Source organism: Triturus cristatus, chromosome 8 (assembly GCF_964204655.1).
Source record: "Triturus cristatus chromosome 8, aTriCri1.1, whole genome shotgun sequence".
Lineage (NCBI taxonomy): Eukaryota > Metazoa > Chordata > Amphibia > Caudata > Salamandridae > Triturus > Triturus cristatus.
Genome location: NC_140591.1, coordinates 438,939,540 through 439,083,718, shown reverse-complemented (window position 1 = coordinate 439,083,718; position 144,179 = coordinate 438,939,540).

Sequence of the window (144,179 nt, the reverse complement as noted above, 5' to 3'; positions counted from 1 at the left end):
TTGAACTAACTCCAGCCATCCATACCCTTGGACCTGAGTCTGGTACAGGACACACATGGATCACAATGTATCATTCAATGCAGACATGGAGCACAATACTCACCTGTGATGACCTCAAGCTGCTGAGGGGGGGCTTGCAATACTGTGCGGACAGACCTATTTGGAAGAGTATCATTAAGGCGTAGAGGCCATGCCTCATTTGGAGGTTCCTGGGGAGGGAGTCCCAGGTATGTTTTCCCAGGTGGGAGAACTATGTCCTGCATGCTGGAGTACGGTGGATGTGAAGAATGGTGGCCAGGGCAAGGTTGGATGCATGGAGATGGCACAACGGGGTCTCGGATGACAGTGGTACAAGGTTGGTTTTGGTTTTGGGTCGGGGTTGTGGCCTGCCTCCTGAGTGTGGGTGGGGAGTCTGAAGGTCATCCTGCAGCACATAATGATCCATTGCAGCTATCTCTGCTGGACGGTGATGTGGCTGGGGTGCCGGATGTTGAAGCAGAGGTGTGCAGATGCACCCTGGATGTGTACTCGTTTTCAGGGAGTGTGGATGTACTATCTCCGTAGAGGGCAGGGGAGTATTTGACACGGATGTTGTCGTAGACCTGGGGGATGGTCTGTCTTTCCTTGGAGTGGATCAATCTGTGGATCATGTGCATAATGCAGATGGTGTTGTAGCCTGAGGTACAGATGCTGGTGATTACCATGGCAAATGTGAGCGAGCAATACATGATGCACACCATCTTGTGTGCGTGCCCACTGGGTGCCTGTGCAGGGCTCTTGCGGGTGGGACACAAACAGTTGACCCAGCTGCAAGGGGACAATCTGCAGATGATTACCTCAGTCCTGTACAAGTCCAGCCTCAGGTGGCTGATGTTCAGCCATCCATCAATGGATCTCATGCATTCTTGATTATTTGAACTGGCAATGTCGGCGTCTTTGGTGAGGGTGAGGAGTACGTGGCTTTCAATGACATACGAGCTGATGATGAGGTGCTGTGCGCATGTGATGGTGGTGAGGGGGTTCCTGGACACATTGTAGATTGACACGCTGAGAGATGATACCTGTGCCATGTGCCAGATGACGACACCATACTACATGCAGAAGCCTTGAGTCCCTCGCACATGGCCTTGCTGGGGTACAGAGCCGGTGGGGAGTAGGAGGGACATGACCTGGTTGGTGTAACAGGGCCTGGAAGGCGTGGCAGCGCTGTGTAGGCAGTCGGAGTTGCACACTCATCATGCAAAGGTGTTGTGTGTGCGCTTAGTGTATGCCTGAGACCAGACAGTAGATATGCGGATGGACATTGCATGGAGGGTGGCTGCAACATCAGACTGTAGTGTGATGTGGGTCATGCAAGGACATGAGGGTCGTGCAATGTGCACGTTGCATGTGCAGACGGTCCAGCCTTTGGCACCGCGTGACCACAACAGTGGCACAGACAAGCTGATGCCAGCCAAATGAATGGGTGGAGGGAGGAAGGGAGTAGCATCTTTGAGGCGTGTGTGTTGCCACATCCGGAAACTCTGTGTGCCCTTGCTGCAGGGGCTGCAGCAGCAGGCGGTATGTCCTGGAAAATATGCCAAAAGTTGCACACAAAGACAAGGATATCAGAAAGGCCAACTGCAACAGGTGTATGTAAAGGAAGGAGTGTCCAGTTTTCAATGGCACACCCAGAGACAAAGGATGCACAATCACCAAAGATGACTGACACCGGATCATGAAACTGAAGGCCGAGCTGCGCACAGGAAACACACCCTCAGCAGGTGTTGAGGGCCCGTTGTGGGGACCAACATGGCCAAATACATACACAACCATGAACTTCATGCACAATAGAGATTAAAATCCATGAAGGACACCATACATGTTGCTCATCTACACATAGACTCATATGCACAATCTTTGACAACTATGCCAGAGATGCCGCATGCACAGTGGCAAGAGACCTGCACTGACAGAGATGAGGCACCTTGGAGGCTGAGGAACACCTTTATTACTCAGGCCAACAGTAAGGGAAATGCATCAATATGAACAGACTCACAGGTCAATTGGCTGAACATGTGGGACCTACACTGGACACCTCATTCACACCACAGATGCTGTAAATCCATTGAACTGGCACACAAGTGAAGGGGGTGAGCCAAACAACCCCTGCTGCACACAGAGAGGCTGCAATTCCCCATTGAGCCTCTTATGGGGATGTCCCACAGTATGTCCACCCGTAGCCTCCCGTATGTTTCAGAGGGAAGTTTCACACACATTGATGCCTTCCTCACAATCCACAATCCCATTACAGATGACTGCCACGTAGGGTGACTATCAAGTCATGGGAGTCATGCTACATGTCAGGTGCCCCATGGTGAGTCGACATGTATACATAGTAACAAAACATGCACAGGAGCAGTGCCCACACATTCCAAACAACTACCACACCCAAAATGCCTTGTTGCAATCCTACCCAAAAGAGAATGTTCACCATGTCCGTGCATGTAACGCTGATTCAGCACACGTTGCAATTGTCATGAGGAATAGCAGGAGCCCAACGATGCCACAAGCAGACAGCATGCGCAAATACCTGGGGTTGACAGACACACAAGAAGTCACTGAAAAGATACTCAACCGCATGCATGGTCATTGACTCTACAGGAATAAGGTTGTCACCATGCTAGTTTTAAATTTACTGTCTCATCCACAATGTGTGGAATGACATCATCACTCGAGTGCCACATCAGAACACACCTCTAAGTAACTTAGCATACAGTCAGCTGGACACACACATCGCAACATATGCCACACAAGGCTCAAAGCGTGCACACTCAGACCCAGGGACTCACCATTATGAGAAGAAATTGCGTATGAGCTGACTCCGGATGTCCTCCTCCTCATCCTCCTCCTCACTTGCCTCGTGACCAAGCCCTTCAGCCTCCACGGGTGGATGTTCCTGCTCATCCGGATCCAGGATGAGTGGCACAGCTTTCTCCATTGCCATGTTGTGCAGCATGCAGCACACAATGAAGATTTTGCAGACCTTGACCGGTGCATATGGGAGGGATCCGCCTGTCTTATGAAGGCACCGGAATCGGCTCTTCAGGAGGCCAAACGTCCTCTCAATCACTCGCCTGGTCTGCCCATGGGTGTTGTTGTAACGGTGATTTGCAGCTGTTCTGGGGTTGCGGAGAGGCGTCATCAACCATGGCATGTTGGGATAGCCAGAGTCCCCTACATGGAAACATCATGTACAAGTGGGTCAGGAGATGCTGTAAGATACAAAGATACCGCTAAATACAGGACAAACAGAGTATACCCACCACAAGACATGCTTGTTAGTTGTGGAGCCGCTGCATCATTTCTGGCACCCTGCTACGCCTCATGATGTAGGCATCGTGTGCTGACCCTGGAAAACGTGCACAGACATGGGAAATCAGCATGTTAGCAAGACACACCACAAGGGCATTAATGGAGTGATAATGTTTTCGGTTTCGGTAGGCTACCTCCAGTGCCTGTGGTGGCACCAAAGCCACATGTGTCCCATCAATGGACCCAATTACATGGGGCATCCCTCCCAGGGCATAGAACTCACCCTTGACACCCGTCAACTGCGCAGGAGTCGGAAAATGGATGAATTCATCCAGGTGCTCCAACATGGCTTCTAAAACATCACGCAGGACACGGCTGAACATGGTCTGGGACATGCCACCCACATCAGCTATGGTGAATTGAAAAGTACAGGTGGAAAAAAATGTAGGGCTGTCATCACCTTCATCTTGGGGGTCAGTGCCGTAGGAGAACTGTGTCGCGGTTGGAGGTGTGGTGCCAGCCTGTTTGTCAGGTCCTCAATCAACTGTTGGGTGGATCTGTAACGGCGTATGCAGTCACGTTCCCTCATGGCACCCAAGTCTGGCATTGGTCGGTGGAGAGGCGGTGCCTTGCTGAAATTTGGAAGGAATAACGAAGAGTGAGTGTTAGACCCGGCCTCGTAGCATGGCTCTTCCTGTCCTCGCACTACCTAACCTGGTACCTGGGACCCCAAGCACACGGCCCAGCCGATCCTTCCCACCAGAACACACACACGCGACCCGGGCATCCCCGTCCATGGCCTCTCTTCTTTCGGCCACCCCGGGCACGCGTGCCCACTTCATGCACCAAGATGGCCGCCCGGCCCCAGCACAACCCGGGCCTAGAGGCGCCACTCCGGCTGGAGGACATCACGCTTCCAGGGGATGAGAGAGGGAGGAGCAGTTTCTATCGCACCTCTGAACTCCCCTGGGACGATGGGTTTTGATCGGCCCTCCGGCCTCCCTGAGGGCTGGCTCCACGCCTGCTGGGTGTCTGGGACTCCTCCCGACCCGGCCCTGAAAGGATCAAAAGACAATGGCAGGAAACCTCGACAAGCGACCCCCAGGTGACAAGACCCCTGCCTGCACAGACTCCGGACATCAAAGAGGGGTCGACCTATAACAAGGGGTGCTCTGGAACTGTCCGGCAGATTCGCCTTGGAACATCTGAGCCCTGCTGAGTGACTCGCGGCTCCCTGAAGATCGTAAGACCTCCGAACTTGTGCTTGAGCCCTGCTGAGTGACTCGCGGCTCCCTGAAGATCGTAAGACCTCCGAACTTGTGCCTGAGCCTGCTGAGTGACTCGCGGCTCCCTGAAGATCGTAAGACCTCCGAACTTGTGCTTGAGCCCTGCTGAGTGACTCGCGGCTCCCTGAATATCGTAAGACCTCCGAACTTGTGCTTGAGCCTGCTGAGTGACTCGCGGCTCCCCCAGACTCTCTTTGGTCCCGCCGGACCCCCGGACGACAAGCGTATCCCCCAGCTCGAGGATTGTGAGCTGTGCGCCGGGTACGCTCCTGCATTTGATCCATATCCCCCCAAAGACTGTCCCGCTACCTCCTACCCCCGCCAAGACTCTGTGAGCCCACGTTCTGCTTGTAAATATCTGCCTTGCTGATCATAAAGATCCTACCACTTCGATTTGATAAAGCTTGAATCCTAAGAACCCTCGGTGTGGTGTCTCTTTGTCGTGTGGTGCCGAGTGTACGATCCTAGATACGAGATTCCTCCCCTGCGGAGTCTCCCGCCAGTGCCCGGCTACGATACTTTGAGGGTGGGTCTCAGGACAGTCAGGGCCCCCTCCGGGCCCCTCTGAGGTCGCCTTCTAACATTGGTGGCAGCGGTGGGATTCGGGCCCATAACCTAGAGATCGTACCGTGAACGACGGACGCACTACCGACAAAAATGGCAGAAGGAAGCGCCATGAGCCCCGCAGAAACCAACACCAACAGGGTGTTCCAGGTGGAACAACTAGAAGAATACACGCACAAAGAACTGAAGCAATTCTGCAAAGAACTTAAAATCGCTACCACCGGTCTCAACACCAAAGAAGATTTGCAGAAAGCACTGAAAGCTTGGGTGGATGCCGGGGCCTCCCGCCCCGAAGGCATGGGGGAGTGACACGACGAAGCAGAACCCCCCCAAGGCGAAAGCAGCAGCAATCAGGTGCGAGGCTTCGTGCCAGACGGGGGCCTTTCCCCGGAAGAACTCGCACACAGAGAGAGAAGTCGCAATCACGAACTCGAGTTAGCCAAACTCAAAATCGAAGGCGAATTGAAATTAGCGGAAAAAAAGCTAGCAGTAGAACAAATGCGCGTACAAGGCGAATTGGAAGAGAAGAAGCTCCAACGGGAGCACGAAGGTTGAAGCTCCAACTAGAGCACGAACGCAGCTTGAAGGAGATCGAGCTCAAAGCCAGAAACGAGGAAGGGAGGCCCCCGGGGAACCGAGAGGCGGCCTCCCCGGCGAAACAGAAGGTCCACATCCCCAAGGACGTGGTCAAAGAATATTATAAAAATGATGACATTCAACAATGGTTCAGGGCCTACGAGGTCGCCATGACCTCTCATCGGGTCCCGCAGAAGGACTGGGGGGCAGGGCTGTGGGGACGGTTTCTGAGCGAAGGAAGGGACACCCTGCTCGACCTACCCCTCTCCCTGCAGACCTCCTACAGCCACATGAAAGAGGCTCTCCTCACCAGGTACGGCCTCACCCCAGAGATGTACCGTCAGCGATTCCGGGACTGCAGGAAGATCCCGGGCACCACCTGGGTGGAGTATGTAAACTTTTTCAGTCGGGCCTTCGATGTGTGGATCAAGGGCAGCAAGGTCACCACCCTCGAGGAACTCACCGACCTCATGTTGTGGGAACACCTGGCTGCAAACTGCTTTGTGGAACTACGCCAGCATCTGCTCGACAGCAAACTCACCGATCCCCGGAAGCTGGCTGTGGAAGCAGACCGCTGGACCAACACCCGGGTCCCCCGGAGCATTGTAGGGGAATACCCCCGAGCCAGTCATGGACCACCCCGCCAGAGAGGGGGAGGGAACCAGGGAGGGCAGAGAGAGTCCCAGTCGAGTCCCCCGAAGACCCAACCTCCACCTTTCCCGGCGCCCCCCCCACCAGTCTCCGGACCCCCCGGGAGACGGGGGCACCGGGTAACCATCACTTGTTTCCGTTGTCAGAGGCCCGGGCACTACGCCAATGACCCGGAGTGCCCCATGGCCCCCCAGGTCCCCCCTGCTGCAAACCCTGCTAGGCAGATAGCCAACGTAGCCCTGGGGGAGGAGGTTGAGGACACCGGGGAGTGGGAACCCGCAGCTATGGCCCTAGTATCCCTGGGAGATAGAGAGATGGTCCCTGGTAGCCTCCTGCCCTCCAACACGAAGAAGTACGGGCAGCTCGTCAAGATCAATGGCCACCAAATAGAAGCCCTGCGAGACACCGGGGCCAGCATCACCGGTGTCCTCAGGCACTTAGTCCCCGAGGAGCAGATCCTACCCAACGTCTTTTGCCCCGTAATTTCCGCAGATAATAGAGAGAGTATGTGTCAGGTAGCCCTGGTGCCGTTTGAGTGGGGAGGGGTGGTAGGTAAACTGAGGGTTGCCGTAAGAACCTCCCAGCCGGTCGACTGCCTCTTAGGGAACGACCTGGAGGGTTCTCCCTGGAAGTACGTCGAGCGCAAGGCCCACCTAGGAATGATGGGACTCCCCGAGTGGGTGTGCGCCACCACCCGATCTATGTCCGCCCTACTCACCCCCCTGGGGGAAGTCGAGGACACCCCGACCGAGGGAGTCAGAGCAGTCCCCGCCGAGGGTCCTCCCGTCCCCCCATCGGGAGGGTCAGTCGCCAGCGACGAACCCTCACCGTCCGACACCACCCCGGTCCCCGAGTTAGGCGATCTGGCCGAATTGGCCCCGTGGCGCCACGAGGGCGGGCCCACCCGGGAGGAGTTCTGCCGGGAGCAAGCCACCTGTCCTTCCCTGGTCGGACTGCGGCACCAGGCCAAGGGCCAAGCCGCAGGCGACCAAACCGGAACGCACCGAGTTTATTGGGAGAATAATCTCTGGTACAGTGAGCAGAAGTCGGTGGAGCTAGGATCCGGCCGGGTGCTGGTGGTACCCCTACGCTTCCGAGACTTCCTCCTGGGCTTGGCCCACGACGTCCCCCTCGCCGGCCACCTGGGTCAAGACAAAACCTACAGCCGTCTCGTGACTCACTTTTACTGGCCTAGGATGAAAGCAGCTGTAGAAGCCCACTGCAAGTCCTGTCCCACGTGCCAGGCTAGTGGGAAGAGTGGGGGGAAGCGCAAGGCTCCCCTCCAACCCTTCCCGGTCGTCAGTACCCCATTCGAACGAGTCGGGATCGACATCGTGGGGCCCCTGGATCCCCCCACCTCCCAAGGTCACCGTTTCATCCTGGTCCTAGTGGATCACGCCACCCGATACCCTGAGGCGATCCCCCTATGCACCGTCACAGCTCCCGTGGTGGGCCAAGCCCTGATGGGGATCTTTTCCCGGGTGGGTTTCCCCCGCGAGGTCGTGAGCGATCGCGGCACTAATTTTATCTCAAAATACATGACGTCCCTGTGGCAACAATGTGGAGTGTCCTATAAGTTCACCACCCCGTACCATCCCCAAGGGAACGGCCTAGTAGAAAGGTTTAACCGGACTCTGAAAGGGATGATCAACGGCCTAGAAGAACCCCTCCGGCGTAATTGGGACGTCCTGCTCCCCTGCCTCCTGTTCGCTTACCGGGAAGTCCCACAGAAGTCCTTGGGGTTCAGCCCGTTTGAATTACTATATGGACACCCCGTCCGAGGTCCCCTCAGCTTGGTTAAGGAAGGGTGGGAGGCAGCACCCCAGACCACCCCACGAGATGTGTTCCAATACGTTCTGGCCCTCCGGAACCAGACCAGGAAGTTCCGAGAGCTGGCCGAGGCCAACCTGGAGGCAAGCCAAGAAGAGATGAAGCGCTGGTACGACCAGAATGCCACTCTGGTCGAGTTCCAGCCGGGCCAGCAGGTATGGGTCATGGCCCCCGTGAAGCCTGGCGCCCTCCAGGACAAGTGGACCGGGCCCTTCAAAGTGATTGAGCGGAAGAGTCCAGTCACGTACTTGGTGGACGTCCAGTCGCCCCGGGATCCCCTGCGGGTCCTACACGTGAACCGCCTCAAGCCTCACTTCGTGCGGACAGAACTGAGCCTCCTGCTGGCCACCGATGACGGGGCCGAAGATGAGTCCGATCCCCTCCCGGACCTCCTGTGTGTCAAGGAGAAGGATGGCTCCGTGGAAGGAGTGAACCTCTCCCCATCCCTCACTGACCAGCAACAAGCGGACTGTCGCCAGCTCCTAGGACAATTCTCCGACCTCTTCTCCCTGATCCCCCGAGTCACCGACTGGTGTGTCCATGACGTGGACACCGGGGACAGCCCGCCAGTAAGACACCGAGCCTACCGAGTCCCTGACCGGGTCCGGTCCTGCATTCAAGCTGAAGTCTCGAAGATGTTGACCCTGGGGGTGATCGAGCCATCCGATAGTCCCTGGGCCAGCCCCGTGGTCCTAGTTCCGAAGGCAGCGGCCCCCGGTGTCGCCCCCGAGCTCCGATTCTGCGTGGACTACCGGGGGCTCAATGACGTCACCCGGGCCGATGCCCACCCCATTCCCCGAGCCGACGAGCTCATTGACCGACTCGGGGCGGCCCGGTTCCTCAGCACATTCGACCTCACCTGCGGATACTGGCAGATTGCGCTCACAGAGGAAGCCAAGGAGCGGTCCGCCTTCTCCACCCCAGATGGGCACTATCGCTTCCGCGTAATGCCCTTCGGAATGAAAAATGCCCCGGCCACCTTCCAGCGACTGGTGAATAGGGTCCTGGCCGGGATGGAACAGTTCAGTGCGGCCTATCTAGACGACATCGCCATTTTCAGTTCCGGATGGAGTGAGCACCTCCAGCACCTCCGGAGAGTGCTAACCGCCCTGCGCCAGGCAGGCCTCACAGTAAAAGCCAGCAAGTGCCAGATTGGGCAAGGATCAGTAGTCTACCTGGGGCACCAGGTCGGGAGCGGTCAGGTCGCCCCTCTACAGCCGAAGATCGACGCCATCCTAGCCTGGGAACCACCCACCACCCAAACGGAGGTCCGAGCCTTCCTGGGCCTCACTGGCTACTACCGAAGATTCATCCGGGGGTATGGCAGCCTGGTTGGCCCCCTCACCGAACTCACATCCAAAAAACAGCCCAAGAGGGTGCAGTGGACGACTGCCTGCCAGGAAGCGTTCGATGCCCTAAAGAAGGCCATGTGCACGGCCCCCGTCCTCCAGGCTCCCGACTACTCCAAGGAGTTTGTAGTCCAGACCGATGCCTCCGAGCATGGCATTGGAGCCGTCCTATCCCAGGTGAATGACCAAGGCCTAGACCAGCCCATCGCCTTCCTCAGCCGGCGGCTGTTGCCCAGAGAACAGAGGTGGAGCACTATTGAGCGCGAAGCATTTGCCGTAGTCTGGGCCCTCAAGAAGCTGCGCCCTTACCTGTTTGGCACCCATTTCAAAGTCCAAACCGACCATCGGCCCTTGCGATGGCTCATGCAGATGCGAGGAGAAAACCCCAAGCTACTGCGGTGGTCAATCTCCCTCCAGGGTATGGATTTCACCGTAGAACATCGCCCTGGTACGGACCACGCCAACGCTGACGGCCTCTCCCGGTTCTTCCGCCTCAGCGAAGAGAACCCCCCAAGATGATGGGCAGTTCTCTCCGGCTTTCAGCTGGGGGGGACGCGTGTTAGACCCGGCCTCGTAGCATGGCTCTTCCTGTCCTCGCACTACCTAACCTGGTACCTGGGACCCCAAGCACACGGCCCAGCCGATCCTTCCCACCAGAACACACACACGCGACCCGGGCATCCCCGTCCATGGCCTCTCTCCTTTCGGCCACCCCGGGCACGCGTGCCCACTTCATGCACCAAGATGGCCGCCCGGCCCCAGCACAACCCGGGCCTAGAGGCGCCACTCCGGCTGCAGGACATCACGCTTCCAGGGGATGAGAGAGGGAGGAGCAGTTTCTATCGCACCTCTGAACTCCCCTGGGACGATGGGTTTCGATCGGCCCTCCGGCCTCCCTGAGGGCTGGCTCCACGCCTGCTGGGTGTCTGGGACTCCTCCCGACCCGGCCCTGAAAGGATCAAAAGACAATGGCAGGAAACCTCGACAAGCGACCCCCAGGTGACAAGACCCCTGCCTGCACAGACTCCGCACATCAAAGAGGGGTCGACCTATAACAAGGGGTGCTCTGGAACTGTCCGGCAGATTCGCCTTGGAACATCTGAGCCCTGCTGAGTGACTCGCGGCTCCCTGAAGATCGTAAGACCTCCGAACTTGTGCTTGAGCCCTGCTGAGTGACTCGCGGCTCCCTGAAGATCGTAAGACCTCCGAACTTGTGCTTGAGCCCTGCTGAGTGACTCGCGGCTCCCTGAAGATCGTAAGACCTCCGAACTTGTGCCTGAGCCTGCTGAGTGACTCGCGGCTCCCTGAAGATCGTAAGACCTCCGAACTTGTGCTTGAGCCCTGCTGAGTGACTCGCGGCTCCCTGAATATCGTAAGACCTCCGAACTTGTGCTTGAGCCTGCTGAGTGACTCGCGGCTCCCCCAGACTCTCTTTGGTCCCGCCGGACCCCCGGACAACAAGCGTATCCCCCAGCTCGAGGATTGTGAGCTGTGCGCCGGGTACGCTCCTGCATTTGATCCATATCCCCCCAAAGACTGTCCCGCTACCTCCTACCCCCGCCAAGACTCTGTGAGCTCACGTTCTGCTTGTAAATATCTGCCTTGCTGATCATAAAGATCCTACCACTTCGATTTGATAAAGCTTGAATCCTAAGAACCCTCGGTGTGGTGTCTCTTTGTCGTGTGGTGCCGAGTGTACGATCCTAGATACGAGATTCCTCCCCTGCGGAGTCTCCCGCCAGTGCCCGGCTACGATACTTTGAGGGTGGGTCTCAGGACAGTCAGGGCCCCCTCCGGGCCCCTCTGAGGTCACTTTCTAACAGTGAGTATATCACAACACCAATGTCAATAAACTGAGCACATGTTCAACTGCTAATACACATCTGCGAAATACAGAGTCTGGTCTGTGCAATACATCCAGGACACGTATGCCAGCCAGATGAGACTCCTACGAAGAGCCAGCTACAACCGTTGATTGTCAATTTATATATTACATGCCCTGAAACAAGCTGTGGGCCAGTGTAAGTGAACAGCCAGAGACATCACAGGAGTGGCATACATCCACATATCTGCATTTGAAGGATGTCATCTCATACAGACAGCTGGCGGCAAGCTAGACGCACAGGGCACATGTCATTAAAAATTAGCAGCTCACACACATCGCGATGAAGGGGTACACGTGAAATAAGAAAACACAGACATGGAGACAACGCAGATATGTCCTCGTGTCAAAAGAACATGTTCGAAGCATCCAGACACACGTAACGTGTGAATCCACATGTGGCATGTTGTGCGGATATATGTGTGCCATGGCCATCTACGCACAGACACATGTTGGATGCAGCAACAGCAGATGCAGTTGACGGAACACCAACAGCAAGCTCATGGGAACACATGACACACACGACATAGTCACATTGGGCCACGCTGGTAGTGAGATGTCAGGTGTCAGTGTCCCTGTCCCTGGCATCAGGGGACAGTTGCGGGTGTTGGTGACTGTGCCATACAGGTGATGCAGTGCTTGACACGTTTGTACTACATGCACACATGTGCAAAATGTGAAGGGGAAGTGTGCCACATAGTGCCCCATCACACATGCCATCTGTCCAGCGGTCATCACACATCTATTGTGCAAAAACATGAGGAGAAAAGTGCCATATCACTGCCTGACACACATAGGCCCTGCACAAGAAGGACTGCACTGACAATGACTTGATGTTCAGCCTTGTGCGAGTGTGAGACCTCCATTCCTGTCCTGTGCACCTCCTATCACCAGTGGAAGATGTGAAATGCACCGTACACACGCTCTGAGGGCATGTGTACGGTACGTATCACTATATTGGTGTTAGCGTAGGAGTACGCGTGTGTGTAAGGACCGTACACACGTACGTGTACGACCAGTGTGTACACGGACGTGTACTACGGTAGTACACGTCCATGTACACACTGGTCGTACACGTCCGTGTACACACTGGTCGTACACGTACGTGTACACACTGGTCGTACACGTCCGTGTACACACTGGTCGTACACGTACGTGTACGACCAGTGTGTACATGGACGTGTATTACCGTAGTACTCGTACATGTACACACTGGTTTTACACGTACGTGTATGACCAGTGTGTACACGTACGTGTACGACCAGTGTGTACACGGACATGTACTACGGTAGTACACGTCCATGTACACACCGATTGTACACGTACGTGTACGACCAGTGTGTACACGGACGTGTACGACCAGTGTGTACACGCACATGTATGACCATTGTGTACACGGACGTGTACTATGGTCGTACACGTACGTGTACGACCAGTGTGTACACGGACGTGTACGACCAGTGTGTACACGGATGTGTACGAACAGTGTGTACACGGACGTGTACGACCAGTGTGTACACGGATGTGTACTACCGTAGTACACGTCCGTGTACACACTGGTCGTACATGTACGTGTACACACTGGTCATACATGGACGTGTACGACCAGTGTGTACACGGACGTGTACTACCGTATTACATGTACGTGTACACACTGGTCGTACACGTACGTGTACGACCAGTGTGTACATGTACGACCAGTGTGTACACGGACGTGTCAAACGCACTGTGCAACTGGTGCCATAGGGGTACATGTCAAACGCACCGTACCTGTGTGTGGATTGTCAAATTACATAGGGGACACATGAGGGACAAGTATAATGGCCTAAATGCATGCTGGTTGTCATGGAGACCGAGTTTCCAGTTCAAATTTTTTCATCAGGTGGCCAGCAAAAGTCGGTTGGAGACAATATACAATGTTGCTAAGTGGTTGTTGACTTGACATGATGCTCAAATTTTGAACCATGCAAAGGCACTCACTGGTGTATGTTTAAAGGGATTGGAGGAAACGTAGGATGCTAATGAGTCTGACCAATCACTCTGTACTCCTGTAAATGAAACAGCCCAGCAAGGCAGATATAAGGCAGCCAGAACCCATGAGAGGGCACTTGCCTGCACAACATGTCATTAGACACCACTGCTGCTGTCATTGCTTCCTCTGTCACCATGTCCAGGTCTGTGGAGAGGGCCCAGCCATTCACCCAGGAGGAGAATGAGGTGTTGCTGGACGTCATCCTCCCACAGTACCCCAGCCTGTATGGGAGACCAGGGGAGAAGGTGAGTGCTGACTCCACTAGCTTTTACTGTGCCCCTTTTTTGTGACTGTCACTTCTGGCATTGTGTCCAGGTGTGACAGACATGCAATGTTGTTTAGAGTGGGTCCCAGGGGGGGGGGGAATGCCTTATGTCTCCCATGCAGAGCATGATGTAGTTCATGTCTGCACTCCTCACTTGCATTGTGCTTACTGTGACAATCACTGCATGGTGCATGACACATTCAGCCTGGCTAATCCTCTTGGGCATTTTAGTTCTATAGTCCTGATGTGATTCTGTGGTCCCCCCGGTGTGACAGGTGACTGTACCCACAGATGTGTGTGAGTTGAGTGTAGCTGTGGTGAGAGTGTCCAAATGATGTGTACGCCCCCTGGACATTGATGTGTGTGAATGTTCCCTGTCATGTGGGTGAGTGTCTATGTGGAGTGTTGCACCACAGCTGCATGGAGGAGGCATATGCTCTACCCATCTGATGTGAGAAGGAAGCCGTGCTGTGTGTCTGATGTGCTGAGCTAGACCCACACCTGTAACACCCCCCAGTCAAGTGGCACATGTGCAGAATGAGGTTTGTATCCGCTGTTGCCAATGGCAGGTGATTGATCTGTGCCTGTGTGTGTCTGTCTACTCTGCTGAGGTTGCGTCAGTGGCCTGGGGCATGTGACTGCTTTGAGGTGCTGTCCATCATCCTTGTGTTGCTTGTGATGCACAGTGTGAGCCATGATCAGTGAGTGTGTCGCCACCTCTGTACTCTCAATGCCATGTAGTGCATTTGAGCTTCCCCAGAGGCTAATGTCCCTATGACAAAGGTGCTATTAGTTGGCTGCATACTATGCCCTGTTCAAAAAAGCAAAGATGTTCAAATGTGTGTCTCTGTGACATGGAGCAGGTGTAGTGATGTTGTCTCACTTTGTCATCCTCACAGGTAACCGCCTACGAGAAGGGGAGAATTTGGAAGCGGGCCGTCAGGGCCGTGATGTCGGTGGAGGGTCGGTGTCGGCGCCTATCCCAAGTGAGGAAACGCTGGCAGGACATCCGGTGCTGGACCAGGAGGATCGCCCGGGTCCTGCTGGGGGACTCACCTCCACGCCCCCACGGCGGGCGTCGACGACTGACCCACCAAATGAAGCGTGTCCTGGCGGTGGTCTTCCCTGACACGGGTAGGCGGTTACAGGAGAGACAGCAGCAAAGAGGGGGTAGGTACATGTGTATTTGTTGTGTGTCACCAGCTTTTGGAAGTGCTTAGTCGCCTGGATACACTGCCAGGGTTTATATGTGCAGTGCATATCCTGTTCCCCCAAGTCAACCGGTGCTGTTCTTCCTCCCTTACCCTCCTTGACATGTGATCCCTGGTCTGTGTGTAATCACTCTTGCACATGGTCATCTAGGCTGCCAGTTAATCCAAGTGCACAATGCTTGCAGCATCATGTGTGGGGGTGGTCTGTGACATGTGTTGGTACCTTGCCTGTGCCCTGTCCTGTTCAGTCATTTGGGGGTCCATAATTGTTGGCACTGATGCTGAGTCTCAACATAGGAGTGTGAGGCTTAAAATGAACAGACTTGCAGCATGCATGACCGATGTTGTGGCCTCAGACATGATGTGCATGAGTGGGAGATATGCATAGTGCCGGGACGGTTGCTCCTGTTGCAGTCAGATCATTCCAGGACCATGGAGCAGTGTGCCCACTACAGTCCCCTGAGACACCTTTTCCTAGGAATCATGTGTGTCATCCAACACTGTGGACATTCTCTGTGTGTTCAGCATAGGTTGGCCTCTGTGGCATTGTTCCCTGGCCTCATTTGTATTTATGTAAAGTGTGCTACATGTGTCCACTGTACAGGGTGACCCCATTTGGCTTGTGCATACTCACACTGGCCAGTGCCTGTGTGTCTATGTACAACTATCTGATGATGGTGGTTTGTCACTAATATGTGTGGTCAGCCTCACGAGGTGATGTTGAGTACATTTAGGAGTTCTTGATGCACATTTTAGTAAACCCAGATTAAGAGGTGTAAGTACTTGCTCTGTCTCAATCACATTGTCTCAGGTAGGGGGGGTTTGTGCGGGCAAGGCCTACATGTTCAAACCTTATGTCTCCTTGCCAGGTCTGACCTGTGTGTGATAATTGTCTGGACAGACACTCAACATGCAGTGACCCAGTCATGTTGTGCAGGGTTTAATGATTGTGCTTTGCAGCATGTGTTAAAAGTTAAAAGACAGGGTTCCTGCTCATCCATTTTTGGCAACGGTGTGTGGTCCAGATGCTACGTAGTTTGGTCTGTGTGTGCTGACATCTGTGTGGACAATCTTGGTTCCCATGAGGGTGTCTCCTCAGTGCAGGTGCTCCTTGTTCCGACACAATTGCAGGGTGTTGGACCCGGCCTCGTAGAATGGCCCTCCGTGCCCCCGCACCACCGAAACCTGGTACCTACAGCCCAAGCCCCCGGCCCGGCCGAACCTCCCCACCAGGACACACGCACCGACCCGGACATCTCCGTCCCTGGCCTCTCCCCTTTCGGCCACCCCGGGCCCGCGTGCCCACTTCATGCACCAAGATGGCCGCCCGGCCCCAGCGCGACCCAGGCATAGAGGCGCCACTCCGGCTGGAGGACATCACGCTTCCAGGGGATGAGAGAGGGAGGAGCAGTTTCTATCGCACCTCTGAACCCCCCCGGGACGATGGGTTTCGATCGGCCCTCCGGCCTCCCTGAGGGCTGGCTCCACGCCTGCTGGGTGTCTGGGACTCCTCCCGACCCGGCCCTGAAAGGATCAAAAGACTATAGCAGGAAATCCCGACAAGCGACCCCCAGGTGACAAGACCCCTGCCTGCACAGACTCCGGACATCAAAGAGGGGTCGAACTATAACAAGGGGTGCTCTGGGGCTGTCCGGCAGATTCGACGCTGGAACAACGAGAGCTTGCTGACGTGGTCGCGGCTCCTGGAACTGGAACTCACCTGAGCCCTGCTGAGTGACTCGCGGCTCCCTGAAGATCGTAAAGACCTCCGAACTTGTACCTGAGCCCCGCTGAGTGACTCGCGGCTCCCTGAAGATCGTAAGACCTCCGAACTTGTACCTGAGCCCCGCTGAGTGACTCGCGGCTCCCTGAAGATCGTAAGACCTCCGAACTTGTACTTGAGCCCGTGCTCACCTTGTACATATTTGCAGTGATACCTGTTTGATAAAGCTTGTTCTGAGAATATCCAGTGTGGTCCCTCTGTGTCGTGTGGTGCCAGAAGTACGATCCTAGTTGCGAGAGTCCTCCCCCTGGGGAATCTCCCGCCAGTGCCCGGCTACGATACTTTGAGGGTGGGTCTCAGGGTAGTCAGGACCCCCTTTCCGGGCTCCTCTGAGGTCGCCGTCTAACATTGGTGGCAAGCGACGGGATTCGGGCCCATCACCTAGAGATCGTACAGTAAACGACGGACGCACGACCAACAAAGATGGCAGAAGGAAGCGCCACGAGCTCCGCAGAAACCAACGCCAACAGAGTGTTCCAGGTGGAGCATCTGGAAGAATACACACACAAAGAGCTAAAACAATTTTGCAAAGAACTTAAAATCGCTACCACTGGCCTCAACACTAAAGAAGACTTGCAGAAAGCACTGAAAACTTGGGTGGAGACCGGGGCCTCCCGCCCGGAAGGCACGGGGGAGCGCCCCAACGAAGCCGAACCCCCCCAAAATGAAAACAGTAGCAATCATGTGCGAGGCATCGTACCAGACGGGGGCCTATCCCCGGAAGAGCTCGCGGACAGAGAGAGAAGCCGCAGTCATGAACTCGAGTTAGCCAAACTCAAAATCGAGGGCGAATTGAAGTTAGCGGAGAAGAAACTAGCAGTAGAGCAAATGCGTGTACAAGGCGAACTGGAAGAAAAGAAGCTCCAACGGGAGCACGAAGGACGAAAGCTCCAACTGGAGCACGAACGGAGCTTAAAGGAACTCGAGCTCAAGGCCCGAAATGAGGACGGGAGACCCTCGGGGAACCGAGAGACGGCCCCCCCAGCGGAACAGAAGGTCCACATCCCCAAGGATGTGGTCAAAGAATATTATAAAAACGATGACATTCAGCAATGGTTTCGGGCCTACGAGGTCGCCATGACCTCCCATCGGATTCCACAGAAGGACTGGGGGGCGGGGTTGTGGGGACGGTTTCTGAGCGAAGGAAGGGACACCCTGCTCGACCTACCCCTCTCCCTGCAGACCTCCTACAGCCACATGAAAGAGGCTCTCCTCACAAGATACGGCCTCACCCCAGAAATGTACCGCCAACGGTTCCGGGACTGCAGGAAGATCCCGGGCACCACCTGGGTGGAGTATGTAAACTTTTTTAGTCGGGCCTTCGATGGGTGGGTCAAGGGCAGCAACGTCACCACCCTTGCCGAACTCACTGACCTCATGTTATGGGAACATCTGGCTGCGAACTGCTTCGTAGAGCTACGTTGTAGGAAATGGGACCCCCGGCCGGCCAGGGCTTGCGCCACAGCCAGTCAGAGACCACCACTCCTATGAAAGGTCGACCCCTGCTCGCCCTCTAGGCAACGCGGCGCGGGCAGCCAGGCCTATCTCGGAGGACGTGTGAAGCATTTGCGCACGCACCCACCAACAACAACCTCCCGGGCCTCCCACAAAGGAACTCCACACCAAGTATATATATATGAAAAATAGATTCTGTATTAAGCAGGACACATAGGAACACACATCGTACAAGGTGCCAGGGGCACGGGTAGGGGCTTCGGGGAAGAAGGTACAGCACAGGGCCAAGGGACCACGGCCAGGAATCACATAGGGGACATCTGGTACTCAAGGGGGGAAAATAGGACAAGGTACACAACAACAGGAGCACCCGTAGAGGTGCAACACAGAATACGTGTAGGGATCACATTAGACCTGGTCCATGGCAATCCACAGGCCCGCGGGCCTTTCTGGGGCAAGGTGCCCAAGTGTCTCGATGTTCATGGCAGGGAGCCCGGGGCAAAGCTAAACGTAGCAGTGGCCCACTAAGTGCTGGGCCACTGAGGGACCCCGTGGGAGCCTTACCGGCCCTGGGGAAAAGGGTGCCAACGGGTGGGGCCACTCGCGCTCTGGGGGGCAATGATACGGTGGAGCCTCTTGGGCTCTGGGGGCAATGCCACAGGTGGAGCCTCGCAGGGCTCAGACCATTGGGGGGGCACGCGGAGTCCCTCTCGGGGGACTGGGCTTCGTGGGAGGCCTCCTGGGCCTCGGGCACAACCGGAGATTCACTCGAGGGGGGGCGGACACCGACAACGTGTCCCGACGCCCCTCCTCCCTGGGGCTCGCAGCAGCACTCACCGGTTTTGGTGCGCCGGTCTCCTTCGCTGCGCCAGCCTTCCCCTTGTGCTCCGGGGCTCTCTCTCTCTCGGGAGCCCCGGGGAAGGTCAGCAGCTTCACGGGGGTATCGCAGGGGCGCGGAGTGAGCTCCCGCCGCTCCTGCTACGACGTTTTCCTTCGGCCGGCCTCTCCTCCTTCTCCCGGGCCGGCAGCCAATCACGGCGCGGCCTGGGGGATGACGCCAGTGGGGAATCCCGGGCCGGCAGCCAATACCAGCGCGGCCCGGGGATGACGTCACTAGGGTCCCGGGCGGCGGCGGTGAACTCGGGGAGAAATCGACGAGGAGTGGGCTCCCTCGTAAGGCACACGGGCAGAGAATAAAGCGAGGTAGGCACTCGCTGGGGGTATCGAACACTGGGAGCACGGGGTAGACGCCGGGTGGGCACCGGCTCGTTGAATGTAGCGCTACCAGCGCTGGTGCAGGAGTGAAGGACCCCAAAGCGGCAGGGGCAGGGAGCAGCGCTTCCAGGCGCTGGGCAGAAGGGACAGCGCTCCCCCAGCGCTAGATGCCGGCTACCAAAGTCCGTCGGTAGTCCAGGACCTCAGGGGGGCCCAACAGCGCCAAAGGGGGGAAGGGGCCATCCTTAGTCCAGGAGTAGGGCAGGGCCCAGGGAGGCACGCCACCCCTGAGCCCCAGCAGCAGCAGCTCCGGGTAGATTCAAGTTGGAGAACAAGAACAAGTCCAGGGTGTCCCAGCACCCTTTTCATACACACATTCTTGGTCTGAAGGGGCAGGCAGGGGGAGAACCAGCTGGAACTGGTTATGGGGGATTCTTTACACTGGCCAGGCTAGGAACATCAGCCGCACCCCAGGGGGTGGAGCCAGCAGTGTCTGGGGAAAACCCAGCCTCATTCATGACACTCAAACCAGACGGTCAATCCACAAGCAGACCCAGGCTCACTCCTCCCCTCACATCAGTATGCTAAACACTCCATTCACCACCGGGCAGACCCTCCCAGATCCTGGGAGCCAGGCTCACCAGCCAGCCCCGGCCAATCATACGCCAGGCACATATTCCACAAATATGCCAACTTCCAAAAGAGGGACTTCTGCACTAGACACACTCATACCTCATATACCGTTGCGCAGCATTCAACCTCCCGAGTTCATCCATACCAGACTTGACCCTGCACACCCTACGCACCGGGAACTACTGAGGACTCATCCAGTCCCCATGTATTCCTATGGAAGGGGAGGTCGCTCTCTCCTCACGCTCACTCAGAGGGGGAATCACCATCCCCAGGTTACATATAGCATAAAAACTTCAGGGGCGGACCTGCCAGAGGGGCCAGGTCCAACATACGTCAACATCTGCTGGATAGCAAGCTCACAGATCCCCGGAAGCTGGCCGTGGAGGCCGACCGCTGGACCAACACCCGGGTCTCCCGGGGCATGGTAGGAGAGTACCCCCGAACCAGTCAGGGACCACCCCGCCAGAGAGGGGGAGGGAACCAGGGAGGGCCGAGGGAGTCCCAGCCTAGCCCCCCGAAGACACCACCTCCACCTTTCCCGGCGCCCCCCCCACCAGTAACAGGGCCCCCTGGGAGACGGGGACACCGGGTGACCGTCACATGTTTCCGCTGCCAGAAACCCGGGCACTACGCCAATGACCCAGAGTGCCCCATGGCCACCCAAGTCACCCCTGCGAGACAGATAGCCAACGTAGCCCTAGGGGAGGAGGTGGAGGAAGCCGGGGAGTGGGAACCAGCCGCGATGGCCCTAGTATCCCTGGGAGATAGGGAAATGATCCCTGGTAGCCTCCTACCGTCCAACACACAGAAATATGGGCAGCTCGTCAAGATCAATGGCCACCAGGTAGAGGCCCTGCGGGACACCGGGGCCAGTATCACCGGTGTCCTCAGGCACCTAGTTCCCGAGGAGCAGATCCTCCCCAATGTCTTTTGCCCCGTAATATCTGCAGACAATAGGGAAAGTATGTGTCAGGTGGCCCTGGTGCCATTTGAGTGGGGAGGGGTGATAGGCAAACTCAAGGTGGCCGTAAGAACCTCCCAGCCGGTCGACTGCCTCTTAGGGAACGACCTGGAGAGTTCTCCCTGGAAACACGTAGAGCGCAAGGCCCACCTAGGAATGATGGGACTCCCCGAGTGGGTGTGTGCCACCACCCGATCTATGACAGCCCGACTCACTCCCCGGAGAGAAATCGAGAGCACCCCGGTCAAAGTAGCCAGCACCGTCCCCGCCGAGGGTCCTCCCGTTCCCCCATCGGAAGGGTCCGTCGCCAGCGACGAACCCGCACCATCCGACCCCGCCCCGGTCCCCGAGTTGGGGGATCTACCCGAGTTGGCCCATTGGCGCCACGAGGGCGGGCCCACCCGAGAAGAATTTTGCCGGGAGCAAGCCACCTGTCCTTCCCTGGTCGGGCTGCGGCGCCAGGCCGAGGGCCAAGCCGCAGGTGACCAGACCGGAACGCACCGAATCTATTGGGAGAATAACGTCCTGTATAGTGAGCAGAAATCAGTGGAGCTGGGATCCGGACGGGTACTGGTGGTACCTCTCCGCTTCCGGGATTTCCTCCTGGGCTTAGCCCACGATGTCCCCCTCGCCGGTCACCTGGGTCAGGACAAGATCTACAGCCGTCTCGTGACCCATTTTTATTGGCCTAAGATGAAAGCAGCGGTAGAGGCCCACTGCAAGTCCTGCCCCACGTGCCAAGCCAGTGGGAAGAGTGGGGGGAAGCGCAAGGCTCCCCTCCAACCCTTCCCGGTCGTCAGTACCCCCTTCGAACGAGTCGGGATCGACATCGTGGGGCCACTGGACCCCCCCACCTCCCAAGGTCACCGTTTCATCTTGGTCCTAGTGGACCACGCCACCCGCTACCCAGAGGCTATTCCCCTACGCACCATTACGGCCCCTGTGGTGGGCCGGGCCCTGATGGGGATCTTCTCCAGGGTGGGTTTCCCCCGCGAGGTCGTGAGCGATCGCGGCACTAATTTTATATCCAGGTATATGACATCCCTGTGGCAACAATGTGGGGTGTCCTATAAGTTCACCACCCCGTACCATCCCCAAGGGAACGGCCTAGTAGAGAGGTTTAATAGGACTTTGAAAGGGATGATCGCTGGCCTAGAAGAGCCCCTCCGGCGTAAGTGGGACGTCCTGCTCCCCTGCCTCTTGTTCGCTTACCGGGTGGTCCCCCAGAAGTCCTTAGGGTTCAGCCCGTTTGAATTACTCTATGGGCACCCCGTCCGAGGTCCCCTCAGTTTAGTTAAGGAAGGGTGGGAGGCAGCACCCCAGACCACCCCCCGAGATGTGTTCCAATATGTCCTGGCCCTCCGGAACCAGACCAGGAGGTTCCGAGAACTGGCCGAGGCCAACCTGGAGGCGAGCCAAGAAGAAATGAAGCGCTGGTACGACCAGAATGCTACTCTGGTCGAGTTCCAGCCGGGCCAGCAGGTGTGGGTCATGGCCCCAGTGAAGCCTGGCGCTCTCCAGGACCGATGGACTGGGCCCTACAAAGTGGTCGAGAAGAAGAGCCAAGTCACCTACTTGGTGGACGTCCAGTCGCCTCGGGATCCCCTCCGGGTCCTGCACGTGAACCGCCTCAAGCCTCACTTCCAGCGGACAGAACTGAGCCTCCTGCTGGCCACCGATGACGGGGCCGAAGATGAGTCGGATCCCCTCCCGGACCTCCTGTGTATCAAGGAGCAGGATGGCTCCGTGGAAGGAGTGAACCTCTCCCCAGCCCTCACTGCCCAGCAACAAGCGGACTGCCGCCAGCTCCTAAGACAATTTTCTGACCTCTTCTCCCTGACCCCCCGGGTCACCAACTGGTGTGTTCATGATGTGGACACCGGGGACAGCCCGCCGGTGAGACACCGAGCCTACCGGGTTCCTGACCGGGTCCGGTCCTGCATTCAAGCGGAAGTCTCGAAGATGTTGACCCTGGGGGTGATCGAGCCCTCTGACAGTCCCTGGGCCAGCTCCGTGGTCCTGGTCCCGAAGGCAGCGGCCCCCGGTGTCGCCCCCGAGCTCCGATTCTGCGTGGACTACCGGGGGCTCATTGACGTTACCCGAGCCGATGCCCACCCCATTCCACGGGCCGACGAACTCATTGACCGACTAGGGGCAGCCCGGTTCCTCAGCACATTCGACCTCACCTGCGGATACTGGCAGATTGCGCTCACCGAAGGGGCCAAAGAGCGGTCCGCTTTCTCCACCCCCGATGGGCACTACCGCTTCCGCGTAATGCCCTTCGGGATGAAAAATGCCCCGGCCACTTTCCAGCGACTGGTGAATAGAGTCCTGGCCGGGCTAGAACAGTTCAGCGCGGCATACCTGGACGACATCGCTGTCTTCAGTTCAGAGTGGAGTGAGCACCTCCGGCACCTCCGAAGGGTGCTAATCGCCCTGCGCCAGGCAGGCCTCACAGTAAAAGCCAGCAAGTGCCAGATCGGGCAAGGATCCGTGTTCTACTTGGGGCACCAGGTCGGGAGTGGCCAGGTCGCCCCGCTACAGCCAAAGATCGACGCCATCCTGGCCTGGGAACCACCCATCACCCAGACGGAGGTCCGAGCCTTTCTGGGACTCACGGGCTACTACCGAAGATTCATTCGGGGGTATGGCAGCCTTGTCGGCCCTCTCACAGAACTCACGTCTTAAAACCAGCCAAAGAAAGTGCAGTGGACAGCTGCCTGCCAGGAAGCTTTCGATGCCCTAAAAAGGGCCATGTGTACTGCCCCCGTCCTCCAGGCTCCCGACTACGCCAAGGAGTTCATAGTCCAAACCGATGCCTCCGAGCATGGCATTGGGGCCGTCCTGTCCCAAGTAAATGACCAAGGCCTAGACCAGCCCGTCGCCTTCCTCAGTCGGCGGCTGTTGCCCCGAGAACAAAGATGGAGCACCATAGAGCGCGAAGCCTTTGCCGTGGTCTGGGCACTCAAAAAGCTACGACCCTACCTGTTTGGCACCCATTTCAGAGTCCAAACTGACCATCGGCCCTTACGTTGGCTCATGCAGATGCGAGGAGAAAACCCCAAGCTACTGCGGTGGTCAATCTCCCTCCAGGGGATGGACTTCACCGTGGAACACCGCCCTGGTACGGACCACGCCAATGCTGACGGCCTCTCCCGGTTCTTCCGCCTCAGCGAAGAGAACCCCCCAAGCTGATGGGCAGTTCTCTCCGGCTTTCAGCTGGGGGGACGCGTGTTGGACCCGGCCTCGTAGAATGGCCCTCCGTGCCCCCGCACCACCGAAACCTGGTACCTACAGCCCAAGCCCCCGGCCCGGCCGAACCTCCCCACCAGGACACACGCACCGACCCGGACATCTCCGTCCCTGGCCTCTCCCCTTTCGGCCACCCCGGGCCCGCGTGCCCACTTCATGCACCAAGATGGCCGCCCGGCCCCAGCGCGACCCAGGCATAGAGGCGCCACTCCGGCTGGAGGACATCACGCTTCCAGGGGATGAGAGAGGGAGGAGCAGTTTCTATCGCACCTCTGAACCCCCCGGGACGATGGGTTTCGATCGGCCCTCCGGCCTCCCTGAGGGCTGGCTCCACGCCTGCTGGGTGTCTGGGACTCCTCCCGACCCGGCCCTGAAAGGATCAAAAGACTATAGCAGGAAATCCCGACAAGCGACCCCCAGGTGACAAGACCCCTGCCTGCACAGACTCCGGACATCAAAGAGGGGTCGAACTATAACAAGGGGTACTCTGGGGCTGTCCGGCAGATTCGACGCTGGAACAACGAGAGCTTGCTGACGTGGTCGCGGCTCCTGGAACTGGAACTCACCTGAGCCCTGCTGAGTGACTCGCGGCTCCCTGAAGATCGTAAGACCTCCGAACTTGTACCTGAGCCCTGCTGAGTGACTCGCGGCTCCCTGAAGATCGTAAAGACCTCCGAACTTGTACCTGAGCCCCGCTGAGTGACTCGCGGCTCCCTGAAGATCGTAAGACCTCCGAACTTGTACCTGAGCCCCGCTGAGTGACTCGCGGCTCCCTGAAGATCGTAAGACCTCCGAACTTGTACTTGAGCCCGTGCTCACCTTGTACATATTTGCAGTGATACCTGTTTGATAAAGCTTGTTCTGAGAATATCCAGTGTGGTCCCTCTGTGTCGTGTGGTGCCAGAAGTACGATCCTAGTTGCGAGAGTCCTCCCCCTGGGGAATCTCCCGCCAGTGCCCGGCTACGATACTTTGAGGGTGGGTCTCAGGGTAGTCAGGACCCCCTTTCCGGGCTCCTCTGAGGTCGCCGTCTAACACAGGGCCATTAGCTAATGCATTGTCCTGTGTTTGGACATGTGTGCCACTCCAAATGACAGGTAGTGGGTCAGATGTGTTGCCAAATGTGTCATGATGTTACAGATGGCCATGTGACAGGTGGCATGATTCAAGTTGTTAGTCAAGCAGTCTTGGACGTTTGCATTCACTACACTTGTCAACATGTCTCAATAGTTGATATGCATGACTTTGATGCTTTGTGGTGAATGACAATAATGTGCCTGCATGACAGATGTCTCCAAAGGAAGTGCACAAGACACCACCTTTACACTTTTCTTGGACACGCTGGCACATTAAAAATGAAGGCACAGTTTTGAAAAATATTTGTTTACAGATTATACATATACATGTTCCCACTGTGTGGTTGCATTTGGGTAAGTCCTTGGTTGTTGATGATACCAACTTACGAGTGTCAAGTCATCCAGACCACCATGGTGCCATGTATATGTACTTACTGATCCCCCATTTCTTCTTTACTGTGGCTTATTTGATTTGGGCTGCCAGCTCATACAATGACTGTGTAAATGTAGTTTTCTGTGCACCTCCTTGTGTGACTTCTGTTATACAGGCACATGTGTGTTCTGATCAAAAAGTGGCACATTCACACATTCCAAACACGTTGATTGTGTAAAGTGTTGTGATTCCCAAGGGTTCACAATGTATTTATTTTGGCTTTCCTAATTACTCACAGGTCTCTGAGTGTGGGGACACCTTCAGCATTGGCGTCAGTTATTTGCCCTAGGGTGCACCAATACTGTTTCTTTCACAGTGAACAAGAGGTGGCATGCCTTCATAGTCTGGCTGTGCTCAACAATTCCCAGACACCATATCCTCTGTCTAATTGGATATCGAGTTATTAGCTGTTGTGTCTGAATTTTCATTGTTTCCGAGGGGCATGATGGGTCAACCAACTGGGGAGTGCAGGGCTGACATATGTGCGGAGTATTGTAGATGTTACTCATGATGCTTTTCATGATATGCACTGTCACCTATTTTGTTTGGACTCATGTGTCATATGTATACAGGTGTCTGATTATTTCCTGTCTCTTCACCTTGCCCACAGCATCGTCGGGGGACACCGAGGGAGACACCTGCACGGACGTGGAGGAGGGATCCAGCACCGGTGCCACCAGTGCTGGCGAGTCTGGCGCAGCAAGTGGCACGGAGGGCGAGGGGAGTCAGGCGGAGGACCTGTCTAGTACCAACACCAACTATGACGCTGACGGGTCCGAGGCTGAACTCCCAGAGGGGGCGGAGGCTACTCCAACAGTTGGCAGCAGCACTACATCTATCACCACCCCCTCCATTCCCATCACCGCCCTCCCAGTTGCTCCAGTCCCTTCTGTCTGTGTAGGGCAACAACATGTCTCCTTCGTGCCAGACACCTCACCCCCTACCCCTGTCTCCCCTGCTGCCCTCACTGCCGAGTCTGTGGACATTCAGCGGCAGTTGCAGATTGGCCAGACATCGCTGCTGAGTGTCCTCCATGGCCACACCAGACTGCTGACACAGATGGTGTCGTACATGGAGGGCATGTCATCAGCGATGTCTGACCAACGAATGTTGCTGAGGTCCATGGACTCGTCACTGACAGCAGCAGTGAGTCTCCTGCAGCGCTTCGTCCCCCCCCTACCCCTGCACCATCCACACTTCCCACTCCCATGCCTGTCCCAAGCACACCCAGACGTTCCCAGGCACGCACCCCACCAGACACAGGCAGCACACCAACACGGACCGGCAAGCGCACACCTCCTGTCACGCACACTCAGGGGGAAGAAGGCACACCCACTGGGTCTGGGGCACACAGGCAGACACGCAGCCACAGTTGGAGTCCGCATTCCTCACTCCCCAGTCCCTCCGATGTCACTCCCCTCGGCTCCCCTGCCCCACAATCTGAGAAGGACACCTACTTGGCTGTGCTGGGCCTCAGCCCCACTGGTTCACCAGCCCGCAAACGGGCAAGGCACTCCACGGGTAGGGGAGTTGAACCACCCCCTGTCCACCACCTCCCCCAGTAGCGCTGCAACCCATCCCTCCGACCCCCCCCTCCATGGGGCCTGTGGTGGCTTCGGGTGCAGGGGAGACGCTGGCTGAGCTTGCGAACGTGTGCAGCGCCCTGCTAACCACCACCTTTGGCGCTGCCCCACCCCCTGTGGTGGAGTCGTCCGTCCCTGCACCCACAGCACCTACCCTTCCCCCTCCTGTCCCTGCGGTGCCTGGTCCTTCCCCACATGATGCCCCCCCCAGTGGATGAACATGAAGTGTCAAATGTGTAGGCAAGCTAGGGGAGACGCGTGGCCATGTGTCCCCCCCCCCCCCCCAGGAGTTCGCATCTGGACTGGCCTATGGCCTTTGTAAATAGTGTTCTTTTATACGTTTTAATTTAATGCTGATTAAAGCATTTTGTTTTTCCTTTGCACACTATTGCTTTTCTGGTATTGATTTTGGTGCTGATGCTCCCTGAGTTGGGGTGGTGATAATGTGTTAGGTGTCTGGGAAATGTTGTAGTGTGCTGCTCATGGGGTGGACCCTGGTATCTGCGTGCCATCACAAGGTCTCTGCAAATAATCTTTGGTCATGTATGCTCTTTGTGTTTGGAGACATCGTCCCAAGGAGTGTTCCTTCCTCTGTGGCACCTGACATCTTCCCTGGGAGTTGCACAATTGTTGTGCTGACCTGTGTCTACATTTCCTTGGTGGGTGACGGATCCCTTCATCTATGGCCATGCCTGCTGAGCAATGTCTCCGCCTGCGTCGTCTGTGCCATCCTTGGTAGTCACTGTACTTGTGTATAGAGTATGTTGCCATGCTTTCATGTAGAAATGGTCCCTTTTACGCACTATGCATGTGTGTACTCCCAGCCTAGCACACATATGTTACTTGTTCTGCAGGGGATTTGGGCATCTGACTCACAATTGTGGGCATTGTATCTGTGGGAACTCCACCCTATTCCTTCCATGGGAGACAACAACTTGGTGGCTGTCCCAGCACCTGTACATTCCTATCAGTCCTGGAATGTGCGTGACAGTGTGTGTTCCCTTTGGCTCTCTTAGTTTAGTAGGCTTTAACATGACTATACAGTCTTGTGGCATGATCTCAGTATGTGTATTGTGCTGCATCCGCCAGGGGTGGGTATGCATGTGTCATTTGTCATCACACACACATGTGGTGTGTCATGCAGTGGGGGAAGGACATCCATCCTCATGGGAGTGGGACACTGCCGTCAGTGATGTGTTGTTATGGCACTCTCAACATAGTCGCACATTGTGGATGCGTTCATACACCCATGGAGTTGTGGTCATCTGAGGATGATGTACACACCCCCATGTCTCTGTCCACAGCTGGGAGGGATATGCACCCACCCCTCACATATCTCTGTCCACTCCTGGGAGTGATATGGACCCACCCCTTATATGTCTGGGCACTGCTGGGAGTGATAGGCACCCACCCCTCACATATCTCTGTCCGCTGCTGGGAGTGATATGCACCCACCCCTCATATGTCTGGGCACTGCTGGGAGTGATAGGCACCCACCCCTCATATGTCTGGGCACTGCTGGGAGTGATAGGCGCCCACCCCTCATATGTCTCTGTCCACTGCAGGTATTCCTCTGCACCCACCCCCATGTCTCTGTCCAATGCTGGGAGTGATAGGCACCCACCCCTCATATATCGGGGCACTGCTGGGAGTGATAGGCACCCACCCCTCATATGTCTGTCCACTGGTGGTAGTGAAATGCACCCACCCCTCAAATGTCTGTCCACTGCTGGGAGTGATATGCACCCACCCCTCATATGTCTGGGCACTGCTGGGAGTGATAGGCACCCACCCCTCATATGTCTGGGCGCTGCTGGGAGTGATAGGCACCCACCCCTCATATGTCTGGGCACTGCTGGGACTGATAGGCTCCCACCCCTCACATATCTCTGTCCACTGCTGGGAGTGATATGCACCCACCCCTCATATGTCTGGGCGCTGCTGGGAGTGATAGGCACCCACCCTTCATATGTCTGGGCACTGCTAGGAGTGATATGCACCCACCCCTCATATGTCTGGGCACTGCTGGGAGTGATAGGCACCCACCCCTCACATATCTCTTTCCACTGCTGGGAGTGATATGCACCCACCCCTCATATGTCTCTGTCCACTGCAGGTATTCCTCTGCACCCCCCCCCCATGTCTCTGTCCACTGTTGGGAGTGATAGGCACCCACCCCTCATATGTCTGGGCACTGCTGGGAGTGATAGGCACCCACCCCTCATATGTCTGGGCACTGCTAGGAGTGATAGGCACCCACCCCTCATATGTCTGGGCACTGCTGGGAGTAATATGCACCCACCTCTCATATGTCTGGCCACTGCTGGGAATGATATGCACCCGCCCCTCATATGTCTCTGTCCACTGCAGGTATTCCTCTGCACCCACCCCCATGTCTCTGTCCACTGCTGGGAGTGATAGGCACCCACCCCTCATCTGTCTGGGCACTGCTGGGAGTGATAGGCACCCACCCCTCATATGTCTGTCCACTGGTGGTAGTGATATGCACCCACCCCTCAAATGTCTGTCCACTGCTGGGAGTGATATGCACCCACCCCTCATATGTCTGGGCACTGCTGGGAGTGATAGGCACCCACCCCTCATATGTCTGGGCACTGCTAGGAGTGATAGGCACCCACCCCTCATATGTCTGGGCACTGCTGGTAGTAATATGCACCCACCTCTCATATGTCTGGCCAGTGCTGGGAGTGATATGCACCCACCCCTCATATGTCTCTGTCCACTGCAGGTATTCCTCTGCACCCACCCCCATGTCTCTGTCCACTGCTGGGAGTGATAGGCACCCACCCCTCATATGTCTGGGCACTGCTGGGAGTGATATGCACCCACCCCTCATATGTCTGTCCACTGGTGGTAGTGATATGCACCCACCCCTCAAATGTCTGTCCACTGCTGGGAGTGATATGCACCCACCCCTCATATGTCTGGGCACTGCTGGGAGTGATAGGCACCCACCCCTCATATGTCTGGGCGCTGCTGGGAGTGATAGGCACCCACCCCTCATATGTCTGGGCACTGCTGGGACTGATAGGCTCCCACCCCTCACATATCTCTGTCCACTGCTGGGAGTGATATGCACCCACCCCTCATATGTCTGGGCGCTGCTGGGAGTGATAGGCACCCACCCCTCATATGTCTGGGCACTGCTAGGAGTGATATGCACCCACCCCTCATATGTCTGGGCACTGCTGGGAGTGATAGGCACCCACCCCTCACATATCTCTTTCCACTGCTGGGAGTGATATGCACCCACCCCTCATATGTCTCTGTCCACTGCAGGTATTCCTCTGCACCCACCCCCCATGTCTCTGTCCACTGTTGGGAGTGATAGGCACCCACCCCTCATATGTCTGGGCACTGCTGGGAGTGATAGGCACCCACCCCTCATATGTCTGGGCACTGCTAGGAGTGATAGGCACCCACCCCTCATATGTCTGGGCACTGCTGGGAGTAATATGCACCCACCTCTCATATGTCTGGCCACTGCTGGGAGTGATATGCACCCGCCCCTCATATGTCTCTGTCCACTGCAGGTATTCCTCTGCACCCACCCCCATGTCTCTGTCCACTGCTGGGAGTGATAGGCACCCACCCCTCATATGTCTGGGCACTGCTGGGAGTGATAGGCACCCACCCCTCATATGTCTGGGCGCTGCTGGGAGTGAAAGGCACCCACCCCTCATATGTCTGGGCACTGCTGGGAGTGATATGCACCCACCCCTCATATGTCTGGGCACTGCTGGGAGTGATAGGCACCCACCCCTCACATATCTCTGTCCACTGCTGGGAGTGATATGCACCCACCCTTCATGTCTGGGCACTGCTGGGAGTGATAGGCACCCACCCCTCATATGTCTGGGCACTGCTGGGAGTGATAGGCACCCACCCCTCACATATCTCTGTCCACTGCTGGGAGTGATATGCACCCACCCCTCATATGTCTGGGCACTGCTGGGAGTGATAGGCACCCACCCCTCATCTGTCTGGGCACTGCTGGGAGTGATATGCACCCACCCCTCATATGTCTGTCCACTGCTGGGAGTGATATGCACCCACCCCTCATATGTCTGGGAACTGCTGGGAGTGATAGGCACCCACCCCTCATATGTCGGGGCGCTGCTGGGAGTGATAGGCACCCACCCCTCATATGTCTGGGCACTGCTGGGAGTGATATGCACCCACCCCTCATATGTCTGGGCACTGCTGGGAGTGGTATGCACCCACCCCTCATATGTCTCTGTCCACTGCAGGTATTCCTCTGCACCCATCCCCATGTCTCTGTCCACAGCTGGAAGTGATATGCACCCACCCCTCATATGTCTGGGCACAGCTGGGAGTGATAGGCACCCACCCCTCATATGTCTGGGCGCTGCTGGGAGTGATAGGCACCCACCCCTCATATGTCTGGGCACTGCTGGGAGTGATAGGCACCCACCCCTCATATGTCTGGGCACTGCTGGGAGTGATATGCACCCACCCCTCATATGTCTGTCCACTGCTGGGAGTGATATGCACCCACCCCTCATATGTCTGTCCACTGCTGGGAGTGATATGCACCCACCCCTCATATGTCTGGGCACTGCTGGGAGTGATAGTCACCCACCCCTCATATGTCTGGGCGTTGCTGGGAGTGATAGGCACCCAGCCCTCACATATCTCTGTCCACTGCTGGGAGTGATATGCACCCACCCCTCATATGTCTCTGTCCACTGCAGGTATTCCTCTGCACCCACCCCCATGTCTCTGTCCACTGCTGGGAGTGATAGGCACCCACCACTCATATGTTTGGGCACTGCTCGGAGTGATAGGCACCCACCCCTCATATGTCTGGGCACTGCTGGGAGTGATATGCACGCACCTCTCATATGTCTGGGCACTGCTGGGAGTGATATGCACCCACCTCTCATATGTCTGGGCACTGCTGGGAGTGATAGGCACCCACCCCTCGTATGTCTGGGCACTGCTGGGAGTGATAGGCACCCACCCCTCATATGTCTGGGCACTGCTGGGAGTGATAGGCACCCATCCCTCATATGCCTGGGCACTGCTGGGAGTGATAGGCACCCACCCCTCATATGTCTGGGCGCTGGTGAGAGTGATAGGCACCCACCCCTCATATGTCTGGGCACTGCTGGGAGTGATATGCACCCACTCCTCATATGTCTGGGCACTGCTGGGAGTGATAGGCATCCACCCCTCACATATCTCTGTCCACTGCTGGGAGTGATATGCACCCACCCCTCATATGTCTGGGCACTGCTGGGAGTGATAGGCACCCGCCCCTCATATGTCTGGGCACTTCTGGGAGTGATAGGCACCCACCCCTCACATATCTCTGTCCACTGCTGGGAGTGATATGCACCCACCCCTCATATGTCTGGGCACTGCTGAGAGTGATAGGCACCCACCCCTCATATGTCTGGGCACTGCTGGGAGTGATATGCACCCACCCCTCATATGTCTGTCCACTGCTGGGAGTTATATGCACCCACCCCTCATATGTCTGTCCACTGCTGGGAGTGATATGCACCCACCCCTCATATGTCTGGGCACTGCTGGGAGTGATAGTCACCCACCCCTCATATGTCTGGGCACTGCTGGGAGTGATAGGCACCCACCCCTCACATATCTCTGTCCACTGCTGGGAGTGATATGCACCCACCCCTCATATGTCTCTGTCCACTGCAGGTATTCCTCTGCACCCACCCCCATGTCTCTGTCCACTGCTGGTAGTGATAGGCACCCACCCCCCATATGTCTGGGCACTGCTAGGAGTGATAGGCACCCACCCCTCATATGTCTGGGCATTGCTAGGAGTGATATGCACCCACCTCTCATATGTCTGGGCACTGCTGGGAGTGATATGCACCCACCTCTCATATGTCTGGGCACTGCTGGGAGTGATAGGCACCCACCCCTCATATGTCTGGGCACTGCTGGGAGTGATAGGCACCCACCCCTCATATGCCTGGGCACTGCTGGGAGTGATAGGCACCCACCCCTCATATGTCTGGGCGCTGCTGGGAGTGATAGGCACCCACCCCTCATATGTCTGGGCACTGCTGGGAGTGATATGCACCCACCCCTCATATGTCTGTGCACTGCTGGGAGTGATAGGCACCCACCCCTCACATATCTCTGTCCACTGCTGGGAGTGATATGCACCCACCCCTCATATGTCTGGGCACTGCTGGGAGTGATAGGCACCCACCCCTCATATGTCTGGGCACTGCTGGGAGTGATAGGCACCCACCCCTCACATATCTCTGTCCACTGCTGGGAGTGATATGCACCCACCCCTCATATGTCTGGGCACTGCTGGGAGTGATAGGCACCCACCCCTCATATGTCTGGGCACTGCTGGGAGTGATATGCACCCACCCCTCATATGTCTGGGCACTGCTGGGACTGATGTGCACCCACCCCTCATATGTCTCTGTCCACTGCAGGTATTCCTCTGCACCCATCCCCATGTCTCTGTCCACTGCTGGGAGTGATAGGCACGCACCCCTCATATGTCTGGGCACAGCAGGGAGTGATAGGCACCCACCCCTCATATGTCTGGGCGCTGCTGGGAGTGATAGGCACCCACCCCTCATATGTCTGGGCACTGCTGGGAGTGATAGGCACCCACCCCTCACATATCTCTGTCCACTGCTGGGAGTGATATGCACCCACCCCTCATATGTCTGGGCACTGCTGGGAGTGATAGGCACCCACCCCTCATATGTCTGGGCACTGCTGGGAGTGATATGCACCCACCTCTCATATGTCTGTCCACTGCTGGGAGTGATATGCACCCACCCCTCATATGTCTGTCCATTGCTGGGAGTGATATGCACCCACCCCCAATATGTCTGGGCACTGCTGAGAGTGATAGGCACCCACCCCTCACATATCTCTGTCCACTGCTGGGAGTGATATGCACCCACCCCTCATATGTCTCTGTCCACTGCAGGTATTCCTCTGCACCCACCCCCATGTCTCTGTCCACTGCTGTGAGTGATAGGCACCCACCCCTCATATGTCTAGGCACTGCTGGGAGTGATAGGCACCCACCCCTCATATGTCTGGGCACTGCTGGGAGTGATATGCACCCACCTCTCATATGTCTGGGCACTGCTGGGAGTGATATGCACCCACCTCTCATATGTCTGGGCACTGCTGGGAGTGATAGGCACCCACCCCTCATATGTCTGGGCGCTGCTGGGAGTGATAGGCACCCACCCCTCATATGCCTGGGCACTGCTGGGAGTGATAGGCACCCACCCCTCATATGTCTGGGCGCTGCTGGGAGTGATAGGCACCCACCCCTCATATGTCTGGGCACTTCTGGGAGTGATATGCACCCACCCCTCATATGTCTGGGCACTGCTGGGAGTGATAGGCACCCACCCCTCACATATCTCTGTCCACTGCTGGGAGTGATATGCACCCACCCCTCATATGTCTGGGCACTGCTGGGAGTGATAGGCACCCACCCCTCATATGTCTGGGCACTGTTGGGAGTGATAGGCACCCACCCCTCACATATCTCTGTCCACTGCTGGGAGTGATATGCACCCGCCCCTCATAGGTCTGGGCACTGCTGGGAGTGATAGGCACCCACCCCTCATATGTCTGTCCACTGCTGGGAGTGATATGCTCCCACCCCTCATATGTCTGGGCACTGCTGGGAGTGATAGGCACCCACCCCTCATATGTCTCTGTCCACTGCAGGTATTCCTCTGCACCCACCCCCATGTCTCTGTCCACTGATGTGAATCCTAGGCAGACACCCACCAATCCGCCTGCACCCTTGGTGCAGTACACTGCTCTCCTGGGCATACACACCCCCCAATATACTGGTTAGAGGCTGCACCAGGCCCTATGACAACATTTGTGGCGTGTGTACGCCTTGTATCACTGATGTCCTGGTGCCCATGGGGTACGCGTGATGCGGTCCATACCCACGCTCTGAGAGCGTGTGTACGGTCCATACCCCTACATCACCACAACTATGGTGGTACGGGCCGTACGCACGCTCTGAGGGCGTGTGTACAGCCTGTACCACTATTGTTGCGGTGACGTAGGGGTACGGTCCTTACCCACGCTCTGAGAGCGTGTTTACGGTCCGTACCCCTACATCACCACAACTATGGTGGTAAGGCCCGTACCCACGCTCAATTCATATTAATTAACAAACAATTAATAATGAATTACAGATACATTACGTCCCACGATTAACACTATAAAATCTAAATTAAATACATAAAAAATAGTCATTAATTTATTATAATTAAATTACTTCCCACCCTAATCCCATATAAACCCACAACCCGCTATGAAACAAAAAAAATCCAAAATGTTATAAAAATAAAATGTATAACTACTAAAAATTTAACACATATATATTAAAAAACATAAACAATATTTATACAAAAAAACATACATCACATACATTTAAAATATAAACTAAAATCCATAACACTAAGGTGCCGATTCCGATCCGTTAAAAATAATTTGCGTACGACCCGTATCCATATTTTTTTACGTACGAGTCGTAGAAGCACCGTACAAACGGCCAAGTACGATTCGTCCATGAAAAATAACTACGAATAGCGTCGGGAAAAGTCTACGAGAGTGCGTCGGAAAGTGTTCACGTCCGAATATCGTCGGGAAAGTGTACGAGAGTGAACCGGACATTTTTACGTGCAAATCGGAAAACCCAAGTCCGAGCGCGCCAGTACGATCCCGACCGTCCGTCCGAATACACAATCGCACGTAAAAAGGCCCGTACGGAGCCGACGCAGGAGCACACATGTACACGGGTAAACTCATGCCCGTGTACGAGCCGTACAGCCCCCCCACCCCCAAATATGTCAGCACCGTACACCACCCTGTCCGCACTGTACCCCAGCCCCGCAACTGTACGTGCCGTACCCCCCATGTATGCGCCGTACCACCCCATGTACGCGCCTTACCCCCCCTGTCCGCACTGTACCCCAGCCCCGCACCTGTACGCGCCGTACCCCCCCATGTACGCGCCGTACCCCCCTGTGGGCGCATAACCCCGTAACTCCTCATGTACGCGCCGTACCTCAGGGCCGCACGTGTACGCACCGTACCCCCACCGCATGTACGCGCCTTACCACCCCATGTACGTGCCGTACCTCCGCATGTACGTGCCGTACCCCAGGGCCGCACGTGTACGCACCGTACCCCCACCGCATGTACGCGCTTTACCCCCCCATGTACGTGCCGTACCTCCGCATGTACGCGCCGTACCCCAGGGCCGCACGTGTACGCACCGAACCCCCACCGCATGTACGCGCCGCACTCCAACACCGTACCCCAGCACCCTCACCCAGCATCGCGTATGTACGGATCGTACCTACACGAAAATGACTCTTACAGAACCAGAACACTGTAAAACAGCACAAGGAGGGTCAATTCGACTCGCACAACACCACAAAACACGTGTACATGACAAAATACATCTCAATGACTGACCTGGCACATCCAAACAGGCAAACAGATTCCTCAAATCACAACCACCACTCATAACACACCCACCAAAATTCAAACACAGCCACACCCAAAAATGGACCAATATAAAGGGCCCACACACACAACCCATGAGCCTTTGCAACAGACCCACTGCTGCCAGACCCCACTGAGAAACAACTCCACATAGAAACTACTCCACATCACTCATACCTCCACTACACCTTCACTCACACACCTTCACACAACCTCCTCCACAAACATCCCCCTCTTCACATTCACACACACACCGTCACATTCACACTCACACACCCACAACCATCCACACCCACACCCACACCCACACCCCACACCATGCCCACAGACAAGAATCCAAAGTTCACAACGGCGGAGCTGGACCTCCTTGTCAACGAAGTCATCAGAGTCGAGCATTGGTCAGACAGACCAGCATAGCTCAAAAATCTGCCATGTGGCAGAGGATTGTCGACAAGGTGAATGCTGTTGCACCCATCCGAAGGACCAGGCATGAATGCCAAGCCAGGTGGTACGATCTGTGCAGGACGGTCAAGAGGAAAATGAATGAATATGCCCAGACTAACATCACTGGAAGTGGGCCGCCCCGCAGACCCGTACACTACCATCCCTGGGAGGAGAAGGTGATGGCCCTGCTACCACCGGTGGGAGTACACAGAGTCGAAGGAGTCGCAGAGCCTGGTGAGTACACAAACAACTTACTTAACATGGGGGCAATGGGGTCAACACCACATATACACCAAATGCACACAACTGCCCCCAAGCACTCACCGCAAACAACCACACTAAAAAACCACGCTCATGCCACTAACGTCACCATGCCCCCTTCACAAATCAAGGCAAGGCCATGTCCAAGCCTACAACAACCACAAACACAAGACTGGATGTCCGGGAGGCTGGGAGGGTGGGCCCCACACAACACATTGTGAAAATGAGACACAGACACCAATGCCCTCAGCCCATATGGCATAGGTACATAATCATGCACAATGCACAGGGACTGGCAAAGTACTGACAAGGTAGATGACACTTGGCCCTGCTGTATGCAGCACAATGCCCTCCTGGGACCACTGTACACTCAAACACCAACTCCACAAGCACAGGTATCTAGCACAGGAACTCACACTCACTGTCATGCCAGCATGCACCATGAGGGGACAGACACATCACCTGGGAGACCCAATGAAAACTCACACTACACACAACAGCAGGCCCGGTAACAATCCCCCCCCCAACACAAGCACACACCCGGGGCAGGCAACCGATTTACACACTCCCACAATGGACATGTGACACAACAAGACCGATCCAGAGCCAAATAAGCATCAGAGCAAACAGTCTACAGGTCAAACACTCAGGAGAACATCCCAATCTGTCCCCCGCAACATACCCATCCCCATGTGGACATTGAGAGGAATGCTAGGCACATTCAACTAACTGGAGGAAATGTGTCAACTTGAATATGTATGAAACATAGATGTCGCATGAAACACCATTAACATTGTCTCTCTCTCACACACAGGGCAACGTCGTCGATCTCCCCCCAACACTGGAGGGGAAGAATCACAGTCCCAGGCACCACGTGAAGACGATCCCACCAGCAGCGACGACTCTGACCACTCCGTGGATGACCCCGACCAACCTGGACCCTCTGGTGCCCAAGCCCCTGCAGCACCTGCGTCAGGTACATCTGTGCCAACCCCCACCCCCATTCCTGCCACATCCCAGGACACACCCAGGAGACCTGCTCACACTGAACAACAGAGCCAGTCTGACCAGGAGGGACAAGGTTCTCCGGGCACCCAGGAGGAGGCAGGCAACCCTGCAAATGCCATCCCTCAGGGGTCCCGCAGACCCGATGTGCCCACAAGGGCAGGCCAGGCTCAAGTGGGCAGGGGTGGTGGGAGTGGAGGCAGGCGGAGGCGCGAACCTGACCAGCCAGCTCAGGACCCCGGTATGTCACACATACGCAACATCCTGGACTCATACCGGCGTGACACCAGAGGCATCAACCAGGTCGTGTCAAGACTCTCCGAGATGCAGGGGACCCTCGATGACATTAAGAACCTGAATGTCGAGCATCATGCCAGTCATCAACAACACCAAGGACGGATGGAGGCAAGACTGGCTGAGCTCCTAGCGGTGCACAGGGACGTGAGCCAATCACTCCGTCAGATCGCCCAAAGCCTGGCAAACCCTCCCTGTGCCACCAGGCGTAGACCAGCACCAGACACAGGGAGGGAGGAGGAGGAGGATTCATCTGACGGAGCGTCCCCAGCATCGTCAAAGCCTGCATCTTAGGGTCCCCGGAGGAAGGTGGGTCGTCCACGGAAAAAACCGTGAGAGTCAGCGGACCATCCCCATCTCCCAGGTCACCTGGCCTGGCACCTGGCCCTCTGGCGCAACAGCAACACCTCATCTAATGACATTCTATGCCACATGGACTTGCTGGTCACAGTCTGACCAATGATGACCAACACTGTGGTCTGGACTCTGATGACTTCCAGTGCCAAGGATACCATCGCCCCCGGTGAACTTTGGATTCTATTCCCACGGTACAGCACCCAATTGCATCTACCAAACCACTTACCCCACCGTAAATAAATATTTCACTTTGGACATGAGACGTTCCTGTCATTTTGCATCATTCAACAACATATGTGTCTGGAAATGTCAAACTATGGCTGAGTGTTGAACCTACTCCAGCCATCCATACCCTGCGATCAGAGTCTGGTACAGGACACACATGGGTCACAAGGTATCATTCAATGTAGGCATGGAGCACAACACTCACTTGTGATGGCCTCTGGCTGCTGAGGGGGGGCTGGCTAAACTGTGCGGAGAGACCTATTTGGGAGATCATCATCAAGGCGTAGAGGTCATGGCTCATGTGGAGGTTCCTGGGGAGGGAGTCCCAGGTATGTGTGGCCAGGTGGGAGAACAATGTCCTGTATGCTGGAGTACGGTGGATGTGAAGAACGGTGGCCAGGGAAAGGTTGGATGCACGGAGATGGCCCAAGGGGATCTAGGATGACAGACGTACAAGGTTGGTTGGGGTTGGGGTTGTGGACTGCCTCCTGAGTGTGGGTGGGGAGTGTGGAGGTCACCCTGCAGCAGACAGTGATCCATTGCAGTTATCCATGGTGGACGGTGAGGTGGCTGGGGCGCAGGGGGTTGAATTTGAGGTGTGCAGATGCCCCCTGGAAGTGGACCAGTTTCCTGTGAGTTTGGATGTACTTGCTCCGTAGAGGGCAGGGCAGTGTTTGACACGGATGTTGTCATGGACCTGGGGGATGGTCTGTCTTTTGTTGGAGTGGATCTATCTGTGGATCATGTGCATAATGCAGAGGGCGTTGCAGCATGAGGTACAGATGCTGTGGACTAGCATGGCATATGTGAGCGAGCCAAACATGATGCACACCATCTTGTGTGTGTGGTACTGGGTGTTTGTGCGGGGCTCTAGCGGGTGGGACACAGGCACTTGACCCAGCTGGAAGGGGACAATCCTCAGATGTTCACCTCAGTCCTGTACAAGTCCTGCCTCAGGTGGCTTGTGTGCAGCCATTCATCAATAGATCTCATGCATACTTGAATGATGGAAATGCCAATGTCTGTGTCTTTGTTGAGGGTGAGGAGCACCTGGCTGTCAATGGCATACGAGCTGATGATGAGGTGCTGTGCGCATGTGATGGTGGAGAGGGGGGTCCTGGACACTCTGTAGATTGACATGCTGAGAGATGATACCTGTGCCATGTCCCAGACGATGACACCATACTACATGCTGAAGCCTTGAGTCCCACTCCCATGCCCTTGCTGGGCTACAGAGCCAGTGGGGAGTATTAGGGACGTGACCTGGTTGGTGTGACAGAGCCTGGAAGGCGGGGCAGCGCAGTGTAGGTAGTTGGAGTTGCACACTCAGCATGCAAAGGTATCGTGTGTGTGCCCAGGGTATGTCTGACAGCAGGCATTAGATGTGCGGATGGACATAGCTCGGAGTGTGGCTGATACATCAGACTGTAGTGTGATGTGGGTAATTCAAGGACAGGATGGTGGTGCAATGTTCACCTTGCATGTGCTGATGGTCCAGCCTTTGGCACCACGTGGCGGCAACAGTGGCATAGACAAGCTGAGGACAGCAAAATGAATGGGTGGAGGGAGGAAGTGAGGAGCATCCTGGAGGCGTGTGTGTTGCCAAATCTGGATACTCTGTTGGCCCTTGCTGCAGGGGCCGCAGCAGCAGGTGGCATCTCCTTGCAAAATGACAGAATTTGCACACATAGACTAGGATGTCAGAAGGAGAACTGCAACAGGCGCGTGGGTAAAGTAAGGAGTGTCCAGTGTCACATGGCACACCCAGAGACAATGCATGCACAATCACCAAAGAAGCATGACACCGGATCAGGAAACTGAAGGCCGACCTGCGCACAGGAGACACACCCTCAGCAGCTGTTGGTGGCCCATTGTGCGGACCAACATGCCAAAAACAGATACACGACCATGTACTTCATGCCCAATAGGGAGCCTAACCCATGAGCAACTGCATGCATGTTGCTAAACTACACATGGACTCCTATGCATAATCTTCAACAACTATGCCAGATATGCCGCATGCAAAGTGGCAAGAGACCTGCATTGACAGAGATGAGGCACCTTGGAGTGTGACGAACACCTTTATTACTCAGCCGCACACTAAGGGAAATGCATCAATTGGAACAGACTCACAGGTCATTTGGCTGACCATGTGTGACCTACACTGGACACCCCCTTCAACACACAGATGTGTAAATCCTACTGAGCTGGCACACAAGTGAAGGGGTTGAGCCTAACACCCCTTGCTGCACACGGAGAGTCTACAATTCCCCATTGAGCCTCATATGGGGATGTCCCACACTATGTCCACCATTAGCATCCCGTATGTTCCTTGGAGCCGTTATACACACATTGATGCCTTCATCAGAATCCGCACACCATTACAGATGACTGTCAGGAAGGGTGACCATCAATTCATGGGAGCCATGCAACACGTCCTGTGGCCCATGGTGAGTCGACATGTATGCATGGTAACACAACATGCACAGGAGCAGTCCCCACATATCACAAACACGTACCACCCACAAAATGCCTTGCTGCACTCCTTACCCTAAATGACTTTTCACCATGTCTGTTCATGTAACTCTGATCCAGCACACGTTGCAATACTCATGAGGAATAGCAGGAGGGCAATGATGACATGAGCATACGACAGCCGCAAGAACCTGGGGAGGACAGACACACAACTATTCAGCGAAGAGCTAGTAATCCGCAGACATGTACATGTACTCTACAGGAATGATGTTGTCACCATGCCCTTAACAAATTTAGTGTCCCAGCTAATATGTGTGGAATGACATCATCACTTGAATGACACATCAGAACACACCTCCAAGTCACTTAGCACACAGTCAGCTCAACACACACATTGCAACACATGCCACACAAGGCTCAAAGCGTGCACACTCAGACACAGGGACTCACCATCATAGAAGAAGTTGCGGATAAGCTGACTCCGGATGTCCTCATCTTCATCCTCATCCTCACTTGCCCCGTGCCCGAGCCCTTCATCCTCCACGGGTGGATGATCCTGCTCATCCGGATCAAGGATGAGTGGCACAGCCTTCTCCACTGCCATGTTGTGCAGCATGCAGCACACAATGAAGATTTTGCAGACCTTCACCGGGGCATATGGGAGTTCGCCGCCGGTCTTGTGGAGGCACCAGAATCTGCTCCTCAGGAGTCCAAACGTCCTCTCAATCACGCGCCTCGTCTGCCCATGGGTGTTGTTGTACCGGTGTTCTGCGGCTGTTCTGGGGTTGCGGAGAGGCGTCATCAGCCATGGCATGTTGGGATAGCCAGAGTCCCCTACATCATGTGAAGAAGTGGGTCAGGAGATGCCGTAAGATACAAAGATAGCGCTGAACACAGGACTAACAGAGTATACCCACCAACAAGACATGCTCGTTCCGCGTGCAGCTGCAGCATCATTTCTGGCACCCTGCTACACCTCATGATGTATGCATCATGTGCGGACTCTGGAAAACGTGCACAGACATGGGAAATCAGCATGTTAGCAAGACACACCACAAGGGCATTAATGGAGTGGTAATGTTTACGGTTACGGAAGGCTACCTCCTGTGCCTGTGGTGGTACCAAAGCCACATGTGTCCCATCAATGGCCCCAATTACATGAGGCATCCCTCCCAGGGCATAGAACTCACCCTTGACACCTGTCAACTGCTCACGAGTGGGAAAATGGATGAATTCATCCAGGTGCAACAACATGGCTTCTATAACATCATGCAGGACACGGCTGAACATAGTCTGGGACATGCCACCGACATCAGCTATGGTCAATTGAAACGTGCCGGTGGCAAAAAAATGTAGGGCTGCCATCACCTTCACCTTGGGGGTCAGAGCTGTAGGATACCTGTGTTGTGGTTGGAGGTGTGGTGCAAGCCGGCGGGTCAAGTCCTCTATCAACTCTTGCGAGAAGCGGTATCTGCGTATGCAGTCATGTTCACGCATGGCATCCAGGTCTGGCATTCGTCTGGGGAGAGGCGGTGCCCTGCAGAGATTTGGAAGGAATAACGAAGAGTGAGTACATTACCACACCAATGTCACTGAGGTGAGCACATGTTCAACAGCTAATACACATCTGCTTAATACAGAGTCTGTGCTGTGCAATACATCCAGGACACGTGGGCCAGCCAGGTGATACTCCTACGAAGAGCCAGCCACAATAGTTCCATGGCAATGTTGACGTGACATGCCATGAAATAGCTGTTGGCCAGTGTAAGTGACAAGCCAGACACATTACATGAGTGACAGACATCCACATATCAGCATTAGAAGGATGTCATCTCATACAGACAGCTGGCGGGAGTCTAGACACACAGGTCACATGTTATCTGGAAATGGACAGATGACACACATTTCCATTAAGGGGTCCATGTCAAAAACTGATGTCACAGACATTGAGACAACGCAGATATTGCCTCATGTCAGGAAGTCATCTTCGAACCATCATGACACATGTAACGTGTGAGTCCACATGTGGCATGGTGTGCGTATATATGTGTCATGCACAAATGCACACATACACATGTTGGATGCTGCAACAGCAGATGGAGTTGACGGAACACCAACGGAAAGCTCATGGGAACACATGACACACACATGACATAGTCACATCGTGGCACACTGGGAGTCACATGTGAGGTATAATTATCCGTGTACCTGCCATCAGGGGACAGTTGCGGGTGTTGCTGACTGTGCCATACCAGTGATGCAGTGCTTGACACGTGTGTCGCACATGCACACATGTGCAATGTGTGAAGGGGAAGTGTGCCACGTAGTGCCCCATCACACATGACATGTGTAAACAGCTCATCACACATCTATTGTGCCACAACATGAGGAGACATGTGCCACATCACTGACTGACACACCTAGGCCCTGCACATGAAGGACTGCACTGACAATGACTTGATGTACAGCCTTGTGCGAGTCTGCACCTCCATTCCTTTCGTGTGCGCCTCCTATCACCAGTGTAAGCAGTGAAACGCAGTACACACGCTCTGAGGGCATGTGTAGGGCCCGTACTCACGCGTGTATGGGCCGTACACACGTGAGTACGTGCCTATCACTATCGTTGGGGGTACCGTAGGGCCTAGTGATAGGCATGTACTTACGCGTGTACGGCCCGTACATGCGTGAGTACGTGCCTATCACTATCGTTGGGGGTACCGTAGGGCCTAGTGATACGGCACGTACTCACGCGTGTATGGCCCGTACACGTGTGAGTACGTGCCTATCACTATTGTTGGGGGTACCGTAGGGCCTAGTGATTCGGCACGTACTCACGCGTGTACGACCCGTACACGCGTGAGTATGTGCCTATCACTATCGTTGGGGGTACCGTAGGGCCTAGTGATAGGCACGTACTCATGCGTGTACGGCCCGTACACCCGTGAGTACGTGCCTATCACTATCGTTGGGGGTACCGTAGGGCCTAGTGATAGTCACGTACTCACGCGTGTACGGCCCGTACATGCGTGAGTACGTGCCTATCACTATCGTTGGGGGTACTGTAGGGCCTAGTGATAGTCACGTACTCATGCGTGTACGGCCCTTATACGCGTGAGTACGTGCCTATCACTATCGTTGGGGGTACCGTAGGGCCTAGTGATACAGCACGTACTCACGCGTGTACAGCCCGTACACTCGTGAGTACGTGCCTATCACTATCGTTGGGGGTACCGTAGGGCCTAGTGATACGGCATGTACTCACGCATGTACGGCCCGTACACCCGTGAGTACGTGCCTATCACTATCGTTGGGGGTACCGTAGGGCCTAGTGATAGGCACGTACTCACGCGTGTACGGCCCGTACACCCGTGAGTACATGCCTATCACTATCGTTGGGGGTACCGTAGGGCCTAGTGATAGGCATGTACTCACACGTGTACGGGCCGTACACGTGTGAGTACGTGCCTATCACTATCGTTGGGGGTACCGTAGGGCCTAGTGATAGGCACGTACTCACGCGTGTACGGCCCGTACACCCGTGAGTACGTGCCTATCACTATCGTTGGGGGCCTAGTGATAGGCACGTACTCACGCGTGTACGGCCCGTACACACGTGAGTACGTGCCTATCACTATCGTTGGGGGTACCGTAGGGCCTAGTGATACAGGCCGTACACGCGTGAGTACGGCCCGTATCACTGTAAGTGATGGTGCCCTAGGGGTAAGTGTGAAAAGCGCCGTACATGTGTGGGGATTTAAGAATTACAATGGGGACACATGAGGGACAAGTATTAGGGCCTAAATGCATGCTGGATGTCATGAATACCGAGTTTCAAGTTCAAAATTTTACACCATGTGATCTGGAAAAATCAGTTGGCCACATTTAACATTGTTGCAAAGTGGTTGTTGACTTGACATGATGCTGCAAAATCCTAAACTTACTACCATTTTGGTATTCACAGAAGGCACTTACTCATTTCGGTATTCACAGAAGTTAGGAGTCCTAACTTTAGGACTCCTAAATGCCTTCTGTGAATACCGAAAGTCTTAAAATTAGGATTTTTCTCAGTTTAGTAGTAGTATAGTTAGGACTCCTAACTTTAGGACTCCTAAATGCCTTCTGTGAATACCGAAAGTCTTAAAATTAGGATTTTTCTCAATTTAGTAGTCCTAAAAATCCTAATTTTAAGACTTTCGGTATTCACAGAAGGCATTTAGGAGTCCTAAAGTTAGGAGTCCTAACTATACTACTACTAAACTGAGAAAAATCCTAATTTTAAGGCTTTCGGTATTCACAGAAGGCATTTAGGAGTCCTAAAGTTAGGAGTCCTAAACTTAGGACTACTAAATTGAGAAAAATCCTAATTTTAAGACTTTCGGTATTCACAGAAGGCATTTAGGAGTCCTGAAGTTAGGAGTCCTAACTATACTACTACTAAACTGAGAAAAATCCTAATTTTAAGACTTTCGGTATTCACAGAAGGCATTTAGGAGTCCTAAAGTTAGGACTCCTAACTTCTGTGAATACCGAAATGAGTAAGTGCCTTCTGTGAATACCAAAATGAGTAAGTGCCTTCTGTGAATACCAAAATGGTAGTAAGTTTAGGATTTTGTCTTAAGTTAGTTCTGTGAATCGGGCCCGCAATGTTGGGTGGAGTGGGTCCCGGGGGGGGGGGATGGCTTATGTCTCTCATGCAGGGCTTGATGTAGTTCATGTGTGCACTCCTCACTTGCATTGTGCTTACTGTGACATTCACTGCATAGTGCATGGCACATTCCGCCAGTCAAATCCTCTTGGGCATTCTTGTTCTACAGTCCTGCGGTGATTCAGTGGTCACCCCGGTGTGACAGGTGACTGCACCCACAGATGTGTGTGAGAGTTGAGTGGAGCTGTGGTGAGAGTGGTGAGAGTGTCCAAATGATGTGTACGCCCCCTGGACATTGATGTGTGTGAATGTTTCTTGTCATGTGGATGAGTGTCTATGTGGAGTGTTGCACCACAGCTGCATGGAGGAGGCAACTGCTCAATCAATCTGATGTGTGAAGTAAGCCGTGCTGTGTGTCTGACTTGCTGAGCTAGCCCCACACCTGTGACCCCCCCTGGCAAGTGGCACATGTGCAGAGTGAGGTTTGCATCCGCTGTTGCCAATGGCAGGTGATTGATGTGTGCCTGTTTGTGTCTGTGTACTCTGCTGAGGTTTCGTCAGTGGCCTGGCACATGTGACTGCTTTGCGTTGCTGTCCATCAGCCTTGTGTTGCTTGGGATGCACAGTGTGTGCCATGATCAGGGATTGGTTCGCACCCCTCATGCCACCTGTGTACCTACTATGCCATGTAGTGCATTGCTGCGTCCCCAGTGGAAAAAGTCCCTATGACTAAGGTGCTATTACTTGCCAGCATACTATGCCCTGTTCTACAAATCTAAGATGTTCAACTGTGTGTCTCTGTGACATGGTGCAGGTGTAGTGATGTTGTCTCACTTTGTCATCCACACAGGTATCCCCCTACCACAAGGGGAAGATCTGGAAGGACGCCGTCAAGGCCGTGCAATCGGAGGAGGGTCGCAGTCGGCGCATGCCACAAGTGAGGAAAAGATGGCAGGACATCCGGTGCTGGACCCGGAGGCTCCTCGCAAGCATGGCGGGTGCCGGCGCCTGACCCACCAGATGCAGCGTGTCCTGGCGGTGGTCTTCCCTGACCTGGATAGGCGGATACAGGAGTTACAGCAGCAGGAAGGGGGTAGGTACATGTGTGTTTGTTGTGTGTCGCCAGCTTTTGTTGCTGCTCAGTCGCCTGGAGACACTGCCAGGGTATATATGTGCAGTGCATATCCTGTTCCCCCACAGTCAACCTGTGCTGTTCTTCCTCCCTTCCCCTTCTTGACATGTGTTACCTGGTCTGTGTGTGATTAATATTGCACATGGTCATCTAGGCTGCCAGTTTATCAAGGTGCACACTGCTTTCAGCATCATGTGTGGGGGTGGTCTGCCTGTGCCCTGTCCTGTACAGTCATTAGGGGGTGCATATTTGTTGCCACTGATGCTGAGTCCCAACATAGGAGTGTGAGGTTTCAAATGAACAGACTTACTGCATGCATTACCAATGTTGTGGCCTCAGACATGATGTGCATGAGTGGGATATATGCATAGTGCCGGGACGGTTGCTCCTGTAACAGTCAGCTCATTCCAGGTCCATGGAGCAGTGTGCACACTACAGTCCCCTGTCACAGCCTGCCCTCCTACTCATGTGTGTCATCCAACACTGTGCACATTCACTGTGGGTTCATAATGGCTCTGCCTCTGTGGCATTGTTCCCTGGCCTAGGTAGTAGTTTTCACATGTGTGATACATTTGTCCACTGGACAGGGATACAGCAGTTTGCTTGTGCATACTCACACTGGGCAGTGCCTGTGTGGCTATTCACAACAATCTGTTGATGTTTGTGACCAATGTGTTTTGCCAGCCCTACAAGGTGATGTCGTGTTAATGAAGCTAGTTTTCAAGCACAGTTATTGTAACCCTGAATAAGAGCTCTCACTTCTTGATTGGTATCAGTCACATTGACTCAGGTATGGGTGGATGTGCGTGGGAGGGGCGTACATGTTCAACCCTGATGTTTCATTGCCAGTTCTGACTTGTGTGTGATGATTCGCAGTACAGAAAGTCATCGTGCAGTGCCCCCGTGATGTTGGCCAGTGCTTGCTGTTGGTGCTTCATTGCCTGTGTCAGTTCTTGGCAATCATGTATCCTGCTTAGACATTTTTGGCACCTGTGTGTGGTTCAGATGCTACCCTGGGTGCGACAATACTGTTTGTTTCCCAGTGAACAAGAGGTGGCATGCCTTCATAGTCTTGCTGTGCTCAACTGATCCCAGACACTAGCTTCTCATGATCTTGTGATATCAAGTTGTTTGCTGTTGTGTCCTATTTTAATTGTTTGCAAGTGGCATGGTTCGTCAACCAACTGGGGGGTGCAGAGCTTACATATGTGGGGAGTATCCTAGATGTTACTCCTGATGCCGTTCCTGATATGCACTGTTGCCTATTTTGTTTGGACTCATTTGTCAGATGTATACAGGTGACTGATTTTTTCCTGTCTCTTCACCTTGCCCACAGCATCATCGGAGGACACCGAGGGAGACACCGGCACGGACGTGGAGGAGGGATCGAGCAGTGGTGCCACCACTGCTGTGGAGTCGGTGGAATCTAGTGTTACGGAGGGCGAGGGGAGTGAGGCGGAGGACCTGCCCAGTACCAACACAGACTACGAGGCAGACGGGTCCGAGGCTGAGCTCCCAGAGGGGGCGGAGACTGATCCCAGAGCTGAAAGCAGCAGTACATCTCTCGCCGCCCCCTCCAATCCCATCACCGCCCTCCCACTTGCTCGGGTCCCTTCTGTCCGTGCTAGGCCACACCGTGTCTCCTTCGTGCCAGGCACCGCACCCCCTGCCCCTGTCCCCCCTGCTGCCCTCACTGCCGAGTCTGTGGACCTTCAGCGGCAGTTGCAAGTTGGGCAGACATTGATCCTGACTGTCCTCCATGGCCACACCAGACTGCTGACCCAGATGGTGTCGTACATGGAGGGCTTGTCACCAGCGATGTCTGACCAACGGATGTTGCTGAGGTCCCTGGACTCGTCACTGACGGCAGTAGCGAGTCACCTGCAGTGCTGCCTCTCCCCCCCCTACCCCTGGCCCATCCACAAGTCCAACACCCATGCCTGTCCCAAGCACACCCAGACATCCACACACACGCACCCCACCAGACACAAACAGCACACCACCACGTAAGGGCAAGCGCACACCTTCTGACACGCACACTCAGGAGGTAGCAGGCACACCCACTGGGTCTGGGGCACACAGGCAGGCACGCAGCCACAGTCCTCATCCACATGACTCACTCCCCAGTCCCTCCGATGTCACTCCCCTTGGCTCCCCTGCCCCAGATTTGGAGAAGGAGGCCTACTTTGCTGGGCTGGGCGTCAGCCCCACTAGTTCACCTGGCCGGAAACGGTCAAGGCACTCCACGGGTAGGGGAGTTAAGTCCCCAGCCCGTCCACCACCTCCCCCAGTAGCGCTGCAACCCATCCCTCCGACCCCCCCCTCCTTGGGGCCTGTTGTTTCTCCAGGTTCAGGGAAGACGCTTGAAGAACTGGCAGAAGTGTGCAGCGCCGGGCTCACCTCCACCTTTAGCGCTGCCCCACCCCCTGTGGTGGAGTCGTCCGTCCCTGCACCCACCACACCTACCCTTCCCCCTCCTGTCCCTGCGGTGCCTGGTCCTTCCCCACATGATGCCCCCCCCCCCGTCGACGAAACACTCTTGTGATGTGCAGGCAAGCTAGGGGAGACGCATGGCCATGTGTCCCCCCCAAGGACTGCTGATATGGACTGGCCATTGGCCTTTGTGAATAGTCTTGTTTACACATTATTATTTTCATGCTGAATAAAGCATTTTATTTTTCTTTGGAAAAGTCTTGCATTTCAGGTATTGATGTTGATGCTGATGGTACAGGAGTTGGGGTTGTGGGCATGTGTTATGTTTCAGGGAAATGTTGTGGTCTGCTGCTCATGGGGTGGATCCTGGTATCTGCGTGCCATCACGCGATCTCTGCAAAGATTCTTTGTCGTGTATGCTCTTTGTGTTTGGAGACATTGTCCCAAGGGGTGTTCCTTCCTCTGTGGCACCTGACATCTCCCCTGTAGAGAGTAGCACAATTGTTGTGTTGCTCTGTGTCTACATGTCCTTTGTTGGTGATGGATCCCTTCAACTCTGGGCATGCCTGCTCAGCAATGTGTCCGGCTGCATCGTCTGTGCCATCCTTGGTACTCACTGTACTTGTGTATAGAGTATTTTGCCATGCCTTCATGGATAAATGGTCCCTTTTCCGCACAATGCATGTGTGTAATCCCAGCCTAGTACACATATGGTACTTGTTCTGCTGGGTATTTGAACACCTGACTCACAATTGTGGGCATTGTATCTGTGGGAACTCCACACTATTCCTTCCATGACAGACAACATCTTGGTGGCTAGACCAGCACCTGAACATTCCTATCAGTCCTAGGATGTGCGTGCGGTGTTTTTTACGACTAGTACGGGAATGGTATTTCTGTGCGAATCGTACTTGCGAGTTTGTAAGCTGTTTTTCCCGGGTACGAGTCGGACGGAAAAAACGCTCCGTACGACCATTCGTACCCGGGTTTTACCGGATCGGAATCGACACCTAATTAGAAAATTGATATTTTAAACAGCTATATTTTTGTAAACAATATTAATGACTTCTATATTTTTGAAAACAATATTTCTTACCTTAAACTCGACATTCTTGACCACGATATTCTTGCTGTTGATTATTTCTGAATCACGATATTTCCAAATCGATATTTGTGTAAGTCGATATTTCTAACTCGATATTCTGTCTCAACACCTTGAGGGAGGGTGTAGAATAGGTGTTTAGGGGAGTGGAATGGGAAACAAAACCAGAGGTGCCGGATAAGAGGGTAAAGGGAGGAGGCAGAGTTGTCGAAGGTGGGAGATAAGCAGGAGCGACTCTGGGATGAGGGTTAAGGGCATCCAGGCAAGAAAGACTCATGCACAGCGGCTAGGGAACCATCAGGTGTGTTTGGGCAGCCAGTGGGAGGTGGATCTCTTGCTTATTGCTGGTGGGAGAAGCTCTGGTAGATCTTCTCTCTCTGGTGGAGATTCCTTTTTGGGGGGTTTCCTCCTTGCTAGGAAAGTTAGCAGTAAAAACAGGTTTTTATATTTTGCTATGCAGGTGTAAGGTTTTTTCCACCTGCAATACAGCAAATTGGTGGATTGTCCCCAAAAAATGTGCCAGACCTCCTTTTTGCAAACCTAAGTGGATTCTCCTCAAGGCACCACTATGCAAAGCCATTTAGGCAAAACTGAAAATTAAGTCCATCTTCTTTGTGAAGCATCGAACAAAGATGCACAATTCAATAGCCCTCGCCTCTAATGGCCAATTCCTAGATTCCAAAGCCATGCGAAACCTTACATTTCACAATCTAATTATTTGCATTCCTTGGGCTGTGATAATTCCAATCTTCCACAGTGTGAAAAACACTTAGGGGGATATTCACAAGGAGCTATCGCCGAGTTAACGGCACTTTATCGCAGCCAAAGTTGCGATAAATTGATCGCCCCATTCACAAGCTGGTGTTAACAGCCCACAGCACCAGTTTACCTGCGATAGCAGCCGCAAAAAACATCGCCATAGAAGTCCCCCGCAACTATCGCTAATGAGATGCAGAGTAGGCGTTCCCGTGCCCAAAGCCACGACAACACCACTCCACAACATTCACAAAGACCAGTCAGAACCACAATAAGAACATGAAACAGGCAATAAGGCGCGTTAGCAGCAGGAAAATAACATCTGCTCAGACCTGGTGCTATGTCGGACCACAGCCTGGACCACAAAAGGGAGACCAGCCCAGAGCCACGCCTGAAGAACAACAGATGCACCCGGGCAACTGAACATGCAGTCCGGAGAGCCAAAAGGGAAACAACACCCGCCGCAACCACCCCAAGGACCCCCCCTCCCCCCGACCAAAGACATGCCACATCAGCTACACCCAATCACGTACAAAATTATCCGTATGATGTCACAGAATCACAACTGGTGACATGCATGTGTCATCACAAAAATGAGCATCACACATTAATTTCCGAAGCAACAAATCAATGTTGGACCTGGCCCATCTGGCAGGTCCGCCCCTGAAGTTTTTATGCTATATGTAACCTGGGGATGGTGATTCCCCCTCTGAGTGAGTGTGAGGAGAGAGCGACCTCCCCTTCCATAGGAATACATGGGGAATGGATGAGTCCTCAGTAGTTCCCGGTGCGTAGGGTGTGCAGGGTCAAGTCTGGTATGGATGAACTCGGGAGGTTGAATGCTGCGCAACGGTATATGAGGTATGAGTGTGTCTAGTGCAGAAGTCCCTCTTTTGGAAGTTGGCATATTTGTGGAATATGTGCCTGGCGTATGATTGGCCGGGGCTGGCTGGTGAGCCTGGCTCCCAGGATCTGGGAGGGTCTGCCCGGTGGTGAATGGAGTGTTTAGCATACTGATGTGAGGGGAGGAGTGAGCCTGGGTCTGCTTGTGGATTGACCGTCTGGTTTGAGTGTCATGAATGAGGCTGGGTTTTCCCCAGACACTGCTGGCTCCACCCCCTGGGGTGCGGCTGATGTTCCTAGCCTGGCCAGTGTAAAGAATCCCCCATAACCAGTTCCAGCTGGTTCTCCCCCTGCCTGCCCCTTCAGACCAAGAATGTGTGTATAAAAAGGGTGCTGGGACACCCTGGACTTGTTCTTGTTCTCCAACTTGAATCTACCCGGAGCTGCTGCTGCTGGGGCTCAGGGGTGGCGTGCCTCCCTGGGCCCTGCCCTACTCCTGGACTAAGGATGGCCCCTTCCCCTCTTTGGCGCTGTTGGGCCCCCCTGAGGTCCTGGACTACCGACGGACTTTGGTAGCCTGCATCTAGCGCTGGGGGAGCGCTGTCCCTTCTGCCCAGCGCCTGGAAGCGCTGCTCCCTGCCCCTGCCGCTTTGGGGTCCTTCACTCCTGCACCAGCGCTGGTAGCGCTACATTCAACGAGCCGGTGCCCACCCGGCGTCTACCCCGTGCTCCCAGTGTTCGATACCCCCAGCGAGTGCCTACCTCGCTTTATTCCCTGCCCGTGTGCCTTACGAGGGAGCCCACTCCTCGTCGATTTCTCCCCGAGTTCACCGCCGCCGCCCGGGACCCTAGTGACGTCATCCCCGGGCCGCGCTGGTATTGGCTGCCGGCCCGGGATTCCCCACTGGCGTCATCCCCCAGGCCGCGCCGTGATTGGCTGCCGGCCCGGGAGAAGGAGGAGAGGCCGGCCGAAGGAAAACGACGTAGCAGGAGCGGCGGGAGCTCACTCCGCGCCCCTGCGATACCCCCGTGAAGCTGCTGACCTTCCCCGGGGCTCCCGAGAGAGAGAGAGCCCCGGAGCACAAGGAGAAGGCTGGCGCAGCGAAGGAGACCGGCGCACCAAAACCGGTGAGTGCTGCTGCGAGCCCCAGGGAGGAGGGGCGTCGGGACACGTTGTCGGTGTCCGCCCCCCCTCGAGTGAATCTCCGGTTGTGCCCGAGGCCCAGGAGGCCTCCCACAAAGCCCAGTCCCCCGAGAGGGACTCCGCGTGCCCCCCCAATGGTCTGAGCCCTGCGAGGCTCCACCTGTGGCATTGCCCCCAGAGCCCAAGAGGCTCCACCGTATCATTGCCCCCAGAGCCCGAGTGGCTCCACCCGTTGGCACCCTTTTCCCCAGGGCCGGTAAGGCTCCCACAGGGTCCCTCAGTGGCCCAGCACTTAGTGGGCCACTGCTACGTTTAGCTTTGCCCCGGGCTCCCTGCCATGAACATCGAGACACTTGGGCACCTTGCCCCAGAAAGGCCCGCTGGCCTGTGGATTGCCATGGACCAGGTCTAATGTGATCCCTACACGTATTCTGTGTTGCACCTCTACGGGTGCTCCTGTTGTTGTGTACCTTGTCCTATTTCCCCCCCCCCTGAATACCAGATGTCCCCTGTGCGATTCCTGGCCGTGGTCCCTTGGCCCTGTGCTGTACCTCCTTCCCCGAAGCCCCTACCCGTGCCCCTGGCACCTTGTACGATGTGTGTTCCTATGTGTCCTGCTTAATACAGAATCTATTTTTCATATATATACTTGGTGTGGAGTTCCTTTGTGGGAGGCCCGGGAGGTTGTTGTTGGTGGGTGCGTGCGCAAATGCTTCACATGTCCTCCGAGATAGGCCTGGCTGCCCGCGCCGCGTTACCTAGAGGGCGCGCAGGGGTCGACCTTTCATAGGAGTGGTGGTCTCTGACTGGCTGTGGCGCAAGCCCTGGCCGGCCGGGGGTCCCATTTCCTACACTGGTGGCAGCGGTGGGATCCGGACTTGTGTTTGCGCAGTACCCCAACGATAACTGGCCTCCCTGCAAAACTCTGTATTGTACATGGTCGCAAAGAAAGGAGATTATTGTTTTAAGAGGTTACGTAAATGTCCGCTCTGTGAAAGATGTGTTCGAGTCAGGTGTCCCCCCCGTACCCCGCTGAATATGGTTTAGGCGTCAGGTGTCGCCCTGGCTGAATTGACGTTACCCCGCTGAATGTGTTGGAGGCATCATGTGTTCCGTGCACCGCTGAATGTGTCTGATGCGTCAGGTGTCCTTCCTTACCCCGCTGAATGTGTTGGAGGCATCATGTGTTCCGTGCACCGCTGAATGTGTCTGATGCGTCAGGTGTCCCCCCCGTACCCCGCTGAATATGGTTTAGGCGTCAGGTGTCGCCCTGGCTGAATTTACGTTACCGCGCTGAATGTGTTGGAGGCATCATGTGTTCCGTGCACCGCTGAATGTGTCTGATGCGTCAGGGTCCTTCCTTACCCCGCTGAATGTGTTGGAGGCATCATGTGTTCCGTGCACCCCTGAATGTGTCTGATGCGTCAGGTGTCCCCCCCGTACCCCGCTGAATATGGTTTAGGCGTCAGGTGTCGCCCTGGCTGAATTTACGTTAAGTTGTATCCTGGACAAGGAAGACCTGCTGGCTCGGCCGCGGCTTGCCTTGGGGAGAGCTGAACCTTGAGACCTGCTGGCGCTGCCGCGGCTCGTTTTGTGAAAGTTATGGTAGTTGTATCCCGGACAAGGAAGACCTGCTGGCTCGGCCGCGGCTTGCCTTGGGGAGAGCTGAACCTTGAGACCGGCTAGTGCTGCCGCGGCTCGTTTTATTGAATTTATGTTAAGTTGTATCCTGGACAAGGAAGACCGCTGGTGCTGCCGCGGCTTGCCTTGGGGAGAGCTGAACGCTTAGTTCCCAGGTGGAAGACCAGTGGAGGGAGGAAGTTCCAAAACTGATAGGAAGGTGTGTTCTGAGGGTGTTCCTCCTGGGAGGACGCGGAACCTCAGAAGTAGAGGTAGGGTGGGGCATTCTTGCCCGTGACCTCTGGCAAGCCTGAGGGTGCGGACCCTAGGTGGAAGGAACAGTGGTAGGCGTGGCTACCCTGAGAAAGGGAGTGGAGAAGGGCTATTGTGGGCCCGGGGTTACCACCCCCCACTCCGGATTAGCAGGGACCAGTGGTATCTGGGGAGCCCAGGGCCTGGTCCTAGTCACAGACAACTAAGGCGTACCAGTAGGGTAGCCTGGTTGGGCCTATGTCTATTGTTTTTCATTTTTTTCACATTTTTAGCCTGTGTGTGTCTATCGGTCCAGGTAGGCGTTGAACTGGAGGGTGGCTCGGTAGCGCGGGCCACGTCCATGTTCTATCGCCCTGCAAGCAGGGAAGTCCTTCACGGTAGTGATTGGTCTACCCTGCCTTTGGGCTGGGAGGGGCGTGTGTTGGACCTGGCCCATCTGGCAGGTCCGCCCCTGAAGTTTTTATGCTATATATAACCTGGGGATGGTGATTCCCCCTCTGAGTGAGTGTGAGGAGAGAGCGACCTCCCCTTCCATAGGAATACATGGGGAATGGATGAGTCCTCAGTAGTTCCCGGTGCGTAGGGTGTGCAGGGTCAAGTCTGGTATGGATGAACTCGGGAGGTTGAATGCTGCGCAACGGTATATGAGGTATGAGTGTGTCTAGTGCAGAAGTCCCTCTTTTGGAAGTTGGCATATTTGTGGAATATGTGCCTGGCGTATGATTGGCCGGGGCTGGCTGGTGAGCCTGGCTCCCAGGATCTGGGAGGGTCTGCCCGGTGGTGAATGGAGTGTTTAGCATACTGATGTGAGGGGAGGAGTGAGCCTGGGTCTGCTTGTGGATTGACCGTCTGGTTTGAGTGTCATGAATGAGGCTGGGTTTTCCCCAGACACTGCTGGCTCCACCCCCTGGGGTGCGGCTGATGTTCCTAGCCTGGCCAGTGTAAAGAATCCCCCATAACCAGTTCCAGCTGGTTCTCCCCCTACCTGCCCCTTCAGACCAAGAATGTGTGTATAAAAAGGGTGCTGGGACACCCTGGACTTGTTCTTGTTCTCCAACTTGAATCTACCCGGAGCTGCTGCTGCTGGGGCTCAGGGGTGGCGTGCCTCCCTGGGCCCTGCCCTACTCCTGGACTAAGGATGGCCCCTTCCCCTCTTTGGCGCTGTTGGGCCCCCCTGAGGTCCTGGACTACCGACGGACTTTGGTAGCCTGCATCTAGCGCTGGGGGAGCGCTGTCCCTTCTGCCCAGCGCCTGGAAGCGCTGCTCCCTGCCCCTGCCGCTTTGGGGTCCTTCACTCCTGCACCAGCGCTGGTAGCGCTACATTCAACGAGCCGGTGCCCACCCGGCGTCTACCCCGTGCTCCCAGTGTTCGATACCCCCAGCGAGTGCCTACCTCGCTTTATTCCCTGCCCGTGTGCCTTACGAGGGAGCCCACTCCTCGTCGATTTCTCCCCGAGTTCACCGCCGCCGCCCGGGACCCTAGTGACGTCATCCCCGGGCCGCGCTGGTATTGGCTGCCGGCCCGGGATTCCCCACTGGCGTCATCCCCCAGGCCGCGCCGTGATTGGCTGCCGGCCCGGGAGAAGGAGGAGAGGCCGGCCGAAGGAAAACGACGTAGCAGGAGCGGCGGGAGCTCACTCCGCGCCCCTGCGATACCCCCGTGAAGCTGCTGACCTTCCCCGGGGCTCCCGAGAGAGAGAGAGCCCCGGAGCACAAGGAGAAGGCTGGCGCAGCGAAGGAGACCGGCGCACCAAAACCGGTGAGTGCTGCTGCGAGCCCCAGGGAGGAGGGGCGTCGGGACACGTTGTCGGTGTCCGCCCCCCCTCGAGTGAATCTCCGGTTGTGCCCGAGGCCCAGGAGGCCTCCCACGAAGCCCAGTCCCCCGAGAGGGACTCCGCGTGCCCCCCCAATGGTCTGAGCCCTGCGAGGCTCCACCTGTGGCATTGCCCCCAGAGCCCAAGAGGCTCCACCGTATCATTGCCCCCAGAGCCCGAGTGGCTCCACCCGTTGGCACCCTTTTCCCCAGGGCCGGTAAGGCTCCCACAGGGTCCCTCAGTGGCCCAGCACTTAGTGGGCCACTGCTACGTTTAGCTTTGCCCCGGGCTCCCTGCCATGAACATCGAGACACTTGGGCACCTTGCCCCAGAAAGGCCCGCTGGCCTGTGGATTGCCATGGACCAGGTCTAATGTGATCCCTACACGTATTCTGTGTTGCACCTCTACGGGTGCTCCTGTTGTTGTGTACTGTGGAAATGTGGATTTTCCTGATCAGTTATGTCCCCTATCTTGGACCCCAACGGTTGTATATGCATGTTACAAGTACATGTATGTTCCCTCCAGTTCCAGTTTCTAAGACGCAAACATATGTGTGTCTACCGTCAACATGTTCTCTGTCAGATCCGCCATCAATGGGCTGGATATTCGATTCCTAAGTATGAAAGGCCACCGACTTTACATGGCTAAGTTACTCCATTTTTACAGTTCAGGCGAGTAGGCCCGATTCTGTCCTCAAAGCCTTTCCCTGCTCTCTGTCTCTGACAGCTTCAGCTTGAGCTCGCATCTGTATCCATGAACTTTGTCCTACTCCCTGTGCAGCTAACGGTGCCTGCCTCGGCCAGTTTTCGCCTGTCTGCCAAGAAGTTGTATTTCACCTTCGAATTATCTATTTTGCTCTTCAGCCGATGCATTCCTGTCCAGTGATTTAGGTAAACATTTCCTTTAGCTCACAAGCAAAGGACTCAGCCTTTCCGTCCTCCTGCAAGTGATTCATAGCCCTGTTGCCATGGAAAGTTTTCTGCCCCTCGCATCTCATATAGACACTTAGACGCTTGTACACGCACACAGTCAGTATAGAATAGATTCTGTCCGAGAGTCTCTTCCTTGTGGATAACATAGTTCTTTAAACATAGGATGTTAGATATGATTTGGGATTAGGATGACTTGACCCCAGACTTCTCGTCTCCACATGTAGAGCTAAATGTCAAGTCCCCTTCACCCCCTAGTTACACGTCAATTACACGTCATGCTGCCGCGCGCGCATCTATGCCAAGTATTATCTTATAGATCCACCTATGTCTGATAATTCTAACCAATCATGTTTCTTTTATTCCTTATTACGCCTAGTTTCGATTATGTCACTGCTACGTCATTTTTCTTATCAAATGTTACGCCTTCTACATTCGTTTCATTGTAATGTACTTATTATAAAAATACATGTCTGTTAATAAATTATTGTACTTCACTTCCTGAACCTTCGTGGTGACGGAACCTGAGGGCCGCGACTCGAGTCGGCCATTTTGAATGGAATAAAGCCCATTAGACAACCTCTTATACCACGGATTCTGCCTCTTGTTATTTTGAGCTATTTACTTTAATTTAAGATTCCGCATGAAATTCAGTCAGGTAATATTTATTTTATTTACCACATAATGGCGCCCGAACAGGGACACTTTCTCATCTCACGCGCCGGCGGTGCGTTGCAGGCCCGGTCTCCTGCCACAGCTGGACGGACCATAAACGCGTACCAGCAGGATTTCCTGTAAGCTCCCTCCGGTCAAGCGGGGGCGACTGAGGCTGCGATCAACCCAGACGAGGCGGTGAGAAGTGCGAAGTATCCCGACCAGAGCCTAGCTGAGAGAGCAAGATCCGAGGTATACAGAGGCCCACCAGGTTTTCCGAAATTCCGACGTCCAGAGGGTCCGATGTCCGCAGTTATCGAGTCCTATCCATTCTCTGAGGCCTTCCGTTTCAAGGAGCTACTCGGTGAGTACCATCGCCGGGGAGGCGTGTTGACGCGCACATAGGTTGTGCCGGTCAAGACGGATTTGGGTACACAAATCCGGTCTGCACTGTTTAGCAGTGTATATGTACTGTTTAGCAGTATATCAAGTATTCCGAAGTATTCAGTTATTGTCAAGAATTCAGCGTGGTGATTAGTTAGGCAGACTGTCATCATTGTCGACCATTATTAAATGTTTAATGTTTAATGTTTAAGTATTCAGAAAATGTCTTGCATATTGTGGTATGAATGACTGTTCATTGTTCACTGTTCATTATTGTGTTTCTCGTATTAAGTAAGTTCAAGAGTAAGTATCAGATCAGTTGTTAATATGCCGCTCTTCTCGAAGTTAAGACAGATTACTACCAGAAAAGGGGTGCTTGAAGAAGCAGTTCCTATTCCTCCTAGAGACACTCCAGGACATTTCATGTACCATAAACATGGCTTAGATGCCATATTGTTTCTTGATCTATGGGTAGATTATACCAAAGGATTACCGGAAAGTCAAAGGTGGCCCATAGCGGGAACCTGGGATGCAGAGTGCATCATGAAAGTGGAGGAAGAGTTATGGAAAAGAAAGGTCAGACAGTCACAGAAAGACGCTGTCGAGTTATGGCGTAAAGAATCTCACAGACGAACAGAAAAAGCACGTAGACAAGAAGAGAGGAGTAAAGAAAGTTCAAATAAAGTTCAAGAAAATCTATTAATTGAGGAAGGTATCCGAGTGAAATCAGAACAAGTAAATAGACAAAGAAATGCTCTTATGAATGGTATGTATCCCCTTCTAGCCGAAGGACTACCTAAGGCTGTTACGGAGGTGCCAAAAGACTTGCCACCCCCGTTATTTCCAATTAAGGTACATCCAAAGGGGCATCCCAGAACCGCAGAAGATGTTTTCCTTTCCTCATATCTAGACGATGCAGCCCCCGAGTATGCTAACGCCACACCACATAGACCGTCTGGCGGAGGGGTTCAACGTCAGGATCAGGTATCTGTCCCCGTGCAACAGCAAGTCCCGATACAAGCATCGGCAAGCACATCTGTTTCCGCATCTGTTTCCGCAGTCGACTCTACAGGGGTATCGACACCCATAGTTGCTGTATCACGTTCGACGAACCCTTTCACACCCGACGCCCCAGATGGGGCCACGGGAGGTGCTAGCAGTATTTTTACACCACCTAGAATAAATAAACTTGTTTTTCAAGAGTCAGCGCATTCACGTACACCTAAGTTCGTAAATGAACGTACGCTTAAGGAACTTCTTGTAAATTGTAGATATGACCCGGTGGTTGGTAAAGAGGACGAAATGGTCCTGGCATCATTACGTATCAGACGAGCCGCAGAGTATTTAGCAAGGTTACCAGGGATGGCTACGCATCTAGATAACATATATCATTTTGTTCAAACAGGACGAGATCCAGGATGTATTAACAGAGCTATGGAATTCCAGAAAGTAGAGATACAAGGGGAACTGTTACGTTTCCTCATAAACTGTGTGATCAGAAATCAAGATCGTCCGGGGGTAGACCGGAATGCAATGCTTATTCTTACAAGATGGAGTCAGAATATATCAGAAGGGAGACACGATAAGCAAAATTGTATAATAGCCATGTGCCGAAAAATACGTAAAGAAATAGAGCGTATTCATGAAGAGAGATTGGGAACAGACGAGTTTGAGCAAGATGAAGTGTCCGAATCAGGGGACTCTGCAAGACAGTCAGAGACCATAGCCTATGTAGGCAGAGGAAGATCTTGTGAAAATACTAGATGTTTTACTGATCCAATACATTCTGTATGTCCAAATAATAGCAGAACGTATCCAACGCCTGTAATAAATCTGAAGTCTCCTGAACATTCGTTTCAAGCCGCAGATAAAATACTACGAGAACGAAGAGGTTACCACCTCCTCGATTCCATGGATGAGCAAGAATTAGCCAGATCAGCCGTTCATTGGATTGTTAGTCCTGAAAAATACGGTGATGAGACCGTAGCACACACGTTTCTCAACCTCAGTACAGATGAACAACGTTTAGCTGGAATCTATATGATTCAGCAACTCCTCATATTATATAAGAGCCAACATGCTGATCCTGGTCCTTTACCTGATATATTAACGGAACTACTCACGAACAGATGGAGAGGTTCTAGTAACAAGCTAATTAAAGAGATATTAGTGTCACGTAAACAGTATGTCCTTTTTGTAAGTCCGGATTCTCTCTCCCTGCCCCCCAGAGAAAGAACGCCGTACTACATGGATAGACAAAATCCTCTACGAGAAGTGCATCCAATAAAAGGCGAAGATAATGAGTTTCACCGTGTATTTGTTTACACACCCATATCAAAAATGGAATTATTAGAAATGAAGAAAGTAGTACCTAGTCATGACAAAGACCCAGCGGGTTTCCACCGAGAAATTAAAGACATGTTACTGATGGGAGAGTACACCTTTCCTGATATTATGACGATTTTAAAAGTGCTTTTGCCTGCTGGCATATATGAAAAACTGAAAGAAAAAGAGTGGGAAGTGGGAGACCAAAAGATAGACTGGACAGCATTAGCAGAGGAAGAAAGGGGCCGAGCCGCAGGTTCAGGGCTCGGGGATAAAGTTAAACTATTACCAGGTTTACTAGTACAGGTACTGCCACGTTTATTAACTACAAAAAAGGAGGATTGGGGTGCAATCACAGCCTGTAAACAAAAGCAAGATGAAGACACAAGTGATTATTATGCACGATTTGAAAAATGTTTTGGTATAAATAGTGGTATAAAAGCAAGTAGTGACTCATATCCACATTTGTTTGTGACAAAATTGGTAGAAAATGCACTGCCTCCAGTGAAGAATAGAATATTGAAATTCGAGAGTACCTGGCAAAGTAACACTCCGTCGCAAATGCTACAAATGTTACAGTATCATCACAATAGAATTAGGGATGAACAAGAACACGAGCATAAACGCATGAAGGATACAAAAATGAAAATGCTAGTTTCTCAGACAGTACCAGCAGATGGTCACAAAAAGGGTGTGACACATTCTGGTGATTCTGCAGTTCCTGTAAAAGGAACCTGCAATTACTGTAAACAACTAGGCCATTATGTACATGATTGTCAAGTCCTGAAACGAAATATAGCTACAGGCATTACAAAGGAGAGACCACGATTAGTTAGACAAGATCAGAATGAACAAGGAGCTATGCAGCATGGACAGTCCGTGCCAGTTCAGCAACAGTCTATGCCAGCCTCACAGCAACCCATACAGTTTGTGCCAGCTGCACCACCGTTGCCTGCTACTGCCACACAAACCACAACACAACAAATGTATCAGACTGCACAGTATGAATACCCTGAGTATCAGCGTTACACATGAACCAGCCTAGAGAGGGAAGTTGACTTACCGCTTATCGAGATTCCGGTAGATCAAGAAGGACCTTATGTACATAGTGAATTATTAGGTCAAGATAGAAAATTCTTACTCGATACAGGGGCAAGTCGAACAACCATAAAACGTAGTGAAGTTCCAGGGGCACCCCTCTCAGGCTCTCAAAATGTTTCCCTTGGTTTTTCAGGAAAACCTATTGTTAATGAAGTATCACAGCCTCTACCACTTACGATAGGACCTTTGACACGAACTACAGATTTATTGCTTACTAAATCATGCCCAGAAAATTTGTTAGGAATTAAAACTCTGAAAGCACTAGGAGCCATAATATGTTGTTCTCCGGAAGGAGTAAGGTTGTTTTTGCGTGATTTTAAAGGTCACTATGTGTCTAGAGACATGGATCCCCGACTACAGATTTTACCAGTGCATCTATGGGCACAAGGCCCTACTGATGTTGGCTGCATGAACATTACACCCTATCGAGTTACATTGAAAGCAGGAGTGGTACTACCACGAATGCGACAATACAAGTTACCGCATGATGCTGTAGTGGCTTTGTTGAAAATCATTGATGAGCTAATTGCCCAGGGAGTAGTTGTAGAAACAGACTCCAATGTATGTAATTCACCGATAATTCCGATTCTTAAACGAACTGATCCTACTGCTCCCCCAGTGTACCGATTGGTTATTGATTTGCGTGAACTAAACAAGTGTATTGTACCACAATTCCCTGTGGTCCCTGATATATCATCATTGTTGACAGCAATTGATTCCGAAGCAACATTCTTTACTGTAATTGATCTCAAGAATGCTTTTTTCAGCGTCCCAATAGATCCGGAAAGCCAATACTTGTTCGGATTCAGTTTAAATGGGCGCAGCTTTAAATTCTCACGCGCTCCCCAAGGATTTACAGAAAGCCCCAGCATCTACAGCCAAGCACTGAAACGAGAACTTGACAGTATACACATGCCAGTCAATACTGCACTGCTTCAATATGTCGATGATCTGCTGATCACCGCGAGAAGCGAGCCAGAATGTGAAAAAGCTTCTCTGACAGTTTTACATTTCCTAGCCGACAAGGGGCACAAGGTGTCCCCTTCTAAGCTGCAATTCTGTGTTCAGCGAGTTATTTATCTTGGTCACTCGCTGTCCAAGGAGGGAAGGCAGCTTACACCAGATCGCATCCAGTTAATTGCAAACATGCCAATACCGCAGACGCAAAAGGAAGTGCGGGCTTTTATAGGCCTCACTTCATACTGTAGACAGTGGATTCCCCAATATGCATTTCTAGCGAAGCCACTCATTCAGTTAACCACACAGGAGGCAGCCACATCGACTGTTCTCCCTTGGACTCAGGAACATACACAAGCTTTTGAAAGCTTAAAGAAAGCTCTATGTCAAGCACCTGTTTTAGCAACACCATGTTATAGCAAACCTTTTACACTCTTTGTTACAGAACGCGAAGGTACTGCCTTGTCAGTACTCACTCAGGATCAAGCAGGATCACGCAAGCCATGTGCTTATTTTTCCAGTACATTAGATCCCGTAGCTCAGGCTTTGCCTGCATGCCTGAAATCAGTGGCAGCGACAGCTTTAGCAATCAGACAAAGCGATGCCATAGTATTAGGAAACCCATTGACAGTACAAGTACCACATGCAGTAGAGGTTCTTGTGAACCGAACGCAAACACAACACTTGACCATAGCAAGACTTACCGGTTACGAACTGACATTGTTTCAGCCACACATAGAAATCAGACGTTGTAATACACTGAATCCTGCTACACTCTTACCAGTAATTGGAACCGACCCACTAGCTCATGATTGTGTTGAAATCATTGAAATAAAGACGAAACCTAGACAAGACTTGACAGACGTTCCATTGTTAGATCCAGACCTGACGTTGTATGTAGACGGATCATGCATGAGAACAAGTAAAGGAGATTTAGTGGCCGCGTATGCAGTCACAACAGACACTGAAGTTATTGAGACAAATTGTATAGATACTTTGTCAGCCCAAGCAGCAGAACTTATTGCTCTAACACAAGCCTGTATTCAAGCCACAAATAAGAAAGTTAATGTATACACTGACTCACGTTATGCATTCGGAGTTGTACACGACTTCGGCGTGCTGTGGCGAGAGAGAGGTTATTTAACGTCCCATGGTGCCCACATTCAGCACGGACCCCTCATTCATGCTTTGTTAGACGCGATTCATTTACCGACTGCAATATCGATTATGAAATGCAAAGCACACACGAAGGTTACTGATACCATTTCTCAAGGCAATGATTTAGCTGACAGAACAGCTAAACAGACTGCTCAGACTCGTACATCCGACATGACAAAGCCAATAGTTCAGACACCAACACAGTGTATGGCAATTAAGGATCCCACACTTGACGTAATTGACATACAGACACATGCCACAGCAGAAGAAATAAAGAAGTGGACTGAACTAGGAGGGATCCAGACAGATCAAGGATGGATGACGAAAGAGAAATCCGTGTGGTTTCTCCCTGATTCCATGGTTCAAGTCATTATAGCTACAGTTCACAGTCCAGCACATTTAGGAGAGAAGGCTATGCTAGACAGCATTCAGCACATTTGGTTCAACAAACATTTACGAGCAGCAGCTAAACAAAAAGTTCGTACCTGTATGATATGTTGTCAGTTTAATCCAGGAAAGGGTGTTCCCGTAGAGCAGGGTGGATTTCAGCCTCCTGACCATCCTTTTGAAGTCCTCCAGATGGATTATATTCAGATGGAACGTTGTCGAGGATTCAAATATGTCCTCGTAGTTGTTTGCGCTCTCTCCCGTTGGACAGAGGCGTATCCCGTATCAGATTACACTGCCTCGACTACTGCCAAGCAGCTAGTTCGAGAATTCTTCCCACGGTACGGTTTACCACGTGTTGTATATTCAGATAACGGTCAGCCTTTCTCATCCGAATTAATGAAACATGTCTCACTCCTGTTGGGATATCAGTGGAAATTCCACTGTGTCCGACACCCCGAAGCAGCAGGTCTCGTAGAAAGACATAACCAGACACTGAAAATCAGACTGTCCAAAATATGTAGAGAGAAAGGTGTCGACTGGATAGTAGCATTACCAGTTGCACTCTTTTACATGAGAATGGTAGCACACTCTAGAACAGGGCTATCCCCGTATGAGGTGATCTTTGGTAGACCGCCGAATATGTGGGGGACGCCTATACCACGTAAAATAACTGATGTTGACTGTAATATGCTGACAGATTACCTGGCTTCCTTGATGTCTGCACTACAATCTTCTCGTTCACAGGTAGCTGCAGCCTTTCCCGACAACACTGAGGCGAAACCCCATGACGTGGTCCCCGGAGACTTTGTCCTGGTTCGGAATTTTGATAGGAAAAGCCAATTGGATCCTAGGTGGAAGTTGCCTAAGCAGGTCCTGCTGACGACCAGAACAGCTGTGAAGATCGAAGGACGGAAAGGATGGGTGCATTCCACCCATATAAAAAAATTTCATGGACTACCTTCAGATATAGACACTGTGCCCTGCACTCCCTCACAGACTGATTCAAAACTTCCTTTTGTTGAACTGAATGACTCTCAGTGCTATAAACAGAAACTCAGGTCCAGATCTAAACTGTCGGACGATTTGATTGTTTAAGTCCTCTCCAAGGTGAAGCGGTTGAATCTGTCCCGACATGTATCCCTTAGGTCTGAATCATGTAGAGTCCAGAATCATAATGAAACGACATGCTTATTGTAAATTACTGCGTAACCACTGTATTGTGACTTTATTAATTTTGTTTTCCTTGAGTTTTTTAATAGTTATTGCAAGTATATTGTTGCATATGTATTATCCTGTTTCTAAACGTGTTTTCAATATAACTGATGAACATTCTTTTAGTGACCTACCGCCACATGAATTATCTTATAGACTTGCGCTGCGCAATAACACATTCATTAGTATGTTACATCATTCCCATCAGACTAGTAATGCGACCAATTGTTGGGTGTGTGGCCGACTCCCTCCCTATCAGAATAACAAAGGAGTTCTGCCTTTCTTTCCACATCCGTTCACACACAATGGCTCCTGTGGAGCATGGTTTAGTTTATTAAATTCCATAGACCCAGACACAGCAGTTTATCAACAACATTGGATATGGGGAAATCTGAATCTAGTTTTATTCAAAGTCTGTCACCCTAATAAGGAGGGTCACCTCAGTAGAACAGGAACTGATCTAGAAAATGAAGTGTATAAATTAGGTAATTTTACACCTAATCTTATGATTTTGAATGTCAAATCCGAAGTTGAACTAATTTTGCCCACTATGTCAGTATTTCCAGTTAAGGGTGAATTATGTGTGAGAAAAGTTGGTTCCATACATATGGGCCATAGCCAATGCGTTACTACAGTAGAATATAGTGATCAAGGCAAATCTTCATTTAGAGCTTCTCGCCATTCCTACTTCATATGTGGTCAGACGGCATATATGCGTCTGCCTCTAGATTGGGATGGTACCTGTTATATAGCATTCCTTCTGCCACCTGTTTTCCTAGCTCCCCCTGATTATTATCGAAATGTTCATTCAGTACACAATAGAGAGCGAAGAGATCTCCCAGTTGTCGATTATACTGAGACAGCATGGGACAAGTATGTAGATTTCAATAAAGGTATCTTTCCCTATATAGGTACAATATCAAATAGTAAGCTGATACGCAGACTCACCAAGACTCTTGAAGCTGTAGTAAACGAGACTATAGCCGCCCTAGGCAATCTGACAGAGGAACAATCAGTGATGAGAATTGTTGTTCTCCAGAATCGTCTTGTCCTTGACGTCATCCTGGCCGATAGGGGCGGAGCTTGTAGGGTCATCGGATCCAGCTGCTGTATATTCATACCAGAAAATTCGCCATCTGTATATAAAGCTATAACACGCCTTCATAAGATTGTAAGCCAGATACACGAGAATCCAGGCACTTGGACGTGGTCCGGGTGGTTTTGGAGTGTGATATCAGCCTGGGGATGGAGAGTTCTATCCTTCCTAGGTATTGGCCTTCTTATGCTCTTCAGTTGTTGTCTATGCCTGCAATGTGGACCAGCGATTTGTGGTCTGTGTGCCACATCGTGTATTCCACATCAAGGTTTTGGCTCAAGATCCCGGAAGAAGAAAGAAGAAGAAATGATGCTCCATGAGCAAATCAATGGAATGATGAAGATTGATGTCTCGTGAAGGGCAAGAAGGGGACAAGGAGGGAATGTGGAAATGTGGATTTTCCTGATCAGTTATGTCCCCTATCTTGGACCCCAACGGTTGTATATGCATGTTACAAGTACATGTATGTTCCCTCCAGTTCCAGTTTCTAAGACGCAAACATATGTGTGTCTACCGTCAACATGTTCTCTGTCAGATCCGCCATCAATGGGCTGGATATTCGATTCCTAAGTATGAAAGGCCACCGACTTTACATGGCTAAGTTACTCCATTTTTACAGTTCAGGCGAGTAGGCCCGATTCTGTCCTCAAAGCCTTTCCCTGCTCTCTGTCTCTGACAGCTTCAGCTTGAGCTCGCATCTGTATCCATGAACTTTGTCCTACTCCCTGTGCAGCTAACGGTGCCTGCCTCGGCCAGTTTTCGCCTGTCTGCCAAGAAGTTGTATTTCACCTTCGAATTATCTATTTTGCTCTTCAGCCGATGCATTCCTGTCCAGTGATTTAGGTAAACATTTCCTTTAGCTCACAAGCAAAGGACTCAGCCTTTCCGTCCTCCTGCAAGTGATTCATAGCCCTGTTGCCATGGAAAGTTTTCTGCCCCTCGCATCTCATATAGACACTTAGACGCTTGTACACGCACACAGTCAGTATAGAATAGATTCTGTCCGAGAGTCTCTTCCTTGTGGATAACATAGTTCTTTAAACATAGGATGTTAGATATGATTTGGGATTAGGATGACTTGACCCCAGACTTCTCGTCTCCACATGTAGAGCTAAATGTCAAGTCCCCTTCACCCCCTAGTTACACGTCAATTACACGTCATGCTGCCGCGCGCGCATCTATGCCAAGTATTATCTTATAGATCCACCTATGTCTGATAATTCTAACCAATCATGTTTCTTTTATTCCTTATTACGCCTAGTTTCGATTATGTCACTGCTACGTCATTTTTCTTATCAAATGTTACGCCTTCTACATTCGTTTCATTGTAATGTACTTATTATAAAAATACATGTCTGTTAATAAATTATTGTACTTCACTTCCTGAACCTTCGTGGTGACGGAACCTGAGGGCCGCGACTCGAGTCGGCCATTTTGAATGGAATAAAGCCCATTAGACAACCTCTTATACCACGGATTCTGCCTCTTGTTATTTTGAGCTATTTACTTTAATTTAAGATTCCGCATGAAATTCAGTCAGGTAATATTTATTTTATTTACCACAGTACCTTGTCCTATTTCCCCCCCCCTGAATACCAGATGTCCCCTGTGCGATTCCTGGTCGTGGTCCCTTGGCCCTGTGCTGTACCTCCTTCCCCGAAGCCCCTACCCGTGCCCCTGGCACCTTGTACGATGTGTGTTCCTATGTGTCCTGCTTAATACAGAATCTATTTTTCATATATATACTTGGTGTGGAGTTCCTTTGTGGGAGGCCCGGGAGGTTGTTGTTGGTGGGTGCGTGCGCAAATGCTTCACATGTCCTCCGAGATAGGCCTGGCTGCCCGCGCCGCGTTACCTAGAGGGCGCGCAGGGGTCGACCTTTCATAGGAGTGGTGGTCTCTGACTGGCTGTGGCGCAAGCCCTGGCCGGCCGGGGGTCCCATTTCCTACAATCAAACTTTATTAAAATGAACACTGAAATGAAAGGAAGACACATTGCGGCTCCCCTCGGGCCAATACGTAGGTCACAACCTTCAAGACAAAAATCATGATGAGAAGGTGTATCCTGCGCACATCAAAGGACAGAGAGAGCGCGAAGGGGAGAGAGAGGGAGAGAGCGAGAGAGAGAGAGAGAGAAGGAGAAGAGAGGGGGAGAGAGAGAGAAGAAGAGAGGGGAAGAGAGAGAGAGAAGAAGAGAGGGGGATAGAGAGAGAGAAGAAGAGAGGGGAAGAGAGAGAGAGAGAAGAAGAGAGGGGAAGAGAGAGCGAGAGAAGAAGAGAGGGGGAGAGAGAGAGAGAGAGAGAAGAAGAAGAGAGGAGGAGAGAGAGAGAGAGCCGCCCCTGCGCACCCAGGCCACACTGCTCACCTTCTGCCACAGGTGTGTCTCCGACCACTTGCCGGCGTGTAGTGCAGACCATTAGGTCACACATCTGAGACGGACCCGTCAACTGAAACAGAGTCCAGATACATGTTTGGCACAGTACACACAATTGCACAAGACAACATTGCCTGCTCGCCCATGCACACCCAAACAGAGGCATCCCAGCCCCTCCCGCTGCCCATCGGAGCATGCCCGCCCATTAACGCAGAGGCCGCACTGCTCACCTTCCGCCATCGGAGTGCAGACAGGAGGTCACACCACGTGCCGCTGCAAGCCACAAGCCCGGGGCCCGCAGACATGGCATACTCCACACCATGCCGCCCTGCTCCGCAGGCCATTGGTTCTCACGTTTGGTGCTGGGTCTTGATTACTCCATGGCAGAGGACATACCAGTGCACCCGGCCTCATTGCAGGCTGCACACCCGCTCAGCCCAATAGGTGCCACCAACTCTGTGATCCCGGAAGCGACGCCACGTGGCGGTAGGCCCGTGCTGTCCGCTTTCTCTGGCCTACACTGCGGTCCAGCAGGGCACACAAAACCTGAGCTGTCTGGACCGCCGGGACGGGTCATCATCGCAAGCTGCACACCCGCTCAGCAGCTCAAGGTGCCCCTAACTCAGTGCACCCAGTCAGCGCCACGTGGTGGCAGGCCCGTGATGGCCGCTAGGTCTCGGGTGCCACTAACCCTGTGCAACCCCAGTCAGCGCCACATGGTGGCAGGACCGTGACGGCAGCAAGGCCTCGGTGCCACTAACCCTGTGCGCAACAACTCATGGGCCCTTTATGATTGAGAACCGTGGAGCGTCTGTCATCCAGTCACCATGGCCTGTGACGCCTGTGCCAGATGGGTGTTGTGTGCGTGCAAACCGGCCCTCAGAGAGTGGCTGTGACATGCTGACAACTAGACCAGTGACCTGCACACCACCAGCGAGTACGCCTGCAATGGGTAGCAATGAGGGCCCCCCCTCGGAGCCTAAGAGGAGTGGTCTGGCCTGCCATACACCGGCCAGCGCAGAGCTTGCAACAATGACTTGTGGGATCTGGGAGTGGTTCAGTCCATGTCCAGACATGGAAGTGACAGATGCGTGTGTCCCTGTTGTAGTGTTCACAGGATCCGGTACACAATATGCAATGTAGCACCCTCTGACTGGCATCATTGATGCAAGAGACATCACTGTTCCTACATTCACCCACACATTCATACATGGATGATGAACGACATAACACAGCAGTGCGTCACTGGATGTTTATTGCACATCTAGTGCAGTTCTGCAGCTGGAGCGGTACAGGGCAATGCCGAGCACACTACACAATATGGGCCCGTGGAGGGCCAGCCAAAGTCCATCCAGGGATGACAAGTATTGCGGAATAGGTAGAGTCCAGTCCGCAATATGGTAGCCATGTTATTGGTCATCAATCAGGATATGGCAGTCCATGTCGCTGTCCAAGGTGAGTGCATCGGAGTGTATCAGGGGTCAGTGGAAGGTCATGGGGCCATGTGCGGCACCAAGCAGTAACAGGCCAGGTGGCGGAAATTAAAGCTAGTGCCTCCTGATCACAAACCCATCCACGTCCTCGTCCCCGGATGTGTGCTCTGCACCACCTGTGGGTGTTGCAGTACCGGCTGGGGCAGTGTGTGCCACTGACACATCAGGGGTCGGAGGAGGGTTGTCGGCCCCACTATGTGGCAGTGACACATCAGGTGCCGGAGTGGATACACCTGCCGCACTGTGGGGCACTGACACACCAGGGGGCGGAGATGTGGATGGTGTGGGGTCTGCAGCATTCATCAGCGCCACGCCTTGTCGCAGCAATGCTATGATGATGGTCTGCAGGGCATGGTAGATCCCAGCTACATTCCGCTGATGGCTACCATTCTTTCCGCCTCCATACGCACCATGTCCTCCATAAGCCTCCGCATGTGTGCCAGCTCACGGCTGCTATCGCTGGAGCCCCTCTGAGCGGACAGGTGTTCTTCTCTCCGCATCAGGACACCACAGCGATGTCAGTAAGGGCTTGTTGGAGGCCATGGAGCAGGTCTAGACACCCATGGATGGCGTCCAGTTTGGTAGTCATGAGGTCGAACCCCACTCGTACCTGCTCAGCCGTCTCCCTCTGGGCCTCCAGCACACGGCGTTGGAAGGCTATGTGTTGTTCCTGGGGGTCTTGGGAGACTGGCTGGGCTGTGGGTGCCTCCTGCTGGGTGGCTTGGGTGGTGGGTGGGTTCTCCTCGATGCAGCTGGTCAGCCCTGATCCTGGAGGTGAGTCGCGGATTATGTCAATGATGTCTAGGAGGGCTTGGGTGTCGATGCTGGGGTTGTCCTCCTCGTCATCAGTGAAGAGTGGCTGGGACTGCTCTGCAGGGGGTGTTGATGCTGGTCCTGCAATGTGAAGGGGAGATGGTGTTTTGCAATGTGTCCACATGTATGTAGCCGCATGGTACATGTTGACATTCAGACAGCATGGCATTGTACATTGTGACAGTCTATAAATCTGGGCAATGACCCAGAGTCATTGAGGGTGTACACTGTGCTCTGCTTGATTGTGCATGTGTGCCATCGTGGCCATCTCCATCTGTCCCCCCAGTACCTGTTGGTCACTCACCCTGTTGCGGTTGTGTTGTGTCCTGTCGAGCAGTGTCCTGTATCCCCGACTCTGGCCACAGTATTCACACTGATGACTGTCGACACCAGCTCCTCCATGTCATCCAGCTCGAGCTGTGGCGCTGGGCCCCTACCTCCAGTCTGCATTGCTGCCTTCTGGTTGGCTGCGAGTTTCTCCTTGGTCTTCCGCTTGATGTCATCCATTGTCCTCTTGTGCTCTCAGACGGCATTCACCTTGTCCACGATGTCCTGACATATTCCAGGTTTGGTGCCCAATGACACGGAGGTGACGAACAGTTGTTGATGGTGTTCCATCACCTCCGTGACTATGATCCTGTTCGCCTGCGGACTGAACTTCGTCTTCCTCTTCTTCTTGTCCTTGCCCTTCACTGTCCCTGATGTCCCGTGCTGGTCGTCTGGGGTGCTTGTGGGATTGCGCTCGTCCTCTGCGCCTGCTCCGGCTGCCTTCATTGTGCTTGGGTGTTGGTCAGTTTGTGTTTGGGTGTTTTTTGATTCTTCATCCCAGTGATCTGGTGCTACATAGTCTTCTCTCGCATAAGGGTGCATTTTTTCTAACGAGAACCGTTTCAGATCTTTACTCAGTTTCTGGATTTTGAGTGATGTAATCTTTGGTCCCATACATTTCTCGATTAATCTCATCCAATCTCTTCTTATACACTGAAATTTGGACTGTCGTCTTAGGTTTGGCTTCACTAACTTGTATCTTAATAGTCAAAGCCTCCACTAATATTGTGGCTGTTTTTATAATCAGCACAAGATAGTCCCTGGTGCATTTCCATGAGATTGAGGACCAATCTTTGCGAAAGGCGACATCTTTAAGAAAAATGCGGGGGGCATTCTGAACCCACAGGCCTTTGGGGGCAGCATTGGCACGTAGATATTCTTTCATTATAATGCCATGGATGGCAGTTCTTACTTGTTCTTTCTTGGTTTCTGTTAATTCATCCCACTCATTAGTTTGTGTTAATGTCTGTGCTAGGTCCTTATCTTGCAATAATGATGATTTTGCCAGAATGGCATTTACTTCCTCCTCTTTATAGTTCAGGCCCAGGTGCTCTGCCATTTCTTCTTGAACCTACTATGGTCGTTCCTTCTCCTTTGGACCAATTGAAATCGGTTGAGAATACACCACCACTTGTGGTTGATCATGAACAGTGATGTAGCCGATTGTCGGTAATCACTGTGAGTTAGATTCCCACAGCTGCGCGCTGCTTCAATATGTGGTGATCAAGGGGGGAGGGAATAAGAAGCTGTGATCCATTTGGCTTCCAATGGTTAGTTCAAAAAAATCAAGGGGGGAATGGATCTCTTGTCCTGTGAAATCAGAGATTAAAAGAGGGCGTGAGTGTGCTCAAGTGCAGTGAAATTAAAATGAGCTTAAATAAGTTACCGCTTTATTAGGAGCCACAGCGAGCACCTAAACACACTTGGTCCTGATGAAAGCCTCAAGAAGATATGAGAAGGCTGAAACATGCTGACCTACGACCTATTAGTGCGGTAGACTACTAACTGGGTCTACACATGCACCACTTTTTATGTTTTAATTTCTCACATCACCGTCTTTCTGAATAAAGTTCTATGTCACCCGGTGATGTAGGGAATTTTAATTTCACTGCACTTGAGCACACTCACGCCCTCTTTTAATCTCTGGACACTACTGGCAAATCAGTTGGTCTACCTCCAGGTGGAGGACAGCATATATACTATCTAAAAACCCTATGATGATGCTGTAACGGTACACCAAGGTGGAGAATCAAGATATACCGCCAGTTGCCTGTGTACGTTTGTGAGGGTTTTTATGTGGTTCCAATACTACCAAGACCCTGATTTCACAGGACAAGTGATCCATTCCCCCCTTGATTTTCTGAACTAACCATTGGAAGCCGAATCTATCACAGCTTCTTATTCCCTCCCCCCTTGATTACCACTTACTCTAAACTTGACCACTTGTTTTCACAATACCTCAACCTAACCCACTGCATCTGGCCGTATATAGCCATAAGTTAGCTCACAAATTCAGGACTCCCCAATATTCAGTCACCATTCTAACTCCGACTTTGTTTATTGCGTAATAGGAGCTAGGGGCCATATGTATCAAGCTGTTTTGCAATTGCAAACACTGCGAATAGCAAAAAAACAGTGTTTGCGATCGCAAAACAGAGTGTTCCTACGTATGAAAGGGACCCGCCGTGCAAAATCGTTATTCACAAATTTTGCGGTTAGCAATTTTGCGAGTCACAGAATCTGCTAAAATAATTGTGAATTAGCTATCTGCGACACGTTATTTGCGATAATCGCTAACAACCTGATCGCAAATAGCGAAATCGAAAAGAGATGTATGTAAAAATCGCAAATTGCGATTATGCGAATTACGCAAATTAGCACATCGCACTTACCACCAACTCTGAGCAGGTGGTAACCAGGTGCGATACCAAAGGGGATGATGGACGGAGCGTTTGAGCAAATCAAACACTCACCCCAGTCAATTGATCTGGGTTTAATCCATCATCATTCTTTAGCTCACTCCACCACCCCAGTTCAGACATGGCCATATGCAAATCAGTCTGACCCTGTGCCTCATGGAACAGTCCAGCCCGAAATGCCCAGCCATGTCTTCCCTGGACCGGAAACAAGCATCCTGGGACCAGTTTTGGGTTCATAACCCTCATCAGCCAGGCTATCTTGAATCCAGTGGCAAAGTGAGCAAGGGACCCACGTCTGGGCATACCCTGCCACCTTAGGGCGAACAAAGCGATACCAAAGAGGATGATGGGTGGAGCGTTTGAGCAAATCAAACACTCACCCCCAGTCAACTGATCTGGGTTTAATCCATCATCATTCTTTAGCTCACTCCACCACCCCAGTTCAGACATGGCCATATGCAAATCAGTCTGACCCTGTGCCTCATGGGAACAGTCCCGCCCGAACTGCCAAGCCATGTCCTCCCTGGACTGGAAACAAGCATCCTGTGGCCGGTTTCTGGTTCATAACCCTCATCAGCCAGGCTATCTTGAATTCAGTGGCAAAGTGAGCAAGGGACCCACGTCTGGGCATACCCTGCCAACTTAGGGCGAACAAAGCGATACCAAAGGGGATGATGGACGGAGCGTTTGAGCAAATCAAACACTCACCCCCAGTCAACTGATCTGGGTTTAATCCATCATCATTCTTTAGCTCACTCCACCCCCCCAGTTCAGACATGGCCAGGTGCAACCTACTTAAACAGGACCACAATGCTACAGGGGGTTTCACAATGGCTGCGCTGTATGTGATAGCCAGGAGGCTGCTAAATTAGAGCTGCTGCACAGAGAAGGAGATGTCAGGAAACGATCTTCAGAGCGTGCATCAGCCTATTCCAGCAGACCGAAGAGGAGATCCATGTGAAGTATAGGCTGGATGCAGCCAGCCTCATGGACTTAATAGAGGGGCTCAAACCCATACTAGAACACCCCACACGCGGGGCACTCACCATTCCCACCCATGTACAGGTCCTGTGCTCACTGCACTTACTGCCATCAGGGAGTTTTCAAGGGGTGATAGCTGCAGCAGGTGGGGTCTCCCTTAGTAGCCTGTCTCAATACTTTAACGCTTTCCTGGATGCAATGGTACAGAGGCTGCATCACCACATCCAATTCCCCAGCACACAACAGGCACCAGATCAGACTAAGCAGGATTTCTACCAGAGAGCCCAATTCCCCCACATAATTGGCTGCATAGATGGGACCCATGTCTCACTCTCACCCCCATCACAGAATGAGTATGTATTTAGGAACCGCAAGTCCTATAATTCCTTGAACATACAGATAGTGTGCAATGCCAAACATGTAATCACTGATATTGTTGCAAAATACCCGGGCAGCACACACGACTCATTCATGTTTCGCCACAGTGGAATATACCGATGACTTGCAGATGACGAGTTTGGTGAGGCCTACCTAATAGGTAAATGCATGGCTTTCAGTCACACAATCAGTAAAGGTCTGAAGTAGTAGGACAGTGTTTAACCTAATTCTTGTCACCCTGCAGGTGACAGTGCGTATGCTGTACAGGACTTCATCCTGACTCCGTATCTGAATCCAGCTACTGCTGGAGAGTGGAGGTATAACAGCGCTCACAGAGCCACACGCTGTGCCATTGAGAGAACATTCGGAATCCTGAGGAGCCATTTCCTCTGCCTACGTAAGAGTGGAGGAGCGCTACTGTACAGCCCGAGACGTGCTGTAAAATCGTGGCCAGTGCCATGATGCAAAACAACGCCACCAAGAAAGGCACCCCAGTGGAGTTCACAGATTCCAAGTCATCAGATGAGGAGGGCCCAGCTCCACGGTGCAGACCAGCAGGTGTTGTCAGGGCGGCTGCCGGGCGGCAGTGATGAGATAAGATCCCACAGAACTATTTCTAGGTGAGTAATGATGACACAATGCTACAGATTGGTGCACAACTGTGTTTTTTATTTCTTTGGGTGCAAGAACATATCTGTCACACAGCCTGACGTACACCTAATGTGTGTCACAATTACTTGCACATGTTAGACCCACTGTGCAAGGATGTCGCACAAACATAAGTCAACATGCAATGTGTTGCCTCACTCATTGCCATGTTCCACTGATGCCACTTCATCTCCTGCAGGCACGGCCTGTTGCCCCTCGCTCAGTCTGCTCACTGCTCTCCCTTGAGTCATCAGGTGTTCTCCCCTGCCGCACACTCCGCCATTCGTTCTGGGGAATTGGTGGAGTGATGCTGCTCCTGCTTTACTGATACTCACTCTCCCATGAGCTCAGGGGTCCTGTGCCACATGTGGCAGCTGCCCCCAGCTGGTCCACGGCATGCGTAACCTGCACCAGGCCCTTTGCCACATCATTGCAGCAGTGAGCCATTTCCATCTGCATGCTTACACAGCGATGTGACAGCTGGGACGTGGCAGTACACAGGCGGTTGACAGCCTTGCTTTACATGTCCAGCCGGCTGTGGAGACGTTGTCTTTCCCTGCACCTGGCTGCCCGGTCTCTCCTCATCTCAGCACACAGTCCTTGTAGTGCATCTGTCATGTCCCTGAACCCATCCCTCATCTCGCTCATGTTATGGTTGTGTGAGGCAAACTTACGCTTTATTGACCGCAATGCTTTTGCTTGCAGGAGCTGGACTTTCACCATGGTGCCTTCAAGCCCGCCAAACACGTTGTTTTCATCTACGGCAGCAGCGCTGGTGGACGGCCGTGCCCTGCGTCTGAACCCACATCCTTCACCATGGTGGTCAGGGGACTGTGATCTGTGCTGTACTGCACGCTGGCCCTGGACTGGCGGGGCTTCTCCACTTGTGTCCTGTGGTCCTGCCTCCAGCAGTGTGAGTGGTGGCACTATGAGGCGCTGTCTCCGTGTCACCGGGATTGTCAGTGTGTTTTCCTCCTGCTCCTCTTGCCCTGCCTGCTCCTCATTGTTGGCTGGCTCCTCACCTCCTGCACTGTCTTCCTGTGTTTCAGGTGGTGCTGTGAATGTAAATGCACACATTAATTTGGTGTCCTGCCTCGCAGTGGTCACGCAATACAGTTTTTGGAATTTGAGTTACATGAGTACTATCTGTCTGCTTTTTGCCTTTCCTGATTTACTCATCATGATTCTACCTTGCTGTGTCTCACTGCTTCACTGTTTGGGACATGTGACCACATCTCACATATTGCATTGCTGGGTGTGCTTGTTAACATGTACTAGAGTTGCATTTCTGTTTAGTTTGTGGTAAATATTTCATTACCGGTACTATTTTTTATGCGGTAAAGTCTAGGAAGAATAACTCAGTAAATATAAGAGGCAGAATCCGTGGTATTAGAGGTTTAAAAAGGCTTTATTCCTATACAAAGGAATGTAATTCGAATTACAGGCTTCTATTCCATCACCACGAAAGTTCAGGAAGGAAGGGCATACATTATTGACAGATAATCAGTTTTATAGGAAAATGCATTACAGTGAAACAGATGCAAGAGGCGTAACAGCTGATAAGAGAGATAAAATATGCATACGTAACCAAAAAGGCGTAAACATGGGTGTAACTAAAATACGTCATTAAACATGATGTCACAAAATGGGTGGATCCATAAGAGAATCCTGCAATGTCAGCAGAAATATTTGGCAGAGATGCGTGCGCAGCCGCATGACGTGTGATTGACGTGCAACTAGAGGGTGAAGGGGACTTGACATTTAGCTCTACATGTGGAGACAGAAGTCTGAGGGTCATGTCAACCTAATCCCAAATCATATCTAATATCCTATGTTTAAAGAACTGTGTTATCCAAAAGGAAAGGTTTCTAGAGTAGAATCTATTCTATACTGACTGTTAGTGCGTGTACAAGCGTCTAAGTGTCTACATGAGATGCGAGGGGATAGGAATCTTCCATGGTAACGGGGCTATGAATTACTTGCACGAGGACAGTGAGGCCTGGCCTCTTTGCACGGTAGCTGGAGGAATGTTTACCTAAACTGCTAGACAGGAATGCATCGGATGAGGAGCGAAGCAGATAATCTTGAAGGTGAAATACAGTTTTTGGCAGGCAACTGGCTGGATCAGGCACCGTTAGCCGCGCAGGGAGTAGGACAAAGTTCATGGATACAGATGCAGGCTCAGACTGGAGCTTTCAGAGGCAGAAGGCAGGAAAAGGCTTGATGACAGAATTCAGGGCCTACTCGCCTGAATCTGTAAAATGTGGAAAGTGAACCACATAAAGTCGGTGGCCTTTCATACTTAGGAATGGAATATCTGACCCATTCATGGCGGATCTGAAAGAGGACATGTTGATGGTGGACGCACATGTATTTGCGTCTTCAAAACTGGAACTGGAGGGAACATACATGTACTTATAGCATGCACATGGAGCCGTTGGGGTCTACGATAGGGGACATAACTGATCACAAAATTCATATTTCCTCATTCCCTCCTTGTCCCCTACGGACCCTCAGGAGATATCGATCTTCATCAATCCATCGATCTGTTCATATAGCATCATTTGTTCTTCTTTCTTCTTCCGGGATTTTGAATGAAAACTTGGAGGTGGAATACACGATGTGGCACACAGGCCACAAATCGCTGGCCCACATTGTAGACATAAGCAGCAACTGAATAGTATGAGAAAGCCAATACCTAGGAAGGATAGGATTCTCCATCCCCAGGCTGACAACACGCCCCAGAACCAACCGGACCAAGTCCAGGTGCCTGGACTCTGGTGTATCTGGCTTATAATCTTATGAAGGCGGGTTATGGCTTTATATACTGACGGCGAATTTTCTGGTATGAAAATGCAGCAACTTGATCCGATGACCCTACAAGCTCCGCCCCTATCGGCCAGGATGACGTCAAGGACAAGACGATTTTGAAGCACAACAATCCGCATGGCAGACTGCTCTTCTGTTAAATTGCCTAAGGCGGAAATAGTCTCGTTCACTACTGCTTCAAGGGTTCTGGTTAATCTACGTATCAGCTTACTATTAGTGACTGTACCTATATAGGGAAAGAACCCTTTATTGAAATCTGTGTATTTTTCCCATGCTGTTTCAGTGTAATCGACAATTGGGAGATCTCTCTGTTGTCTATTGTGTACTAAATGGGTATTTCTGTGATAATCAGGAGGAGCTAGGAAAACAGGTGGCAGAAGGAATGCTATGTAACAGGTACCATCCCAATCTAAAGGTAGACATATATATGCGGTCTGACCACATATGAAGTAGGAATGATGGGAAGCTCTAAATGTAGACTTGCCTTGATCACTGAATTTTATTACAGTGGTGCATTTACTATGGCCCATATGTATGGAACCATTCTTTTGTACACATAATTCCCCTTTTACTGGGAATACTGACATGGCGGGCAAGATTGGTGTAGCTTCAGATTCAACGTTCAGGATCATGAGGTTAAGTGTAAAATTACCTAATCCATATACTTAATTTTCTAGATCAGTTCCTGTTCTTTTGGGAAGTCCCTCCTTGTTAGGGTAGCAGACTTTAAGCAAAACTAGGTTCAGGTTTCCCCACACCCAGTTGTCTTGGTAAACTGCGGAATTTGAATCTAGGGAATTAATCAAACTAAACCATGCTCCACAGGAGCCATTGTGTGTGAACGGATATGGAAAGAGGGGCAAAACTCCCTTATAGTTTTGATAGGGAGGGAGTCGGCCACATATCCAACAATTGGTAGCATTGCTGGTCTGATGGGAATGATGTAACATACTAATGAATGTGTTGTTGCGCAGCGCAAATCTATAGGACAACTCATGCGGAGGTAATTCGCTAAAAGAATGTTCTGCAGTTACATTGTAAGCACGCTTAAGAATAGGATAATACATATGCAATAGTATGCTGAAAACGATGATCAGAAGACTTAGAAAAAACAAAATTAATAGTGTTACTGTGCAGTGACTACGAAGTGATTTACAATACGCATGCTTTTTAAGCTGTGTCTGTTGATTTCTTTCTCTATTCCGGTCTAGAGGATACATGTCAGAAACAAATTCAACCGATTCACCTTGGAGAGGACTTAAACAATCAAATTGTCTGACTTGCTAGACCTCAATTTTAGTTTGTAAAGTTCTGGTTTTAACAGCTCAACCATGGGGAGCTTTGAGTCTGTCTGTGAGGGAATACAAGGTTGAGTATTCACACTGGATGGTAGTCCATAAAATTTCTTGATATGACTCGAGTGCAACCACCCTTTGCGACCCTCAATCTTCACGGCTGTCCTTGTAGTGAGTAGAACCAACTTAGGCGACTTCCACCTAGGCTCCAGTTGGGTCTTCCGGTCGAAATTCCTGACCAAAACCAGGTCACCAGGAACCACGTCATGGGGCTTCACCTCAGTATTATCGAGAAAAGCTGCGGTTACCTGTGAACGACAAGATTGTAGTGCAGACATCAAGGAAGCCAGGTAATCTGTCAGCATATTACAGTCAACATCAGTGATTTTGCGAGGTATAGGCGTCCCCCACATATTTGGTGGTCTACCGAAGATCACCTCATACGGGGATAGCCCTGTTCGAGAATGTGCTACCATTCTCATGTAAAAGAGCGCAACTGGTAAGGCTACTATCCAATCGACACCTTTTTCTCTACATATTTTGGACAATCTAATTTTCAGAGTTTGATTATGACGTTCCACGAGACCTGCTGCCTCGGGATGTCGGACACAGTGGAATTTCCATTGGTAGCCTAACAAAAGGGAAACGTGTTTCATTAGTTCGGATGAGAACGGCTGGCCGTTATCTGAGTAGACAACACGTGGTAAACCGTACCGTGGGAAACATTCTCGAACTAACTGTTTGGCAGTAGTCGGGGCGGTGTAATCTGAAACCGGGTAGGCTTCTGTCCAACGGGAAAGAGCACAGACAACTACGAGAACATATTTGAATCCTCGACATCGTTCCATCTGGATATAATCCATCTGGAGGACTTCAAAAGCATGATCGGGAGGTTGAAATCCACCCTGCTCTACGGGGATGCTTTTACCTGGATTAAACTGACAACATATCATACAGGTACGAACTTTTTGTTTAGCTGCTGCTCGCAAGTGTTTGTTGAACCAAATGTGTTGAATGCTGTCTAGCATAGCTTTCTCTCCTAGGTGCGCTGGACTATGTATTGTATTAATGATGACTTGAACCATGGAGTCGGGAAGAAACCATATAGATTTTTCCTTCGTCATCCATCCTTGATCCGTTTGGATCCCTCCTAATTCAGCCCATTTCTTTATTTCTTCTGGTGTAGCATGTGTCTGTATGTCAATTACATCAAGGGCGGGATCCTTAACTGTCATGCAATGTGTTGGTGTCGGAACTATTGTCTTTGTCATGTCAGTTATGTGAGTCTGATTCTGAGCAGTCTGTTTAGCTGTTCTGTCAGCTAGGTCATTACCCTGAGAAATGATATCGGTAACTTTTGTGTGGGCTTTGCATTTCATAATCGATATTGCAGTAGGTAGATGAATCGCGTCTAATAGGGCTTGAATGAGGGGTCCGTGTTGGATGTGGGCACCGTGAGAAGTTAAATAACCTCTCTCTCGCCATAGTACGCCGAAGTCATGGACGACTCCGAATGCATAACGTGAATCTGTGTATATGTTGACTTTCTTATTCTTGGCTTGAATACAGGCTTGTGTCAGAGCGATGAGCTCTGCTGCTTGAGCTGACAAAATGTTAATACAGTTTGTTTCAATGACTTCAGTGTCTGTTGTGACTGCGTAAGCGGCCACTAACTCTCCTGTACTTGTTCTCATACATGACCCATCTACATACAATGTCAAGTCTGGATCTGATAAAGGGATATCTGTCAAGTCTTGTCTGGGTTTCGTCGTGATAGTAATGACTTCGACACAATCATGTGCCAATGGATCTGTTCCGCCCACTGGTAACAGTGTGGCAGGGTTTAACGTATTACAACGTCTGATTTCTATATGTGGCTGAAACAATGTCAGTTCGTAACCAGTGAGTCTCGCTATAGTCAAGTGTTGTGTTTGTGTGCGGTTCAAGAGAACCTCTACTGCGTGTGGTACTTGTACTGTCAATTGATGTCCTAACACTATGGCATCGCTTTGTCTGATAGCTAAAGCTGTTGCTGCCACCGATTTCAGGCACGCAGGAAGAGCCTGAGCTACTGGATCTAATGTACTAGAGAAATAAGCACATGGTTTGTGTGATCCTGCTTGTTCCTGAGTGAGTACTGACAAGGCAGTACCTTCGCGTTCTGTAACAAAGAGTGTAAACCGTTTACTGTAACATGGTGTTGCTAAAACAGGTGCTTGGCATAAAGCTTTCTTTAAGCTTTCAAAGGCGTGTGTATGTTCTTGAGTCCAGGGGAGGACAGTCGATGTGGCTGCCTCCTGTGTTGTTAACTGGATGAGTGGTTTTACTAGAAATGCATATTGAGGGATCCACTGCCTACAGTATGAAGTGAGGCCTATAAAAGCCCGTACCTCTTTTTGTGTCTTGGGTGGTGGCATGTTAGCGATTAACTGGATACGGTCGGGTGTAAGCTGCCTTCCCTCCTTGGACAGCGAGTGCCCAAGGTAAACAACTCGCTGGACACAGAATTGCAGCTTAGAAGGGGACACCTTGTGCCCCTTGGCGGCCAGAAATTTTAAAACCGTCAGTGACGCTGTTTCACATTCAGGTTCGCTTCGGGCGGTGATCAGCAGATCATCGACATATTGAAGCAAGGCAGTGTTAACTGGCATGTGGATACTGTCAAGTTCTCGTTTCAGTGCTTGGCTATAGATGCTAGGGCTTTCTGTAAATCCTTGAGGTGCGCGTGTGAATTTAAAGCTTCGTCCATTTAAACTGAATCCGAACAGATATTGACTTTCCGGATCTATTGGGACGCTAAAGAAAGCATTCTTGAGATCAATTACAGTGAAGAACGTTGCTTCTGAATCAATAGCTGTTAGTAATGACGAGATATCTGGGACCACAGGGTATTGTGGTACAATACATTTATTTAATTCGCGCAGGTCAATAACTAATCGATATACTGGTGGTGCTTTTGGATCCGTTCTTTTAAGAATCGGAATTATCGGGGAATTACACACATTGGAGTCAGTTTCGACAACCACTCCTTGTACAATGAGTTCGTCAACGATTTGCAGCAAAGCCACAACAGCATCGGGTGGTAACTTGTATTGTCGCATTCGTGGTAGTATTACTCCTGTTTTTAATGTGACACGATATGGTGTAATATTCATGCAACCAACATCAGTGGGGCCTTGTGCCCATAAATGTGTAGGTAAATTCTGCAGTCGGTGATCCATGTCTCTGGACACGTAGTGACCTTTGAAGTCACGTAGAAATAGTCGTACTCCTTCCGGAGAACAACATATTATGGCTCCTAGAGCTTTCAATGTTTTTATACCTAACAAGTTTTCTGGACATGATTTAGTAAGCAATAAATCTGTAGTACGTGTCAATGGACCAATCGTAAGTGGAAGAGGTTGTGTTACGTCATTAACCCCTTCCATGCTCATGACGGAACGGTTCCGTCATGAGCCACGGTTGAGCTGTGCTCATGACGGAACCGTTCCGTCATGAGCCCGCCCGCGCTCGAACCCTTCAGCACCGCGGCGGAATTCGCCCAGCGCTGAAGGGGTTAATTATGGGTTTTCCTGAGAATCCAAGGGAAATATTCTGTGAGCCTGAGAGGGGTGCCCCTGGAACTTCACTGCGTCTTATAGTTGTTCTGCTTGCCCCTGTATCAAGTAAAAACTTTCTGTCTTCCCCTAATAGTTCACTATGTACATAAGGTCCCTCTTGATCTACAGGAACCTCAATAAGGGGTAAGCCAACTTCCCTCTCTAGGCTATTTCATGTGTATCGCTGATAATCGGGATAATCTGCTTGTGCATACTGATACATTTGTTGTGTGGTTGCTTGTGTTGCAGCAATAGGCTGCGCTTGTGGTGGTGCTACGGTCTGTTGTGGAGCTCCTTGTTGCGGAGCTAACCTAGGTTGTGTATGCTGAGGGATTGGTTGTTGATTCTGATCCTGTCTAGGTGGATGTGGTCTCTCCTGGGTTCTACCTGTAGCAATATTATGTTTCAGGACTGGACAATCGTGTATATAATGACCTGGTTGTTTACAATAGTTGCATGTCCCTTTCGTAGGACCTGCGGGATCACCCTTTTGATGACCATTAGCTGGGACTGACTGAGCAACAAGCATTTTCATTTTTGTATCTTTCATACGTCTTTGTTCGTGTTCTTGTTCTTCTTTAATTCTATTGTGGTGATATTGTAACATCTGTAACATCTGTGATGGGGTATTACCTTGCCAGGTACTTTCGAATTTCAATACTCTATTCTTGACTTGCAGCAGGGAATTTTCAACTAATTTTGTCACAAACAGATGTGGATATGACTCACTACTGGCTTTTATGCCACTATTTATACCAAAACATTTTTCAAATCGGGAATAGAAATCACTAGTGTCTTCATCTGGTTTTTGTTTACAGGCTGAGATTGCACCCCAGTCTTCCTTTTTCGTAGTTAATAAACGTGGCAGTACCTGCACTAGTAGTCCTGCTAGTGCTGTAGTCTTTTCCCCAAGTCCTGCTCCTGCAGCTCGGGCCCTTTCTTCATTTTCTAATGCTGTCCAATCTATCTTTTGGTCTCCCACCTCCCATTCCTTTTCTTTAAGTTTCTCATAAACACCAGCTGGTAATAGGATTTTTAATATTTTCATAATGTCGGGGTAGGTATACTCTCCCATGAGTAACATGTCCTTTATTTCACGGTGGAAACCTGCTGGATCCTTGTCATGGCTGGGTACTACTTTCTTCATTTCTAATAATTCCAGTTTAGTTATAGGCGTGTACACAAACACGCGTGTAAAGTTATTACCGTCACCTCTGATTGGGTGCACTTCGCGTAACGGGTTCTGTCTATCTATGTGATACATTTTTCTTCCTATGATGGGAACTGGAACGTGTTCTGGGCATACGAAAGTTAAATATTGGTTTCGGAATTCTAGAATCTCTTTAATCAAATCAATACCTGACCCTCTCCATATATTGGTGAGTAGTTCTGTCAATATGTCAGGTAAGGGTCCTGGATCGGAGTGTTGGCTTTTATATAATATAAGGAGGTGTTGAATCATGTATATACTAGCTAAACGCTGTTCGTATGGGTCAAGATTCAGAAACGTGTGTGTAAGTACATCATCATTATAGTCGCTGGGACTGTCAGCCCATTGTACTGCTGACCTAGCTAATTCTTGTTCGTCCATGGAATCGAGCATATGGTACCCCCTTCGATCTCGGAGTAATTTATCAACGGCTTGGAATAGGTGTTCAGGGGATTTTGTATTTAACATAGGATTTGGAAAATGCCTATTATATTCTGGACGTATTGGACGTATCTGATCATTAAAGCCTCTAGTATTATTATGGGGTCTTCCTCTACCTACATAAGCTATTGTTTCTAATTGTTCTGATTCTTGCTCCTCCTCCTCTTCTGATTCTACTCTGTCTATTTCTCGTCTTTCTTTATGTATACGTTCTACTTCCTTGCGGATTTTTCGACACATGGCGATTATACACGCCTGTCTATCATGTTTCTCTTCTGATATGTTCTGACCCCATTTGACAAGTTTTTGCATGGTATCGTGATATGCCCCGGGCCTGTCTTGATTCCTAATTACACAATTTATGAAAAAACGTAGTAGTTGTCTTTGTACATCCACTTTCTGGTATTCCATAGCTTCGTTAATACTTTCTGGACCTCGTCCTGTTTGGACAAAGCGATATATATTGTCTAGGTGTTCAACCATTCCTGGTATCGTCATTAAATATAATGTAGCTCGTCGTATACGTAGTGATGATATGAGCAATTTGTCCTGTCTACCTGGCACTGGATCGTATCTACAATCCACAAGCTGTTCTTTAAACATGTCGGATGTCGCTAATAGGGGTGTACGTTGGAGTGCTAAATCTCTAAGGGTTTGTTTATTTCTCGGCGGGGTGGCAAACATGTCTGTCGTACCTCCTGTAGCACCATCTGAGGCGCTAGGCACGAAAGGATTCGTTGGACGTAGGATAGAGATTGTGGATGTGGGAAAGACTGTAGAAACGGACGGACCTGTGGGAACTTGTGTAGGAGTTTGTAGTTGCGGGGATACAGACGGATGCTCTTGGTGTTGAACACCATCGGCAAGCGGTGTGGGTGGCATAGCATTAGCATACTCGGGGCTACGTCATCTAAATAGGAGGAAAGGAAAACGTCCTTTGCTGTTTTGGGATGTGCTTTTATCGGGAGCAATGGAGGAGTTAAGTCTTTTGGTATTTCCGGGATAGCCTTAGGTAACCCTTCGGCCAGAAGAGGATACATACCATTCATAAGAGTGTTTCTTTGTCTATCTATTTGTTCTGAGTTTACTCGGGTACCTTCCTCAAGTAATAGATTTTCTCGGGTTTTATTTGAATTCTCTCTACCTTTCTCTTCCTGTCTGAGCGCTTTTTCTGTACGTCTATATGATTCTTTACGCCATAATTCAATGGCATCTTTCTGTGACTGTCTGGCTTTCTTTTTCCATAATTCTTCTTCTACTCTCATGATGCAATCTGCATCCCAGGTCCCCGCTGCGGGCCATCTCTGACTTTCTGGTAATTCTTTGGTGTAGTCCACCCATAAATCAAGAAATAATACGGCATCTAGGCCATGCTTATGATACATAAAGTATCCTGGAGTGTCCCTAGGTGGAATGGGAACAGCTTCTTCGAGTACCCCTTTTCTGGTTTTGATCTGTCTTAGTTTCGAAAAGAGCGGCATTTTTAGATCTTATTATTAGAACACACTTAATACAGTAAACACAATAATGAACAGTCATTCACACCACAATGTATAGAACGTATTAAAACATTTAACATTTAACAGTTTTTAACGAACAATGATAACTAATAGAAAACTAGTTACTGACATAATACTGACACTAGGTAATACTTATTTATATGCAAGACATACTAGATATACTGCTAAACAGTACAGATACACTGCTGAAACAGTGCAGACCGGATTTGTGTACCCAAACCCGTCTTGACCGGCACAACCTAATGTGCACGTTAAATGCCTCCCCGGTAATGGTACTCACCGGGTAGCTCGGAACGGAAGGCCTCGGAACGGAACTGAAACTGGACCGGACTGGACTCGACTCGACTGGACTCGGAACTTCGGAACCTGGTGGGCCTCTGTATACCTCGGATCTTGCTCTCTCAGCTAGGCTCTGGTCGGGATACTTCGCACTTCTCACCGCCTCGTCTGGGTGTTGATCGCAGCCTCAGTCACCCCCGCTTGGCCGGAGGGAGATACAGGAAATCCTGCAGGTACGCGTTTTTGTCCGTTCAGCTGTGGCAGGAGACCGGGCCTGCAACGCACCTCCGGCGCGTGAGATGAGAAAGTGTCCCTATTCGGGCGCCAATTTATGTGGTAAATATTTCATTACCGGTACTATTTTTTATGCGGTAAAGTCTAGGAAGAATAACTCAGTAAATATAAGAGGCAGAATCCGTGGTATTAGAGGTTTAAAAAGGCTTTATTCCTATACAAAGGAATGTAATTCGAATTACAGGCTTCTATTCCATCACCACGAAAGTTCAGGAAGGAAGGGCATACATTATTGACAGATAATCAGTTTTATAGGAAAATGCATTACAGTGAAACAGATGCAAGAGGCGTAACAGCTGATAAGAGAGATAAAATATGCATACGTAACCAAAAAGGCGTAAACATGGGTGTAACTAAAATACGTCATTAAACATGATGTCACAAAATGGGTGGATCCATAAGAGAATCCTGCAATGTCAGCAGAAATATTTGGCAGAGATGCGTGCGCAGCCGCATGACGTGTGATTGACGTGCAACTAGAGGGTGAAGGGGACTTGACATTTAGCTCTACATGTGGAGACAGAAGTCTGGGGGTCATGTCAACCTAATCCCAAATCATATCTAATATCCTATGTTTAAAGAACTGTGTTATCCAAAAGGAAAGGTTTCTAGAGTAGAATCTATTCTATACTGACTGTTAGTGCGTGTACAAGCGTCTAAGTGTCTACATGAGATGCGAGGGGATAGGAATCTTCCATGGTAACGGGGCTATGAATTACTTGCACGAGGACAGTGAGGCCTGGCCTCTTTGCACGGTAGCTGGAGGAATGTTTACCTAAACTGCTAGACAGGAATGCATCGGATGAGGAGCGAAGCAGATAATCTTGAAGGTGAAATACAGTTTTTGGCAGGCAACTGGCTGGATCAGGCACCGTTAGCCGCGCAGGGAGTAGGACAAAGTTCATGAGGACAAAGTTCATGGATACAGATGCAGGCTCAGACTGGAGCTTTCAGAGGCAGAAGGCAGGAAAAGGCTTGATGACAGAATTCAGGGCCTACTCGCCTGAATCTGTAAAATGTGGAAAGTGAACCACATAAAGTCGGTGGCCTTTCATACTTAGGAATGGAATATCTGACCCATTCATGGCGGATCTGAAAGAGGACATGTTGATGGTGGACGCACATGTATTTGCGTCTTCAAAACTGGAACTGGAGGGAACATACATGTACTTATAGCATGCACATGGAGCCGTTGGGGTCTACGATAGGGGACATAACTGATCACAAAATTCATATTTCCTCAAGTTTCTGGGGGTTTCCTGAGTGTGTGTGGGGATAGTGCTGTATCAGGGGAGTAATGGCATGCATCTTACCTTGTTTGGTGTTTGGAGCTGTCCAGGTCAGCCATGCCACTGACACTCTATAGCTGAAGGGTTGCTTCCACCAACTCCTCCAGGGGCGTGGACTCTGTTACAGTGGATGTTCCCCCAGCAGTCTTCTTCGCCTCTGCTAACCTTGTTGCCACCTTTTCCTTCGATCTGAGGCGCATGTCATACCACCTCTTGCGCAGGTTCTCCACAGTGCGGTGGGTCACGCCAATGGCATTCACCTTCTCCTGGATGTCCTGCCATATTTTCCTTTTACGTGCCTCTGGCACACGTAGGGATTTCTTCCCAAAGAGAAGCTCATGGCTGACTAACATTTCCTCAATGAGCACCTCTTGCTCCCTCTCACTAAACTTCTGCTTTCTTTTTCGTCCAGACTCCTTCTCTTTCTCCTGGGGATCCATTTCTCCTTCTCTGACTAGCAGTGCACAGTTCTTTCACTCTCCTCCCAGCTTTTCAATCAGCTTCTGGCAATCAGGTGCAGCATGGGCAGTCACACTTCCTGGTTGTAATGTCATCAAGCTGCGCCTGAATTGGGGATTCTCAAATTTGCGAATTCGCAATTAAGGAATCGCAAAATGGGTGTTTGCATTTCGATTTAGCGATTTTTGCGATTCGCAAAAATGTTACGATTTTTTTATATACATTGGGTTTTGCGATTCTCAAATTGCGATTCGCGAAAATTAGCATTTTGAGATTCGCAAAAAAACATTTTGATACATATGGCCCCTGATCTTCTCACCAATACCCCTTTCTCAGTGTAAAAGAGTTGTGTTGTTGTAATATAAGGGTCTGAAGAGAACTGCTTGAATTCGGATGGAAAATAGACCTATGATCCTAAGCAACACTCTTTAGGAGAACGTATTTTCTCTCTTCTTATCTATCTCAGTTTTCAGCTGGAAGTGAAGCTGTGATGCCTTCATGACTTACAAAAATCTCAAAAAACACTTTATTGATTTCAGGATAATTGTTATTTGCTGGTGGTGAAACCCAGCCTTTGCAAGATACCACTGTTCCCTAAATGATTTAATATGTTTTCAAGATCTTAAGAGATGATTAATAATCATCAAAATCATCTAGGGCCTTATTTAGTTATAGGCGGACAACCCGTGGGTCCACCATGGGGATGGAGTGAAAGAATCTGTCTCTATGGTGGAGAGGTAGCCCACTTAATTTATAAATGACCACCAAGCAGGCGGTCATTTATAAATAGGGCTCCCGGTTTTATGGTATTTTTTTTTTTTTTATATTTCCGTCTGTATTTATCCATATTTACTTTCTGTCAATGTCATCTGTATTTATCCATATTTATTGTGGGTTTTGTGAAAAAAATAAAGCTGAAATTGGCAGCATTTAAGTAACCAATAAATATGCAGTCATGCTTGAATGCCTGCCAGGTTTTAGTGATATGCACACCCGTAGAAGAGAATTCAATGCACCTATATGAAAATATGCACATTTCGGTATCAGCCTTGTGCATATCTACTGCTGTTTAAGCCTCTTTACTAAAATGTCATTCTTTTTTAATCCCCTTACCTCTCAATCCACAGTTATTGGCCTGGCAGTCAGGGAAAAGTGTATTTAGAATCACTCAAAAAGCACCCAATTTCCGTTTTTATCCACATTTAAAAAAAAAAACAGACAAGAAAAAAATGGCTTTCTGTCTGTATTTATCTGTAAAAATCAGTAAAAACGGAAAACAGGGAGCATTATTTATAAAGGCATTGGCAGGAATAGCCGTCATGGCGGTTCCTGTCAATGCAATTTACTGTTTGCTGCAGGGTTGCATCTGAAGGACACAGGCCTGCAGCGAACAGTATTCCAGAAACTGGATTTTGTTTTTTTTAAAGAAAAAAAGTGACGCTCACTTCACTATAGGAGGCTTTTACCATGGTGGGGGGGACATTTGAATGGTTTGAGTGTTCCTTACCACCATGTTTTACCTGACGGTAGGGAACAGTAAATAAATACAACAAGTCCACCCATCTAAATTGGGTAGGTGGACATGTAGCCATTTCTCCGACGGCACTTATTCCCCAGGGCCATCGGAGAAGTTTGACCACAGTGGAGACTGAGTAGTCTCTGCCGTGGCCAAACTTGAGGTACGCCCTCAATTACATTTGGTGGGTGGACCACTATATTGGTGGTGAAGGAACCCCGTCGCCAATGCGAAGGAGTATCCTCTCTGCCAATACATATATCAGGCCCCTAGATAATAATCATATGTAAGATAAAGGGAAACCACCAGCCTTCATGCTTTCTAATTCACCTACCCTCTTGGGCGTAGGTATATAACCACGTTTTGTCTGCCCAAACAAATTCAGGTGACTCCACTATAAAGGATGAGTCAGAATATAAAAATAGGCATCTTTTAAATTTTGCCTCTCCATCCAAACAAAAGGGAAACCAGCATGTTTCCCAAATAATGGGGTTCTTTCATTTAGAAGTGCTCAGACTCCACTTGTTGAATGATCACAGATTTAATACTGTCCTCAAATGTGTCTTTTTGCGTCAAAAAGAAGTTACTACTTATAGTCTAAGGCAAAATAAACAAATTCTCCTCCAGTATGCCACATTTTAGCAAAGGTTCTGGAATAACATCATACACTAAATTGACCTTTTCTTCAGATGTCATCGTATCATAAGAATGTCCCTTTTGAACTGAAGATTAATAAAACTTTTAAATATTACAATGGAAATGTCTCAAGAATTTGGTGAAGGGTAGTTTTTTATCCTTCTACTGGTGCACACAGGAAATAGGAGTTTATGAAGGGATCACCTAAATGTTGTTTGATTGACACCTTTTCTTTTATGCTAGTTTTTTCTTTTCAAATTCTCCAACGGCAAAGAAAAACTGTTTTTATCGGACACTGCTAAATGGTCTTTCGATTGTTGTGTGAGCTTGGCGATTTCCACAGTCAAAACACTGACTTCTCCTTTTAGCCCTTCCAAAATGTATGGCCCTAAAGATCATATACATGAAGCTTTGAGTGCTTTCCAAATAGGCGAATATACTGGTACATGTAAGAATAGATTCTGTCTCCAAAACATACTCCATTTGCCTCTGAACAAAGGGGCATATTTACGAAGAAGTGGCGAAGTGCTGCGTTAGCCTTTTTAGCTTAACTCAGCGCTCCGCCACTTCAGAAACGCAGGACTGCACCATCTTTACAACAATATGGTGCAGCCCTGCGTTTCCCCCAGCGCTCGCGCTAAAATTAGCAGCCTAGGGCCACCGCAGGCACCCTAGTGCAAGGATGTCGGTGTTGAGGGGAAGATTGTTTATGTGCAGGAAGGTCTCCCTTCTTGCACATAAACAATCTTTAATTGGTGTTTTGTAACTTTTATGTTTTCTGCTTAATGCAGCACACATAGAAGTTGCAAAACGTCATTTTTTAAAATTGTTTATGTGCAGGAAGGAACACCTTCCTGTACATAAACAATCAATGGCCTTTTGATGTTTCTATGTGTAGAAACAGCAAACGAGGAGAAATAAAGCATTTCTCCTAGTTTTGTCTGTTTAAAACCAGGTTTTCCCTGGTCTTAATTTTGGCGCTGTCTCCTATTTATGCCACCTTTGTAAATAGGGGGCACCATCAAAATCAATGGCTGTTGCGGTGGAACACCCACCGCAACACCCATAGCCCGCCCCTTTCACGCTAAGTACAGTGTGAAAGGGTGCCTTATTTACAAGGCAGCGTTAAGCCACGTTAAGTGGCTTAACGCTGACTTGTAAATAAGGCAAAGCCCCTATCGCCACCACAGCATCATTTTTTGTATCGTTGTGGTGGCGATAGGGGCTTGTAAATATACACCAAGGTTTCTTAGTGGCTTAGCTTGACAAATAGACGTTTATCTAAAAAAAGGACACTTTTCCTTCACAATGCAGTGTTCCTCTGAGAATGTTGAAGGAATGTTTGCCCCCAAAATGTTAATAAACATATTTTATATTTTTCTGTTTTTTCACAAGAGCCCCAGTTCCAAGTACCTTCACTGAGGACTTGCTAAACCTGTGGATGTCTTCTTAATTATTAATTACTTTACTCAAATGTTGACGTATCTACCACAATAATCCATTTATACGTTTATTCATGTCAAACTGATACAGTACTGATTGATACAGTACTGATGCAATACGTTAATTATATATCTAATCTCATGTTTATTTTGTATCAGGTTCCAGTTTTCTACTTTCCATGTATTGCAAACATAAACGAGTATAATAAATGCTACCTATTTTCATGTCAAATTTTGTAAACTCATCAACAAATGGTTTATTACTACTGGTTACACATTCGACATTATTTACACATAGTCAATAATGTATTTGATTTTTGTTCCTGTGCCAGTAAATCCAGAAGTAAGGACCTTCCACGGTAAAAAAACATAGACTGCATAGTATACCACTACAGCAGACTTGAAAATAGTGATTAGAAAGTAAAATATATTGATGCAGCATCAACGTTGTGAAGACAGTTATGTACCAGGATTCAGCTAACACAAAGGACACCTGGGTGTTAGAGGTGCTGGAACCTGGGTCTAAGGAGGCTAAGTAGAGAACACTAGACTGCTAACTATTAGTGACTCAAGTTCTCTTACTTCTTGGGCTGGGTCATTTCAGAGGTGTAGCCCCTATTTAGACCCCATAGGAACTTGGGGCCGTATTAATATGCTGGTCGGACGCGCGTCTGACCGACATCGCTTTGGAATGGAAAATGCACGGCTAGTAGTCGGTGGTTCTATCTGCCAAATTAGGATGCAACTGCCCATGAGGCGGTTGGAAACATAAACTTTTCCATTGCGTGTTGTGTTGCGGCTTGAAAAGGGCCGCAGCACAAGCTGCATTGGAAAAATTGATGTTTTCAGACATCCATGCTCCGTGTCCCAGGCACCACGTGGTTCCTGGCACATTAGCTATGGATGTTTGGGGGAGCTCTCATGCTAGTTAGCAGCATGAAAGCAGCCAGGATTGGTTAGGGGAGTTGGTTGGGGCCCTGGACATCATGACAGAAGAAAATGACTGGAGCAAGAAGGATGCAGCAAGCACGGTAGGTAATGTCTTATTTGGTTTATTTTAAAAATGTATTTAGTTTATGTACCCACCCACCCACAACCTGCATAATTGCCAGCTGCCACTAGGCCATTTACTTCTGATTTCCCCGGGACCGACTTACTGTGAGTTCCAAGCAACTGTGGCAAGGAAACCTTCAACTCTTGATTCTCTGTGATAGCATGGGTCAAGCAGTCCAAGGCTTCTTAGGGAGGAGGTTGGTGTAGGGTGAACACAGGCTCAGAACTTAAAATACTTCAAGCAAACCTCAATAAATCTGTCCAGTCAAATACTTTCTTTTATATAAAAGACTGTATTTATAAACAAACACAAAGTATATTAGGGCACACCACAAATAATGCACAGTCTTCCCCGGACCAGCTTCTCAAGTCCCACTTCCCCGTCTAAGGTCGTTGTTATTCCCCATTTTAGTCGAGTGACATCCAAGCTAGGCCCTGCTAGTGAGTTCAAGTCTTAGAGGATCCACAATGACTTTGTGAATGTCAAAGTGTCCCTATGCCATAAAGAGTAAGTCAAAAGTTCCTCCGAGGCACGGTGGTCCTGTATTCAGTGATTGGGCAGCGTGTCTGAGCTCACGTCTGTAGGCCAGTGACCAGCTGGAATCTGTATCCTGCAGTTGGAGAGTCTGGCTTCCACAGAACTCCTCCAGTCACACAGTAAGGCTTCCTGAATCCAGTGGCAGGTCTTGAGTGCTCCTGGAAGTCAGGTAGTTGTTCTTCTACAGACCATGGTCTTTTTCAGGGCTGCACTCTGTCCCAGGGTGATGGCCCTTTCACTTCACCTTGGACCCCCTCCTCTCCTGGTGCGCTAGGGGTAGAGAACATCTGCACATTGGGCAACAGCTCCTTCAGGTTACATCACTAAACAGAGCGATGGCTCTCCTCTCTTCACAGAGATGCACCAGTCCAATGGCTCTCAAACTTCACCAGGCATACGGGGGTCATGACCACAACCAAAAAGATGACGACAATGCTCGGGTCATGGTACTGCTGCACAAGAAGACAAAACTTCTCTGGGAAAAAAAACACACACACAAAAAGAGATTAAGCTGGGTCCTGAATTCTTTGCATAAAATCTGGATATGGAGTCCCCTTCATATTGGTAGATGCTCTTGTCTAAGCCTATTTTCAATTTCCTATTTTAATGTTAGTGGATATGACATGCAGCATGCCCATCACATTATCTCTGACACACAGTTCCAGAGAACATGACAGTGAGAAAATAGGGTTCTGTTGCGGTCCACCCCTTTTTTGCCTAACTTTTGATGCAACTTTGACTGAGGTGTACTAGGATCCTGCTGTCCATGTTCCCAGTACCAGAGTCCCTTCGCTTAAACTTTTTCACAATTGGTCCTTACAGCCCTCTGTAAGTCCCTAGTACATGGTAGCTGGGTACCTAGGGCATTGAGACTGAAGAGGGTCCGCTAGGGAGCCCTCACCTAGGCCAAGCAGATTGCCACTGCAGCATGCCTGGCCTGGTGCAGACAAAACAACAAAGTCAAAAAGGCACACTGCCTGTGTGCCATGCCAACTACCACTGCCTAAGGTATAGGTAAGTCACCCCTATAGCAGGCCTTACAGGCAGGGTGCACTATACACAGGTGTGGGCATATCTGCATGAGCAGATATGCCCCTTCAATATTTAAGTCCATTCTTAGAAATTGTAAGTGCCAGGCAAGCCATAGAGAGTACATGGGCTGGAAACTCAACAACTCGAGTTCCCCAGCACCATGATGGCTTTTCTGAACCAAGGAGTGTTTGGTACCAGAATACTCCTCACAATAAACCCACACTGATGCCAGTGTGGGATTTATTGAAACATGTACTCAGAGAGCACCTCAGAGTTGCCCTCTGAAAACCTACCGACCCTGGTGTGGTCACAGACCGGCTTTAAGCAGTCTGCCACCACCAGACATGTTTCTGGACCCCTGTGGTGAGAGCCTCTGCCCTCTGGGACCAGTGACACAGCACCTCTCCCATGATGGGCATAGTCTTGAGAGGGAAGCTTCAAAGACTTGCCTCCTTTGTAATGCGACCCACAGCCTCTGCTGGTAGCAGCAGATGGTAGCTGCCAGTTTACACCCCCACTTTGGGTGGGAAAGCCAGTGGGAAAACCTAGGAAGAATAGGAGGCGTGCCCACCTCTGCCAACTCCACCCCTAAGGTGAGGGGGGTGAGGAGAAGCACATCTTTCGGTCCCCGCCATCTTGAAGATGGGGAGACCCCTCAAATCAGAGCTAGGACTATGCCGCTCTCCCACAAGAGGGTGGCATAATTGTGGGTGTATATACCCCAGGTAAGGTGCCCATTGGCCCTACCTGTCACTCCCTTAAAAGGGACCTACATCTAGTATTTAGGTGGGTCCCCCACACCCTGAAACTAGCCCTGCCAACCTAAGAAGAAGAAGGACAAAGAAGATGCCATGTAGAGAAGACTGTCTACGCCCACTGACTTGGCCTCAGCCCAACCAGCCTGTCTGCAGCTTCAAAGACCCTGGGAAATGAATGAGGCCTGTCCTGCAGCCAGCCAGCAACCTCCACAACCCTTGGGAGGACTGTCTTCCTTTGAGAAAGTCCAGTGTTAATCCAAAGGCTTCTGCGACTGGCTCCGGTAAAAGAAACCTGACATCAAAGGACACCTCTGCACCCGAAGCCCCTGGGCCTTGAGGATCTCGGCTGTCAGTGTCCCTGTGAACTACAACATCCTAACTTACCTCTGCTGTCGAGTGGTTTTCTAAGTGAAGCCTCCGGTTCAAATCCTGCAGCCTGTCTTCAAATTCAAGAATCTCCATTAAATTGCATTGGGCCGGGCGCCCGATGCTGAAAATGCACCCTGCACCCAGCCACCCCTGTGCCGATGGGGTGTATGTTTGGTGCTGCCTTGTGGCCCACACTGTGCTTGCTCTAACACCCAAAGTTTGGCAAGTGCAACCGATCTACCTACCTGCAACCAGTGTGGCTTCGAGCACCCCTTCGTCTCCATTAAAACCATTGGGCCAAACTCCTGATTTGACCTCTGCACCCGGCCACCTCAGTGCCGCTGGTGGTGCAGTTTTGGTGCTCACCTGATCCGTGCCCATTGCCGATCTTTGATCCAGAGGATTGGACCTGTAAATCGTATACTTAACTGTATTACCACATTATTGTTTTCCTCTATAGGATAGCATTGAACTGTTTAAAAATTGCACTTTGTCGACTTTTGAAAGTGAAAAGTATTTTGTCTGAAAAACGTACTTACCTTTTTGAGAAGATCATGGTCTCAAAATTAAACTCAAGCAAAGCTTATTTTTCAAAAATTGGTATGATCTCTTTTTTGAGTGGTGTGTCCCTTATTGATCTATGTGTGTGCAATAAATGTCTTACACTCCTCTGTGTTAGGCCTAAGGCTGCTCGCGCACACAATCTCTAATAGAGCACTTTGATTCATGTACAATTCTAATGGAAATCTCTGGACTCTGTGCAAGATATACAGATCCAACTTCCTACAATGACCATCATGCTGGGTTGCCAATATTCCACTTATAAATTTCTATACTCAGAAAAATTGGTTACCACCACCTCCTAATGGTTTTTATGTTTGTGGATCATGTAATGTCTGTTGTTTAGGTATCATCAAAACTAAGGAATTTATGTATAATACCAAGAAACGATATTACATTAGGGAATTCATTAATTGCAACAGCATGGGAGTTATTTATGCTATAATTTGTGCATGCGAAAAAATATATATAGGAAGTACCAAACGTAGTTTGAAGTTGAGAATTCAAGAACATAAACGTTCCATAGCAAATGATGATACCAGATCCCCACTCTATCAACATATTAGGGAGAAGCATCCAAGGGAAAATGATGTTAGGTTTCATGGAATACAAAAAATTGTACCTGGATGTAGAGGAGGGAATTGGGAACTCAGGATTAGACAAGAGGAAGCACGATGGATTAGTCGATGCAGATCGGTGGAACTCGGACTGAATACTGATACCGAGCTCCATTATTTTTTAGAATGATACAATATGGATAGTATAACAACTGGGTATCCTTAACAATAGCGGTTAAACTGTTATAGATTAGATGGTTTCTCAAGTAGTGGCTTCCATATTGTGGTTAATCCCACATCAATGATGATAATTATATCATAGGTTTGGATTGGTAGAACACGTAGCGATGGATAAGATAGTAGATACGTTACAACACCATTTATAGAGTTCCAGTGTTAATCAGAATTGTACAAGGTGGAACTATCCATTAGGAAATAGTGTATCTATATAGTCACTGTAAGGTACTGATGAGGTGTATTAACATTGTATTATTTTTCCTTATTAGATGTGGGACGATTCACAGTTACTATAACTGTTGCCGAATTGAGGATCGGGGGATATTGTAGAATAGAATTTAGGTTAAAAGAATAGCAGAATTAATATAGTCAGAGATTAGTAAGGATACATTGTGGGGACACCTTTGCATTTAAAACCTGAACACTACGATAGTATTGGAAGAAAAACATTTTTTTAAACATGGCATTGAGGACTTAGGAAATATATACACGATTAACTATGGCTGGATATTGGTCGTTTTTGTTTTAGACTTTTTGCACTTCACACTATATACATATATTGTTATATTTTTTATAGATATTGATGGGTTATAGTAATTCCATTGCTGCCTAATAGAGGGATACACTAGTAGTTAAATTATTGGAATTCAGGAAATAAAAGCACTTTACGTGTATTGTAAACGATAGAATTAGCGTTGCGGACCACAGAGGAAACAAACGTGTAATATATAACAGCTTGCTATTGGCTAAGTATACTGGGGCAGCCGGAGAAGCTCTGCAATTGGATTATATACTACTTCCGGGACTGTGAAGGTGTTTGGAAATCTTCGGCGCCTCTGATAGGTCACTTTAACCTTAATACTTCCGGTTCTCACGTATAATGAGGACGGAAATAGGTGTAATTTGATTGGCTAAAACTATACGGACCAGATAGGAAACAACCTAGGAAACATGCTAATAGGACGGCTACCATTCGGAAACTATGATTGGTGCCTTGCATTCTTAAATAGAGTTTTTGGCGGGATACTAGTAACAGAGCGGGGTTATCAGACCGGCTGGGGATGCTACGGAAATATCGGGAATGATTTGGCACAGTTAGAAAGGAATGTTCTTCGGAGGGAGCGCTTCGCTTTTTCATTTGATAAATTTATGAAGCATTAATAACGGTGTCCTCTCTTGCTATGCTTATAGAGCAATTGACTACATTTTGGATGACTCGTTTGGGTAAAAGATTACAGAAGAGAAGCGAACAGACCATAAACTTAGGTGAGGAAAAGGGCTATAGGAGTCGCATTTATTGAGATGCACGTTAATAATTATGTTATTTAGTTGTAGAACATAGATCTGAAAATAATCTGATATTATGTTTTCACATGTAGAAAACTCTAATTATATGGAGAAGAAGCGATTTAATGTTGGAGAAGATTTATATTGAATGAATTTTAGCATCCTTCGACGATAAAAATTTATAGTGACGGCTGAAATATTTAGGAGGTATGTTGTATTTCATTCTATATGGTTGATGACAAAGTTATAAGCAAGGGGTTCTCATCTTTGTTGCAGACAGGGAATAACATGGATAATTAGAATAGTTGATGTATTTCGTTTTAACAATATTGATTGGGGGAATAAGGATTGATTAATAGAAATCTTGGAATAAATTGTTTTAGGATAATTTGGACAACATTGGAACCACGAATAGACATGTGAGGATATAATATGTGGTGAACTATGTTAACACTATGCTGTTATGATTGGTTAAGGGTAACTCTGTCATTTTTTAGATTGTCAAATAGGCAGGATCATAGATAAAAGTTCTTTTCCTTTTTTTTGACTCTTTGTTGTGGATATTTACAATGTATTGTACAGTGATACTATATTTTTCTTTCATTTCTACAGCCCTGATGATGTCCTAAGAAGGACGAAACGCGTTGGCTGTGTTTGTTTAGAATTATTTTATCAACTGATTGGATATGTACAAATCAACGCAATAATTTGTTGGGGCATCATATATGAACATTCCCGAGAAAAAATAAAGAATTCAATTGGAAGATATCTTTTGGACTGCATCTTTTGGACTACAATATTTAATTGTTTAACCAGTTATTATTATTCCACTCCTTCCACTGTTTGTTTGATATATCAGAAAAATACTTTCACTAAATATTTCAGGGTTGCCACTAATCTGCGAACTATTGTGTATTCAATTAGTCATTACCTAAATCTACCAGTGGTTTTGACATTCACTTTTTTATAATGGGACACCATTGACAAAACAAGGTCTTACTACTCTTTCATCTTGTCTACTAAGGATCAGAACTTAATGTGTCTCACGGTCATCATATGTTTTAAAGAAAATATCCTGCTTTTCTCTTTTAGCTTTCTTTCATTCTCTATAACTTCACCTCTCATGTTGGGCTAAGTCTTTCATAAAATGAACCATCCCATATCTCGTTCAGTAAGTCCTTGTTCCTCACCTTGTTTGACCAAGGGAGCGATGAGTCTGGTAGTCCTTTTGGCTGATTTTGGTTGGCCGAAAATGATAATTATATCTCTCCCTGTTTCTCACACTTTTCCACATGAGGGCATTATTAAAGTGGCTATAAAGTTAATTATGTAGAGCAGTCTCTAAAGGGAAGCAGACATAATCCAACAGAGGCATATTTGAGTACTCCTATTAAAATTAGAATAAAAGTATTCAAACCTACTATTGTGAATTTCAAATTTCAAGTTTCAAATTGTCTCGTAAATTAATTCTACCAATTACTGAAGGCGGTATTATCTATCCCTTGATATAAAGAAAATGTAATTGCATTTATATAGCGCTTACAACCCCTGACGAGGCATTGAAGCACTGTACAGTGAGTAGCACAATACTCTAGAATCCAAGGCTACTGGTTAATCCAGTGGCTATGGTCTATAATTTTGAGTAGTTATGTGTGCTCAACAAAAATGGCATGCCCTTACTCCAGTTATTTTGTGATAGATTATATCATATACCACTTAGGCGTGATCACTAGTGGGGGTTAGATGGTTTCAGGTGAATGGTTGGTGAGAAAGATAGGCTGACGGGGATAAAACAGTGTAGATTGGGTTGCAGGGATAGGATTTTAAAGAAGGAGAGGTTGTGATCCATGAAATGAGGCATCAGCCAATTGCAGAATTACAATAAAAAAAGGAATAATGCTGGCAGACTGACAATGCTATATTCAGAAATGGAAGCCATACATAGGATGGAAGGTAAGAGGAGGGTCACTTTGAAGAAAGGAGAGTAATCAAGCGGAACAAAGTCAAGGTCACTGTTTCATGGACGTTTTTAGGAGCACTGTGGAAGGCTTTCTGAGACAGCTAGGAATCCGAGGATGTAAACTGAAGAAAGAAACTATGCAGGGCCGGCTTTAGCGCTGTATATCGCCCAGTGCAACAATAAATGTTGGCGCCCCCGCACCACATGGCTGCCTCCTCAGATTCTCTCACTACCACCGGCAAAACTGCCCCACCTCTCTCCAATAAAAAATTATTGCTAAGCTCAGCGCCCCTCCCCCCTGAGGTCAGCGCCGCCTCTCCAGGTCAGCACCCAGTGCGCCCACAGAGGTCATACTGCCCTAAAGCCGGCCCTGAAACAACGTTACATACAGTGCTCCATGTCTGGGGCAGGCAGCTTAAACATGCAAGTCCAAGTGTACACATCATTTCAACATTAAGAGCCCGAGCCTGCTGTGTGCCAAAGTTAGGGCATCCCGTTAAACAGGCAGGGTTATACCAAGCATGGTGGAGGGTCTGCACACTGCCCAAGGGGAGGTGGAGTAGATACCTTCTTTGGATAGTCTCATGTAATGACCTTCCCAAAGTATTCTGCATGAAAGTGAGTTTCACTGGCTAAAAAATGAGCTATTTGACACTGACCGAGGACATCTTGGCAATGTGCAGTCAGATTTATACCTTGTTTTCTTACCTAATCCCATTCTAGGTTGTTTCTATGGCACAGCAGAGCAACCCTTGATAGGAACACATGCCTAGCGCTAATATCTCAAGTGTATCATGTATGTGTTTGTGCATGTGGCCTGTGTGGTACATGCATTGTATGTATAAGTAAAGCATAGTTATGGAGGCAATGCATCGAGGCTTGAAATCTTCTGCTTCTAAATCCTGGCCTGCTACTCCCAAACACCAGATCGAAAGGTTTCCTTCACAAGAGCCACTGTGTGGGTTTCTTCGATTTGTTTTGATTAGTTCTTATGCAATGTTTGTGTAACGTGGTGTAAAGGCAAGAAACAAGTCACATCTTGTTCGGAAATAGATGACTCATCGCGCTTCTGTGTGGTGGCTTTACTTCACAAACAAAATGCCTACCTCACCCAGGGAAACACAGCCAGGTTCACCTTGCAACTAAATTTAAATGTCGTCTATTGTATATAAATACGAATGTACCTACTACTGCCAATGGCAGGCGATGACATTTACATAATTCTGCATTGTGGGCATATTTACTTAGGGACAAATGCCTAGTTCTCGGTTTTCTCTTTTGTTTACTAGTTTATAGTTTTTTGTGCATTTTTAACTTTTCAAAAATGTAAAGCCACGTTCACCTATACATTTGCACTGCAAGAGGCATCTAGGCCAATCAGCCATTGCTAGGTATGCATGAAAGAATGGGCACTGGAGGAAATCAGACATTTCTTACATCCACCACATGAAAACTGTACTGTCGCTTTCAGAAGCGCATCAAGCGCTGAGACTATTCGAATTATAACAACTATATATGGATGGTGTTGATAAGTCAGAAAGTAACAGTGGAGTAAAACCGAAATATGTGAAAAGATACATAAACAAAATTCAAAGTATAATTTGTAAGGTTCTTTTTTCTATATCATTATGCTTTTATTATCAACTATGCGCCCGACTCCAAGAATGATTACAAAAGGGCAAAAAAAGAATATCACAATCTGTGTAGAACTGCACGCACGGAGCATGCATCTGCAACTATTTCTGGTGCCATGAATTGCTCTAAGACACTGTTTAGTGTGGTCAAGGAGCTCTCAGGCTCCAAAACTCAACCCAGGCCACCCTCACTTAACATTTGTCAATGCCAAGTTCTGGCTAAATTCTTTCTCCATAAGGTAGAGAAAATATATTCAGACATAGCCAGCTCCCAGAGCAATAGCCCCCCTGCATTGCAAAACATAAGCTCCTCACAGTTAACATCTACACTGTTCCTAGGCAAAAATACTCAACCCGAACAGTACAAGTTGCCTTGTGCTCCCAAAAACAAATTGGCTATATGGTCTCATTTAAACTTTGATTCCTTTGAAAAAAATTTTAATGGTATCAAATCAGGATCACCTAGGGACCCTCTTCCTGTTTCTGTGCTGAAACAGCTTGAGCCGGCATCTCTACTAATCATCATGGACGTTTTGAATGCTTCCCTCCTGGAGGCTAGAGTTCCATTAGAGTGGAAGCACGCAATGTTTTTCCCCCATTTGAAGAAGGTCAATGCGGATCCCGATCTGCCTTCTAACTATCGGTCTATCTCCCTGCTACCAGTTTTTTCTAAGATTTTAGAAAAGCACATCCATATGCAGCTATCGAATTTTTTGGAATCACAAAATATCCTTCACTCATCTCAATCGGGCTTCAGAGCTCGTTTTTCTACTGAAACCACGCTTCTTGGGTGACGAAAAGAGTGTGTCAACTTCTAGATGCTGGAGACACGGTGGCCCTTATATTGCTTGATTTAAGCGCTGCCTTTGGCACGGTGTCTCACACCATGTTACTGGCAAGCTTGAGGTCGCTGGGCACCTGCGACTCAGCTCTCGATTGGCTTATTTCTTTTCTTGCCAATCCGACTTTCCAAGTGTCCTCCCCACTGCCAGCTCCGATAGCCTTACTTCACCTTATGGGGTACCTCAGGGCTCCATTCTTAGTCCTCTTCTTTTCAATCTGTACGTCAGACCTTTGGCGGATGTTGCCGAAGAGGCCGGACTGTCCCTCTTCTCCTATGCGAATGACTTTCAGATTATTTTTTCGTTGTCTGTAGAGAGTGAAGCAGACACCTCCCTCCTCCAGGTGGGCTTGAGCAAGATTGCCTCATGGATGCAGGCTAATTATCTTAAACTCAACGGAGAGAAGACTGAGGTCTTGGTCTTAGGAAAAAATAAGGACCTTTGGGGGCCCCAACATTGACCTACTGTGATGGGGGCACTTCCTCATCCCTCCTGCCAAGTCCGTAATTTAGGTGTCATCATTGATGATTTACTGACTTTGCAACATCAAGCTGTTAAAGTTGCAGCTACATGCTTTACCATCTTAAAATGGCTTAAAAAGATCATTTGGATTCTGCTGGAGCATGCCCAGAAAACAGTAGTCCAGGTGCTTGTCACCTCTCGTCTGGACTACGGAAATGTTCTTTATCTGGGAGCCAACAAGGCGGTGACTCGCAGGCTACAGTTGGTCCAGAACTCAGCTGCTAGACTTCTTCGCCGGATTCCTAGAGCTATTTCTGTTTCCAGCCACCTGCGGGACCTGCACTGGCTCAGGGTGGAGAACCGTATTAAGTTCAAAGCCCTGAGCTGTATGTTTAAAATCAAAACAGGCATGGGCCCTCAGTATTTGCAGTCCCTGGTGAGCCCCTATATGCCTTCTCGCTGTCTCCGCTCATCTACTCAGGGTAAATTTACTGTATCTAGGGTCAAACTATCTCAGATGGGTGGTCGATCGTTCGCATATCTTGGTCCCTCCCTATGGAATTCTCTGCCCACTTTGATTCGTAATGAAACGGTGTTCGTCCAATTTCGTAAGTCCCTAAAAACATGGCTTTTTAACCAATAATCCTTCAGTGGTTGCTTATTCCTTGGCCTGGCTGGCGCCGGGAAACCCTGTTTGGGTAGCTGTTGCGCCCTACAAATTCAATTACAATTACAATTTTTATAATGTATTTTTAAATACTTTAAAATAACATTAAATTAACTTTTTTTTAGTATATCCTACTGTAAACCCTTGCCCATGTTTATATTATTTGTACTGGATCTTTTACATACATTTATTTCTATTTTTATTTTTTGTCCTGACCATTAACTCTTATGCCACATCTTTCCTTTAAATCTATGTAAATATTGTTTATTTAATTAATTTTAAATTCTTTGAGCTATATTCAATGTATCTTGTTTGTAATTAATTTGGAGAATTAAAATATGAGGATTACTTTATTAGTATACCAGGGCCATATTCCCAGTCTGAATCCCTATTATTTTGCTAATTAATTTATTATTGAGGAAATCATTGTCTTTATGATTTTGTTTTCAAAATGTACTTATTATTATTTTAAATTGTTAAATGAAATTGCTTCCTGTTCTACTGGGAGAAGGGAACCATCACACTCCTAATTTCAGTAATACTTTTATTAAAATGTCTAGACTAATACTAATAAGCACCCTCCCTAAAAAAACACAAAAGTCCAATCTACAACTGATACTGTTTTAAAATTCAGCTAGACCTTGTATTGTTTCTTATGATATTAACTTTACTTATGCATACATATATATTTCTATTGCATTGGTTACTCACAATAAGATGACAAATGAAAAGAAGTTTTACAACAAACTGGTAACTATAAGGAACTAATATGATGGCACAAATTTGTGAAGGAAATGGTATGTTCCCACATCTGGACCACACTTTCCAAAGGAAACAAACATTGACATCTGGACCCCAACACCAAAATGGTCATCCTATCGATATATAGTACAATTGCCTCTTCAATTATTAGTGTCAGATAGGTACTCCAGTTAAATGTGTTAAAATCAAAAGAGTAAAGTCACTAAGCACAATTATTCTTACTTTCAAAGGATACATGGAAAACCAATCAAAACTCTTTGAAAGATATCATGGCAATATGATTATGCTGCACTAGATAAAAGAAATAGTTGCAGCCGGACTCTTGAATCTTAGTGCCTTATTACGAGTTTGACGGTCCTCCTGAAGCACTGACACCGCTGAGCTGGCAGGAGAACCACCAAGCCCGCAGTGCACCCACCCTCCGGATTATGAGTGTAATACAGGGAGGGTGATACTGCGACGGTCTCACGGCGTCAGCTGTGTCAGGCTCATGAGAGAGTCTTAACAGCAGTTTGGCGCTGTGACAGCACCTGCAGCACGTTCTTGCATAGTGTGGCATGCACAATGTTGTGCATGCCACACCGTGCAGGAACGGGGGTGTAATTCCAGGGGGGCACAACATGTCTCCCCCGCATCCACCCCCAGGTCCATGATGGGCAGGCGGCCCTGTTAGGTTTCTCATAGTTGCATCTCTGCCACCCTTTTCATGGCGGTCTCACCTCCATGAAATCGGCGGTGGAAAAGCATCTCGGAATATGCTTGGCAGTGCCGCAGCAGCACTATCAGTATATTCCTGCCCCCTACCACTGCGCCACCGCAGTGGGATCCTGGATCAAGACGGTTGCGGCAGTCCTGTGACGGTCCAATCGCCACACTCGAAAATAAGCAGGCGAACCTATAGTGGTAGCGGTGGTCGGACCGCCACCATGAGAATGGCAGTCCTAGACATTACTCGTAATAAGGCCCTTAGCCCAGTCCACCTTTCTCTTACATAATCTATCTCTATTTTCCCAGTTTGACAAAAATGTAAAGAAGCAAAGACAGCAACCCTCTCTTGAGTTATGAGCCAGGTAGGCTTTCCTGATTGTCTTGACCAATCAACCTCTTAACCGAAGTACCAAGCAAGGGTATGTTCCAACTTCATAACATGAGGACGTCAAACACATCGTGTAAAGCCCGATTATTGGTGTTATATTTTGGTCAACATTTCCCAGTGCAGTGCTAAACTTAGGTTAACACAACTGCTTACAAGCTCACTAAAAACATACCGCATAAAAATTTCTAATTCATGGAGAAACAATTTGACCTAAATACTGTTCTCTGTCCTGGGTAATTTTGACTTCCATTTAAGAGGTTCCATTGTAGTGCTTGTTGACTTCCCTAGATGACTGATGTCCTTGTCCCTCACAGGAAGATGCTTTGAGCGCTTGGATGTCTATAGATCCATGAGCCATGGGCACCTCTTACTTGCACCGGTCAAATATAGGTGCCATAACTGGTCCTCAATATGACTGAACCACGGAAATTGACAGATTCATGTATGTCCATAAACATCTAAAATAGGTTTGAGTTTCATCTTAATATAGCAGACTGCCCTCAAAGTTAAAATCTCATCAATTGGATTATCACCTGGTTATGAGGGATATGGGAGTAGTAAGACCCACGTTTGAGAAGGGCACTACAAGCCTACTGCCAAGCCTTAACTAAAGCCTGGCAGCATCCTGTCACCCAGAGCTCGGGTATAAGATGTAGCTGTGATTGACTTAGCTCCAAGTGCCTGAAGCGGGTCAGCGGTTTACCTCCAAGTCTCTTGCAGTCTGAAATATCATGATATAGTTCTCTTTTCAGTAGTATATACTGTCCTTCCAAGAAAACTCATTGCCAGAGATCAAGCAAGTTCAACCTCAGGCAGCCAGAATGTGCCCCCACCTAGGAAAATGGGGCCATATTAAGCCAGCTCTGAAAGCACCAAATTGGCTTGTGGCTGAGTCCAGGATAGAATTCACAACATCATGTGTTATATTAGTATTATTGTTTGTTTCCATCTACTAAAAGTCATACAAATAGAATAAGACCATATATAAACTAAAAAACTTAACATAAAATGAGATAAGCATGTTTAGATAATTCATCGAAATCTAAAAACCGGCATTCTCAAAAGTGCATTAATAACATACAGAGAGGGGAGGAGCCTAGCGCGCAACCAAGATGGCCGCGTAGGTGCGAGGCTCCCGAGGACCTCCGCAACCTCCTACGTTTATCCTGTCTTCATCCTGAATCGGTTGAGGGGACTGTGTCGGTGAACCTGAGCCGAGGTGGTACCCGTTTTCCGTTTTTGAATCGGACCCCGGGGGCCGGGGTGAGCATCGACTGAAGTTTGCGGCCTTCTTCTCTCCTGACCCCGGACTCGAGTTTGGGGGTGACCCAGTGGCGAAGTGAATAACAACGGCGGGCCGGGCCTGGCGAGTCGCGTACCCCACACTTTCACTTTCGCTTTTGAGTCCCCTTGCCGTCATCGCGAGTGGGACTACGGCGCTTCTTTGTGTGGTGGTGGCCTCGCTGGGGGACCCTGCCTGCCTGCCTGCGGGGATCCGCTCCGCCTTCCTGAGGTGACCCCCGGGGCTCACGGCCTTGATTGCTTGCTCTCCACTGCGTGACTGGCGGTGGTGCGAGATACGCGACGATGGCCACGAAGCAGGATGGAGATCGGCTGAAGGCCAAATCGACCCGGCGTGGCACCGCACCTCAAGTCAACATTATGGATCGCTACACCCTCCCGAAGGGGTCTCCCGGCGGATAGCACAAGTTTTCCGAGTGTCCCCCGGATGCCCCGGATTTGCCTACGGATCTGACTTTGCAGGACGTCATGGGCGCCATTGCTGAGATGAAGACCTCAGTAGGCCAACAATTCGACACCTTGGCGCACAAACTCGATGCGGTCCTCATCGATGTCAACCTTGTTAGAGCAGATCTATCTAAGACAAATGACCGGGTTGACTCCTTGGCCCATACCGCGTCGGGCCTCACGACTGAGGTCGCGGCCCTTCAGACGGAGGTGCGCCGGCTCCGGCAGGCAAGTGCGCTCACGGATCGGCGCCTGGAGGACTCCGAGAGCAGGGCCCGGAGGAATAACATTCGCATCATCGGAGTGCCCGAGGGACGGGAGGACTCGGCGGCGGATCTCTTTGTGGAGTACCTGATTTCTACCCATCTCCAGCCTCGAGGACTGAGTAAATTCTTCGCGGTGGAGAGGGCCCATAGAGTTCCTGGCGGCAGACCGAAGGTCGGAGCTCCTCCGCGGCCTCTTATTGCCCGTATCTTCAACTTTCGGGATAGGGATGCGATTTTGCAAGCTTCCAGACTGCAAGGGCCGCTTAAGCTGGAGAACATGGAGGTGAACTTTTATCCTGATTTCACGCAGACGGTCCAGAAGCAGAGACTGAGTTTCATGGGCGTTAAGCGGCGGCTTCGAGACATGAACTTAAAATACGCCATGCTTTTCCCGGCCAGGCTGCGTGTGGAGGCTGATGGTCGCACTCACTTTTTTGACCGTCCCGAGGTGGCCGGGGACTGGTTGGACACTTTGTCTGGGGGACATGATCGGGATGGGATGGGGGCGGCGGGAGGAGAGTGCCCACCGGACCGGGTATGAGGTATTGACACTGGGGCTCATTCCTGATGATGCCACCTTTCGCCAGGCTTAGGGTTTCTTGACTGTTGTGTCTTGTTTCCCCTCCGTCGGAGGTGGTGCTGTGTCTCGAGGGGGTTCTCTTTCCTCCTCTAGGGGGTCTTTGTAGTTTAGTTTACACAGGGGCGACAGGCACACTGCAAGTTGGGGGGGCTATTTGGGCTCATGCAGGGGTGCAGGGAGGGGGGAGTTTTGTTTGGGATGTTGGGTTGGGGTTGGGTATTGTTTATTTGTAGCACAAGGCAGAAGTATTGTTGTGCTATCGCTAAAGTGCTCCCTGGGGGGAGATTGATCGGTTTTGGCTATGATGGGGGGTAGGGGACTGAGCCTTTTGTCCTGGAATGTCAATGGACTGGGGGACAGGATAAAACGGGGAGTGGCCCTGCAGTTCTTAAAACGAATTTCACCCGATATAGTATTTCTGCAGGAAACACACCTCATTGGAAACTCCTTTCGTGCCATGAACAGACGGGGCTATCGCCTTGCAGCCCACTTCACATCTGGTTCGAGGGGTGTGGGCATTATGGTTAAAACCTCGCTCCCGTTGGAGGTTGATGAGGTGCTCCATGATGATAGGGGACGATATACGGCTCTGGTGGGTAGATTGGAGGGTAACGTGATTGTTTTGGTTTCTGTTTATGTCCCGCCAGGGTTGCAGACAACTACTTTTGCTGATTTGGGGCGCCTTCTTCTTGGCCTGCCGGAGGGGATTCTAGTGGTTGGGGGGGATTTTAACGCTGTAATTTCCGGAACTGAGGATCGTCACCCTCCCAGGGATCTCCCCCGTGCCCAAGCTTGGTTATCTGGCCTCTTGGATGCCCTGGGGCTGGTGGATTGTTGGCGGCTGAAACATCCTACGCAGATACAATACACCTTTCATTCCGGGGCTCATGGTAGTCTTTCGAGGCTTGATTATGTTCTGATGCCAGCAGCACAGGCAGGGAGGGTCGGGGAGGTACGACATCTGGCTCGGGGTATTTCAGATCACTCCCCGCTCCTGTTGTACTTCGACATTGTCCCGAGGGGGGAGGGGAGGGTGGTCCCGAATAATTCCTGGTACCTGCGTGACCCCACAATTCGCGCTGATTTGGTTAAATCTCTTGAGCGATATTTTGAAGACAATGTGGGGTCTGTGTCGTCTGCGGTTTCTTTGTGGGAGGCGTTTAAGGCGGTACTCCGGGGGGAGGCCCTGTCCCTCATTTCCCATTCCCGGAGGCGCGAGCGGGAGGAGGTGACCCGTATCGAATCTGAGATAACTGAGTTGGAGGGTGATCTGGAGTGTGGGGTAACGGATGATAAACTGCATGCTCTCCGACTCAAACAGGCGGACTACAAGGCCCTAGTCACGGAGGCAGCCAGGGGCCTGAGTAGAGAGCAACAGGGGCGACTGTATGATGTGGGTGATAAGGCTGGTAAATTGATTGCGTGGCTGGATAAAAAGGAGAGAGCGAGTCGAGTTATCCCGTCGATTGAGAGACTGGATGGTGTGTGTGTCACTGAGCCGGAGGAAATTGTTGAATGTTTCGCTGAGTATTTCCGTGGGGTGTATTCCCCGGTATCTTCCCGCTCGGAAGAGGATTCCCATGACCTGCTTAAAGACATTGCGCTGCCTTCCCTTTCGGAGGAGGATAAATTGTCGTTGGACGCGGCCCCGACATCTGAGGAGATTGCCCTCGCCATACGTTCGGTCGCCTCTGGCAAGGCCATGGGTCCTAATGGCCTTCCCATTGAATTGTACAAATTACGACCGGATACGCTGGCTCCGCATCTCCGCGCTATGTTCCTCGCGGCCCGGTCGGCGGGTTCCCTCCCGCTGGACCAGCGTCTTGCCACTATTGTGGTTATTCATAAGGAGGGGAGGCCGCGGGATCGGGTCACGTCTTACAGGCCCATTTCGCTGTTGAATGCGGAGCCGAAAATTCTCGCCAAGGTGCTGGCTAATCGGCTGGTTGGCGTGGTGTGCGATCTGATTCACCAGGACCAGTCCGGCTTTATCCCTCATCGCAACACCTCGCTTAACTTGCGGCGTCTGCACGGGGTGCTCGCGAGGGTCCCGTTCATACGAGAACCAGCCATTTTGGCGTCCTTGGACGCCACTATGGCGTTCGACACGCTTGAGTGGCCATATATTTTGGCGACGCTGGCTAAGTTTGGGTTTGGCCCGGAATTCATTGGCTGGGTGAAACTGTTGTATTCCGGACCGCTGGCGCAGGTGGCGGTGAATGGTAGAGTATCGGCGCCGTTTGAGCTGGGCAGGGGCACGCGGCAGGGCTGCCCGCTGTCGCCGCTCCTTTTTGCGCTTGCCTTGGAGCCCCTGGCGGAGTGGCTGCGGTGGCACCCTTCGATTCGTGGTCTCCGATGGACCCCCGAGTATGAGGATCGCGTATCCCTTTACGCGGACGATATTCTTTTGTACCTTGCTTCCCCGCGCAAATCACTGATTGTGCTAGTGGATGTGTTGCTTTCATTCGGCCGCAACTCCGGCTTTGTTATCAACTGGGCTAAATCCTGTGTGTATGTCCTCTCTGGGGAGGCTCCTATCCTTCCGCGGGGTTGTCCTATCCAGGTTGCTCCGCAGGGATTTAAGTATCTGGGTATCTTTATTACCCTGGACGCTGCGGCCCGATATAAACAGAACTTACTCCCCCCCCTCCAGCGCTTGAAGGAGGATGTGGCGCGTTGGAGGCGCTTGCCGCTCTCGCCGCTCGGCCGTGCGGCACTGTTTAAGATGATGTCGTTGCCACGTTTCTTATACGCTTTACAAAACACGATGGACGTCGTCCCGGCGCGCTACTTTCGGGAGGTGGAGGGTCTGCAGCGCCACCTGTTTTGGGATGGGAGGCCGCGTATCGCCCTCGCGAAGCTGACTCTCCCGTGGTATGACGGGGGGGTCGCCCTCCCAGACATCAAACGGTATTACTGGGCCTCCCAGCTGGCTGCGATAAACCACGGCCTTTATGGGCCCGCCCTTAACCCGGCTTTTGAAATGGACAAACTGTTACTGCCGGGTGGTGAGTATAATCGTGCGCTTTACTTTACATCGCTCGACGCACGTTTGACGGGCCCTACGCGGGTCGCGGTACGGGTGTGGCACGCGGCAAACTTGGCTATGGGGTGGAAGGATCGGTTGACCCGGGCGATGCCACTGTATGCATCTGAGCGACTGGGCTGCTTGTGGACCTCGAAAGGCTTTGAGAAGTGGGACATGATAGGCATCAGCAGGGTGGGCGATCTCTGGACGAGGGGGGGATTCAAAACGTTCGATGTGCTGCAGAAGGAATTCCAGTTGCAGGACAGGGAGTACTTCCGATATGTACAGGTTCGTCACGCGCTGTGTTCTGTATTCCCGGATGTTGCCTCCATACCGGAGTGCTCCCCTCTGGAAGATAGAGTGCTAGATGGGCATGTACCGGATGGCACTATCTCATTGATTTATAAAAAGCTCATCAACGATCGCTCCGGACTGCTGACTGGCCTTCGTGAGGCATGGGTCGCCGATGGCTTGGAGCTGGATGACGAGGACTGGGTGTCTGCGGTGGCCTCCCCGAAAGAGGTGGCCATACCGGCTGCCTTCGCTTCGTCCAGCTCAAAATACTCCACAGGGTCTATGTTTCGGGGCCGGGTCTGATGCGTATGGGATATGCCGTGGATGGACTGTGTAAGCGTGGGTGTGGTTTGTTAGGGACCTTTATCCATATTTTGTGGGAATGTCCGGAGGTGGCGTGATTCTGGCGTGGTGTACATGCGGTGTTGCAAGCGGTCACGCATGTGGCGCTGTTTCCAGAGGCTAGGAGATGTCTGCTAAATGTGTGGGAGCCGACTGATTATACGGTGCCGCAGACGTGGTGGGTGACTCTGGGATATATGGTGGCCAAGCGTGACATAGCACAATTGTGGGGCTCCCAGAGGTCACCAACGGTTTCGGTGTGGAAGGACAACATGGATTGGTGTATGTTTCGGGAGAAGGTAGTGTATGTGGCGAGAGGTAAGCCTGGGAAATGGGTGAAGGTGTGGGGCCCCTGGAACTCCTATCGTGGCGGGATTTGTACCCCGCCGCTGACGCCTGACTTGGCAGTGGCCCAGTCTCCCTCGTCTGCTTGTCACCTTGGTTCTGGGCATTGTGTCTATTTTGTTTCTGTCCCGGCCTGTCCCCCCCCCCCTATTCCTGTGGATCGGTAGGGTCCTCCCCAGGGGAGCTCATAATGCTGCTTTGACTTTTGCTGCCTTGTGGATTTGTTTGTGGTTTCTTATAAAAAATGGAACCGTCATTTGGGGGGTCCGGCCGGTGTGGCCGCCAACGCTTCCCTCGACTTCTGGGACCCTTATCACTTGCCGCTTGTGTTTAATGACTGTATTTTATGCTCTCACTGTTTGCTAGCGGCCGGCCTGAAGGTTGTAGGCCCATCTTTGTATATCTTTTGCATTCTGTAATAAAGGTTTCAAAAAAATAAAAAAAAATAACATACAGAGAAATTAATGCGTGTAAAAGTGTGAGGGAAGTCTAGTAGATTTTCAGGACAGAGAGAAGTACAAAGGTCCCGACTTGGAAAACGTCTTCCGAGTCTAACTGGATGCATAACAACCTTCCTTCACTGCATCACCTTATGTTATGCTTTTGAAAGAGAGGGTTAAGTATCTGCCTGCTTACCTGCAGGGAATGAGGGCAAAGGAGAATGAAATGTAAAAGTCTCTTGGCCCCCTGCTCAACAGTTGCAAAGGTCTTGAACAAAGAATATTATTGCTTTATCTTTTAGTAAAGGCCAAGGCTGGGAGTACTTTCAGTCTGAATTTAATGTACATGTCCTTTTTCTTCTGCGTATAAGTCTCATAAGAACTTGAAGTTTTAATGCCCAGATACTGCAGGTGGCCATGATGTAATGCCAACAGCGCCTTTTAATGATCTTCTGATTCATTCATGTCATAGACACTGGATTCTCTCAGTATTCTGGGAATCCTATGCATTTTAATGTAGTAGAAATGTGATCAACCAAAATAGTTTGCAGGAACCTTTGATGAAACAAATATCAAGGAAGGCATTCAGATAGATTGTCAGAAGCATATTTAATCACAGCCTGGCCCCACACATGATTGGTTTGATGGAATTCTATGCCTCGATGCAGTGGAGACCCAGGTCAGTCCGTAAGGCCTGCATTGGTGTACTGGGGTCAAGATGTAAAAGGTGCCGGAAAACTTCTGTTCTCAACTTTTTGCAGACCTAGGATCTTCTTACAGCCCCACTGTTCAACTTTGAATGAGAAGGCAACCAATATTTAAATTTTGTAGTGCATAGGGCCGACTATACTGATTTTTTACCAAACTTGTTTGTAAATAGAAAGATACAAAGATGGCACCTGTATTTTGACACATGGTAGACTTACTTTTTGCCTACTGTTGCGAAGCAATCCCAGCACCTAGACCGCCCTACATGCCGTCGCCAAAGTTATCTGCTCCCTCCTCGACCATGGCAAAATTCAGCCCCATCCTTCTGGACCTCTCGGCAGCATTCAACACCGTCTCCCACTGCACACTAGCCATCAGAATCCACGACGCCGGCATCCGCGGCAAGGCACTCGACTGGATCCGCTCCATCCTCATCTGCAGAACTCAACGGGTCACACTCCCTCCCTACTTCTTGTAACCGACAGAGACCAACTGTGGACTGCCCCACGGCTCCTCCCTCAGCCCCACCCTCTCCAATGTCTACATGGCCCCCCTAGCAACCATTATCAGGAACCATGGATTCAACATCGACTCATACGCCTACGACACCCAGCTGATTGACTGCCTCACCAACGAACACAACAACACAACACATAACTTCCAAGAAGGGATGAAAGCCGTCGCCACCTGGATGAAGAACAGCTGACTGAAACTCAACTCAGAAAAGATAAAAGCCTTGGCTCAACCCCCTCTGCATGGAATGACACCTGGTGGCCCTCCGGCCTTGGAACTTCCCCCTCCCAAACGGACCATGCACTAAACTTCTGCATCATACTAGACTCATCGCTCACATTGATCCGCCAGATCAACGCCGTCTCCTCAACCTGCTTCAACACCCTCTGATTGCTTCGAAAGACTTTGAGATGGATCACAACTAAATCCAGAAAAACTGTCACACACGCACTCATCAGCAGCAGACTGGACTACGGCAACTCTATGTCGGAATCAACAAGAAACTCCTTTGCAAACTGCAGACTGTCCAGAACACCACAGCTAGGCTGATCCTTGACATCCCCCATTGCAGTCACATCACTCAACACCTCCCGATCTCCACTTGCTTCGAGTCAAAAGAAGAATAACCTTCAAACCCCCCACCCACGCATACAAGGCCCTTTACAACACTGGACCCGCATACCTGAACAGCCACCTCTCCTTCCATGCTCCCAAAAGACATCTCTCATCAGCCCAGCTATCACTTGCCATCGTCCCACATATCAGCAAGACTAGAATGGGAGAAAAGTCCTTTTCCTACCTCGCAACCACAGCCTGGAACACCCTCCCCCTCCTCCTCCAGCAACCTCCCACATTGCCCCAGTTCAGGAAGGACCTCAAGCCTGGCATTTTGGGTGACTCCAGCACTCAATGGAGCCACCTCACCTCCCCCCATCACCTTGAGACCCTCACGGGTGAGTAGTTGCGCTTTACCAACCTTGATTGATTGATTGATTGATTGATTGATTGATGGGCAGTTTACTCTCAAAACAGTTTCTAGGTATTGTAAAAATCTGACAAGGTCCAAGTTGGCTCCGTAAATGTTTAATGTTTATTTAACTTTTTGTCAAAGTTAATCTCATGCATGTAGTTTTTTTATATTGATTATTAGATTTTTTTAACTACAATACGCCTTTGAGCATCATCAGCAAGAGTCATACAAGTATGTTTTCTCCTCTTTGAGGCACCTATGTTCAAATCAATGAGCCATTTGTGTATGTCATTTATTAATAAATTAAACAACATGGGTGCTAATTAGGGGTGGGCGGAATTTGCGTAATCGCGTTACGCAAATCTCCGCGAAACGGTAAAAAATCTCCGCAAACACGCAGAAATTACGCGAACATGCGGAATTGCTTGTTCGCGATGCTTTTTTCCTGTTCACAATCGCTGTTTGCGTGCTCGGGGAGAAATATCTCACGGACACGCATTTTGAGAACGCGAACAAGCAAAAAATTTCGCGAAATTGCGGAAAGCAGACTTTAGGGCAATTTCGCGTTCTCAGCGGAACGCGAAATTACGCAAATTACGCAAATTCCGCGAGCGGAACGGAATTTACCGCCCAGGCCTAGTGCTAATACACAACCTTGCCGTACACCAGATTCAATGTTAAATTTGGGTGTACATTCTCCTCTAGTGCCATATCTCCCCCCAGTAGTGTTCCCCTAGGACAGTTGTTGTAATAGAGTTATTACATTTTAGGCACACCAATTGCTGTTAGTTCTGCCCATGGTAATGCTGTATCGAAAGAGTCAAACACAGCCTTCTGATCTATGAAGAATATATATAGAGGAGTTTTATAATGACAGTGTATTTGGTACATGTATAGAACAGCCTCATGGCCTACTCTGTTGTCCCTAAACCTTTCCTGAAGCCTGCGTGAAGATCAGACAATACCCTATTTTCATCAACCCAGTCCTGAAGATAGTTTAGAAATAATTTGCCATAGATTTCCTAGCTCCATCTAGCAAGGATATCGCTCCGTGGTTAGCTGGATCATTGCGGTGGCGTTTTTTATAGATAGATACAGTGATAGATGTTTTCAAGGAGAGTGGGACTTGGGTATCCAGATGGTATTATAAGCTGTTTTTCAAAATGGAGCCTAGGTTAAAAAACTATTATAAAAAACATTGGGGTTGTCATGTCTGGGGGGTTTCTGGGGTCTTTCGCTCACTCTTGCTTGTCAATGAATGAATTCTAAACTAGGTCTGGGCGAAATTTGAGTAGTTTCACTACGTGGAATTCCGCAGAGTTACCAAAAAACTCCAACAAATTCCAAGGAATTTCCGTGAGCCGGCGAAGTGAGAGTCCTCCTTTGGTCTGATGCACCTACTGCAGAGATATGTGTATCCTGAAGTTCACAGGTGCAGATATCTGCAACGGAGCTCAGCCTTTCATCTTTTCACTGTAAGGAAAATGTGTACAGTGGGGTTTCTTAGTTCTTACAGTAACAACTGTCATTGGCAATGTTCTAAAAGAAAGACTAGGGCTCCAAGAAGAACCAGGTAAAGTTTTCTTGCTGTGGAACAGAGCCAGGCATGGCACATGTGACTGGTTGGCAGGTGTAGCAGGAGGCACATGTGAAGATGTATGAACACTCCATCTTTCTGCTCCCCCTTCATCACAGCTTGGTGCCAGCGCATGTCACCGCAATCAAAATTAATCAGAGCAATAGACACAGACAACCGTTGACAGAGCATGCAGGCATTAATTTAGTTCAGAACTTTTGGGCTGGAAGCCAAGGAGGGGGTTCCCGGAGGGCGACTAAGTTATTATTGAGGATTATGCAGGATCGCAGAGACCCAGGGAAACAGCAGTACTGTTGACACGAGGAATAAAATGGACAAAGCAGAACTGGGCAAGCACAATAAGATGATGGACAGATGGACTTTTCAACCACTGCCATTGTGGAACAGGGTCAAGACTGATTTTCATATGGCTGGGTCCAACCTGGGGTGGCATAGTGAGCAAAGAATGATGGATTAAACCGAGATCTGTGACTGGGGGTGAGTGGTTGAAAAGTTTCAGCACTCCATCCATCATCTTGTTGTGTTTGCTATGTTCACCGTAAGTGGTCAAGGGTATGCCCAGATGTGCGTCGCTTGCTCCCTGTGCCACTGGATTCAAGCTAGCCTGGCTGATGAGGGGTGATACCCCGAAACTGGTCCCAGGATGCTTGTTTCCGGTCCAGGGAGGACCTGGTCTGGCAGTTCGGACTGTACTATTCCCATGAAGAACAGGGTCAAGACGAATTTGCATATGGCTGGGTCCATCCTGGGGTGACATAGTGAGCAAAAGAGCAATGGATTAAACCCAAATCTGTGACTGGAGGTAAGTGGTTGAAATGTTTCAGCACTGTCCATCATCTTGTTGTGTTTGCTACAAAAGCAATACTGGCCTGAAAATAACTTTCTCAAGACAAAAACATCAACGCCTTCTTACTGCTCTCTGTATTGGGAACATCGTCATGCACCTTTCTGCAGAACAGTGCTTGGGGAGAAAAAGCATACATTTGCAGTTTACCAATTGTAACCTGCGATAGCAGGTTCCTTTACTGTGAATTCCTGAAACAGCTAAGTAATTTCGGTTCTATATTTAATTTAACACTAAGCGCACTTTTCCCTTGTACAACTACATGCCAGCAAAGGTGGAGGAGCAAGTGATAGTCATGCTTAGGTGCTCTTATAGATGTTAACCTTGTATTTAATGTACCAAGATATACTACGTACGATTTCTCTTTCCTCGGTTGCATCGCGCCTGTGGGAACACTTGGTTCTCTCAACGCTTGTCATTCATTTCAGACCTACCTTCAAAACAGACTTTTGACAGACCCAGCTGTTCGAGGGCTTTCAAAACAGCAACGATTATCACAAGAAGTTGAACCTTTCATTATTTCACGCATTGCTTGCCTGAACTAACTTCATTGGAGTAGTGGACTAAAAAAGAGCAACTGCAAAATAATGCAAAGAGATGACAACCCACACAAAGACAGAGATGGGTTATACAATGTGATTTTTAGGGCACCGATAAACTCCGCAACGCGGCGGTATTGAAGTTTTTGCAGAACGCCATGTTCCAAAGCAGAGCGGGAGTGGCAAAACTGCGCAAACTCCGCCAGCCGAGCGGGGTTTGCCGCCCACCCCTATTCTAAACTGATCTCTAAAGGGGTCTCATAAGGGACCTCTGTGGCTAAGACTGTAGCTGAAATAATCATTAATTTTTCTGAAATTGAAATATCATATTCTATTGGTTTCCCCAAGGCACATTCAATTGGTGTTTCACAATAGGGGTTTGCCTGATACAATGAGGAGAAATAACATGTCTACTCTGCAGAGTTAATGCCTATCTCCAGACTCTTTTTGGGCCTTCACATCCTCATCGAATCAAATCCAAAAATGTTTTTGTATTTTTGTCCATGAGTGCCAACTGGAGTTCCTCCTATGATTTATGTGTTAGTTGCTTCTTATTGTACCTACTTGCTTGGAAGATTCTCTTGTATTTTAAAGTATGTCTTCCACCCCACCTCCCATCGTGCCATGCCTTGATCTTAGCGCATTCGTTAGGTCCTGCTTATGTTATAAACATTTGTTATCGAGCCACTATGACGTTATATAGGAGGATTTGTATGGTACACTTCAGTTCCCATGACTGATGGAGGCTGAGATGAGAAAAGTCCCTACACCCCTACTTGCCCCTCTATCTAGGACCTCCTCCATTTTTGAGAGCGCCTCAAATTTTTGTTTCCAGGTTGTGTGCTCCTTGTAGCTTTGGCGCTCATGAGTTTGGACCTCGCAGGTTAATTTCTTCCAATTCGCTGTGCAGACTAGATTTCTAGGTTCCACAGGCCAGTCTTATTTAGATGTCCAAAATTCAAGGCCGATTAAACACAATTTTGCAATTAAAGAATTATGGTTGTTTTCTGATCGTCTAAAATTTCTGTATGTATGACCACATGCCATGATTCTAGATTGATCATGATGTAATCCATTAGACTTCCTCATTTTTCAGATGCAAAGGATTTCTTGGATGGCCTATCTGAAAAATTTGGTCCATTTATAACATGTATTGTGCTTGATGCAATCAAGTTGCCCAGTTTTTCTCTTACCTTGGTTCATATAAAGTCAGGTGAATCAAGGTAAGGAATGCCCCACGTGACTTCCTCATGTAGAATCTCTTGATCCAGCATTGTTTGGTGGAGTTTGATATTAAAGTTGCTGCAAATCATTATTAGTTTGGAGCTCTCTTTCCTTTTGGTTTCATTCTCAGACCTACTCAAGATCTGCCTAGCCGTTGTGGTGTGCAACTATAGATTGCATTTCTATTGAGCTAAGGTCATTGCTCTTATGGCTGGCATGTTCAGTGCAAGATTGTCTTTGCCAATATTGATCATGGACTGAGTTGGTGCCCGTCAGATCTTCCATATTGCTATCAAAAGATTCTGATCACCCATGTATCTGTTTGCTTTCCCACTTCTGTGGTTCCAATGGATACAGTTCTTTGTGTATTTCAGAATCTTGATAAGGCATCAACATATTGCCAGGTAAAGTTTTTTTAGACTGTAGATCTTTGATATGAATGTGAACTTAAGTAACCGGTGGTGTAGGGCAATTCTCTCGATGGAGACTCGTTTGAATGGTACTGTTGGTTTCGTTTTTGTCAAGCCTGTCGGTGGTTTCTACCATGGTTTTAACTTTACCCTGGCCTTCAGTATGTCTAATGGGGGCTGGATTATTCAGCTACGGACCAACTTGGTTTAGTCGATATCCCAGGAAGGCAGGCCTGTGGAATGCTCATTGATTCTCTTTGACCTGTTGGAACTCCCTGCACCTGGGTGTGTTTTGTCCATGATGTGTCACATAATAAACCTAAATTTGTGGTTGATTATTTTTTGTCTCCTTATTCTACAAGTGGGCAAGTGCCCGGGTTGTTACGGTCAGACACAAGTGCAATTTGAGATGTACAGTCCCCTCCTAGAGGTAAAGCAAGTGCTTTCGTATATGAATGTTTCCCATGAGTCTTTTTATAATCTTGCTATGGCAGCCATGTCTTAATTTAAAAAAAAAAAACACACAAAAAAACTCACTGTTATGGGTCACTGGGTGAGTTTTATGTTTGTAGTGGGGGCGTCCTTCTCTGCTGTAGTCTCCAATTGCCCTGATTTATGGGTACGTTTACCAATCTCTGTGGCTTATGATTGGTGGTCGTTGGTGTCTTCAGATAAGCCGGCCCTCTTGAAGTCTATTACTAGCAACCATTTAACATTTGTAACCTCGCCTATAAATGCAATGCCCTTAACAAAATGGGAAGGAGGATGGTTCTCCACTGATCTCCTACTGTACACCCCATTGCCCCCATTCTTTTTTCAATGGGAGCAATGTACGTTGACGCTTCCTACATTACTGCTGTTTGAGCTTCTACTTTTTCTGTCTGAGTTGTCAAGCCCCTGGCAATTATGCCCTGGGTCCTGCACATAGTTCTCATTAGTGCTAGTATCAGTTGGGCTAGAGCAGTTTATGTTGATACTTGAGATTGCTGTTTACTAGTGTCCATTTTGCCCTGTGCAGGACTAGTATTAATACAGCCATTAAAAGTGCTATTGAGAATACCAATGATAGCAGGATCACAACTATGCACATAAAGACAAGTATCCACCATAGCTATAGCCTCCTCCTCCATTTTGAATGAATTCTCTACGTTGAGGGTACTCTCTGGTACTTTAGGTTTAGGTAGTAGTGCATTAGCTCGTTGTAGTCCACACCTCCCACTCCTGCCATTAGCAAGGAACTGCCCAGAAAGGAAGCTACAATAAAAATCTATCCACAGCAGCTGGAGCCTTGCTTATCTGGGCAGATACTAGATTGCTGCTGGTACTGGTACGGCTGAAAGAGCTTGACAGATTAGTAGCAACATCAATCTGGGGAAAGAATGACAGAGAGCAAGATGCAGGAGTGCTGAGGTTGACAAAAGCACACTGCAGTACCTTGTTGTTGCTTGACATACCAATAATATGAGGAACATCCTGGGAAATGTCTTTGGTGCTTTCTGGCATGACGTTGCTTTGCTGTGATCCAAAGGAGTCTTTGATTTTATATGCTGAATACTTCTTTAATTCAAAAGGAGAAAGCAAATCCTGATGCTTCAGAGCATGGTGCAACAAATGGGATGAATTTCCTATTTTAAGGATGCTGTGAGTTGCCTTGGTGCTATTGGTGCCTCCTCCATCTCCGCTACCTGCTCTTTAGCGTTCTGTTGTTTATTTGCTATGAAATAGTCGTGCATATCGATACACTTTTCGCTGTTTGTTTTCGCAAACGTTCCCGATTTGGATCTCGTAGATTGCGTGATCTCTGGGGACGATATCCAGTGAGTATAAGTTGTCCCTTTGATCCCCTACATTCAGTGGTTTAAATAGAATTGCTGAAGTGCAGGTACTCAATCTGCTGAGTACCTGTTTGCTCTTGAGAAGTACTGTACTCTTCCTTTTAATCTATGGCAGCAGTGCTGAGAAGTGCAGGTACTCTCGCTTCCAAATTAACGAAGTGCAGGTACTCAGTACTGGACAGTACCTGCCCATTTGAAACACTGCCTGCTTTGCATTCTGCCAGCCAACATGTGTACCCATGTGTGGTGGGAGTCAGCTGTTGCTCAATAACACTACTGCAGTACCTCCACAAAGCAACTGTTGTCAAGGCATGAAAGGACAAGTGAGGGAAAATCTGCAAGCACCTATGGCATACACTAGTGAGTACCTTGGGAAGCTGGCATACTGAAGCCCATTGTCATTATGCATTTTCACAAGCTGTCACAGGCTGTCATGAAGCTTGCAGATTTACAAAAACCATCCATGCCATGAACTGAGCCTGCAAGCTACACCAGGACCACAAGGTGCATCAGTGCTGCCTTCTTGCCCAGAGGCTAAGCCCAAATCCAGGGCTCAGAATCCACATTTAGAGGAGGAAGGAGCCCAAGAGGCCAAACACCCAAATCCGGGAAGTTGATAAGAAACTTTGAGAAACCCACACCAAAGGGCAAGATGTCAGGTGTCTGATGTCACTGCTGTCACCTCTCCTCAAACAAGCAAGCACAGGCCTTCAGGTCCAAAGGGTACATGACTCCCTGCCCGTTCCGCTGCAGCCACCACAGCTACGGCAAAGGTGGCCACAAGCAGCAATTGTAAACATTAATGTGGTAGCATCACTGTTGGCTGCCGCCACTGAAAACGTGGATATTGCAAGTGTCCAGGAGTGCAGTAGCGTTGCAAGAGAGGCTTCCAATGCCAAAGCGAGAAGAGGGGCAGTTGAGCAAACTGGACTGCCAGTTCAAAGTCTGTAAAAGCTCAGAGTAGGCTTCTGAAGGCTCTGTGGCAGGGACGGCCTAGCTTCGTTCTGCTCAGGCCTCACGGGCCGCAGACGACTGTGCAGAAATTAAACACAGACACTCATAGTGGCTATCTGTGGGCGAAGACCCCGTGTGGTCATGCCCCCCCTTGTTTATCTCTTCGGGTTGCGCCTGGACCGTGGAGTATTTGAGGTGGCAACTTTGTATTCTAGAGGCCCGGTGGCTCTCGACATCCCTCCTATTCTTTAGTGGGACCAACCAACCCTTCTACTGTCCGGGGTGCAGGAGGCACACAAAGTCCCTGAGTCGCAGGCTATGAGCTGGGTTCAGCCGGAGGCCTTACGTCTGGCTCCGGTAGTTGGTGTGGAGTCCCAGCCCAGCCAGGCTTTCCGGGGTGGAGTCCTCTTGGAGGTCTCAGCCATGCTGTGGACCATCACTGGTGTCTTCTGGCTCTTTGCAAGGGGAACTACATATGTAGCTCCTGGCCTGGCAGAAGACCTCTACCTCAGCATTTCCCCACACCACACTCCAGCCCGGTCTCCTGGTGTGTTGCTCGAGGAGGGCCTGGCCACCTTCTTAAACCAGGACACTTTCCAGGTGACCACTCAAGTGCCCTTTTGTGCAGAGATCATGGTGCCATTGGTCACAATGATCCTCCACATCTCTGGTTCATAGGGTGCTTGTAACTTCCATCCAGGGTATCTGTCCTTGACAATTGCATAGTCACCCATGTGCAGCGAGGAAGGCTGTGCTCTCTGACTCACACTGACTATCCGGTTGATGGTTTCCCTACTGGCTTGTGCACTTTCGCTGTCGAGCTCTGCAGGGCGCCAGCCTGGACTAGCAGGGATATTGTCCTGCATGGGCTTTGGAAACACTAGATGAGCTGGGGCACAGTTGGCTGTGCTGTGCAGAGTTTGGCGATAGGCAATTAGAAACTGGTGCAGGCAGCTCTCGGCATCCTCTCCTTACTCTACCCCAATTTGGAGTGCCTGGTTGAGGGTCCGCATAAGGCTCCCCACTTCTCCATTCACCTTGCGCCACTGCAGAGTGATTTTCCTAGGCCGGATGGCAAGAGAGGTAAAGTACTCCTGGAACTTGTGGCCATGAAAATAATGAAGGTTTGGTTGTTGGATTTCACCTCCTCCGGCAGACCCAGCATGTGAAAGTTTTCTCTAGCACCCCTTTGACTTGGGAGAATGCTGTGGACAACACCACTTCCATGACAGGGAACTTCGAGTGAGAGTCCATCATCATGATGGTTCTGTGACCATCGGGGAAGCTTCCAAAGTCTGTGCTGATTTTAGTCCATAGTTGCCGACTGTGTTCTTTGGTGAGTGCTGGCATGGGCATCTGCTTCCCTCCCATGATGGCACATGAATGGCATTTGCGTACAGTCTCGTCAACTAGAGTATCCATCCCTGGGAGCCATACTTTGCTGCAAAGCCGGGCCTTGGTCTTCATCACTCCTTGGTGCCCTACATGGGTGAGGTAGACTACCAGGGCCCATAGTTCTCACGGGACCACAATCCCCTGGCGATGAAGCAGTATTCCATACCTTCACTGAGCTCGTGGTGGACCATCCATAGCTGCTGTCTTGAGAGCTGTCAAGGAAGTGTTGCCCTCGTCTTTGAACTAACTTTTCTTTGACCCTAGCCAGGTTTTCATTCCGATCGGTGGCGTCTCCGAGATCTCTCACCTTCAGTGCCTTTGGGCAGGCTTCTTAGAGAATCATTCTTACAAATTCTTCAACATGCTCTACTTCCTGGTTTAGCCGCCAGACTTCTGTCGGTAGGGGATGACGAGACAGTCGGCTGGGCTGTTGATACCAGGATGCTAGGTAATGTCAAATATGTACAGCAGCTGTGCCGACCATCGTTCTATCCTAAGGGGAGCTATGTGTGTGTTTCCTGCAAACAGAAGGATGAGTGATTTGTGGTTGGTCACCATCTTAAACTCGTGGCCTTATAGATAGAGGTGGAAGTGCTGACAGGCCCACTTTATGGCGAGAGCCTCTCTCTCGATCTGGGCGTACCACATTTCAGTCTCCAAAAGTGCCCTGCTGGCATAGGCTCTTGGCAAACAGTCCTTGTTGGTGTTGTCCTGCATAAGCACGGCTCTGAGGCCAACCAGGCTGGCATCCATGATAAGCTCTGTTCTCTCCAAGTTGGAAAAATGCCAAGGTGGTTTTGTCCACAAGGGCCTCTTTGATTGCTTTGAAAGCCTTGGTGGTTTTCGAACTCCATTCCCACAACACGTCTGTGTATGTGAGAGCCCTCTGGGGCTCAGATAGAGAGGCTAGGTAGGTTGGGTATAAAGCGTCAACAATAGGTGGCCATCCCCAGACAACTGCAGATCTCTATTGGGTTCCTGGGGGTTTGTGCGGTTTGAATGGCAATGGCATTGTTTGGATCCACTGGAGGCCTTTGCGGGAGAACAGGTATCCGAAGAATTCAATGAACTTCTGGTAAAAAGAACACTTCACCTTGTTCAGGGTGGGGCCACAGTCAGACAATCAGTGCAGCGTGACCCAAAGGCGCACATGGTGTTCTTCCAGGCTACTTGAAAATATTAGGATGTCATCACTTAGATTGAGGACCCCCATCAAGCTGGACAGTGTCTCCTTGATGGAGTTTTGGAAGACCTCTGCAGCTGCAGAAACACTGAAACTCAGCCTTTTGCATCTTCCCAGGCCCACTTGTGTGGAGAAGGTCTTAATGTATCTGCTGTCTGGGGCAACCTCCAGTTGGCAGCATCCGGAGTTAAGGTCCAGCTTTGAAAACCATTTGGCCCCTTTGAGATCCGCTGCAATGTCATCCATTTTGGGGGTGAGGTGGCGCTCTATCCTGGCAGCCTGGTTTGGGAGGTGCATCTCAATCCAGAGTCGGATGGCCCCAGGTTGTTTCGGCTTTGGCGCGTTGACTAGAGGTGGCACCCACTTGTTGGGGCCAGTGAACTTTTCAATGAAACTCAGACCTTTAAGTGCCTGTAGCTCCTTCTCTAATTGGGGACTCAAGTGGAAGGGGGCTTGCCTGTGTCACAGGGCAGATGGCTTGATGGTGGTGTCTAGTTTGAATTGCTTGTGTTTGAGCTTGCCCAGCCCCTTGAATAATTGTGGGAATTCGGCCAGTATGGAGTCCACATGGGATTCATGGATCTGATTTGCTAAAAATACTAGTTCCAGATCTTTGGCCGTATGGCAGCTTAACAGCGTACCTTTCTTGCCTTTCGTGGTGTAAAACTTAGCCTTGGTTGTCTGCTTGTCACTGGTTACATCCACCTCAATCACTCCTCGCAATGCTAAGGGTTCTGTCCCCTGTACGTATAGATTTGTGCTGTGGAGTGAGAGGAGGGTGTGGTGTAAGAAGCTTGTACTGCTGTGAGTCCATTATATTTACAGATGCCCCTCTGTTAATGAATGCTCTCACAGTCATGTTCACAACTTTGACGGTGCACATGGGGGGCTGCCGTCTGCGGGCTGCGTGTCCAGAAAATGACACCACAAATACATCTTCCTCCTCCTCGTCGGCATCAAAGTTTGGCCCGTGCTAAGTGGCGCACTCCGGACCAGGTGCCTCGTCCAGTGACAGCTGCTTGAGGCTAGCAGGCGTAGCCCGCAATTTTCCAAAGGTGGTTCTCGACCTCCCGCTCCGGCACACTTTGGCAAAGTAGTTTGGTTTGCCACTTCTGGAGCAGGTTTTGCCTTTCGCAAAACATAGGCCCGGCAACTAATATTCTAGCCCGCAGTTTCCGCAGGGCCCGCTGGAGGGCATTCTCAGTGGTGGTCGTGTTGGGCCTGGGTATTTTTGTATGGCGTCCACCCAGTGGCGTCACTAGGTGGGTGCGGGGGTGCGGACCGCACCGGGTGGCACCATCACATGGGGTGACACCGTGGGACACAAGGAAAATGTGGCGGTAGGGAGTGTGGAGGCAGGGTACAGGGGGGCACGGAGGAGTGCGAAGAGTGCGTCAGCTTCGTCGGTGTGGATTTTAACATCTGCTCGGAGATCTTGTTGGGGTGGGCCTCGCTTTCCTTTCCTCCTCTGTGGCTTAAGATCACAGAATGGCTCTGTTTAATCTGCTGTTCACCTTGTATTAACCTGGAACAAACGGATGCAGCTTTGGCTGCCAGTGAATGCTTCACCTGCCTGTAGAAGGGCCTTTCAATAATGTGGTACACGTCTGTGACTAAGAGCTAATATTTATTGCCGGTTGTTGAGTAATGTTTGTTTTCCGAAGATCCTGGACACCGGGAAAGAAGAAGCAACGGGCGGTACCTAAAAGGCCAACGTCAGTTAGCAAGCTAAGTTGAGAGGTCGTGGAGGCGTCTCTCGTCTCTATGGTGATGAGCCTTGCCGTGGCTCTGAGTTCTGTTTATTTCACTCAACAAATCGCTTTCGGAACATTTTGAAACTGGCTCAAAACATAAATATATTTTTAGAAAACAAATAGCAACTTCTTCTAGTTTTACACGCAAAATACGCAGTTATTATGACGGTCCGTTTATCAAAGTTAAACCGATGGGGAACAAGTGACAGACCAGTTTGGAAAGGGCGGAATTTCACAGCAGGCAACATGTGTGAAAGTCAGGTAAGGCTCGAGTCCAATAAGTCACATCTCAGGTATTCCATTGTCATAAACCTAATTTAAAGATGCGAAATGACTCACAGAAACCATGATCGGGTTCTGGGGTTTCATTCATCTATAGATTCGCAAAGTGTGTACGTGGAGGTGAAATACCTATAGCTACTTGTGGACGAAGCGTTCCGTGAAGAAGAGTGCTTTCAGTTATTTAGGTCCTGGCAGTGGCGTCACTAGGGGGGTGCGGTCCGCACGTCACCATGAGTTACCGCACTGGGTGATACCAACCCTAGTGACGCCGCTGCGTCCACCCTTTATTCCTTGATGGCTATGGGCCTGAAGTTGGCAAGGCGTGGATGGGTGTTTGTTGAGGGCCACTTCCATCTCTTCTGCCCGTGAGTTTGATAGTTCATGGAACCTGGCTAGTGTGAGGATGTCAGGGATATGCCTGAATGTCTTAGGATCAGCGGTGAAGCACGTCTGACCTACACCCTTGAAGGACCTGGGCCCGGATCTCCTCACGTTGGTCAAGTAAGGTGCCATCGAGGGGCGGCTGTTGCAGGGTCTGGAAGCTCACTGAATGGGGAAAGAGGCATCACCGCCACATGGCTATGGTGTAGCGGGTCCTGTGCATCATCTCTCGGGGGAGCGGCCGCTCCCATTTGCTGTTGCATGCTCATGATGTGCAGGGCTTCCTGCCGGAGTCACACACCTGACCTGGAAAATGGGTTGGTGGCTTGGTACTGCGCAGCGAGTGAGGCTGTTCTGGCAGTCCATTCTGTCCACTTCGTGTTTGGATGATTTACTATTATCTTCTTTATTTTATTTATTCTCTGGAATTGTTGCCTGGGCAGGTATCTCTGTTGGTATCATCCTTTGTGCCTTATTCCTTTATATGTATATGTATGAAAACAAGGGGACCCCACACGAATGTGACCTGGGGTAAGAAGATAGTTCAAATGGACAATGGTCAGGTGAGGTCAAAGATCCTCAAGTAGCGAGGCTACAGTTAGTAATTTCAGAAAAATTCAATTATAGTTGTTATTATGTGGAACTCAATTAGATCCAGATAGGAGAAGTATACAAGTGAAGTGCTTAGTGACAATAAAAACATTTCATCGCATTGAGAACAGGTCAAAAGAACCCAATTGGTTTAGACAATGTTAGGGAACTTTGAAATTGTAGACTACAATTTCAAAGTTCCCTAACATTGTTTAAACCAATTGGGTTCTTTTGACCTGTTCTCAATGCGATGAAATGTTTTTATTGTCACTAAGCACTTCACTTCACGCACCCTCACTTATGTATGTGTGAGCACCTTTTATATACAATATATTTTTTATGAATGCAAAAATGGCAGAAACGGAAGCTATTCCATTTTATGATGTTTAATAAAATGTGATGTCTTCCTCTAATCTTTTGTGTCCTTGTATACTTCTCCTATCTGGATCTAATTGAGTTCCACATAATAACAACTATAATTGAATTTTTCTGAAATTACTAACTGTAGCCTCGCTACTTGAGGATCTTTGACCTCACCAGACCATTGTCCATTTGAACTTTATTCCTTTATATGGGCAGTATTTACCCCTTTATTTTTTTCTTCCTGTATTATTTTTGTTTTGTTCTTTCAGCCCATTTGTCCCCTACGTCGTGATTGGTGACTCAGCACCATGTGCACTGCACTCCCGGTGCTCCCCCAGAGCGACCGCTGCCGACCCTGGTGAATGATGGTTGTGTGTTGCCATGTAGGCGGGCCTTCCAATCAGGATGCAGCTGCCAGCCCACGAACGCTCCGTAGATCACTGCAGGGAGCAGGAATGAGACATATGTGCAGCGCCCCGCCCAGCAGCTCAACAACCACGAGCAGTCTCGAGGTCGCGGCCGCCGACAGCAGATAGGCTGTGAGCAGGGGATGTGGGCGAGCCAGCAACTGGGCTCGTCGATGCGCACATACAACAGCAGTGCGGGCCACGGGATCGCGGGTAGGCCCGATGATGGCACTAGGCTTTGAATTACCAGCAGCAGCATATGGGCAGGCGACGTCAAGAGTTGCGCTTCACTCTGTGAAGAGATGCAAGGCGGTGTGGGTCCGTACCGGCCTCGTTGTCAATGAGGTGGGGGTGGCCTAGTTTTGCTCTGCTCAGGCGTTACGGGCTGTAGGCGCACTGAGCAGAAAGGAAACACACACACACTCATAGTGACTATCTGTGGGCGAAGACCCAGTACGGTCATGCACCCCCTTATTAATATCCTCAGGCCGTGCCCTGCCTGGGGAGTGTTACAGGTGGCAACTCTGTAGTCTAGAGGCCAGGTGGCTCTCTGACGACTCCACGGGCTCTGTGCTTTCCAGGGGGGCTCGATGTAGCTCAATTGGGTTCTCTTTACCTTTTTGGCTCCCGGTAAGAGTACAAGCACACCTGGCTGCCTCTCCATGGGTGATGGATGAGCTGTGTGCAGTGAGATGCATCTAATTTTGGCGTCTGTGCTTCTCTTGGCTTTTGCATCTTCCAACACGAGTCATGAATTATGTCCAAAGCACACAAGAGCAGAGGACCTAGCTTCCACTGTTGCATGCCACTGTGTCACAGCTAGAAACCTGCAGTCATTCTCAGCTCAATTGATTCAACAATCTTGCTTTAAGGCGCTGTAGTATAGTGGAATTTCCTTGGAGGTCCAAGGTTGGGAACTTTGTAACAGCCTTAGCTCTTGACTCTGGATCGAATCCTGTTTCCTTCTTTTCAGGAAACTTCTGAACACTGATCTTTTTTAGTAGTGTAGGAAGCTGGCTCTTTATATAGTAAACCAAAAAAGTGGTGTGCTGTATAAAGAGTTCAGGTGTCCCTTATGAGTGGATAGGGGCTTGCTCTAGCAATCCCAAGGTGCTCTAGTTGGGGTAGTGTGGTCGAGCAGCCTTACAATTATCAGAGAGGAGTGTGTGACAGTAGTTGTACTCACAGAGTCAATAAATGCTAGACATTCTCAAAAAGGAGATCCACGTCAGTTTGGAAAAATAACAGGTATCTTTATATACATTTTGAACACCTTCCTTTTCGTAAGGCTTTGAAGACCTGGCTTTTTGCCTTGGAAATTTGATCTTCCATAATTTGTCCCATCAGTTAGCTGTAACCGCAGTAGCGCCTAGACGCCTTAGAGTATTTGTACACGCTATATAAATAATCCATTCATTTATTCCATTCATTCGGTCATTCATTCATTCATATATTTTGAACCCAAGAACTTCGTTATCAGGTAAATACTTTTTCGTAATAGACTTTTTACCGTTTTAGCACAGTTAACAAACAATGTGTTTTTACACGTAATGCTTTCCTATGGCAGTAAGAACGTTTACTGCATACATATACTTGCAATGCGTTTTCTGTGTGACTCCTTTCGGTAATGAGGTGGTAGGGGACAAGGACAAAAGTTTCACTAGCAAATCGGTAGTATCTGCCCTTGTGAATCTGGGTGCAGAGGTTCTGGACAGGTTGGTATGAAGTAGAAAGGAGGGGGGCCACCTAAAATCAGGCTGCGAGGGGGAACATAGGGACAATTCTGGGTGCTTCTGACAGGGCTTGGGTCGTGAGGGTCCTGAAAGCACAGAGGAGCAGCCGGTTTCTGTGGGCTCGGGACCAGCGGCTCAGGTGCAGTGTGTTTGTGGTCTGCTGGCTCTCGTGCATCAAGGCGCTCACGGTTGTTGGTCAGGACCAGCAAAGGCGACAAAACAAGGACAGCTGGGCCACTCTCAGTGCTGGCCTCAACATTGCTGATGTTCCTCTGCAGTTGGTCATCGCTGATGTCATTGGAGTCCAGACTGGACTTTCAACAAGTCTTGGTTGTGGCAAAAGTCGTGTACCCCTAGTATTGGTGCAGGAGGGCTCATGTAGTCCTGGCATCTTCAGGCTCGGCAGGAAGTTGGATCTGACCCTACGCTTGCCATGAGGCAGGCGTAAGGTTTTGACGCATTGGCGTCCTAGAAGTGGTGCAGCAAAATCTCATAGATTTCACTGTGCTACTCCTACGTCCCTTTCTTATTGGGGAACACCCACCCTGCACACTTTATACTTGGCGCAGGTATAATGTAACACAGGGGTTTACGAAATGAAGCATCTGCCTAAATGCCGAACTTCATAAATATGGTGCAACATGGCACATTATTTACGCCACCTCTGCGTCCCAAAAAGGGACACAACGGTAGTGCAAAAGTGATGCAGGGGCTCATAAATAAGCCCCTAAATATACGGGTGTTAGGGTACTAAAGAGTAGGAGCCAATGGGCTACTTACCTGTTGGAAATGGCCCTTTTTGCAGGGTCATCCCTAAGCTTTTTGCCTCCCTCCTGGATTTTTCCTAACCTGTTTTTGTTGGCTTTACGACTCTGGGCACTTTACCACTGCTGATCAGTGCTAAAGTGCATATGCTCTCCCTTTGTAAATATGACTATGTGAATTGGTACATCCCTGATTGGCTTATTTGGTTTACCTGTTAGTCCCCAGTAGCGTGGCCCATGTGTGCCCAGGGCTGGTAAACCGAATGCTGCTGGTGGGCCTGCAGCACTGGTTTGTGCCACCCACAGAAGCAGCTTGTAAAGTGTGTCTCAGACCTGCCACTGCAGTGTCTGCGTGCAGTCCAGAACTGCCATCTTGGCTGTGAAGTGCACCCACTTCCCAGCCCCTAAACCTTCCCTTGGCATCATGTCAGCCACCCCTATGGTAGGGTGCATTGTATGTGTAAGGTAGGACATGCTCTGATGTGTGTAGCATGTCCTAGTAGTGAATTACACCCAATTTCGTTTTTCACTACTGCAAGGCTACCTGTTCTCCATAGGCCAGAATGGGAGGTTTTGGCTATTACATTCTATAGTCCTAACTGACCCCCAGAACATGGTAGAAAAACGAATTTAGTATGCCTGAGCTCAGAATATTAAAATACATCTTTTAGTGAAGGTTATTTTTATATTCTGTGTTTGAAACTACCACTTTTAGAGTATAGGTACTTTCTTGCCTAAGCCTTCCAGTGTGCTCTGCTGTTTTGTGTATTGGCTGTCTGGTTTTGAAGGGACAGGGCAGGCGGAGTCAGACCTGGGTTGAATAGAGCGTCCTGCCTTGGTGTGAGGGGAGGGGTAGCTCCTGCACTTGAATAGGGCTATCCCTGGCAAGGTGAATGCTGGCTCCACCTCCCACTGTGCGTCTGAGGCAGACCCCCTCTTTCTGAAAGGAAGGATGCAGCCTGATCAACAAAGTGCTCCAGGGCTGGGCGGAACTGGTTCTGGCTGGGTTCAGAGACTTGTGGCTCCTAAGAACAAAGACTTTGGGGGTATAAATATGTGTGCACAAACCCCTACAATTTGTATTGCTCCTGGATAACAAGAAGAACCTCTGTCCGTGTGGCTACAGGAATCTGCAAGAGAAGGACTGTCCTTGTGCCTTGTGTGCTGTTTCTGGGACTGGCCTGCAGCTGTTACTACTGGACTTCAAGAAGAGGAAAGGAACTTTGATTGGACTTTTATTTCTTTTGCTACAGCAACTACCCAAGGGCTAGGAGAGAGCTAGCCTCCTGCTGGAGTCTCAGGCACATCAGACTCCACCAACAGCCTCCTGTTTCCTCCCAGCGAGGATTACTATCTGCAGGTGAGGCTCCTGTGTGTTCCAGGACCTCTATTTCTACTGTTGAGAAGAGAGCGCTGAAAATCGTCGCTAACCTCCGTTAGCGAGCCGCTGCAGCTGGTGAGCGTGAGAAAAATCGCCGCTCCGCTGTCGCCGAGCGCTCGCTAACCCCGAAGATCGTCGCATCACCTGTCTGCGGGCCTGAAAACGCCCGCTATCCGAAGATCGTCGCAGCACCTGTCTGCGGGCCTGAAAACGCCCGCTATCTGAAATCATCGCAACAGGATCATCGCAGCGCGGACGCCGAGCGTTCGCCATTTTCCCCGCATCGAATCCGGATCGTCGCTCCCTCGCGGAGCACCATCTTTGTCAACGCAGCAAGATCGCACACGCAACAGGCCCGGTGCATCATCCTCCCTTTGCGGCAAGGATTTTATCGCATCACCGGATCAGCGTGAAGAAGTTTGTCGCTTTGTCCTGCCCGCAACCCAGCGCATCATCCTCCCTTGCGGTAAGGATTCAACGCATTGCTGGCTGGCGTGAGGAAATCTATCGCAACAACTCCTTAGCGACATTTTTGTTGCTTTGCTCCAGGAACCAGATACTTTGTGAGTAAAAGGGTCGCAGAGACCACTGCCGTGAACTAAACATCATTTTGTGCATCCTGAACTATTTTTCCTTGCAGCATTTCTAAAAGTAATTATATTTTTATAGTATTGTGGATTTTTACTGTTATTGGTCTTGTGATTAAGTCTATATAAAAATACCTATTTTTCATAACTACTTGAGTGGTGTCCATTTGTAGTGTTCCTCATTATATTACTGTGTATGGTCATAAATGCTTCACACACTGCCTCTGAGATAAGCCTAGCTGCTCGTGCTACGTTACCACAGGGTTGAGCAGGGGTTGTCAAAGGGTGTAGGCTGCTTACTCTGACTTAGGAAGAAGGGTCCCTACTTGGACAGTGGCCAGCCATTGCCAACTAGAGACCCCCATTTCTAACATTACCCAAGGGGTCATTACGCCCCCTTTATGACCACTTCTTATGGGAAGTTAGCGGGACCCTGTCCCAGTTTCCTAAATTCTGTCATCACCAAGATGGGGGACTTTTCCTAGAGTGGGGCACATCAGGAAGTTCACCTTAAGGGTGTGATTGTTCTGGGTGTGTTCCACGCCTACTTCACATAGCAATTTCCCACCAGTCCTGGTGGCAAATGGGCACCTGGGCAGAGGGTGGCTTCTCCAGGTCTGGGGATGCCAAGATAGCATATCAAAGGTAGAATGGCTTTGAATCCTCCGTCATTGGTATGCTGATTGCTAGCCATCCTGTTTGGACGAGGTGTAATCACCTCCTGCCAGAGCAGGCATTGTTCCTGACCTGTGAGAGCGGGGCTTACACCTCCTAGGGGTAAGAAACATGTCTGTGGTGGCAGGCTGAACTGGACCAGTCAGCCTGCACACTAGTGGACTGGTGGGTTGCAGTGGGTTTACTCTCTCGGTGCATGTATTAATAAATCCATCACTGGAATCAGTGTGGGTTTATTAATATGAGATGTTTGATACCAAACATCTTTGGCTTCAATGAATCCCTCGCATAGCTGGGGAACTTGTAATCGCCAGTGCCCAGTACAAATACTCAAGGCAGCATCCCTATTCACCGGCAATGTCCAAGAATCGACTTGGACATCACAGGGGCATATCTGCTGATGCAGATTTTTACCCACATGTAATATAATGCACCCTGCCTTATGGCTGTAAGGCCTGGTGTAGGGGTGACTTACATATATTGCATGCAGTGTCTGCAGGCATGGAACACAGGAGGTGTGACATGTTGTGTCTTCACTTCTGTCTGCACCATGTCACGCAGCCTCAATGGCAGTTTTCATGAGTGAGGTGAGGGGTCCCTTAGGGTGGCTCAATACATGCTGCAGCCCTTACGGAACCCTCTTTAGTACCCATGCCCTCAGAACCAGGAGAACCATTTACTAGAGACTTACAGGGTTGCTAAATGTATTGCCAATTGGTGTTACAATTGTACAGTTTTAGGGAAAGATATCTGGCTCTGGGAACCTGGATAGCAGAAACCCAGTGCACTTCTGTCAGAATGTCATCAATTACTAGGCAAATAATTGGGGTGGCCTTGTCAAACAAGGGGCACTCTTCTACAAATAGGCGTTCAATTAAGCTGTAGGAAACCCTCTTTTCTGCATGGTAATCCACGATTTTTTTGCTTTTTGCTGGACCTTATATTTTTGCTGGTTTGAGATTTAGGTACACTTTACCCTTGCTAACTAGTAGTAGAGTGCCTATGCTAACCATTTAAAAATGGTTGAATTTGCATACTACTAAATAATTAGCTTACCTATAAGTCCCTAGTATACGGTACAAGGTTAACCCAGCTCCTGGAAATTAATTGCCACTAATAGACTGCAGAAAACATGGCTTTTCTCCTACCCTGTGAAGTTTTGCTGTAGCAGTCTAAAAACTGCAATTCGAACTGTTAATAAGTCACCCCTGTGTAGGCCTTGTAGTCCAGAAAGCAGGGTGCATGGTATTTAAGAGTAGGAAATGTATATATGTAATGCTAACATGTCCTTATAGTAACTATCCCCCAAAAGCTGTGTACAGATTAAAATCCCAATACTGTATCACAGAAACTGGACCATCTAGAAAATAATTAAAATACTATTTTTAATAGTAATCAAAAATCCAATTCTTGACGTAGAATTTCCTTTGCGATGGTGTATTGACCCCCCCAAATATCTTGTGATCTATCTGCATTGCAACGCTGCTGAAGTAATTTGCCTTAACTATGGGCCGGCGATTGATCAGCTTACTACACAAATTGACAGGTGGACCAAGCTCCCTCTCTCCATAGCTGGTCGAATTTCCGTAATTAAAATGGTTGTCTTGCCAAGACTGTTATATTTATTCCTAAACATTCTGATTGCTTTTTAACCATGTCATTTTTTGACACCTTACGTTCTATGCTAACGCGCCTTGTTTGGGTGGGCAAACAGCCACGCATAAGCTGGGCTACACTGACGATGCGCTATGAACGGGGGGTTTCGGAGTCCCTGACTTTTATTTATACTACCTAGTAGCGCAGGTCACATACTATTGGTATCACCCTGATGCTCGAATACAATATCTCAGACCTGAAAGATCCCAGGTTCACCCAAGTTCGCTCCTAACTATTCTGCCACAGGGTCTTCCACGCTGCCCCACTGAGATACAGATGTTGTCCACAACTTGTTGGGTGTGGACTAAACTTCGGTGATACTTATAGTTTGATCTTCTATACTCCCCCCCACATACCATTAATCGACAATCCGTGGATACCTCCGGCCACCGAAACACTCACCAAAAAGATGCTAGACAAATTTAGACTCCGCACAGTTGGAGATCTTTTTAAGGACTCTCGGCCATGCACGATCACGGACATGACGTCTAGTGGGGCTGTTACATACATGGACAGATTTGTCCTTCACAGGGTACGAGGCGCTCTGTTAAGTGTTTTACCTGACACAACTACAGAACCAGAAGACTTTCCTTCCTCCACGCTGGTAGTTAGCTCTTCAGACAGCACTCATTTGGTCTCCTGCCTATATCACTTATCACAATCCATACGACCCTCAGTGGGCCTTAAGTGAAACATTAAGTGATGCAATATGGTCATAGTGCTATTCACAGACACAATACATCTCGACTAACTACAAGCACAAATTATTACATTTTAAATACCTCCACAGAGCATACATTACCCAGAAACTCCTGTCCAAGATGAATCCAACTCTCACTAGTGCATGGGTCAGATGTACGACACTGGAGGCGGATTTCGCACATCTCGCTTGGAATTGTGCACCCATTCAGGCTTATTGGAAAGAGGTTTTTCAACACCTATCCCTCATGGTCGAACACACTTTGCGGCCTACACCACTGCTGGCATTGCTGGGCTATGTCAAACCTGTTAAGAGGTGCATTAGGAGGTTCTCTGCGATAGCTCCCCTTCTGGCAAAAAGATAAGTCTCTTTGCACTGGGGTAGAGTGCAATCGCGACAATAAAAGACTGACCTTGTGACCTTATTTACTGTAACACAGTAAGTGATGTCTATGCGACGCTACTGCCTATGGCCTTGCGCCCTTGTGAAATTTAGCAACCACTCAAGGATTATTTACAGCTCCATCCTGAAGATGAGACCCAGGGGTGAACTTTGTGAAATATCTGGGGATGTACGGTCCAGCTTGGTATGTATTAGCTGGTAAAGTGATATTTGTTATACGGATGCTATGTACGTTGGCATAAATCTCACCGAGCCATTGATGTTATCTCACCTGTTGCGATGTAGAAGATGCACTGTGACTTCCTACTGTTCAATTAATCTCCCATGCTCCTATGTTGTGTTTCGTCCAGGACGTGCAAGTGCCACATATTATGGCTAAAATAGATATGACTGTATTGTCTAACCTCTATTTGTGCACTGTCAACATGATTGTTTGCTGTAAAAAATTCAATAAAACAAATTTTTAAAAAAATTACAAATCCAATTCAGTGGTGAAGTCAGATTTGTAATAAATATTAAGGAAAAGTAACTTTTATAAAGTTACTTTTTCCCTGCCTTGAGTTCCTGGAGGCTAATTTGCATGTGCTTTCAAACTTCTCCCAGACAGTAATTATCATTTGAATTAGTATGAAAAAGGTGTGATATGCCTTCCAGAAACAAAAAAAAGGCTGAGACAAATGGTCCAAGACTATTCCTCTGAACCACACCAAATATGCAGGGTGGGGCCTGTGATTATTCTTTTTGATATTACATTGTCAAATCCTGTATAACATGACTGCTGGGTTTACACGTAACACTTTGGGGCACACTTTAAAGTCAGAGAACAGGATGGCAAGACAATTCTTGTGTATACACTGTCTGGTTGCAGATTAGCCTTGTTTTGTCCTACCAGACTTCTGCCTCTGGGTTTTACGTATAACACCCAGGGCACACTTGAAAGGACGGGAATAAGATGCCAAAACAATTCTTGTGTATCCACTATGTGGTTGCTGGAAACCAGGACTTGGCAGCAAGGTAGGAGAAGGAGTGTCCTCCACTATAGCTTCGGTGGATGCGGGAGGTGTGTGCGAGGGCGGAGAGGAGGATCACAGGTGTCTGGAGGGTTGGTGGAAATGCAGGTGCTGGTTGATGTATGCTGGTCCTTCGTCAGGAAGGGCTTTGTAGGCGTGTATCAGCATCTTGAAGTGCTCCCTCTTCTGGACAGGGAGCCAGTAGAGCTTATTGAGGTGGGGGATGGTCTGGGTCCATTTAGGGAGTTCAAGGATGAGTATGGCGGCAGCGTTCTGTATGGTAGGGAGTCTCTTTAGTAGTTGGGTGGTGATTCCTACGTAGAGTGTGTTACCATAGTCCCAGGGCCTGCATGATGGTTTTCCTGGTGTTGACGAGGAGCCATCTGAAGATCTTTCGGAGCATGCGTGAAGTGCAGAAGCAGGTGGAGGAGAATGCACTGATCTGTCTTTTCGTGAGCTTGCTGTCCAGGATGATGCCAAGGGTGAGGGCATGGTTGGCTGGCATGGGTGAGGTCCTGAGTTTGGAGGGCCACCAGGAGTCGCTCCACGGGGAGGTATTGTTCCCGAAGATCAGCACTTCAGTCTTGCCCGTGTAGAGCTTTAAGCAGTTGTTCTTCATTCAGTTGGCAACGCTCTTCTTGCATATGGGGAAATTGGTTCTGGTGGTCGCGGGGTCTGCTGATATTGAGAGAATGAGCTGGGTGTCATCTTTGTAGGATATTATGTTAATGATGTGGGCTCTGACGCTGTTGGCTAGGGGTGTCATGTAGGGTTTGAACAGGGAGGAATGATCCTTGAGGGATGCCACAGATGATGCTCTTGGGTTCTGAGGTGAAAGGAAGTAGGCAGATTCTCTGAGTTCTTCCTGTGAGAAAGGAGGTGATCCATTTGAGGGTGTCTCCCTGGATTCCTATTTGATGAAGTCTCTTGATCATGGTGTGGTGGCATACGGTGTCAAAAGCACCAGAGAAGTTGAGGAGGATCAGGGCCGCTGTTGCTCCACGAGCTGGGATGGTTCTGTTTTCTTAAGTGGAAGCGATCACGATGGTTTTGGAGCTGTGATTGGCTCGGAAGCCAGATTGGGATGTGTCTAGCAGATTGTGGTTCTCCAAGTGTTCAATGAGTTGTTAGTTAATGGCCTTCTCAAGACTTTGGAGGGAAAAGGGAGCAGAGATATGGGGCGGTAGTTCTTACGTTCCCTGGGGTCACTAGAGGGTTTCTTGAGGAGAGGTTTGACATCTGTGTGTTTCCATTCTTCAGGAAAGGTAGCCGTGGTAATGGATGCGTTGAAGATTTAGTTGAGTTTATTGCTGATTTTCAAGCTTTCCAAGATTTAAGAGGTGGTGGAGACAGGGTTCCGTGGGAGCACCCGAGTTGGCTGAGTTCATGGTGGCCTTGGTGTTCTGTGTGTTGAGCAGTTCCCAAATGGTGAGCGGGTGGTTGGAGTTGGCCGCAGTGGGAGCAAGGAGGCTATGGAGGTCGGTGATTTGGGGTTCAAAATTTTTGTAGATGGTGGATATCTTGTCACGGAAGAAATCCGCCAGGGTGTCACAAAGTTCTTGGGAAGCGAAGTTGTTGTTCTTGGTGGCTGATGGGCTGGAGAACTCTCTGACGATGTTGAAGAGCTCTTTACTATGATTGGAGCTAGCTTTGATGCAGTTTGCCAGGACACATCTGCTTGTGTCTTTAAGGCGTTGGTGGTAGCTGTCTAGGTCTGTCTCAAGGGTAGTTCAGTCTGGTGCACCATCTCCTCTCTAGAAGCTTGCGTTTCATGGTTCTGAGTTCCAGTGTATAGCAGCTGACCGGTTTGGTGGATCTCCTAGGGTTGGGGATTTTCCTAAATGCTTTTGTGAATCAGCCCCATATATGATTCTAGCAAGATGCTTGCATGTATTCCTGGAATATATGTAGTTCACTTGAGGGACATATGCACTGTATTGTAAATACCATAACACTAACTTGCTTTTCTGTACTGATGGAGCCCACTGTTCTATTACTATTAAGTGCTCTAAATAACAGGTGTTACCACTACCCAATTTAATGGAACTCAATTTATCAGCCTGGTAAGAATGAAAGGCAGATGTGGCCGTAGTGGTATTCGAATGACTGACCTGCAAGATACACCAGCAGTGTGTGTTTATCTCACTGAGCAATTATGCTGCCTTATAGTAGTAACACTGAGTTTGTTTTATCGTCCATTGGACTGTGTATGGTGTGGAATTGAGTTGGCGTGCGTGAATTGATTCTCATTGATGGGGAACACACTACTGCTGCGGCTTGAGCATTTCGTTGCAGTTTGTGTGTGTTGTGCAGAACGTGAGCTGCGTGCCCCCTCTATGCACTGAGTACCTCTGAAGTTCTGGCCTCCTCCTGCATTTTCTGCTCTGGCTGGATACGTGCCTTCCTTATCTCCTTTACAGCTTCTGTTTATCTCGTTCTTTCATGAACAAAAGGCCCGTAAAGATTAGGCTGTTCCTAGAAGCGATAGAGCGGAGTAAATCTACACGGTGATACATAGAAAGTAAATTCCTCCTACGTGAGAGACTTCCCTGCTGCTTGAAAGGCCGTGTCATCCAAGTTCATTGCATTTCTGGGCTTAATAATTAGCTGTAACTCTACCACATCATAACGAGCTGGGGAGGTCGGCATGGAGCACAAAATGCTGATCGGAATTTGCATACCCAATGACCTCACGTTTTCTCTTTTTTCGATCTTTTTTCCTCCGCGCATATTTGTTCAACTTTTCGTGGCAACGTACATGTGAAGAAAACAACTCTCAGCGCTGCAGGTCCGCATAATATTCGAGCCTCGTTCCGGGAGATGCTAGTTTGCCACTGGGACTTCGAATGAGCTCATTCGTGTACGAATATTGTGCAAAAGCCAAGAGACCTAAGGTTTGGTATGTGACGTAGAGACGATAATGGATCCAATTAAGCAAGCTTCCAGTCAAATCAAAATGCGATTAAGGAGTAGTTGACAATGGCCAAAGCACACACTAGAAAAGTCATCAACTGTATAATAGAAAGCAAACACCACATCAATCAAACATGATCAGTGTGGGTGGTGGTGAGCGAAGACAGTTTTCAGCAACTGAAATGGGGAGGTAAGGCCTTATTGCCTGTTTGCAGGTGCATGCTGGGGTACTTCAGCGTGGTAGATGCACAAATCAGTAAGGATGTTTTCCAGTGTCCAGTAGTGTGCTGTTTAGAGCTGCACTTGCCTCCTATCAGCCTCTGTCTCCCCTTAGGACTCTATATTCAGTTTGCCAGACCAGTTACCTGCAGAGTTAACACTTTGTGATGAGTAGTTCTTAGTGATGTGCAGTTTGGCCTCCTCAGTGGAAGGATCCTGGCCTCATCCTGTAGCATTCCGTCTTCCCGCCCTTAAGCTGCACAGAGAGCTGCATACTGCGGCCACTGGAAACGTTGAGCTCCATTGGCATGGTGGCTCGGGTCCACATGGTGTCCTCCACATCCATGAGCCTGTGGGGTTGCCATTGACAGGCAGGGCTTAAAGAGTCATTCCTTCAGGGTCAGTGTTACATATGAACACAAGCAGGTGTATGGGAGTTGTGACTGGAATAGTGTGGTTCTTGTATGCAGTAGGATTTCTGCAACGTCTTGAGAATGTGACCCGGATATATGGTTCCATCTCGTTCCATTTCCAGGAGTCTGTGTATTCTGCTCATGTTGATTCTTGTTTTGTTTGCATTGGTTCTCCATGTTCCATCCAGGCAGGTGAGCTATGTTACTAAGTCTCCCAGGCAATGTTACGGTTTTATGTTTTTTGGAAGAACACAACTTACATTCTGATTTAATGTAAATATTGATATTTAATGGTCATACTGAAGTAATACGAACGCCCCATTAATAACTTCTCACAGAGAACCTGGCAGGAGCAGCAGAGCAGCGCTCCTTCAACTCAGACTGCATGAACACAAGAGATGGGCCTGTCTTTAAGGGCGAGCGAGGCCGCAGGACCGATTGTGGAGGCTGCAGGTAGCTATGCCACTATTGAGCCTGGTACTCATCTCAGAGGTGAAACAATATGTGGGTCACTGAAGCTGGTGCTGAGAAGACCTTCTGTATAGAAGTCATACAGCCTACTTCTGAACTTCCATGGTCACCATTCCCACTTACTGCTATGAAGAGATAGTGAAGCAGCATGCTCTGACCCTAGATAGACTATACAACCCCTCCTACTAATACTCAATCTGGTCTGTGCCAAGGCATGTCCTGCTGGTGCAAGTGTCCCTGGTGCTATCTGAATCTGATGACCATGCACACTCTTACGTCCCAGCTCCTCAATATCTAAAGG